General features: G+C 43.1%; 2 protein-coding genes across 6 annotated transcripts; one reads left to right on the top strand and one right to left on the bottom strand.

Annotated features, from left to right (window-relative positions):
- Positions 1-14,620: 14,620 nt before the first annotated feature.
- ifrd1 (interferon-related developmental regulator 1) lies at positions 14,621-18,410 on the bottom strand. The gene is made up of 12 exons (XM_061667618.1): positions 18,156-18,410; positions 17,082-17,186; positions 16,926-17,007; positions 16,724-16,848; positions 16,471-16,628; positions 16,349-16,399; positions 16,092-16,270; positions 15,905-16,013; positions 15,581-15,715; positions 15,386-15,514; positions 15,215-15,310; positions 14,621-15,137 (listed from the first exon to the last, which is right to left on the bottom strand). The coding sequence occupies exons 1-12, from the start codon at positions 18,184-18,186 to the stop codon at positions 15,051-15,053; spliced, it is 1,287 nt and encodes a 428-aa protein (XP_061523602.1). The 5' UTR covers positions 18,187-18,410; the 3' UTR covers positions 14,621-15,050.
- A 14,538-nt stretch (positions 18,411-32,948) lies between these two features.
- On the top strand, positions 32,949-114,387 carry dock4b (dedicator of cytokinesis 4b). Of its 5 annotated transcripts, none has more exons than XM_061667476.1 (52): positions 32,949-33,123; positions 55,422-55,505; positions 57,960-58,000; positions 58,100-58,252; positions 58,641-58,789; positions 59,307-59,391; positions 62,216-62,367; positions 64,554-64,635; positions 64,711-64,771; positions 64,850-64,982; positions 65,101-65,189; positions 69,195-69,320; positions 71,400-71,524; positions 71,928-72,090; positions 72,792-72,898; positions 75,421-75,574; positions 78,788-78,885; positions 78,979-79,062; positions 79,527-79,627; positions 80,070-80,151; positions 81,011-81,181; positions 83,614-83,806; positions 83,889-84,025; positions 85,139-85,273; positions 85,688-85,786; positions 86,944-87,038; positions 87,190-87,265; positions 87,392-87,492; positions 87,556-87,614; positions 87,757-87,905; positions 88,038-88,123; positions 89,866-89,892; positions 90,037-90,132; positions 90,225-90,285; positions 90,368-90,461; positions 90,530-90,678; positions 91,099-91,185; positions 91,298-91,402; positions 92,711-92,852; positions 94,036-94,202; positions 96,585-96,671; positions 98,594-98,770; positions 99,855-99,938; positions 101,531-101,650; positions 101,754-101,875; positions 103,354-103,465; positions 104,286-104,367; positions 107,188-107,297; positions 107,813-107,885; positions 109,473-109,589; positions 111,179-111,240; positions 112,714-114,387. In XM_061667476.1, exons 1-52 carry the CDS (start codon positions 33,087-33,089, stop codon positions 113,152-113,154), a joined length of 5,922 nt encoding a protein of 1,973 aa, XP_061523460.1. In that variant the 5' UTR covers positions 32,949-33,086; the 3' UTR covers positions 113,155-114,387. The 5 variants fall into 5 exon arrangements, with proteins under 5 accessions (XP_061523460.1, XP_061523459.1, XP_061523461.1 ...); XM_061667475.1 differs by having other exon boundaries at positions 103,345-103,465; XM_061667477.1 differs by lacking the exon at positions 89,866-89,892 and having other exon boundaries at positions 103,345-103,465.
- The last annotated feature ends 29,792 nt before the right edge of the window (positions 114,388-144,179 follow it).

Here is a 144,179-nt window from a genome sequence, read left to right as displayed (position 1 = left end):
GGAGAAGGTTTTCGTCCAGGATATCCCTGTACTTGTCCGCATTCATCTTTCCTTCGATTGCAACCAGTCGTCCTGTCCCTGCAGCTGAAAAAACACCCCCACAGCATGAAGCTGCCACCACTCTATTGGACAGGTGATGAGCAGTGTGTGGTTTTCTCCACACATACCGCTTAGAATTAAGGCCTAAAAGTTCGATTTTGGTCTCATCAGACCAGAGAGTCTTATTTCTCACCATCTTAGAGTCATTCAAGTGTTTTTTTTTTGTTTTTTTTTTTTTTATTTATTTTTTTTTATAAAGCAAACTCCGTGCAGGCTTACATGTGTCTTGCACTGAGGAGAGGCTTCCGTCGGGCCATTCTGCCATAAAGCCCCAAATGGTGGAGGACTGCATTGATGGTTGACTTTCTAGAACTTTCTCCCATGTCCCGACTGCATCTCTGGAGCTCAGCCACAGTGATCTTTGGGTTCTTCTTTACCTCTTTCACGTAGGCTCCTCTCCCCCGATTGCTCAGTTTGGCCGGGCGGCCAGCTCTAGCAAGGGTTCTGGTCGTCCCAAACGTCTTCCATTTAAGGATTATGGAGGTCACCGTGCTCTTAGGAACCTTAAGTGCAGCAGAAATGTTTTTGTAACCCTGGCCAAATCTGTGCCTTGCCACAATTCTGTCTCTAAGCTCTTCAGGCACTTCCTTTGACCTCATGATTCTCCTTTGCTCTGACATGCACTGTGAGCTGTAACATCTTATATAGACACGTGTGTGGCTTTCCTAATCAAGTCCATTCAGTATAATCAAACACAGCTAGACCTCAATGAAGGTGTCGAACCATCTCAAGGATGATCAGAAGAAATAGACAGCACCCGAATTAAATATGAGTGTCACAGCAAAGGGTCTGAATACTTACGGCTGTGTGTTATTACATGTATATACAACGAACTTAAATGATTTTAGCAAATGGCTGCAATATAACAAAGAGTGAAAACTTTAAGGGGGTCTGAAACTTTCCGCACCCACTGTATGAATCCACGAGAGTCCATTACTTTTATTTATTATTATTTTTTTTTTGCACCACTCTCGCTATTGACGTTCTGATGAGTGCTGCATGCTTGTCTTACGTTTTGCTTTTAAAAAAAGCGCATCCCTGCAGAGGCTGCTCGAGATGTCCACGAGCCGTGGGGAGTACATTGCCTATTTGTTGCATCAGTGCTTTAGTGGATGCAAAGCCCTCGAGGAAGCGTCAGACTCAGCACTTTCTGGCAACGATTATTGGCTTCACAATGTGGCTCTGTCTCACAAAGACATGTTGACACAAAAGAACACAAAGACACAAAAGAACATTGATTGCGAGCGTAATACTTTCTTCATGCTCGTGTGTTTTGTACAGAAATGAGCATTCTTTCTGCTCACTGTTGATTTATGACACCACTGTATTGGCTAACATTAGCATAACCTTCCAATATATTGCAGCACAAGTAGCATATTTGTATGTTTTACCTTCCAGTGAAATTGACATTGTTAGAGTAGGTATCAACCTGTTACTCCATGTTATCCATCTATTTTTTATTTGCTATATTTGCAACGCTCCGTGTTCTTTCTCTGCCGTTTGTGGCAGCTGTTGCCAAAACAAATAGCATAGTGAACTCTAATGCCTAGATTCCTCTTTCGTGTATTCTGCCCAGCAACAAGTGCAAAAGCCAATCGAGCAATTCTGTCAATCTCTGCAGCTTTTATTTCATATCATTGATAATGAATTGCATAGACTAATGCATGTGGACAAAAAGTGGCTTTTTGCTCTATTGCTTAAGTGACTGGTGCCCCACCAATTTTTCTATATTTCGACGCCACTATATTTGTTCATTAATTCTCCTTTTAAGTCCATGTTTTAAGAGCCTCTATAAATTCCTGAGCACTGACTATTGATTAAGATTCTGTGTGTATCCACACAAGTGATTAAGTGCTGATGCTTGTCGGAGTTCTGGCAGCAGGTGCGGGCATGTCGCCAGCTCTCGTCCATACTGCGGCCACAAAAAAATCTAATACGGATGACTTCATCATTTTATTTTTTTTTGCTGAGTGACCTTTCTGGCATTCCTATTCCTGCTCTGCACGCTTCGTCAATCACCACCTAGCCAACGCTGTTCAAATCCCATCCGTGTCCTCCCTTCCCAAGGGCGTTCCTGGTACGAGCCATTCAAGGTTAAGTGGCGCGTGCAGAGCAAAACTCTGCTGAGTCGCGTCCGGGCTCGCTGTGATCACATCTCATTCCCAAACTGGTGCCCCCACCCCACCCACCTGCCTCAGCAGGCGATCAATAGGATCCAATATGCCTCTGCTGGCGACTGTCAGCCAAACTCAATTTTATTTTGCAAGATGTGTGCATTTTATTAGATGAACACATATTGATGGGTGTACTGGCAGGCTGCTCGTCTGCATCACACACACGTATGCGCGCACACAAGAGGGATTTGATTAAACAACAAAGGCTGTAATTCAACTATAGTTGCTGTTAAAAGGACAATAGCACTCTACTTGATCAAGGCCTTTTTATTTTGTTTGGTTTTATTGTCATATTAATGGATAAGATAACGTTGTTGCTGTAGCAATAAACAGTATATGATTAATAATGATGTGTCAGCACAATAAATGAGGTTACTTTTGTTATTAGTGTTGTACCATTACACATTTGGGCAGTTTTCTTTAAATTTAACCAACTTTTTGACCAACTTTCTCAGAGTGTTTACGTCCAAATCAGATGAACGGTGTAGGAATTGTTTGTAAGCCGTATATGCCTCTCATGTACAAGACTTGCAGAGACGTGTCGAAACGTAAAGCTGCAGCTGAAACACCGTATGTGTTTCTGTTTTGTCTGTGAAAAGTGACATAAAAATACAAATAATGCAAATCTGGGTTACAATATGAACACAATGAAAGAAGGCAGTACAGACATTTAGTGTTTGTGTAGCTGAGTAATCATTACTTTTGTAGAGGAGACCTCGTCCCATTCACTCAAAACCTCTTGCCCTTCTTCACACACACACAAAATCACTTCCCTTGTACGAACCCTTCTGGTGTTCTTTTCCTCCACCCTCCTTCATCTTGTGCCCTTCGTCATCTTCCGCCCAGTGATAAGGTCGGGCACTTCCAAGGTGTTTGGGAGCAAATCGCCCACGTTTGCTTTCTTTGTGCACCGGTTTCAAGGCTTTCCACATGTCCTGAGGCGGATGCCGGCTTGTTGGAGGTGTCTAAGGAGTGATGTGCAGAGGTTAAAGCAAGGAAAAGCGGAAGCAGCATAAATGCGCGTCACGGCGGTCACGTACAAAATCAGATCACAAACTGCTCAGTGATATTGCTGCACTTCCTTTTATGTTGACGTGCATTGATGGGATTTAAAAACTTTCAGTTGCAATATATCATTCATCTTTTCTAGCAAAGCAGACGTTCATTTGTGACTAACTTTTTGGGGTTTTTTTGTTTTCATTTGTCTTGCTCAAGGGTTTCAACTGTTATCCAACAGCCATCTGTCCGTAGCTGGGATCAATTTTATTGAACCTCATATTCCGACGCTGGATTTGAGATTGCCACGTTACAGAGGCTCTAAAGTACATCGTCAGCTGTGTACAGAAAGAATTGAGTTATGACTTTTCATATGTAGGAGGAGGAGGAGGAGGTGAGATGAGTTGAGTTACAGACCAGAACTCTCCTTCCTGTCCCTGCTCATTTTCATTTCCAAATTACCTTGTTGGCAAGAACTGTAAATCACAGCATGGGAAGGAATGATTTTGCTATTTGCAAAGGGCAAAGAAGTCAAGGCGGTGAATAACAAGATGGGGGATCAAAGTGAAGCTAAAGACTAATTAGAGAACATCAATAGGGAGGTGGTCCTGCTGGGGGGGAAGGGGGGTAGGGGGGCTCAGGTTGTAGGCCACCTGTCCATAGGTTAATTGATGAAGGGAAGTGACAGTGCATCCTATTGACACTGACACCCATTGTGAGGGAATATGCAATGAGCTTGTTATTTATAATGGTTCCCGAACGGCGCCACCATTCTGCAGAGGGTCGGTAGGAGTCAGGCAGGCGTCTCTTCAGTATTTTATGCATGCTGATTTGTCGAGAGCGGTTGTCATAGTGACTTAGAAGAGGCGCAGTAGTGCTCACTGTCACTGAAGGCACCTAAATGTGGGACAGTGTTAACCTACTTTTCTTTTTTTTCCCTAATTTGATTGATTTCAATGTATCTGATGACTCAAATTTATTTGTTTTTCAAAAAACGTCGGTTTCAGTCCGACAGGTTTTTAATGTGATTTTGTTTTAATTTAGTTTATTTTTCATTTATTTTTACTTTTACAGTAAATTTTTTATTTTACCGTTTCATGTAGTCTGTCTAGGCCAGGCTGTGGGACAGTGTTAACCTGTATTTAAAAAAAAAAAAAAAAAAAAAAGTATACTATTGATTTCAATGTGGCGCCACGGTAGACGACTGGTAAGCACATCTGCCTCCCAGTTCTGGGGTTCAGGGTTCAAATCCCGACCCCACCTGTGTGGAGTTTGCATGTTCTAACTCTAAATTTCCCGTAGGTATGAATGTGCGCGCGAATGATAGTTTGTTTCTATGTGCCCTGTGATTGGCTTGCGACCAGTTCAGGGTGTACCCCGCCTCTCGCCCGAAGATGGCTGGGATAGGCTCCAGCACGCCCGCGACCCTTGTGAGGATAAAGTGGTACGGAAAATGGATGGATGGATGATTTCAATGTTTCTAAAAGATCCAAATAATTTGTAATTTTAATATATTTTGTTCAAATTCTTACTTTTATTTGTAGTCATTAATTCTTCTTTATTTGTACTCAGTTTCAGTCAGCAATGTTTACATGATTATTTGTTTGAATTATTAAATTTATTTTGGTATTTTATTAGATTTCTTTAATGTATACTTTATTTTATTTACCTTTACATGTCAAACAATTCCAGTCAGGCATGTTTTGTATCTTGATTTATTTTTATTTTATTATTATTTTTTTAATTAAATATATTTTTTTTAACTTTTTGTGTTTCTTTCTTTCAAGCATAAACTTTTATTCTCGATTATTTTTATTTAAGATTTTTACTTACCAGTGAGGCATGCTGTTTTGTTTATGCGATACATTTCGATTTGTCTGAAGTATCCAATTTATTATTTTTAGCATTACTTTTTTTTGGGTGTGTTCCATATCCAGCAAGCATTCAACTATGTTGAAAGGTTTCATATAAAGGCACATGAAGTAATAATTACACTGCAAAGTAATATGCCACTTTGTGTTCCATAACTGTAATGAAAGTGTCGTTTCTCATCATTGTAGCACGTTGATATCTGTTTTGTCCGCCAGGTTAGCGATGCACAGTTACCATAGTAACAGCAGCAGTAAAGCAGGGACAGCAAAGATTCCTTCATATAGACTACTTTATTACAGCAGGCTTCCTTTATTTTCTTTATGGTTTGACAGCAAGTCATGGTGTCATCTTTGTGCAAAGTGTGGATGTGTTATTTGGTACTGACATGGACACCACTGCTTGCTAGTCTGTAAAGGCTCCAGCGAGTTTCGGCATGTATCATCTCTGCCTAATGAGCTGTGAAACGAACCACTGGCCTTATTTCCCTATATGCAGATACAAGCTGCTGTACATGTTTCATTTTCCATTGTGGCCCAGTATCTGTCGCAGGGAATGGAGTGTAAACAAAAACAACAGTGCATAAATACACCAGTGTGTGTTTATTACATGCTGAAGGCTAACATGTTCTTCCAAGTGTTCATCCTTAGATGTTAGGTGAACCAGAAAAAAAGTGACAGAACTGTACAATTGTTTTCTCTTCCTTTTCCAGGTGTGACTTCTCGAAGCATTTGATTTGTTAATATGGCCAAGGGTTTGTAGCGCCACATTTCTATTTTTTTTTTTTTTCATATTATTGGAAAATTGACTTTTTGATCGCATATACCATATATAATATCACCCCTTGCTATATTACGGTTCACTGATTGCGGGTTCAGTGCATCACAGAATTAATTTTTTTTTATTTTTTTTGTGTTGTACAGTACAGTTACTCAACTGCACACCTCAGGTAAACATTGTTAGCTAATTTAATATAGCCTACCACAGCTATTTAGAATGAATTATAATCCATAACAGGGAGGATGGAAACAGCTGCTGGTGCTCTTTCTATAGCTTTATGAAACAAACAGTAAAAGCACATTCTCAGCACACCTGCTGCTAGCCTCAGCTGACACCGTCACTGTACACCACAGTGGCTAATGCTATAGCCGGGAAATAGTCGAACAATGGTACGTTCTCATGCGACCAATTCCTTGTCGCTCAACCGAGTAGACCTGCCTTTAAAAGGCATGGCACACGTTCACAGAATGTGTACACAGTGCACAAAATAATACCTGCGCAGCTTGTATTGTTTATTGGTGATGACGAATATGCATGAGACGTACGAATATATGTAAATAATACCATAAATAATTGGTTGCTACCTCGTGGATTTTGTCGATTGCGTGGGTGGTCTGGAACGTAAACCCCATGATAAATATAATCGATTGCTCTCCAGCCATCCATTTTCCTTACCGCTCATCCTCACGAGAGTCGCGGGCGTGCTTGGAGCCTATCCCAGCTATCTTCGGGCGAGAGGCAGGGTAAACCCTGAACTGGTCGCCAGCCAATCGCAGGGCACCTATAAACAAACACATTTACATCAAACTGACCCCGTATGGAATTTCTCAGGCCATGACTTGGAAGCTTGGCTCGCAGATTTGCCTTATTCAATAGACAGCCGGACAACATGAAATCACTGCTTTATCAAAGTCAAAAGCTAAGCAGAGCTGCAGTTTTGGCAGCCCCATATTACCTTCTGATACGCAGTACATATTGTGGAAAAAGGAAAAAAAAAAAAAAAAAAGCACAATACATCTCCTCTAATGTTATGCAAATGAAGGATAAGAACAACATAAGGTCAGTCCCTTGCTAAATGCTTCAAATAATCAAAGACAGTGTGTAAGGGATTTAACAAAATGTTATTCTAACGAAAATAGGAATTAGTCATCTCCCAAACATAACACACAGACAGGATATGTGATGAATTCAACCATTTTTGCATCCAATACATTTCTCGTCCTGATTGAGACGATTGCCGGCGTTTTTATCTCTCCGGCGAGGACCGGGGTTTATTGTTGTGACAGACGAGCATTTATCACCAAGATCAGCGGCAGCTGCGGCGCCTTACGAGGAGACAAAAGCCATCACGAAATCCTGCGGAGAGAAAAGTGTCGAGGCTGAGAGAGAAGTTGGGTGATTCATGGCTGAGGCATTCAGATTAAGATTCAGAAAACTTTATGTATCGGTATTTGCGGGCTTATTGACGACAACAAAAACTGTAGGAATTTGCCATTCATCATTTTTACACAAACAGTTAATGTCAATAGTAGCGCCTTTGTATTTGTCATTTTATTCCTTTTGTTGTTTTATTTTATATATTGAATTGCATGTTATTTTTATTCCGGTGGTGCTCCAGCTATCTAAAGCCCAGGTCCCAGTTTTTTGCCCGACAACCAATTCTATTTACTGTTAATATGGAGATCTCATAAGGTCAACTGAAGGCCTTGAAGTGGTGTGATTGGGCATATACTTTATCATTTTCATTTCATATCATTTTTACATAAGCCCTTCTCGAGCCCCCTTAACAGGCGCAATGTTAATGTTATATCTTCAAGCTCCGGGAAGTGCGAAGATCAGTATACAATGTATTTAAAATTAATATGTCGATTTTTTTTTTAAAAGGTCCCTTGGTGGCCTAGAAGTGCTCGATTGAAGGGACAAAGATAAGCGAATCTCTCCTCAAGTCATATAAATCTCTCACAGAGCTTCTCAGCTTGCAGCCTGGGTTACCATGGCGACATGGCCTGGCAAAAAGTGAACCAGATTCGTGACACTGACTTGAACCTTTCTTCTTTCAGTCAGGTCACAAAAATGATGTCATCATTAAACTCTACTTCGTGTTGCTTGTAAATAACATCCTAGCATTGCTATACCCTTGTTTTTTTGTTTTTGTTTTTTTTACACAAGGCGATGCCATACATTTGAAGCCTGAGTAGCTTGTAAAATGAGTGACAGCTATACAGTGACAATAATTTGCCTCCTTCTTAGCATGTACTCTTTTTCACAGAAGAGCGCAATAAAGATAAGCTTGCTGCTAAGAGGGGGTGAATGATGGTCAATTCCGGCGGGTGGGTTAGGAACATCCATCACATAGTAGCCACTCCACTTAGTATTCTTTATTGGTGGTGTTGGCAGTCAACCTTGCATGCATGGAAAAAAAACTGGTCGCTATATACCCTATTTATGTATTTTTAAATATGACCGTCGGTACTTAACGTTCACCTCTTGATTTATTTTGTCAATTTTTACGCATGTTAATTTTATTTTTTTGTCATTTTTACAAAGGTTTTTATTCAATTTTTTTGTATTCAGTTATTTATTGAGGTAGATATCAATTTCTACTTGTATGCATATGTATGTGTGTGTGTATGTATGTGTATATATGTATGGATGTGTATATGTATATATATTTATATATATATACACACACATATATATATATATATATATATATATATATATATATATACACACATATATATATATATATATATATATATATATATACACACATATATATATATATATATATATATATATATATATACACGTACACATTTTGTTTTGCACATATTTTTTCTTGATGTGCTAACACTAGCCTTTTTTTTTTTTTGTTAATTTTTTTTTTTTTTTTTAACCACACTAATACCACGTGCTCTACTTCTTTTTTGTTTTAGTAAAATTTGTACCCAACATTGTTTTCCTGTACTGGCCGACTGGTTAGCACATCTGCCTCACAGTTCTGGGGACTGGGCTGCAAATCCCGGCCCCACCTGTGTGGAGTTTGCATGTTCTCCCCGTGCCTGGGTGGGCTTACTCCGGGTACTCCGGTTTCCTCCCACATCCCCAAAACATGCGTGGTAGGTTAATTGAAGACTCAAAATTACCCGTAGGTGTGAATGTGAGTGTGAATGGTTGTTTGTTTTGCGATTGGCTGCCGACCGGTTCAGGGTGTACCCCGCCTCCCGCCCGAAGATAGCTGGGATAGGCTCGAGCAGCCCGCGACCCGCGTGAGGATAAGCGGTAAAGAAAATGGATGGATGGATGGATTATTTTCCTGATGCACTAACGCTACCATAATTTTTTACGTGAATAGATTTTTAAAAATATTGTATTATTTTATATTATTATGGAGTTTGCGTCCTGTTGTTTGCAAACCAGCTGCATTTACTTGTTTGTGAAGTGACTGCCCTCATGTTTGTGCGTGCACAGCCTGCTCCGAGTGACCTTGTTTAATTCGGCGCATGCAATGCAGCGCTCAGTCTCGCACGCAGCCGGCGGCCCGGGCCTCGCGCACGCCGTGCTAACCAGCGAGCGTGCTCACCTTGAGGCCCAGGACTTGTTTTGTCTTGTTTATCAACGGCTATCAAGTGCAGACGGGGAAAAGGGCGCTTAGGAAGTGCATCCATGATTATATCACTCCCACTGTTCTACAGTAAACCTCATCTGCATGACTCTTTCTTGATGGTTGCCTTGTTTTTTATTTCCGTACGAAAGACATGATAAAGGGAGTACGTAGATGCGCTAATTTGAAGCCCGAGCTAATTAAATCGCATGAACAGCATATTGTGATAATGAGATAGCAAAAGCATCTTGAGGAGCTTCCTTTATTGGAGCGGCCAATCCTACTGGCGAGTTCCCACACTGAGGAGCCCGGTCGACCAATCAAGTCGCTCATTCCGAGCCTTGGCAACAACCTCCGCGGCAAAGCAGAAGCAGCAGTGTGATGTGTGGGAAGAGAGGGAGGGTGTCTTTGCACGAGTGTGTGTTTGTGTAGTGTGTTTAGCTCGTAGCGCCTCCTCCAAAATGTGTCTGGACTGTATTCAGCTCTTGTGTGTGTGTGTGTGTGTGTGTACACACTTTACACACAATACTAAGTCTTATTCCAGTCTCTCGCTGGTGGCATATTACTGAATTACCTCATGAAGTCCTTACCACAATCTATAGGCTGCAAAAACATACACATACTCAGGTGTGCGCTTGTTTTAGGATTGGGCGAAAGATTCATCCGAGTCAGGAACGGGAGGAAAATTGATTGTTACAACAACTGATGTACAGATAAATGTCCCCCCTGGCTTATACAAATGCAATTCAATTCTAGTTTTGATTGAGCCAGACAGTGAAAATAATTCAAATGAGCAAAGGAAATGTGAAAATTGGCCCCACTTATTCAGTGACATGCTTCCGACATTTGTATGTAGTAGGCTTTCTTTGCTCCTGAAACTTGCCGTGTTTTAGCCTTCACAAGTGCATTAATATCAGGCGTCAAATTCTGAGTAAAAGACAATTTCGGAATGTTATTTTAGTGGTAAGTGGTTCGTCAGTGCGACCTCCAGTGTAAAAAAAATAAAAATAAAAAATTGCAACAACAGTTACTTTTACTTAGAAATTGCAGTTAATGTGTTCTCTATCCCCATGGGCCGGATTGGACCCCCTGATGGGCGAGTTCTAGCCCACTGGCCATACATTTGACACCCCCGTGCGAAGTAACCCATTTAGAGCATGTGTATTCATTCTAAAATAACAGTCTAAATTTCCAATGCCCTCAAAGGACCTTTTATGATTCTACACATCCACACTATAGCCTGCAAAGAACATAAAACTGGACCTTTATGAATTATTGAAGTGCTTATAAAAATGGTGCATACTGCTTTTATTTGGCAGCATAATAATGCATCTGCCACTGCATGTGGTAGAATTATATGTATAATAACTTGTAATTATATTATTAAAAGTCATATAAAGTAGGCCACAACTTGCCTATGGCTGAATTCCTGTATTTTGAAATTACTTTTTTGCTCCATCGTGATTCTGATTAGTATATGTCGATCTGAATTAGCATAAAAAAGTAACAGCACGTCCAGAGCTCGCTGGTCATATTTTACAGTTTGTACTTTTTGTTCACTTGTTGGCTGGGCGCTGGTGACTCCATGCTGGTTTCCTGGCAACCCGAGAGACATGATGTACCAAAGGAATCTTGCAAGTCAGAACTGTTTACGAGTGACAAAAATAAATAAAAAAAACCTGAACACTAGGTACAACCAACGGCAAAATGTTTCCGTGAAGAAGATAAAAATCCTCCGTTTTGGCTCGGCACTTATTTGACAACAGACTTGTGTGCATACTGAGAGGTGAATTTCATTTCGGTGTGCGCTAAATGACATCATTGATTCTTTGTTATGTGATATCACATGCTAGTAAGAATCAAACAGACATTTCATTCATATTTGTGCAAAGGCTTAAAATTTGTGTCGCCTCACTTCACTTGTTTAACCAAAGCCACGTCCCTTACTGACGTGCACAAGCGCCATTCTCAAACGCTATTAACAATAGCATGCAATTATAAAAGTGAGTATACTTGCGATAAACAGAGAACGTGGATCCAGGTTCAATTAAATAGCAGCACTAACAATATTATAATTAGATCACATTCACTGCCATTGACGGCTTTTGAAGTCAAATATCCATGTTAACTGGGAAGGCTGGCAGTGAATGAATTTTAAGATACCATTAGCACTATAAACAAGCCGACGTTAGCCATGGGGAGTAGCCTACGTTAGTAGCGTGACTTGGTAGTCGTGTTACTGGAACGCTAAATGTTATCGGTTTGGTTTTATTTTTGGGAATGTACAATCAAGTCAAAATAAAAAATGAGGTGATAAATGTATCTGTCCGGCAGAAATGTCACTGATCCCCTGTCGATTTTGAATCCTCAGCTGCCTTAGGTCCTTTGCTCTGTTTCTGTTTTCTAGTCTTATACCCTGTTATTAGCAAACGAGTGTTGGGCTTTTTTTTTTTTTTTTTTTTTTCTGGAGGCAGATATTCCAGCATAGCAAAGCTCCTGAAGCCCAAGGCTGGCGTGATGCTGCGCCCGCTATTATAAAACTGTGTTCTTAGCGTGCCTGTGAGTCCACGGCAAATGATTGGATTTATTGAGTGTCAGGTTTACACTGAGAGTTTCAACAAATATGTTTTTTTTTTTTTTTTTTTAAGACTGCAAACTTTTTACTTGATTACTTCCCACCACTGGTGGCAAATGTATTCCTCCTCACTCCACTCACAACATCCCCCCCCCAACCTCAATGACTCCGGCCTCATCCGGAGAACAGTTGTCGGCCCTGATGGGGGTCCGCCATCATCTGTGGCCCACATCACGGCGAGGCGGGATGCAAAGGAAGGAGGGTTGAGTTGACGGAGGGGGCTGGGGGGTTTATGGAGAGGCAGGAGTGGGAGGTATGATGTGTGCGCGTGTGTGTGTGTGTGTGTGTGTGTGGTTGCACGCGCGCATAACAGCAATGAGTCACAGTATGGGGGCTGCAATGCATCTGCACCCGGCACGACAAAATGTGCATCGCTCCACTGTGTTTCAAGGCTGCGAGCACCTTCCATATGGTTTGTTTCCACTCAAGCATCCTGACTGAAATGCATGTGCCCATGCTCTCATATTACTGTATTATTATTACTATTATTATTATTTGCAACATATGTGCTTGCTTGGTCACGGCAGTGTCAGGGATTGCGATTAAGGGAGGGAATGATGCAATCTGAGAATTGTTTAATGGAATCCTTTTGATCCTCCAAACTCGGTGCTCAGTATCATCACTCCTGCTCACTTTCAAGTGGAGACATGATTAGTGTCAATGCGGGCGACACTGCAGCAGCCAAGCAGATGGAGGGACAGCGCCACCACTTGGCGAGGAATGGAATGATACTTACAGTGCACGCTAATTAACTGTATTTCTATGTGGACGCAAAAAGATTTTTGTGCATGTGTTTGTTGTATTTTAGGGACACATTACAAGCCAAGGGCCAATTGTTGTATGAATAATATTAATTTGTTCAAATAGCTATTGGTTAGTTTTTACATGCATGTTGTCTTATTACAGATGGTTTAGGATCCCATACATTACTTAATTTCCTTCACAGGATGAATAATGTTCCTGTCTGGCTGTCTCGCTCGCTATCTAAGCCAAATTGTAAAATTGTTAGAATGAATAGCCCGGCGGTTTTCAAACCTTTTACACCAGTAAGCACCTAAAATAAATTACAAAAATTAAAAATACATAGCTCTCCTAGTATCAACCACCATGAACAATATTGAATTACAGTAGCATAGAAGGCTAAAGTGTTAATTAAAAAATGAGATAGCGGTTTAAATCCTAAAAAAGTATATTTAATATTATTGTGAGCCACTGGAATGTTATGTAGAGTTTAGAGGGGCGGGGATGGGAATCTGTTCTTAGATGTTTCAATTGACATGTACTTAATTAATATAAAAGGTCAATAAAAATTACGCCTAAATAAATGTTTGAAAACAGTTTTTTTTTTTAGATTAAATGCTAATATTGAAAAATACTTTAAATATCTCAATGTTATTAAAAGAAGACTATTTGCAATTTTGGTATTTCAGCAAGAAACATGAAGTCGACGCACACGATTTGCTTTCTCGGGCCACGTGAAATGAGGTGGCGGGCCGGATCTGCCCCCCCCGAGGGCCTTGAGTTTGACACCTGTGCTCACAATTATCCTCTCCCACCAAATCAGTTGAGATAGGCTCCTGCTCATCCAACACCCTACTGAGGAAAAGCGCTATAGAAAACGGATAGTTGGGAAAGTTCAATTAAGTTTGCTATTGATTAGTTTTGTGTGTGTCGTCTTTAATTACACGCAGTCCACCAAGGGAGGACTTTCCTTAATACAGTATATTAATGCTCAACATTGATAGCACAGCTTTTAATGGCTGTTTCATGCCTATTTTATGCTCATTTGCATAATCAAATCTAGAATGCGTAACAGCAGCTCAATTAGCAATTCACAATTTTCTCTTTGAAAATCCAATCAAAATGATGTAACAGAATAGCCGCAGCTCATTGTTGATAACACGCTTCATGGTTACTCTTTCTGCACCTCGATTATTTGCAGCACCTTTGACGAACTTGCAATAACAATAACCTTGGGGATTTCAGGGGATAGAGGGGTGGAGCGGGGGGTGGGGGCACAACGTTCTGCTGGGTACCCTTTATGGGCAGATTCCTCACTCTGATACCAAATCGTAAAATAGATTCACGCACAAGCTGGTGGCTCGCAATGACCTTCTCTCTGTGGATGAGGAAGTTTCTGCTCTTTTAACGTCCTAAGCAAAAATATATATTCTACTAATCCAGGAGAAATTGATTTGACACCCCTGTTCATAGATATAGGGCCTGAGGTTTTGCTCATTGGGGCAACAATTATCAGTTTTATTCCCAAGGTAAATGTATTCCTAAAAAGAAGAAAAAAAGGCTTTAATCCTAAATGTTAAAGGGTTGCAGAATTTTTTAAGAATAAGGTATTTTAAGGAATAAATTAAGTATATTTTCTATAAGATTAAGTGTTAAATTTCATGTAAAATGTCTTGATTCATACACTTTCAGTGATTAGAACGTTCAAAACAACTGATATCCTTTTGTTAGCACTTTATTATCCCGCGATAGTTTTCTTCAGATTATACACCCAATACAATACATTAAACAAGTTTCTAGACAATTAGACTTTCCAGGGTTCGCTGGGTAGTGCAATGTAACGAGACGAATGAAAAGTGGAAGGGAGCAAAAAATTAAAATAAAATAGTCAATGCTACCTTGAATTGAACGTAACATAACTTAGGTCAAAATGGAATATTCAACAAGGCTTTAACAAACGCACTATGTACAACCTCGAGATTAGCGTGAACAGGCTTAAATTACAAATATGTAGTGTATTAAAAGATGTACTGTGTCGATGTTAACCAAAAGCTACACAAAGTGTATTAGGACTTTGAGCGCACAAAAAAAAAAAAAAAAAGTTGTTCTCATAAGCAAGGAATCTTCAAAAATAGGCTGTTCCAAAAACTCAGAAGTCGCCCACGTCTGATCTCTTGTCCCTGAACTTGTTTCTGGCCTTGGTCCGAGCTTTGAAGGCGGCGGAGTTGTGAAGATGCTGTCAAAAGGGAGGTGGCTTTTAATTGCAACATTTGGTCTCGGTACAATTAAAAAAGGAAGAGACTTGTTCCTTACCCTCTCAAAGCGGGAGATCTTCATGGCCTTTATCGTGGCTGAGTCGACCAGCACGGGAGGTCCAAGTTGGAACACATCTCGGATGAATTCATTGGCCTGCGAGGACAAAGTTCAACCATCGGGTCTTAATTTATGACACAGTGACATGACGGTGGTTATAAATAAACATACCTGCAAGTGGTAGTTCATTCCAGAGCCCACAAACTCCCTGAAGGCGTCATACGTCCTCTTCCTGAGCCAGCTGTCGATGGTCATGCGTTCTGTCCCGAAGCGAATGCTCTCAGACTGGAAGTCGCCCTCCTGAAATAGAAGATGATTAGACTCAAGAAGCCATGGGAAAGCTAAATAAATCGGGTTCAGACTCACCTCAACAGCCTTGAGCACATCCCTAAACACAGAGCGCTGCTTCTTTTTGTCCGTCTTGGCCCGGTGCTTGTTGCAGTCGGTAGCCAGCGCGTTCAGTTTGTCACACAGCTCGTCCCAGCCATCAAACTCAAACTCCTGGAAGACAACGGCGACAATGAATGACATTTAAGGTTACAAAAGGGGTGGAACATTTCTGTAAATTTGCTGGGTCATTTTGCAAATACTCCAAATTGGAAACATCCCACTGTAAATTTTCCTGGGCAAGCTTTGTTAATTCGCACCCAAAAACATCAATCCCCCCGCCCCCCTCCGAGTCATACTCACAGGGTCCATGTCTCTGGCCAGCTCGAAAAGCAGCGCGATGGTCTCGCCTGCTGCGATTCTCATGTTGACGTCATCGCTCTCCAGCAACCTCGGAAGCTTGGGCAGATGTCTGAACAAAAAAAAAAAAAAAAAAAAAAACTTTTTAAACCCATTCCGTATTAGATCGTAGAGAGCTGCTGTGAATTACTTGTGCAAGATTTCTTTGAGCTGGCTGCTGGTGCAGATGGTGAGCAGCAGGGCCCAGGACAGAAGGGCGTTAGTGTGGAGCTGGCTTGTAGTAGCGCTGATGGAGGCGCACGTGCCGTCTGCCCTGCTGTAGGAGCGGGTGAAGAGGTTCTCGAAGCAATCCATGGTGGCGCGCACGTCCTGGACAAAGCAAGCGTGGAGGTCACTCGAAGAACATGTGATACTTAAAAAAAAAAAAAAAAAAAACCACAAACTTACCAAAACGTCATCTTCTGCAACTAAAGTGCAGAGACCCAGACTTGTCGCCACCTAAAACGTGAGCTGTATATGAGCTTCTTTTCATAAGTTCTTTCACAGTGACAACACTATCAGCGACTCACCACTTGTCTCCCTTGCATGTTGGCAGAGCCGTCGGCTAGGATGTTTTTGAAAACCGGCTTGAGAGTCTTGAACACTTCCTCGCTCTCGATGCCCGAGCCCAGCTGGATGCACAGCAGGCAGGCTAAAGACGCCGCTGCCCGCTGCTCCTCGCCTTTACCTGACAAAGGCAACCCGTTTAGGCAGTCATCAGAAAGAGTCAAATTTTACTTGACATATCTTGAATTCCACAAGATTGTCCAAATCGTCATCTACCTTTCTTCAGGCTGCGTTCAATGCTGTCAGTGATGGTCATCCTTCGCTCCGAGATGAACTCGTACAGAATGCGCGTGGCCATTGCCGTCTTAAGCCCGTCTAGTGCCCCCTGTCTGGTCTTAGCGCTGAGGAAACAGAGCAGAAATGTTCATTCTGGCCCATTTCTTTGCAGCAAGAATAAAATCACAAGGTATAGAAATACCTCTTGTCCACAGAGCTGTCTATGAACCCCTTAAGCTTGTACTGGAAATCCTCCTGGGCTGCATCCTCGCAGGCCTCGCCACCTTAAAAAAAAAAAGCAATCTTGGTACTTTACCGCAAATGCCTAAATAATAGAACATCAGAAGAGAGGCCCCACCTTCTTCCGCTACACTGGTGACATCACTGAAGCTGCTGCAATTACTGAGCGTCTCAACGGAGGCGTCCTCGTCGCTGAAAGGCTGCACGTTTCCATGCTGCGCCCCTGAAGAAGAAAATAAATAAAGTAATAAAAAAAATACAGTACATGCATGAACTCTGGTATGACTATGTTATGTAATATTGGCACAGCACAGGTAATGGCGCAAACGCCACAGTTATCTAATCTGTTCCTGTATCCTGCTGGTTTGCAGATTACATGTCAGGGTGATTCGGGTTTATTTAAGAGGCTGTGCAAACACAGAATAAAGCAGTGACCGGGCACGACAACCTGACTTTTTTTTTTTTTTTTTTTAACCCTCCACGCCTTTATTTATACAAAAAAATCGGTTTAATAATAAAAGGCAACAAGCGCGGTGTGAGGATTACAGCACACTCAGCTGGGTTAGACGTGCAGAGGCCATTTGAGTTCATGTGTTGACGTGGACTGAACAGCTGATACAGTGCTGCATGTGGGGAACCAGAGAACCAGCACCGCCTTCTACACGCCCAAAACAATCAGAGAAGAGTCTCCGCATTCAGTTCCGCCACATTGTTGTGACTTTTAGCACACAACAGGGCGGAACGGCCTTACACGTCACCAATTAGTAAAATAAGACCACTACGTTCTTTTTACAGGAGATAATCAAGCTAACGTTTGAGCTAACGTCAACTAACCGACGCTAGGTTAACGGACGTTGGGAGAACGATACAATGGGGTGAAAGTAACGTGCCCCGAAGTTAACGCCTTGCTAGTGTCCTAACATAAATGTTCCCTGGCCATTAACAGTAATAGGAATGTGAAAACAAAAAGACATATCGTCGTGTGTTAGCACGTTTTTACTGCATTGTGTTAGCTGCTACGTTAGCCTCAAGCTATGGGTTCGACCAATACAACCCCATGTTTGTAGTCCGCGCGCGGGACACGTTCAACGCTTCTCAAGGGCCCGGCGCCTCCTCAAAGGACTACAATTACCATTACGCCACGCTAGGCTAAACAAGGCCCCACCCGCCGAAGGCCCGCTCGCGGACTCACCTCTGCCACTCTTCTTCTTGGACTTTCGCATTTTCTTTGCCAGAAATCTCTCGAGTTTGATCCAAAATCAGCCAATAAACGACCAGCTTTTACTGTGTTGTCTCGCAAAATGAAAATACCCCCGCGGCACTGTGAAGAAAAAGGAATTGAAAGCGATCTGGGAGGTACACCGTTGTCCGAGACGATACATTTTCCCTCATACACACCAGTACTTGCGCGCATCACGCGACATCGCCGCTTTTTACCGGCAACGCGGACCAATCCGGGAACAGGAGCTCACTCGCATGTGTACAACGCGTGACGCGTTTCTGCATATTTTGTGGGCGTCTCACGTTTTATCTCCAGCTCTTTTTGCGCACTCTTCTTGAAAATGTTTCACAATATGTCAACCTTGTTGCAGTTTGCCGGGCTGTAAAACTGCATTGCATCGTGCTGGTGAGAAATGCTTCTTGTGGACTATAAGCGAAGCAAAGCAAATTTATGTATATAGCACATTTCATACACATGGTAACTCAATGTGCTTTACATGATTAAAAACATAAAAAAAAAAAAAACTGCTTATAAACATTTAATACAAAGAGGAAAAAAAATAAAAGTACAATTACAACAGCGTACAGTGCAAGAAATATCATTTAAAAGTGTAAATGCGCTAAAAGAGTTTTTAACCTGGACTTCAAAACATGCACACTTAGGGCTGACGTCACTTCTGTTGGCAACTTATTCCATTTGTGTGCCGCATAATAGCTAAATGCTGCTTCACCGTGTTTGCTTTGGACTCTGTGCTCCACTATTTGACCCGAGTCTGTCGATCTCGGAACCCTACTGGGTTTATATTCCATGAGCATTTCTTTCATGTATTCAGGACCTAAACCGTTTAGTGATTTATAGACCAGTAGCAGATCTTTAAAATCTATTTTAAAGCTGACTGGAAGCCAGTGTAAAGACTTTAGAATTGGAGTAATATGCTCTGACCTCTTTGTTCTGGTCAGAACCCGAGCTGCAGCATTTTGAATGAGCTGCAGATGTTTCGTGCTCTTTTTGGGGAGTCCAGTGAGAAGACCATTACAATAGTCAAGTCTACTTGCGAAAAAAGCATGGATGAGCTTCTCCTGGTCTGCTTGGCACATGCAAAGCTTCACTCTGGATATGTTCTTCAGATGGGAGAAGGCAGTTGTCGTAATTTACTTTTTACTTTTACTATAACGCTACATTAGAAGGCCAAAATAGTATTAACACCATCTATATGCTGCATTGCAATGTTTTGTGGTGCCACATGCAGGAAACAATAAGTACGCCAATCTGTATCGAGTAAGCTGTATTGCAATTATTTTACTCTGCACTGCTTTATGATTTCTTGGAGACTATAAAAGATAATATGGGCTCTCCCCAGTCTTAACATTTTTGGGTTGAGATTCCACTTCCTGTATAGTTTGTAGCAGTCATGACTAAATGCACTATATGCAAATCCACGCCCTCAAGTACAAAGTCCGAAGTGGGTGTCAGTATTCATTGCATTCGTGTGATACAGTCAACCTTAAATATCCAGTGTATGAATGACACAATAGAGCGTACAGTGTAAAATGGACATAAATTCATAGAGTTGATTATTTTGGGGTAAGTGCAACTGTAATATCTGTTGAGTGAAAGCGCAAAAAAAAAAAGAATGGTAGGTCAATTCATTTTATCGCATGTCACTGTACTATGCCTAACATGGTCTGATTTATTGCTTCTAAGTGTTGCAGTGATTCAAATGAAGCAGTGAACGTGCTTGATTATACCACTTTTTTTTTTTAAAGTAGGGTGGCAGGCAGAATAAACCTGCACGAAGACTCTCCGAAACCGTATTTGGCACGCTAGGGGGAGCCATTCTGTTTGAAATTCAAATGGACGTGCCTCACAGCCGAGCTCCAATTGCAATGGAGCGAATGAAATTCCCATATAGTTTCTGTGATGCATAATTTACTTTCCCTGCACTCACAGGCGTGTGCACTGCAATCCTGTTGGATTGCAAAAGTGGCATTTTTTTTTTGAATGTGGACTGTCGCGAGTGTGAGCTGTTTATTTTATTTCTTTTTATTTCCAGTAACAGTAGAAGAAGTGAGGTGAGTGGAGCGGATAATCACCCGGCCGAAGAAAGAGGCGAGACAGAGAAGCCCAGTGTGATCGCCACTCGGCATGCTGTGCACGTTGCGTCAGTGGGCGCAGGCCCCGATCAACTTAATGCCGCACGAATACAGATGATCACACCAAGGTAGCAGAGAAAGATGGCAGGGAGAGGCGCCTGCCTGGCTGACAGCAGACGATACAAACGGTGGGAATATTAATCGCCGTACTCCCTCGTTTTTAAATAATGTATAAACGAGGAGTCCCGTGGTGACCTGACGGGGCTGCATGGGTTGTCAGGGACTGAATAGTGAGGCCTGAAGGCGGACTGAGGCTCAGCATGTTGAATTAAAGTGACTCACTTGTTCTATTTTGTAATGATGAGCATTTAAGACATCTACAAGCAATTTATGTCACCGTCTCCACGCTGAACAGTACACACGGTAGTTACAGGACAAACTTAAATACACATTTGATAGCCAACTTAAGACAAGACGCTAAATGTTTTTTTTTTTTTTTAAACATCCATTTCGCCACCCAAAGGATGTAGTGGGCCCGATCTGGGCCCTGTGCCTCAAGTTTAACACCAGACAGAGTAGGTGTGGTACTCAAATGAATTGTTTCAAGCTAAAATCAATTCTTAAAATTGCTTGAATGTGTAATCGATGCAGTGTTGGAAAGATTACTTTGTAAATGTAGTTGGTTACAATTGCACATTAGCCTGTTGAAAATGTGATAGTTGTGTAACTAATTACATTTTCACTACTTTTCTCAAATTGGAATAAATGCATCTACAGGACCCTTGGAGGTTTCCTCTAAAAAAGCGGATCTCATCATTATTTTGCAATTGACCACATAGTTGTTTTTTAAACAAATAGTAATCTGATAACGAAACATGATGAAATATCAATACACAATTCAAAAAATGTTGCATTATACATATACATATGTGTACAGCATGTGGAAAACATGATACCATGTGGACCTAATGACAAATGTGCATTGTACATTGCTTCATATGACAATCCAGATAAGTCACAGTTCGATACAAAAAGTCAAAAATTATGAAGATGAAACTGTTCAAAGTGTAACCTTAGACAAACTAATGGATTGCGTCACAAGATAGCGCTTCAAAGTCAAAATTGGAAAAGTATGTCATGTTTGAGACTACAGTACAATGGCACATGACCAGAGAGAGCCAATTACACCTGTTCACCTGTGGGATGTTCCAAACAGGTGTTTGATGAGCATTCCTCAACTTTCTCAGTCTTTTTTTTTTTTTTTTTGCCACCTGTCCCAGCTTTTTTGGAACGTGTTGCAGCCATAAAATTCCAAGTTCATGATTATTTGCTAAAAACAATGAAATTGATCAGGTTGAACATTAAATATCTGGTCTTTGCAGTGTATTCAATGAAATATAGGTTGAACGTGATTTGCAAATCATCGTGTTCTGTTTTTATTGATGTTTAACACAACGTCCCAACTTCATTGGAATTGGGTTGTCGTTACACCCCAACACTGCCTCTCCCTAATAACCACATACAGTAATATTGTTCTTATATCGTATTATCCCATCCTGTAAGTAACAACGCAACTCGAATGAAATCCTGACTCCGATTTTGACGACCGCTGACCGTGAACTACAGAAATCCAGTCCAAAATGTGCAGCCCCTTTAATTCCTAATTGCATCAGGTTATGGTCCGAATCTAATAGAATTACATCTATGCAGTAGTTGAATGATCTTATTTGTCTTTGCCTGCGACGTTCTGTCTTTTGTTTTCGATTGCCTTGCCCTTACTTTGCATATTCAATCTCCCATGTATTCATCTTTTCAGGGTGATGGAGACGTTTGTCCGCAACACACCCTCGCCCGTGCGCCGCGACGTGGATTTTAATTGATCAAAGCAACTAAAGTGAGACACGGAGGCAGTCGAGCGGCGGGGGAGGGAGCGCAAGGTCGGTCAAAAAGTCCCAACCCCGCTCCGCCTTTTCATCTCAGACTTCAAAACCCATCGCACTCCCAGAGCACTAAGTCCCTGCTTCTCTTTGCACAGCTATTTGCGAACCGTTTTTTTCTTTCTTTCAAAGTTTACAAGTTAAAAGGTCATCAATTTCCTGCAGAATATACAAAACTCTGAATTGAAGGCTTTTTGTGCTCACCGACAGTATCGTGGGCCTGTGAAAACTCCATGGAGCCCTCGAGGTGCGCATACAAAGCTGATAAGGTATTGTCACCCATCCATCTGATTAAGTCGATCAAACGCACATTGGTAGTCACTTGTGACCTCATTACCGAGAACTTTCTCATCAAGCGTGACAAACAAAACCCGTTTTAATTGTCCCCTTCTGCTTATTTGGCCCCCGTTGTGGAAGCGAAGCGAAGCAGCCAGTTGGGTGTGAGTCCCATTTTGCCTACTTTCAAAGACAGATGGGTTTCGAATCGGTCGTCAGCCAAGCTACTGGGTAGCTGGTTCTGTTCCATTTCCTCCCCCCCAAAAAAAGTCCCTTTCCTATTCAAGGAATGTCCTCTATTTTCTCCCCTTCCTCTTCTGTGGCCGATAAATCTTTGCCGCTTGACATATGTTCAGAAGTCCTCTAAAAGGATGCACATAGGGCAGCCAAAGAAGCTTACACTTCAACTAAGGTTGATAATGAAATGATCTGGAGGATCATTTTCACCCTTCGAGTGTCCAAAGAAATTGTAGTAAAATGTGTAGAAATACAAATTGTATGGAGACAAGGCATGTGGGGTGAATCCATGGGCTTTGTGTGAGGTTATAAGGGCAGCCTCTGTGCACTACAGCTGCTTTTAACATACAGAAGAAGGCCAGTGTGAGTTTATTTTGGCACGCGAGGGGCGGCACACTGCGCGGATTGTTTCCCTCACAGGGTGGAAAGTCACATTTTACAGAAGCAAATGTGAAAGCAGCTCTTTTGCAAAGCTCGGTTTCGCCACTTTGGAGGCGGCGGCGATTACCCCTCGTCGCAAATCACGTCGCGTCCGAGCGGCAGCAGGGCATTCAAATAGGCTGCCGTTTGACACGTTCGAGGATGTGTGGCTAAAATAGGACAGAACGCAGACAATATGGCTCCAGGTTTGGTGGTGAGGCGGGCTCGACTACTTTCGGGCAGCGTCACGAGGCTCAGTAAACACAAATGTCAGAACTAAAAGTTGCTGACCTGCCACTAATTTAACCAATTTGTCATCATAGTCCCGATTATTTAGCTACTTGACAGCCAAATGATAGAAACCCCTCTCAAAGGGATCCAGTGTAGTAGAACTATATTTACAGTCATCCCTCATTTATCGCCACCTTATTATTAATTATATTTTAAAGCTGTATGAACCTCCCAAGACTCTTTAAACATCTTTTACACTCTTAAGCATACGGTAATGCACAGTAGTACTGTACTCTATTAACATTTTATTCCTTGTAATATGTAATTTTTCTTCTTTTACAGTTTTGTTTTGGGCGAGGAAGCATCAATTTTACCACAAAAATATTACAGCGCAGACTCAAAATCTCGCAATATGTCAAATTATGCGCGATATGATGGAAAAAAAAAAACACTGCAATGTACTTACTTCAATAGGTGAACCGCGATATAGCGAGGGAACATTGAATGTTCATGTGTGTGTGTGTGTGTGTGTGTGTGTGTGTATCTTTGGCACAAAAAGTTGCCCGGACACCAGTAAGTAGACCTTGTTGGAGTTGCCTGGCAACCCTCTAGGCCACAAAGAGGGGGAAGTTTGGCACTGATTAATATCTTACGTAAGCACAGGTTGCATAAGGCTACAAGTAATACAAACTCCATTCAAATCAGGCAGGTAATACATTAAAAATGTTTTTTTGTACACTGGCGAACCCACTAAATCCATCAGTATTCACCTCACTGTTCCTCTTCAAACACAAACGGGCAACCATGGCCGATGCTAACTGCCCTCACCCATGGTGATGTTTTGGTTGCAATAGGTCACCACCCACTGTGCTCCGCGGGGCTGCAACCCACTGAAGCCATGGGAACCTCCTGTGAACCTGCAGTGAGGATTCGACACTCCCCTCGGCGGTCCGTCTTTCGGGCTCAGAGCGGGATTTACCTGTTGCAAGTTGATCAATAGATGAGAGCGGAAGAATATTTGACACGGCTCTGATTGTGCAAGTGTACCTAATGGTGTGTCTGGGGAATCTATGTTATCAAAAAAAAAAACCAAACTGATCCAGTATCAGAAAGTGATGGATGGAATCTGAATTGAATAGAGAATATAGATGGCCTCAAAACAGCAGGAGACCACAAAAAAAAAGTCAGTTGCCTGCGCATGGATTATACATGACGGCACCCTGTGGATGGTCACTCACTATTCAGCAGCTATGCCCATACAGTACTTGTTCGCAATATTGATGTGGCTTATGCGAAACTCTACTGGGGGGAGTTGGGGTGGGGTGGGGTGGGTTGTGTGGGGGAGTGCCAATCTAGCCAATCAGAAGCCCGAAAACAAAATATTCCCAGAAAAGGCACAATAACAATAACCGTGAATCAAGGTAAATGGGATTCGTATGTGGTTACTACGATGGAAAACAATACAGAAAGAAAGAAAACTATCACAATAACATAGCGGAACACGTGTGGACAAAGCCCAAGTGAGAGCAGAGGCACTCATAATGCCAAAAGCGTAACATTGTAGTCACGGCTGTGGGCAGGATGTAAATGAGCGTGTGCAACGGCTGAATATGAATTATTATTATTATATATTACCACTGGGTGCCGCTTGGGGTGCCAGGCTCGTGGGAAGCCTCTAATTCACCGAGAAAGGCACAAAGAACCGAGGGCAGACACCCAGACAACTTTGGAAGACGGATGTATAATTTCCTTTGCATATATTGTTTCACGTAACAGCATTTTTCTGAATTTAGTGTAACAAAACCACATTTTATGGGTGCCATATTGGTGCACAAACAATCAAGTCCACCCCCAACCTGCCTTCAGAGACTTCCTCCAGAATTTGTAATTTTGCTTCTTTTTTTTTTTTTTTTTCCTCCCCTCCCTCGTGATTCCACACTGGTAATGTATGCAGGCGTGATCAAAGATACATAGAGCGCATTTTGGTGCGCGCACATGTATGTGAAGCTGCTAACAGTCTTCGAAAGCCCCCGTGAATAGACTGGAAAGCAGAGGGCGTTGCCGATTCCTGAACGTTAGATGCCTCCAAATGCATGTTTGGCTGCAGCATGAAGGTGAATCACTACAACACATAATGTGTGCATTGATTATTTAAATAATAACCTGTCTTTGTTATGAGGCCTACGGCTGAATCTTGGACCCCGCAACAGTCTCGACACCATAGAATTTTAACAGAACGTAATTAACCAAAGCGAGAAGATGACAAAAGGTCAACGTGGGGAAAAAGGAAACTGCAAATGAGTGCAGAAACTAAACTAAAGTGGTGGTCGGAGCCACATTAAAAAGACAATGCCAGGAACTGGAATCGTAAACTGAATCTATATCCTACACAAGATTAGACACTTTTGAGAACACAGAAGTACTTACTTTCACAATGACCTCACTTCAAGTACAACAGATTCTGGCGAACAAAAAAATAACAAATAAAAATGAGGAATAGATACTCGTCGGGAAACGAAATAAGGCAATGGAAGCAAGCTATTCAAAACAGAATCACCTAAATACCTGATGAATTGTCATGGAGGACAGCTGCCAGCAGCAAATTTGGTGTCTACTTCGATTTTGGCGATGCGAAATGGGCGTCCTCAGGGCAAGTAGTTATTTACCCATTGCTTCAAAACGCGTAGTTTTTTTTTTTTTTCCAGCATGTAGATCTGGTTAATTGTTTGCCTTGTCTCCGTGTTGCCTCAAATCAATCCATGTCCGTGCGGCCTCTTGCTGGACTTCCGATCTGTCAGTATCATCATCCCTTTCCTTTTTCTCTCCTTTTTTTTTTTTTTTTTTTAACCCCCTCCTCCATCCCAGGTTTGCATTTTATATTTTTTTTTATCTGTGGATATCACAGGGTTACACCGCTGTCAGCTGTGAGTGGATCTTCTCTCCACACACACACACACACACACACACACACACACACACACACACACACACACACACAGAAAAACCATTTCACCTCGCTGTGGGGGGTTATCAGAGTCAAGCCTGGTGCGTCTCCCACTAAGCACGCGCATTCGCTCTACTGGCTTGCATCTTAAGCGAGAACGCCACCGCCACTCATTGCCAGCGTTCCCACTGCATAACACTGAATTTCCATCCACTTGTCAACCTAATTCTAAGGACACGCTCATGTAGAACAGACGTGGTGACTTATTTGACGTAAACAAATTATGTCCACAGCGTTGGGAAAAACGCCCAACGTGCTCCGAGCTCTGTTAAATATGTATGTTGCTTTATTTTCACAAGACATCATCTGGTGAGGAGTGTGCACGCCGCTGTTATTTGTCATGTCATCCGGTTGATTTATCTAACCAGAGCAACACACATTCATCAACATCCTCATCAGCATAATAATAATGACGAAGCTAATCGCAAAAGGAAGGAAATCACAGATTGCGATCACCAGCGGGATTTAATTAAGCCAATTTGGCTTGTCTGTTCGCCAAACAAAATGAAATTAAAAACAGTGCATCATACTGAGAGCTGTTCCTAATATTTTGGCTCTCTCATGAACAACCCCGATTCAAGTTGGGACGTTGTGGTAAACATAAATAAAAACAGAACACAATGATTTGCAAATCATGTTCAACCTATATTTAATTGAATACACTACAAAGACAAGATATTTAATGTTCAAACTGATCAACTCTATTGTTTTAAGCAAATAATCATTAACTTAGAATTTTATGGCTGCAACACATTCCAAAAAAGCTGGGACAGGTGGCAAAAAGGACTGAGAAAGTTGAGGAATGCTCATCAAACACCTGTTTGGAACATCCCACAGGTGAACAGGCTCATTGGGAACAGGTGGGTGCCATGATTGGGTAGAAAAGGAGCTTCCCTGAATTGCTCAGTCATTCACAAGCAAAGATGGGGCGAGGTTCACCTCTTGGTGAACAAGTGCCTGAGAAAATAGTCGAACAGTTTAAGGACAATGTTCCTCGACGTACAATTGCAAGGAATTTAGGAATTTCATCATCTACGCTTCATAATATCATCAAAAGCTTCAGAGAATCTGGAGAAATCACTGCATGTAAGCGGCAAGGCCGAAAACCGACATTGAATGCCCTTGACCTTCGATACCTCAGGCGGCACTGCATCAAAAACCAACAATGTGTAAAGGATATCACCGCATGGGCTCAGGAACACTTCAGAAAACCAATGTCGGTACATACAGTTCGGCGCTACATCCGTAAGTGCAACTTGAAACTCTACTATGCAAAGCAAAAGGCATTTATCAACAACAGCCAGAAACGCCGCCGGCTTCTCTGGGAACGAGCTCATCTAAGATGGACTGATGCAAAGTGGAAAAGTGTTCTGTGGTCCGACGAGTCCACATTGCAAATTGTTTTTGAAATTTGTGGATGTTGTGTCCTGCGGGCCAAAGAGGAAAATAACCATCCGGACTGTTATGGACGCAAAGTTCAAAAGCCAGCATCTGTGCTGGTATGGGGCTGTGTTAGTGCCAATGGCATGGATAACTTTCACATCTGTGAAGCCACCATTAACGCTGAAAAGTACATACAGGTCTTGGAGAAACATATGCTGCCATCCAAGCAACGTCTTTTTCATGGAAGCCTCTGCTTATTTCCGCAAGACAATGCCAAACCACATTCTGCATGTGTTACAACAGCGTGGCTTTGTAGTAAAAAGTGCCGGTACTAGACTGGCCTGCCTGCAGTCTAGACCTGTCTCCCATTGAAAATGTGTGGCGCATCATGTATTGTAAAATACGACAACGGAGACCCCGGACTTTTGAACAGCTGAAGCTGTACATCAAGCAAGAATGGGAAAGAATTCCACCGACAAAGCTTCAACAATTTTTGTCCTCAGTTCCCAAACGTTTATTGAATGTTGTTAAAAGAAAAGGTGATGTCACACAATGGTAAACATGACCCTGTCCCAGCTTTTTTGGAATGTGTTGAAGCCATAAAATTAGTTAATGAATATTTGCTAAAAACAATAAAGTTGATCAGTTTGAACATTAAATATCTTGTCTTTGTGGTGTATTCAATTAAATATAGGTTGAACATGATTTGCAAATCATTGTATTCAGTTTTTATTTATGTTTAGCACAACGTCCCAACTTCATTGGAATTGGGGTTGTAGAAAAAGGAATACTTCTCAGGCAGAAAGCTTTTCTTTTATGCGGTCTCCAATTAGATTGTACAGCTGTACCTAATGGTATGACCGCTAAGTGAAAACACTGAATGCATAAATCATCCTTCATGTCGTCTTCTTGCCAAACTGCTGACTTGAATCTAAGCCGCAGCAATTACAGTTTATGTTTGTTCGGGCAGCAAAAGATGACACCACAGCAGTCAAAGGCAATAGTTATTAGTGGGTTTTTTGTTTTAATTAAAAAAAAAAAAAAAAAAAAGGTCTTAGTGAGGGCTGAGATGCTAAAAACAGGTCTCAAAACAGCAACTCACACCAGCCTGTAGGTGGGGTGAATAGTGACACTCACACCAACACCCACAGGCCGGCGTGCCAGTGGAACAGCCCCGGCAGATAAAGAGCAAGTGTGCCACGGAGAGCAGCTCGGGTCTCGCCGCTCTCTGTGGTTTTTACACGTATGAGTTAGACGCGTGACTAAGTCCAAGAAACAAAACTTCGCCTGTCTGCGTTGCTTGCAACACTCATTCCACAAATACATTGAAAAAACTGAAAAAGATTCTTTGGATACACTTTAGTCCACTTATATAGGAGCTAATCAAAAAGAAAAGCAAAATCCCTGAGCTGAAAACATTGTGTTTCCCCCTCACACACTCTACTGTATTTGCCATTATTTCAAAGCCAAAATGTATCAATAAAAATGATGACATTTCGAATTCATATAAACAAAGGTGACGCAGACCCAATGTATGTGTGTACTTTTTTTATTATTATAAAATGCTACTAAATTCTACCATAACCTCAAAACCAAGGTTAGGGTTCACAGCCTTAGTTTTATGAACCTTCTTTACTAATCTAAAAGAGTAAACTTTCCTTCCATTTGTTATTTTCGTTTGGACATCATCCTACAAATTTTGTAGGATTTTGTCCAAAAAGTACAAATGTTGCCAAAGATTCACAGCCAACGTAAAGGAGTTAAGGACAGGCGGATTATGATCTCCTACTCTAATGCAGCCACGCTTTAAAAATCCCCAAAACATCAAATATGTCAGATAATGGTATTGGCCACACCTCTAGTCCGCCTTGCAAACTCAACATCTGATTGGACGAAAGCTTTGTACTGATCTCCTCATGTTTTCTACATTATGCCGCCAATACATACATTTATAATATGCATTTTACATCAAGTGAGAAAGGAGGTTCATTCATGTGAATTCTAACTATATATATATATATATATATATATATATATATATATATATATATATATATATATATATATATATCAGAATCAGGGTCAATATATGGGTCACTGGTTCAGTAGGTGTTGGGAGGGGACTTACAATGTGATAAAGCAAAGCCATTTATGACTGCCATCTGTCCATCATGTGCGTATGGTAATACACTTTGTGGGCACAATCGTGTTTTTCGTAGGTGGGTGTTGGGGGGTGGCGGGGGGTGTCCAGGTGGTTGTATACTGTAATTTTGCACCCACAGAGTGCAACAGCACGGAGCATGTGAGTCATAAAAAAGACACTCAAATTGGACCTGCATGTCACGAACCAAACCATGTTACCGTAGAAAAAGCAGGCTTCTGGTTTTTATGACTTTTTAAGTGGTAATATGACACGAGTGAAAGCACTTGACCGGTCCGGCTGCAGTTTCTCATTACCCCATTTGTGACATACTGTAAATGCTCCCGATGAACAGGCAAACCACAAATCTAACATGTTTTCTTTCCACCACGTGATGACCGTGACAACCGGGAAAACTGTACCTGTATCTTTTTGACACTAAAACACATGATCCAGAAATCTTTTCATATGTTTTAATAGCTTAAAAGCTTAACGGGGAATGCGCATAATCCGACATGAGCTGCAGCCCTCACACTGTTTCGACCTAACATCATCTGGGCGTGTCAATGGAGATCGTAATGGACCCTTTAGAACCGTAAAGTGGGGCAAAGTTTTCAAAGTAGAATTGCAAAGACCTTAGTGCGGGTCTGTGTTTTTTTTTGTTTTGTTTTGTTTTTTTACGCATTTTACGATTTTAGGGAAGGATGTTATTGTAGACTTTACACATGATATAGTCGACTTTTTAGCATAACTATAAAAAGAAAATCATTTTAACATACATAAACGTGACCTGGTGAAGCACAGTCTTAATATAGCCTGTTGCTTTTGTAGGTGAGGATGTTGCCTGCTGCGTCCAAACCGGGGGGATGTTTTTCCTTTACTCCCCCATCTGACCCACACTTCCTGCTTTGTAGCCAATCGACAGGCAGATCAGCATGCGACTTCTTACTTTCTCAGTAAATCAATAGAATCAGTAAAGAAAAGGAAAAAAAAAGACCTTTTTGGATGAATGTTTGCTGAATGATGGAGATGCAGATGAATCTTTAACTCCCATCTGGACGGATGGAAGCAGCTCCTGCCGTTGAAGCCCTGCAGGAAGCGTCACGATGTTCTGAGTAAATGGAGCAGACATAAAAACTGGAAGTGGACTCCGAGGAATATGGGAGCTGGTGACGTTATATCGTGAATAGAGGCACAAGGCCAACCATTCTGCATTAGCTCTGTTCTACGTTCCTATCCAAAACATAATCATATTTCTCAGATTAGTTCTGAACTATTATGTGCTATGATTCTTTACCTACAGGAAACTGCTACAATGTCAGCAGGCATCCCTCAAGATACAATCTGAAGTACTCATTGTATTGTATTTTTGCTGCTCTAACCACACAGTTGGGGGGAAAAGTCTTTGAATCAAACATAACTTTTCATTCCCATTTCTCAGCAGTACCATGTCCTGCTTCTTTTTCCTTGTTTATATTTGTTTCCCAGTTGCACACTCATTATGTTGACAGCGCATTGATTCACAGATGCAAAACATTGTTTGGCACTTGCTGGAAACGAGACCACCTCTGGTCCTCCAAGGGATAAATCTGCGGGGTTCCCGTTTTACTCTGCTATCAAACCCCCCCCCCCCCCCCCCACCCTTTCCGTTTATGATTTATTCATATGCAGAGTGGAACAATCCAACAACTTACCCCGACCGCTCCAATCACAAGGACTGAAACTAGGCAACATGCACTGTACTACTAATCCCACTCAGTTGTCTTCTAATTAAAAATTCCCAGTGGCATCTTTCTGTGCAAGAAATATGTACCGTCAAAGACAGTGGGGTGAAAAGCAAACCGTGATGCTCCGAGGGTCCACGCGCTCATTTTTTCGTTGCATATTCATTCATAATTCACCATCAAAACTATAAGGGAAGATGGGTAAGTGGACATGCAAAGCACTGATGGGACAGAGTGCCACATTTGACACTCTCAACGCACCGCAATGTGCCGTTCACAGCGTTAGGAATGAGCTTTCGAACATTTTTCAACCGAAATGCTTTGTACTCCAACACATATTCAAACAGATGATGAGCGTGTGATCGAAATTGGGTGGATTCGCGAGTGAAGACGCAGCCTGCTCATAGAAAATGTGTGACATTTGGTGCACACGCACTCACCCACGCTGACACACACGCGCACGTGGAAACGCACTTTGTTATGCACACACACGCACACACACACACACAATTCCCTCCAGTTTTCAGCTTCCTTCTTCATACGGACTCATGCATTTTATTTTCTGCAGCAAGTTGTCACACTTGAAGCCGCGCGTATGTGTGTGCATCTCTGGCTGTCCACGACCCTGGTCAAGGTCGCGCTGTGCACCTCGAGCATAAAATTAGAGGTCTGTACTCGCAGTGCATCACCATGTTTATCAAGAAATGTGTGCTGGCATCTTTCTCTTTCTTTCTATCTTTCTTTCTCCCTTTCTTTCTTCCCTTCCTTACAGCGTCCTCTCTCAACCAATGCGATGGGCATTGTAAGTGAACTATGACTATAAAGACCACTTCCTAACCACATTGACGTCACCCGGTGCTACTACAACCCCCACAATGCAACGCGGGCGTTTCTGGCTGTGTCGGCCGTGCAGTGGCGTTCAATGACAACTCGGACATTTTCCTATCCGATTGTTGGAGAGACCAAGTTTTCTCGTTAACGTAAATGAAATAGCTTCTGGTTTGTTACAGACTAAAAAAAAAAAAAAAAGTACAACTATATTGAAATAATAACGTCGTGAGCGTTGAAGGTCTTGCATTGTTTAAAAACGGTAAATGTGTTATAAGCAGCGCCTTGAACAATATTGACTCGCTACTCGTTATTTTAGACATGAAAACAATTTTCAGTACATTTTTTTTTAGAACGAATTTAAAACGTACTGAGCAGTAAGTTGTCTCCTTTCGAATTCCACTGTCAAATCACGTTGGAGTGGTGGCAACATTTCCGCTGACACGTGAACGCAGCACATCTCAGTACCGCTACCAGCTGCGGCGGCCGGAGCAGCGGCGCATTCTCGCCGTGTAAATCCAAACAATGACTCCTACTACGGAGCGGAGGAACACGCCAGTAGAATGCCTCTGACGGCACCGATTTCGCCGTTATCCCGACGCCAAACTTGAATGCACTCGCCGTGAACATGTGGATGCCTACGGAACAGGAAAAATACGGCGTCGGTAAGTTTATTGCCGTTTTTTTGGTTTTGTGGTTTTTGTTTCGTGCGTGAAAGTGCAATGCCCGTGGTGCGTTCACAGGCACAGTGTTGATGGTCTTTCCGGAATTCAGCTGCCTCGGATTGTTTACCATAGGAGGATGTTTTTGTCCCCCCCTTCCGAACAACAATGGGGAGCATCCGAGCTGATGATGAGAGCTTGACTGCCACATTGCAAAGCATAGTGATGACCCCCCCCCCCCCCCACAACCACCCCCCAACAAATGCCAAATGAACAGCCACTATGCGACTGCTTGCATATTTAAATATTTCTTGCCTCCGCATTGTTATTTGACATTTATTTATTTATTTAAATTTTTTTGGAAATCACTTCATTTTGCACGAAATCTGTGAGAAAAGGGAAAATATGGGCATCCTGAGTGCATGCATTCTTGCAGGTTGTCGATGGCTGTGAATCAAACAGTAAAGTGAGACAAACAAGGCACAACAAACCAAATTTAGGAAGCAAGAGACGGGGGTGGGGGGTGGTGTTGGAACACAGTCTTTTATTCCTGCTTGTGTGGTGAGAATTCCTATTTGCTGCCCCCATCAACTCCACCACCTCCTCCTCCTCCTCCTCCTCCTCCTCATCACAATGACATGATCATTGAGATGTGAGGGTGTTAAATGTCTCATAATAATATTCCGTAGAGATACTAATCTGCAGTGTGAGAGTGATGCTCCAGTCCTCTAAAATCCCCTATAATCAATTTCTTCATTTTCACATCAACATATTTTATTACCTCTTCCAAATGCACCATCCTGTCCTTACCACAGTGACCTAAAATCAGTGAAGCACAGTGAACTAGGAAGTAGCCCCTGGCCTCTTCTTGTCACGGTCCCCCCCCCCCCCCCCCCCCCCCCACAAAAGCGTCAACTTTGCAAAACGGCACCAAAAACCTGCCCCGTGTTACCGTGTCACATTGTTCTTGATCCGGTCTGCAGGATCCACATTTTAATTGCAGACTATCCAATTTCAAAGTCCACTCGGGCTGGATTAAGGGGAGGGTATTTATTTTAAAGGCTTAACAGACGCCATTGCCCCCCCCCCCCCTTCCCAAATTGCTGTTAATTGGATTAAAAGACTTTCCCCTCAATAACTACAATACATTTTTTAAGACGTTCTTTGGCAGCTTAGCACATCTTCTGCTGTATGGGCCCCCTTCTTTCTTTCGTTTTTTTTTTTTTGAGGAAGGAACTGGGGTGTTTTCCTGTTGTGAAACGCCAAACCACAAAGAGACCTCATTGGGGTTGTGCAGGCATATCTCCCAGGAATTCACGATGTCACTGCGCGCAGGTGACGTGACGGCAGGTTACGAGTAATGAGGGCCCGCAAGTTGTGCCGTTGATCGGTGCAAACGGATTTGAATTGATTCCGTAAATCCTCCGGTTGGTTTTGCGTCCAACTTGACTCACTGTTGTGCTGATGTTAAGATTTAAAGCAACAATATGGAGTGATGATTGTTACTTTAACCTACAAAATCCAGGTAGATTTTGACCGTAGAACAGTGTTTTGTCATTGAATACCATTGGCAAGCAAATTTACCAGAAAAAAAAAATATATATATATTTTTTTACAAAACGTTGTGAATCGTTGCGGTGTAAGTTTGTGACAATACTCAAACTCATTAACAGGTCCTCAAATTCTGGTTCTCGCATGTGGGAAGTGGTTCAACAATTCCTGATCCGACTAATCCTGAATTGAGTTTTGATCCGAGGGTTCAGGGGTCAAAGAATAACAAGTAATCCCAAATTGTTCAGATGTCGGCCTGCCAAGAATTTGCATACATTTCCTGGTATGGGATTAAAAAAAAAAACCCATCTCAATTGAATTACCATCATTGTTCCTCATGACCGTATCGACGCATTAGTACAAGTTAGCCATTTTATAATGTTGCTTTGAGCTTTTGATCCTCTTTTGACCGTAAGGTTTGGTAATGGGAAGCGACTCGGAACGCCTCGGGTTTCATTTGATGTCGGACCAGTTAGATAAAGATCAAAATGGCTCTCCGCTTAATTGGACGGCCGCGGTTGTGTTTGATGTCGATTCATCTCACCGATTTAGCCGCACTCATTCAGGACGGGCCGGGCCGCTGCCGTTGATGAAATATGAATGGACTCAAGGCGAGTTGGTATTAAGGCGCCCATTAGCCCACCGGTCGAGTGATTTGTGGTTTTTAACCTGGAGCAAGACGCTCGGAAGCCCGATGAGGTGACGTTCCTATCTGATCCCTGAAGTGGCTTAAGCCGAGGGTGGGAATCGTATACGTCGTGCTTCTGAATGCAAATCCTGTCGCCAGATTAATTTATTTGATCAGATAAAAGATACAAATATTAATCTGCTCCATAAGTCACTCAAGGCTACACAGCGTCACATTATGCTGCAGACAGAGTGCTCCTCTCCTTATTAAGACCCTTTGATCAAAGCAATCAAGCGTGTCATTGCCCATCGCAATGTAGACACATAATCCAACTATTTTAACGAGCTGGTTTGCATCAGAGCGCATGCGAGTTTTGAACAATGATTGATAGGAGTGGCCGGCCTTCAATTCTCCAAATGGAAAGAGAGCTTTGTACGCCGGCAGCCTGGCTGGGATGGAGGCCAATGTCAAGACCCCCACCTTCCCTCACGTGGCTGTCATGGCCCCCTCCTGTGGGTGCTGGCGCGTGTCAGGGGCGGGTTCCTTGTCGCGGGGCCCCCGCCCTGCCCTGTTACCCCCAAACTCTCCCACATGGCCTCACTCCACAGGGGATTAGCAGGTCGTTTGCAGCCCATTCCACCATTATAGCCGTGATTCCGTAATGCAGCAAACCCCAAAGCGAGGTTCGGATAGAGGTCTGGGGGAGGGGGGGTGTCGAGGTGAAGCCCACCAGCTTGGAATTGCGTCCTCGCCTGCTGCCTCGTCTTCATCTGCAAAGACGGCGCCCTTTCACCGACGCAGTCGTTGTCAACATGGAGCACGACCATGTAGGCGGCTCCCTTGTGAATTGAACAGATGTGGAGGAAAATGGAGAGAGAAAAAAAAATCAACTAATACAGTAAGTGAGAGTTAATCACCTTGCCCGCTCCTGTTCACTAGCTGTCCCTTGGTTTGCACAGTTGATGTGGACATTATGGGATCCAAACTGGCGCTAATAGTAGGCATTGTTGCACAAACATCACCCCTGCGGTTGGGAAAATGCCATTGCCGGTTCGTTGTTCAATTAAGCCACGCTCTATTTATTTCGGCCTTCAATTTCAATGATAGCAGCAACAAGCTCCGTTATTGAAACGGGACAACACAGAGATGTAAAGAGAAGGAGATGAATGGATTGTGGGAATTAGATTGTCCTCTTTGCCACTTCTGGCTAGCTTATCCCATTGTTGGTGGTGACACAGACAATCTCGCATGCAGCATTAGGCCACAGCCATGCATAATGTTATGAGAGGCCACCAGGGGTGGGGGGGCAGGGGTACATTGGTGGCGGCGGCACGGGCTTTCCTGCTTTTCCACTCCACTGGCATCCCAGCTTGCTTTGCAGTCGGGAGCCTTTCCCATTAGTTTTTCCCAGCTATATTTACAGCCCAGACTGTATTCCGCATTTGCTTTGACATGAATTGCTGGTTTCATGCGCGTGTCGCTTTTTTAAAGGCTCAAGACAAATAGGCCTAGATAACAATTATAAAATGTGCGAAGACATTTCAAAACGGCCTGGTGTGGTGCTGCTTCTTGATACCAATGTGTGATCTCCGCATGCGAGAGGTTAATGGGATGTGTCCGATTAGGAAGTCAGCGGCTTAACTGATCTGTAATCCTCTTGCGGTGTTGCCAGCAGAAGTGTTTGTCATCTGTGTGGGCCGAGAGGGAAACTATGACTGGCGTGTCATTTTCATAAAAAAAACAACAACAACAAAAAAAAAGGGGTCCCTGCCGATGACAATCACTGTGATTGGCAGGTGAGAGGCGATGTTAATGCGCCAGGAGACGCTTGTTTTTTGGTGCTCTTTCATTGTAGAAAAAAGTGATTACCCACGCTGGTGTAGTGTCAGTCATCTGTTCCCTGTGGTTTTAATCACGGCGAGCTCGTATTGACCATAAAGGAAGTGTAGATTGATTTGCGCGGGCGCTAATCGTAATGACCTCAAGGCTTCCATTTCCCCATAAAGCTCGCTTTAGTCAAAGCTACTGTAATGCTAATGCACACGACATTCCTTCGAGGTTTTTGTGGCATCAACTTGGGTTAGGCGTTGTAATTTACTTCATAACCTCATTTGTTTTGTTGCTGAGTCATTTAAAATACCATCTCTGGAGTTGAAATAGTGGTTTAAAAGCAGCTCGTTCCCACAAGAGTTTCATTTACTGTACTTGAAAAAGCTTTTGGTTGTTTTTATTGATTTTCAATTCTAAGTTGTCCTCTCGGCTAACCTCAACCCGTGAATGCTTTAAAATGTTGGCAAAAGGTAGCAAAACTCGTGTTTCTGTCAGCCATCTTTGCTGTGTGTGTTGTGCATATCGCTGGCGTTCGGCCAAAATCTAGATGCAAATTTGGTCAATTTCATATTTTTCACAAATCGATACAATTGGTCAGGTTGGTCATTGTTATTGCTGATTCTGCTACACTCTTGGAATTTGGGCATCAGATTGAATTTCCGAACATATACACACCGCCACTATCTTGTCTTGCATTAGGACTACTGCTAACTCCTTCTCCAGATTAGTAATTGAGAAAACAAGAGTTGCGCATGCCTATGAACTGAACGGGACACATGCAGACCGAACCGCAACAGTTGAGCGGAACCGATTGTACGGTTTTCAAAAACCCTTCCACCCCTCGTAGGTCTGTATCGGCGACTTCCAGGTGAATTGGTCGTCGTGTTGTCTGGAGATTTCTCCCAGACGTCATCCTGGTGAGAGCGCAAGCAATATTTTGGTGTCCCGGAGTCGCCGCGACTGATCAGCTTCGGCAGTCTCTGTGACGTCTCTGCCAGTGAGATGGACTCTTCTACAAACCTAAAGTTTATTTTTTTATTTTTATTTTTGTATTTTTTTTTTAAGCTTTCCTGAAAAGTAATGGATTTTGAGATGTGAGGTCTCCACGCGACGCCAGCGATATGTGATTTCCTACCAAATTGTATTGCAAGAGGTAGAAAGGGTTGCTGTTTTATGATTGATTATCCATGACTATATTGAAACACGCAAAGGTTTATGCAACTCACAAGCAAGTCAGCATCCTTTAAAGCCCTATACGTACCTACTCTGAGTCTTTCTCGATGATCGCATTGGGTTATACATCACCTACTTATAGTGCATTTGGAAAACTACTGCTGCAGAATTGTAAACCTGCTTTAGTGGATGCGACCTAAATGGACACTTTCAGCTAATAATGCCAATAGGAAATGGCATGAGCTCAGCGTGGAAGTTCAGTTTCACTATCAAGCCCTCCGGTGCAGCTCAGGTCAGCTCAGTTTGTCAGGATTAATTCCAGGGTACCCCTCCTTGAGCCGTCACCTTGTCGTGGTGGAGGGGTTTGTGTGTCCCAGTGATCCTAGGAGCTAAGTTGTCTGGGGCCAGGCCTGGTGGTGGGGCTCGAAGGCGAGCGCCTGGTGGCCGGGCCTGCCCCCATGGGGCCCGGCCGGGCACAGCCCGAAAGGGTAACGTGGGTCCCCCTTCCCATGGGCTCACCACCTGTGGGAGGGGCCATAGGGGTCGGGTGCAGTGTGAGCTGGGCGGTGGCCGGAGGCGGGGACCTTGGCGATCCGATCCCCGGCTACAGAAGCTGGTTCTAGGGACGTGGAATGTCACCTCTCTGGCAGGGAAGGAGCCAGAGCTGGTGTGTGAGGTCGAGAAGTTCCGACTAGATATAGTCGGACTCGCCTCCACACACAGCTTGGGCTCTGGTACCAGTCCTCTCGAGAGGGGTTGGACTCTTTTCCACTCTGGAGTTGCCCACGGTGAGAGGCGCCGAGCAGGCGTGGGTATACTTATTGCCCCCCGGCTCGGCACCTGTACGTTGGGGTTCACCCCGGTGGACGAGAGGGTAGCCTCCCTCCGCCTTCGGGTGGGGGGATGGGTCCTGACTGTTGTTTGTGCCTATGCGCCAAACAGCAGTTCAGAGTACCCACCCTTTTTGGAGTCCTTGGAGGGGGTGCTGGAGAGCGCTCCCGCTGGGGACTCCATTGTTCTGTTGGGGGACTTCAATGCTCACGTGGGCAATGACAGTGAGACCTGGAAGGGCGTGATTGGGAGGAACGGCCCCCCCGATCAGAACCCGAGCGGTGTTCTGTTATTGGACTTCTGTGCTCGTCATGGATTGTCCATAACGAACACCATGTTCAAGCATAAGGGTGTCCACACGTGCACTTGGCACCAGGACACCCTAGGTCGAAGTTCGATGATCGACTTTGTGGTCGTGTCATCGGACTTGCGGCCACATGTCTAGGACACTCGGGTGAAGAGAGGGGCGGAGCTGTCAAATGATCACCACCTGGTGGTGAGTTGGCTCCAATGGTGGGGGAAGATGCCGGTCCAACGTGGCAGGTCCAAACGTATTGTGAGGGTCTGCTGAGAACGTCTGGCAGAATCCCCTGTCAGAAGGAGTTTCAACTCCCACCTCCGTGTCGTGGCGGCAATCCCCGAACCCGTTGGTGGACACCAACGGTGAGGGATGCTGTCAGGCTGAAGAAGGAGTCCTATTGGGCCTTTTTGGCCTGTGGGACTCCTGAGGCAGCTGATGGGTACCGGCTGGCCAAGCGGAATGCAGCTCTGGTGGTCGCTGAAGCAAAAACTCGGGTATGGGAGGAGTTCGGTGAGGCCATGGAGAAAGACTTCCGGACGGCTTCGAGGAAATTCTGGTCCACCATCCGACGTCTCAAGAGAGGAAAGCAGTGCACCACCAACACTGTGTATAGTGGGGATGGGGCGCTGCTGACCTCGACTCGGGACGTTGTGAGTCGGTGGGGAGAATACTTCGAAGACCTCCTCAATTCCACCGACACGCCTTCCCATGAGGAAGCAGAGTGTGGGTTCTCTGAGGCGGGCTCTCCTATCTCTGGGTTTGAGGTCACCGAGGTAGTTAAAAAGCTCCTCGGTGGCAGGGCCCCGGGGGTGGATGAGATTCGCCCGGAGTTCCTAAAGGCTCTGGATGTTGTGGGGCTGTCCTGGTTGACACGCCTCTGCAACATCGCGTGGACATCGGGGACAGTGCCTCTGGATTGGCAGACTGGGGTGGTGGTCCCCCTTTTTAAGAAGGGGGACCGGAGGGTGTGTTCCAACTACAGGGGGATCACACTGCTCAGCCTCCCTGGTAAGGTCTATTCAGGGGTGCTGGAGAGGAGGGTCCGTCGGGAAGTCGAATCTCAGATTTCGTCCTGGCCGTGGAACAGTGGACCAGCTCTACGCCCTCGGCAGGGTCCTCGAGGGTGCATGGGAGTTCGCCCAACCAGTCTACATGTGTTTTGTGGACTTGGAGAAAGCGTTCGACCGTGTCCCTCGGGGAGTCCTGTGGAGGGTGCTTCGGTAGTATGGGGTACTGAACCCCCTGATACGGGCTGTTCGGTCCCTGTACGACCGGAGTCAGAGTTTGGTCCGCATATCCGGCAGTAAGTCGGACTCGTTCCCGGTGAGGGTTGGACTCCGCCAAGGCTGCCCTTTGTCGCCGATTCTGTTCAGAACTTTTATGGACAGAATTTCTAGGCGCAGCCAAGGCGTAGAGGGGGTCCGGTTTGGTGGCCTCAGTATTGCATCTCTGCTTTTTGCTGATGATGTGGTTCTGTTGGCTTCATCAAGCCGTGAGCTCCAACTCTCACTGGAGCAGTTCGCAGCCCAGTGTGAAGCGGCTGGGATGAGAATCAGCACCTCCAAATCTGAGACCATGGTCCTCAGTCAGAAAAGGGTGGCATGTCCTCTCCGGGTCGGGGATGAGATCCTGCCCCAAGTGGAGGAGTTCAAGTATCTTGGGGGCTTGTTCACGAGTGAGGGAAGAATGAAACGGGAGATCGACAGGCGGATCGGTGCGGCGTCTGCAGCGATGCAGACTTTGTATCGGTCCGTTGTGGTAAAGAAGGAGCTAAGCCGAAAAGCGAAGCTCTCGATCCACCGGTCGATCTTCGTTCCTACCCTCACCTATGGTCACGAGCTGTGGGTCGTGACCGAAAGAACGAGATCCCGGATACAAGCGGCCGAAATGAGTTTCCTCCGCAGGGCGTCCGGGCTCTCCCTTAGAGAGAGGGTGAGAAGCTCGGTCATCCGGGAGGATCTCAGAGTAGAGCCGCTGCTCCTCCGCATTGAGAGGAGCCAGATGAGGTGGCTGGGGCATCTGATTCGGATGCCTCCCGGACGCCTCCCCGGTGAGGTGTTCCGGGCACGTCCCACCGGGAGGAGACCCCGGGGACGACCCAGGACACGCTGGAGAGACTACGTCCTTCGGCTGGCCTGGGAACGCCTCGGGATCCCCCCGGAAGAGCTGGATGAAGTGGCTGGGGAGAGGGAAGTCTGGGCGTCCCTGCTAAAGCTACTGCCCCCGCGACCCGACCCGGATAAGCGGTAGAAAATGGATGGATGGATGAATTCCAGGGTAAGAAAGACTGAGGAAAGGCATGAAATGTCTTTAAACTGATAACTCTGAAGAAACCCGCTGACCTTGACCAGTCAATCAACCCTTTATTCTGTCGCCACCTTCCGGAACTTTGACTTAAAAGAGAAAACACAGGGGAATGTCTGCAAAGACGGGGTGCCAAGCCATGGTTGGATGAATTTGGTGTATGGACAGAAATCCAAAATGTTCCCAGAAGAGTGCTTTGATCTTGTATCCTTTCACGTCAACATACAGTAGTAGAGCATGAAAAGACACTAGTCTCAAATCTGTTCCTTTTTTTTTGCTTCTTGTTTCCCCGTCCCTTTTCCTGCCTCTGTCTTGTGTGTTCCAAGCTAGCAGGCTACACCAAGCACGACCCTAATCTCACATTCTGCCTCTTTCCCCCCTCATCTGACACCCCTGACTTACCCCTCCAATGTGTTTCCATTCTCAAGCCTCATCCTTCTTTATCTCTCCCTGCATTCCTTCAAATCCATACTCATCTGTCCCAGATATTCCAGTGTAACGTGTCTGTTTGCTTCTGCATAATGTGTTTATTTGTAGCCCGCGTGCATGTGCAGGAGGCAGCCTCGGTGGAGCTCACGTCTTGGAGATGATAAAGCACTACAGATGCTCGGGAGGCTTAGGAGAGCAGCCCTAACCGCAGAGGATCTTTGGTGTGCGACTTGCTCTGCCTCCTGTCAAATCTTACAAAACATGTTATGCTTTCTTTGGAGGTGTGTTATACGCTGCAATGAGATTTGAAAAGGCTGGAAAATGCTTTTTTTCCCCTCCTTCTTCTCTCCCACGCCTCTTCTGATGCTGCTGAATGAGCATAGCAATGGTCGAACCGTAGCTATTTTTTCAACTTGCATATTTCCCCTTTTATGCTTTCAGTGGGTTTGTTTTTATTGGAATCATAGTCCTGCGACACCAAACGTATTGTTTTGAACTACGTTAAGCTACAGTTGTATTGTAAGAATATTCTTGGATCCTCGTTGGGATGCATGTTAAATTGTCGGTGGGCTAATTGTAGGATTCTCATAGCTACAACGAGAGCTGACATTTCAAGAAGCAATTTGTATTTTTCCATGTAACAAATTAATACGCACGTGTTCTAGAAAATGGTTGAACCAAATAGTGGTTGCTTTTATTGGTCAACAGGGTGTTGGAATGTACCAATAAATCCATATTTTTTTTTACACTGGTGGCCTCTTAAATGTAGCGAGGGGCTTTAACATTGGCTGATTGCAGATTAAGTGCATCCTTGGTTGAGCTCTCCGTCCTGCCCCTGCACACATCCACTAAATGGCTCGCATACCGACTGTGTACATTGACTGTAAGTTCAAGAGCTGTGACGACGATATCGATTGGTCCAAATCACCTTTCCATCACGGCTGAGATTTGGCAGCCTCCTCGTCTCTATCACAGCTTGCACACCAGCAGTTTTTCTGACCTTTGCCTGCTCCCCTATGTTGATGATGGTCGATCTCTGCTTGGCTTTCTGCCTGCCTTCCTCACCTCCCGTTTCCTCTCCTCTGCTCGCTGCATTCACTTCCTCCCCAAACCTTTGCACAAGAAGACCTTGTCACGCCTCATTCCCCCCCCCCCCCCCCAATGTGAGGAATGTTCAGCCCAATTGCAATTGATTTTTGTTACACACAAGTGCTCGACTTGACTTGACTCGATAGAAGAACAAGGCGGTCGGGCTTTCCGTATCTTGCCAGCACTGATTTTTTTCCGATTGAGTTTAAAGGAAAGAGGACTCTGAAATGAGATTAAAGTCAAATCTCCAAAATATGATTGGAAACAACTTGTCACCCTATGCTGAATAATTCATTCATATTTTCCAAATTAATTGAGTGGGTTTTGTTAAGTGCTATTGCCCCAGAGAGTGTTTAATTGATCAGGTTGACTAAACCTCCTACCGCGACCCACTTTGCTTGCTCAGCCCAACCTGTCTGCAGGGATTGCCCCCTTTTTAAAGTGTTTATCTAGTGAAAAACAAAGCCTTCAAACTACATAGAGATAAAGAGAGATTTTTGTTGGTTAAATATTTGCATTAATAAGCCCTCGGCTGGTTTTGTTTGTCTGGGGGAAGAAGCGTCTTCGAGCATCTCGCATCAGATGCTTGATTGAACGGGAGTTTGTATTTATTTTTAAAAATGTATTTATTTATTTATTAAGGAGCCTCACAGCTACACCACAGTTTGTATTCCCTAATTTTCTTTCAAACTGACTTGTTTGAAATCCATGTCATGATAAAACACCATGGCAGATAAAGATAGTGTTTAAAGGCTTGTGAACTTTGTTGACTCACAAATTCTCTGAAAGTTGAAGTCATGATTGGTCCGTGTAATAAAGTAGCGTAGTTCCCTTATTTCAGTTCAAAGATAAACTGAAGTTCAAAGATAAACTGAATCAGATGAAAAGCGATATTCCAAAAACTTGCAAACTCCCAGATAGTATATCAATCCAGTGGCGATCTCACTGCAGGCAATGGTATCAGTACCCCGTTTCTCCACTTAGTGTTTACTGAAAAATCCAGCCACTCTGGCTTGAAGTGGCCCCTGCTCACAACAAGCCAAACCTCACCAAGCGTCCACCTGGCGTCTTTAATTTCCGACTTCAATCACTCTCCACCGACAGGGGAGGGAGTGTGAGGATCTTAAAGCGTCAAGTGTTGCTTCTAAAAGTAGCTGAAACGTATCCCCTTTGTGTGGGCGGCAGGGGAAGGAAACTACCGTGGGAGGGTTTGTTTGGCCAGTGCATGGCGCATGGGGACTTCAATCTGGCAGAAAATATGGCCAACAATTTAATATTTGAATTATTTGCTATATTCCCAACACCAGCTCAATTTGGGAATCCACAGCGTCGGATGGTTCTCATTCTCTGTGAGGCCCCATGGCTATTCTTGCTAACAAGCAATTTGTGTCGAGAGCTGGCTCCAGATAATATACATCCAGACACTAGCATGGAAATAATCCAGCATGTGCCACTTAGCAAACGTCCACGTTTCACTGGGATTCATGGCCAGATTCTGTTTGACGACAGATGGCTTTGTTGATCAAGCGAGAGAGATCCTGTTGTGGGGGTTTCTTTCCCGAGGGGACTGGAAATTTAAAAATAGCACTTCTTAACCGTGAGTAATCTTTACTGTTAATGAATCAATAATGGAAATATTTTTAGCTCATGTAGCCCGCTACCTATTTATCTAGTGCATAATGGCTTGTCAGGGGGTCCACTCTGACCTTGATGGTGGCAAATCTCTGTATCATCTTTCAGTCTTTGAGCTTTGCTTTCATGCTCACTTCAAGAGCAGAAAAAGCATAAATTCAGTGATTTGTACTTTATCTCTTTGAAACTGGACACCTTCCCTTGTGGACATTGTTCACACCTTAAGAGCTCGCTGGTTCAAAGCTATGGTGTGAAACGAGACCTATTTGTTTCCCGTCACCCTTTGAAATAATAAGCTAAACGCACTTATTGTTCATAGCACGTTGGTCAGGACATATGTTAGTTCAGGCTGATATGCTGGAGGTGATGCTCCCGTTCCTTTTTGCTCACTTGGGCCAGTTTGGGCCTTCTGCTGAGCCGTGCTGACCTAATGAGCGTGGAGGAGCTATAAATAGTGACCCGCAAATGGATCATGCTGCACTTCTTGCACATTGTCGGATTATGCATGGCATGCATGTATCCTGAAGCAAAACATGAAAGGTTACTGTTACATTGCGCCGACAGCATCGCATCTCCCCAGATCGAACGTAATGGGCATGATTGAAATAGCCGGGAAGCGGCCATTGATTTGGAGGGGGAATGTTTCCAGACATCATCGGTGATGACGTGTCACCCATAAACTCCCCCGGGACCCTCATCTGGACGCCAGCCATAATCCTCTTTGCCCTAATGCACCAGTAACCTCGCCATCACCACCGCCACCTAGGAATACGGACTCGGAGCCAGTGGGCCAGATTTGTGGATGATTATATTGATTTTATTTTTTTTTTTTTTCTTTGTCGGAAGATTTGATGAAGTGAGACATCTGTTAAATGTACTCATGAGTGGACAAGTCTGTGTCAGTCTTTGCTCCTTGTATAGCTTTTATCTGGGCTGCTCGTTTAAGAAACTTAACCTGGGTTTAAATCACACAGTTCCTTTTCCCCAGTGATGAGCCTGACAAATCCTCCCTTCAACGCTGAGACGGGCAGTCGGCGAACCCCTTACACTGACTCTTAGCTTTCTGTAAACATCATCAGTGGATATGTGAACCTTCTAATGGGGGTGGTGATCCCTTAGGGCTTACTGCCATTGCTTGTAGATCATAGTCAAAATGCTTGAGAACCAGAGCTCATGTCTTGAACTCAACCTTAATGCAGCTATTCATGGGATGTTGCACTATTTGAGTTATTTTGCTTAGGATACCTGCCGTTGCAAGAAATGGTGAATGGAAAAACACGTGGCTAGAACAGCTTCCACTCTGCTGGGAATGCTTCCGACAAGATTTTGGACTGTGTCTTGTCTACTGTCTGTGGGGATTTTTATTTTTTGGGGTCGAGATCAGGACTGTGTGGGTCATTCAAGTTGCCATAAAACTGAAATGAGACTATTGTCTTTCCAGTCTGTGGAATTAAGATTCAGTGGGCGTTAAAGGGTTTTACCCAACTAGTTATTGATTGATACAAAAAAATTCCTGATCGTATTTTATTAAAAGTTAGTCTGCTGGTTTACTAACAATCCACGAGTTTTGTTGCGTAGCCAGATAGGATCACAGCATCTGGATGGAACAAGGTTGTAAATGATTCCATGCAAATAAAGAAAGACAAAAAGGGAAGGAGGTCTGTGGAGACAGTCATGTGATGGACTGTCCACGGACGTCCCACAAATTCCTTTGAGCCGGACGGCCAAGCAGCATCCCAATGTTTATGTTTTTCCACAGCTCATTAGAGTGTTTTATACTTTCTTTCCTCCAGCTAGCACCAGGCGTTGAATGGGCACACAAATGAGGTTACCTTTTCTGCTTTGTACAACGGTGGGAGGAGAAAAACAAAGAGGAAATTAATCACTCCAGCCTTGCCCGTCCCTCCCCCGCATCTACATCTCCCTCCTGAAGACTTTTTTTTGAAATAGTTTTATTTAATTACCGACAGCCTTGGTGCGAGCACACAACTGCCACTGACCCAAATCGAGAAACTGGGACAGTGGTTTTTTTTTCCTCACCCCTACAACTGTCTTACTCAACCATATTGATTTTGTCTGTGTTGGACCTTAGCAAGAGAAAATTAGCTGAGCGGAGGTATCAGCTTAACAACCACCCAGCCCGCTGCTCTGTCTTGCTTCTGATGCTGCATTAGCCTAGTTTAGCCGGCGCGGAGCTGTGAGCTACTTCCTCCAATTTAATCTGCCGGACGTGCCGGGGAATTGGGATTCTCTAGCATTCGTGGTGCCCGACAGGAAGAGAGCCATTATGAAGCAAATTGGAGAGCAGCCTCTTTTGTTCCCGCATATGTGGACTCATTAATGGGCAAGATTAAGTGTGGAGCGGCTCCTCGAGTCGGAGAAAAATTCAAAGGAGACACGGGGGATGTTGCCATGTGACAGTTGAGTAATGGTTAATTATTCTTACGTCGTGAGAGGGCTTGAGTGGCACCTCTCAGTCGCTCTGGGTTGTTTGATTTGCGCCATGTTCCACAATCCAGTGGGATTCTTGGAAGAAGCTTTCCAATACCTCATTGTCTCTGATAATCATCCATCCCGCCATGCCAGAAGTTCCTCGCCCCCCGTGGAACAATCCTCCACCATCCACCAGTGGCATGCCGGGTACAGCAAAATAGCCCAGACGACAGCTGAACCCCCTTTATCCTGTTGGAATGCGAGACTACGTGCACACATGAAGGCCATACATTCAAACATACGAACAGTGGTTCACTCTGTAGGTTTGCTGTTCAGTAATCAGTCAGCGGCTTCAGCGGTTGAGCTGAACATGCTTGAAAGTTTGCTTTCCTTTTTAGGTCTACCATTTCCTGACAGCAAACAGCAAGCAAGGTAACTAAAGAACTGAGCGGTAAGGGTGCACATTGCCACTGCATTAGACACTGCAACTGGTGATTGGAAATCATTGTATTGTAGTGCACTCTCAGTGTTAAGTCTATTGATCTCCATTTCTTGCAGATGTGGGTTGACAACAAACCACAGAATCCAACCCGTGAGGCTCCTTTTTATAGGAAAGAATGAGAATCAGTGCCAACATAGACAGAGTCGCACACTCACTCATTCATTTTCCATATGTTGTGGCTCATGAAAAGGCGAATGCATATCACATGAAAACGTTTTATTTTTATTCTGAGGCTTGGTTCTGGCTGACAGATCGGTCTTGCTGCGGTCAGCCGTCTCCTCTGGCACTGCTTTGTCATCTCTCCATTGTTGTCTTGACAAGAAATAGCCCCCGTGAGCTCGGAAGGAGTCACAGTGTTCCCAAATGAGAGGCACTGCAGTGGAAATATTTGACAACTCCGGCTATTGCTTTATTGTTGCCCGGCGAAACACTCAGTGCTTCTCAGTACACTTGCTGAATACCTCGGGCAGGTCAGGTCTTCTAGGTAATAAACTATTTGGGGAGTTTTTTTTCCAGATTATGACAGGCTGCCGTACTTCCTTAATTACTTCTTGACATTAAAATGTGACCTTACAGATACATAAGACATAAAACGGAAAAGCACTAAATCCTGTGTAAAGTGGAGCCAATTAATATTTGATGATCCAGGTTGACTAACCATTTAAGGGGTTTGACCTCTTGAAGGTGGTCGCCACAAACACCCACTGCAGTCCACTCCAGGGCCTTGCTGCTATTTCCACCACCCGTCAGTATTTTTCATTTTTTTCATTTCAAAATGGGGTGAGATAATTTCAAAGCAGTTGGAGTTTGTGCATTGAATTTTTCTTTTCTTAAAAATAAAAAGTTTCCCAGGTAACTCAAAAGAAAAGTTTTACTTTTTGTGCCAAATTCCACTTAATCCTCACATTAAGAGGCTCTCAAGGGAGCTCTTGTTTTCAAGGGTACAGATAAATTGAGAATTGTGACTTTGTTAGCAGTTATTTGTTCTCGGTTTCATGTTTGGCATTGAGCGCCCTGCTAACTTTCTCCCTTCAAAGTGATACTGCAAGTTTCTAGCACGTCCCTGTGAGCTCACTGGCCGATGGGCCTCGCTGATAATGAAGTACGCTCCACTGGCTTGTATTTGTGAAGCACCTGCCATCTGCGTGTCCTTGAGTGGAGCCCCTGTTTGTGTGTCTGTGTGTGTGTAGGTGAAGCGTCTTCAACGGTTCTGGCTGTGCTCTGAGGCTACCACCGTCTGTCAAAGCGAGCGTGCGCTTATCGCTTTGCATTTGGTCGTTTCAATCGGCGCATCCTCCCGCGTCTCGGCCTCCCATGGCGAATCCGAGTACGCATTTAACATCGGAACCTGCACCCAGTGGCCCCTCCAGCTCAATGCGGAGCGCCAACACTGCAGTCCTTTCATTCACTGTCTCTAAAACACACACACTCAATTATACTCACTGAGCGCCTTGTTTAATCTCTTCGGGAAGAGCGCTGATTGAAGGCTACTGGGCCGGGATGTGAAGCAAATGTACGGGATAACGACTACACAGAATTTGGGATTCTCATCGGCCGGCGCTCTCTCTCTCTCTCTCAACTGTTTATGATGCTTCTTTCATCCTCCCCTTTGTGTGTTTGAGCTTGTTTGCGGCAAACTAGGCTAAATCAGATTCTTGGTGGTTGGTGGTGGATGTGCCAAATTTGACGAGACGTGGAGACATGTAATAAACAAATTTGGCAATGGCTGTCTTCCTCTCATTTCAATTCCCAGCCACTTCTGTCTGTCTTGGTCGTTGCACTCTTCTAGAACTTGTAGGAGGCTTCACAGCATTTGTCCTTGACTTAAAGCAAAAGGATGCGAGTTTATTGGTCCATGTTTCCCAACCTTAGAACTACCAGAGACGCATGGAGACGCACATCATCAAACACATAAGCTCCAGGATGTGCTTGTGGTCTAGCTCATTTTGTGGGCTTTTTTGTTGTTGTTTTGTTTTACCTGCCAACCCACAATTGAGAGTGCGGCGGCGATGATAGAACGGCACGTCGCTGTAAAAATCAGCCGGTGAGCTCAACACAACCTGCATCCTCGTGTAACAAAACATGCAACTTCGAACTTGGGAATCACCTACATATGGGCGCTAATAGCTCAGCTTGGACGGTCCATGTTAAGATGCTGCACACGACGACATACTTTGCACCGGAATGGGGCAGGGATGGATTTATAATGAGGTGATAAGCACCAGCTGTCCACAAAGATCTGATATAATGGCATGTTACCAGCCCATTAATGCACAGTATATGTCTAAATGACAACCATTATTCCACCGTTTTATTGCATTGTTTTTCGTTGTGTCTCATTATAAACAATTGTAGGCTGCCTGATTACATTTCAAGTGCTTGACCTTAGTTTTTACATTTTTAAATTTTTTTTTATTATTATTGTGCTGTAATGTTTGTTGAATTTGTTTCATCATTTTCTCATCACCACTTTCATCATTCTGACTTGTGTTGCTGTGGGCTGAAGCCCTGGAAACATGAGTGGCTCTGTTTGCCCCCACTGGCGACGGGCAGAGCGATGTCGACTCGGCGAGACGGGACGTAAGGAAACCCGTTCGACGGTCCTGCCGACGGCGAAATATGCAAACATGCAGCCTGTCAGATTGCACCCTCCCCCACCCAACTCCCCCGGATCGTGTGCGTGCGTGCGCTGACAAAGGAAGGTCACGCACTCTAAGGTGGCTTCCGTTCACGATTTAGCTTGTGTGAGTGTTTATATTTGCATGCGGCATAATTTGTTTTAATTTGATTCAAGAGAGCCTGAAGTGCAGATGGGGGTCGGTGCCACCTACCTGCAAAAGGAAGTGGTGAGGCTTCTGTGAGTCAGAATGCGGCGGGTTTGGATCAACACGCCTACTTTTAACAGTCGGGTGGGAGAGCGAGGCAGATGTTTAGTTGTCTGCGTACGTTTTTTTCCTTTCTGAAAGCCTCCCCATTCTTCCATCTTATCTCCTTTCTCCCTTCTGTATATTTTAGCCTCTCTGCCTCCATCACTCTCTGTAGGCAGTAGGCACCGGTGTCAGCGTGACCTCGGCCGATAACTGGAAAGCTGCTGCTCCCCAGTTGGAGCATCTGGAAGCGTACGAGTGGGAGGCAACAGATGCTCATGATGTGCCTTTTGATTGATTTAGCATTAATCCAGACTCAATTATTGGATCACACTTCCTTTTGGATGTTTTTCTCCACAGAAATGTGAGAACAACTTGATAATGATGTCACGCAACGGGGGTAAATGACACATTTATTGAGGTGAGATTAATCCTCCACCAAGCGGATTAAGAATCTGAAAAACTTCAACGATCTAGTGCAGGCTTTTAGCACAAATACATGATCAGATTAAATTCACTTCCAGCCTGCCCAGTTAACATTGATATTTGACTTCTAAAGCCGTCAATGGCAGTGAATGTGTTCATTTCTATGAAAGTGATCCAGTGCGACGACCTACATATTTCTGTATATTGCAATGTTCGGCTTGCCCCATCTACTGTAGGGTCACCACAGTGAGTCACTCACATGGTTTGTTTTTACACCGAAATGGTATGCCGCTTGAAATTTACAATCCTACACTTGTAGTGGCTGTCTATTGGGGCACTGCCTGGCAAGCAAACCCTTTCCAGCTGCATGGAACACTACCCCACCAGTGCACCTATATTTTTAAATCATCTCACTTATGAGGTTTAACCATTTTATGTAAAGGGGGATGGCGCCTGAGTCCTCCATCAGTAAAATAACTAAAGCGTCAAATCTCCGAGGCGAGTAAAAGAAAATAAGTGTAGCAGTTGCTGGAATGCTATTTTCGGCAATCTCCCGAAAAGTAATAACAGTCTTCGCACCACTCTGCAAAGGTTGTTCTCCCGCAGTGGGATTTAACAGTTGTTGTTCGAGTGCCTGGCGCGACGGCAGCCATGTCGCTATCTTACCACGCAGATGCGAGGTGAAAAGATCCCAGCGGCTGGCAATGAAGAAGGCCAGATGAAAGCCTCGTTCCACTCCTTGCGTCCGCCGGTGTCGCTTTTGTACGTGCTGCCTACCGCACATCCCCCGCCGGTGGATTGGTTTATCTTGCGTGTGCCAAATTGAACGGCCTTCAAGGTCTTTGCCGCGCCAGCGTCGCCCTCCGCTTTTCTCCTACCGCCAAGCAAAGCTCGCTCCCGACCTTCTGTCACCTGCACGCATGTCATATGGCTAATTAGATTGTGGAAGGGTTAGAAATTTATCGATAAATTGGTTTCTTTTTAGGGTGTGTCGTCTATGGTAATGTTTTCGAAGTGAATCTGCGGAAAGGTTGGCAGTTTTAGCAGAACTGGACACAAAAGAACAAAAAATAAATGTTTTGCTTTTCTCCCAAGTGATACAGTGACTGCTTGAGATATCGCTATCTCGTTCTTTTCTGTCACCACTTCCCTCTCAATTAACATCAAAAATGTCCTTTGCAATGTGCCTACACCCATCCCAATCTTAAAAAAAAAAAAGAAAAAAAAAGTGTTACTTTTGTCTTCAAGAGTGTGTCACACAGTTTGGATTCTGAAGTCGAAGTCCTTGTGCCACTAACCGCAGTCCCTGATTTACTGCCTCAAATCCATGAGGCGATTACACTTGTGGGATGTATTTAAGGCCATTTTTTTCCCACTCCGCCACAGAGTGCGAGATAAATGTGCCAGGGCCCTTTGATTTGGGAAACAGTGTTCGCAGTGTTGGCGAAGACAAAGCATAGCTCAGCTAGTCTTGGTTTTCGTCGGAATGTTTTCATGTCACATCGCTGGACTAAAAGTACCCTTCTGGTGGTTTGCCTGGTTTACGTGTCAGGTCGGAGCGAGAATGTGGCCAGTGAACATGCATAGAACACAGCAGGCAGCACATGAGGAAGTGAAGCTATATATATATATATATATTATTATTATTTTTTTTTAATTAGTTTTATTTCAGTTCCGTTTGTTTGCTATAGAAAACCAAATCCTGTAAAATGGTGGGAAAGAAGCGCTGCTTCCCCTTTTTTTTTTCCATTTTTTTTGTTTTTGTTTTTTTGTTGGGGCATTTCATGGTAATTTTAAAAGCGTCAACGCAAGTGATTATTAGCATGTTTCGTAATGCTCACACGTACTGTATATTCCCAGATACTAGTTGAATATTCATGAAGTGTGTGTTTGGCAGCAATGCTGTGGAGCCGAGTGCCACCAGTTGCCGCGCTAACAAATTAGCATATTAATGATATAAATGCTGTATAATGAACACGTGGGAGTGGATTACACACGTGATTCATTGTCAGATCCGTCAGGGAGAAGAAAGAGTCAAGCTAATAAGGTTACAATGGCCCTAAATCGGCTTTTGGAGTGGAATATCACCATTAATAAAAAAATAATCCCTGTGTAAAATTTAGTCGCGCAGCAGTACAATATTGAGGTTTTATCGGGTTCTCATAGCTGCCAAATGTGCTTTGAAGGTGACGAAGGCGCGCTGCTGTCGTTGAGTTGCTGCTGTGTTTGTTCTCCTAAGGAGCGTCAACGCCCGCTGCGAACGAGCCAAACTTAATGCGGTTCGACCAGCCTTGCGCGCCGAGCGGAAGCGGAGAACACCTGTTAGGCCCGTCTGAGAGAGGAGGCCTCGTCGCCATCGCCACAGCCCTGCGCGGAGTTGTGAGCGCATTCACGGGATCAAAATGCAATCACAGTTTAAATAGTCAGTTGAAATTCTGCGCGTTTTTTGTCTGGGATGGCCCGAGAGTTAACGACTATTTTCATTATTTATGATTATATTCATGTAAGCATTGGCACCAGCATGTGCTAAAAGAAATGTTGTAAAGTGTTTCCATTTCTATGAGAATATAAAAGTTTTACAAAGTGATACGGCCACGTTTATGGTAAATCTTAACATTGAGTTGTGTGCAGCTGCATCAGACTATCAATATAAATTTGTTATGATACCTAGTAGGTAATTGTGCATTAATCTTTGGAATGATGAGGTCTGTTTAGGCTGCAAAAATAAAACAAACCACAGGTGCATAAGCTACCACTCGGCACGTTCTATATATAAACTACCAAACTCTACTGGCGCTTGAGGTGTTAGTGCATACATTGACACCTACCGTGCATATTTAATGAGCTGGGACCTAGATGTGTGCTAACGGCGCATAAACCGGCGGTGTCTCGATAGACTGTCCTTTTCTTCAAATCCCCAAGTTCGCTATAGCCCTGATCACAGCCTTGACGTGAGCGGCCAAAGTGAAAGTGTCACGCCTCGTGATGGAGATGAGTGTCGACGCGTTAACCTTGCGCGCAACCCCCCTGCGGCACACTGCGTCCGTGACAGACCACCGTCTCCCTCCTTGCTTGTGAGCCATCCGGTTTTAGTTAAGCTTCTTGCATCTCTGCCCCATTTTCTGTTGACGCCTTTGACAGCCTCGATTGCTTCACTTGTCCCCAAGCGAGCGTACAGTCTTTTTGGCATGTGCTGATTTTATCCACGTGGATGCATTTTTGGTCAAGAATGGAAGCGTCCTTTCAATGATTCAAGACATATCAACATGCATCATCACCGTTCTGTAGTGGTTTAACGTGCATATTTGACCTGTTTATGTGATTTTCCTTATTTTTTTTTTGCTTTTTTTTTTTTTTTTTTTTTTTTGTAAAAAGCTGGCTCGGTGCGTCACCTGATGCTGAGCAGACGATTAAGGACGTGGTGCAGATGGCTCGTGGATTGACATGCAGCAGACTTTCAAAAAAGGAACTCAAAACTGAATAATTCACTGCGATGTGGTTTATTCATACATTGGGCATACTTAGCGAGTCAATGCATTTTACTGTGTGTATGTGTGCCTTGTGACGAGCGCTTGAGGTTAACAAGGAAGCTGGAGAAGCAGAAGGAAAAAAAAAAAATCAGGGCAACACGTTAAATACAAATGTGAAGAGCACACAGACAGAGTGTGGCTGTCAAAAAAAGAAAAAAAAAAGTCTAGTTATTCAAAAGATATTTGAGAGTCTGTTACTAGTGTGCCCGCAAGTGCAACATTGCTAACTCCCCGTTATTAGAGTGTTGCCCTACTGTGAAATTCAAACCAGATGTTTGTGAAAATTAATCCATTGTCCCAAATTTGTCATTGAACTCGAAAGCTTGCCGCCTCTTTCAACGGAAGCAAAGCAAAAATGGTCAAAATATCCAAATCATGATGCATCCATTGCAAGTATTTTAATTATTTTGTTGACTTATGACACGAACTTAAAAGGCTTATCCAACCTCATTTGTCCTGTAACACAGTTTTGGATTTTTGTACCACCATGTTTGAAAACCACTACATTGGGTTTAACAGTGAATTAATACCAAGAAAATAGCCCTGCGCATTATCGTTACAAGAAATGATGTACCCTCATGAATGCATGATCATGACCTACTCGTGCACATTTACATCCCATTAGCTGCTATTGTTTCCGCAGTCCCTGGAGATTAATGACTACAACACTGCTCCTTAAGCGTAAAGTCTCTCGAGTGTCGTTTTCAATTATGCTGCATGATAAAGGATGCATATATTTAAGACATGTTTTTGTTGTTGTTGTTGTTGTTCTCAGTGCTGGCCAGTTTCCGAGGCACCGTCCAGCACGGCCTCCCGCTGGAAATTGGCGACACGGTGCAGATCCTGGAGAAATGTGAAGGTAGGTAATAAAACAGACTTCTTAATAAATAAAGACTCTATTGAGTCTTAGCCTGGATTAATTTTTATTTTCTCATCTGGATGAATGGATACCAATTCCCACACATGCACATCTTCTCATTTTCACTTCCTCTATGCGTGATTGTCATATAGCGTCGTCTGTGCCTGTTGCCCCGTATGTCGTATCTCTCTGCGGGTATGATGTGAGAAGTAACTCAGGAAGGAAAATAAATGGGTTCCACTCGGGCAGTGATGCACGGCCCCTCGCGAATACCCCATACACCAAATGTCCTCAAATGAAATGAAATGAATGAGCACTTGAAGGATCACACGGCCGGCGATAACATGCACGCGCGTGACCCGGGCACTTCTTGAGGGACTCGCTGGTGGCGCCGTTAAAAATCTGCGTGTTGGCTGTGAAGATCGTTAGAGAAACGTAGCAGAGTATATGATGCATTATACGTGCATTTGCGTATGCGTACGTTTTATGCTTGAAATGTAGTGCCGTAAAAGTCAAAGGTGCCAGAAATATAAATTATGAAGTCAAGTACAGATCTGGGAAAATGCGACTGAAGCACGGTGTATTTGTTTGTAAGACTGGCAGTGATGTCTGCACGTACGTCTGTACTGTCAGTCTGTACGTTTTTACATCTGCTACAGTAAAGAAGTCGAATCATTACTTCTACTTTTACGACAGTCCTTTTTTTTTTTTTCTTTAGGATCCGTACTTCTGCTTAAATACAGAGTGTGAGTACTTTTGCCACCTGTGGTTGCCAAGCCAACTGAAACACCCACATTCTCTCTCCCTGTTGGTACACCGAGACAGCCAGCCAGTCGGAGGGATGTGGAATTGCACTAGGACACCCGTAGGAAGTTGACAATAGCCCAGCCAGTGGGAGTCTGCGCCCAGAAGGGAGGCGCAAGATCAGCAGCAACGGCGTAGGATGCTGAGTGACGTGCAGCGCGACACTTACAGAGACGGGCTTAATGGCTCCGCCTCATGTCGACGACGGCGTCGCCACTTCAAAACATCGTAAAACGAAGTGTTGACGCTGATGTGTGTCCCCTGCCTACAAGCGCACCGTGTCAGCAGTGTGATTTTGGCTCTCTCGCTGCGTTTTTTTGGGTACAGCGGCGATGGAGCTGTGAATTGTCAGCTGTCGCTTGCAGATGTGACGCTATCCCTTGTGGTGAAGTCACGAGACAGTTGAATACGAGGCACGTTTAGAGCGAAAGGCAGTTGGGAAAAGAGCAATAGAGTAGGTGAAATCCGCGAAGTAGCAACCACATGTTCTTTTGACTATTTATAGCGCTACACCAGTACACGAACCTCCCCAGACACGTATTAATCTTTCTCGCACTACCTTACTCTTCTCATCACTTTCTATACTGTTAAACACCTTTTAAACTTAAACATACAGTAATGCACAATAAATAGTGCTGTCCTCTATTTACATTTTAGTCCTTGTAATATGTTTTCATTATTTATTTATTTATTTCTTTTTTTTTTTTTTTTTTTTTTTTTTTTTCTTCACTGCACATAAATTCCAGCATACCCTCGAAATCCTGAGATCTGGCTAATTATGGTCTGCGCGATATGAATATGGGGGGACAAAAAGAAATCTGCAATGCGCTGGATCCACAATCGGCGAACCGCAACATAATAATATTGTCTGGAGAGTGGGGGTGCACTGCGAACACTCGATTGACAGGCTCACTTCACTGTTATTTTACATATAAAGCCTAGGTATCAAACTCAAGGCCCCGGGGTCGGATCTGGCCCACGTCATCCTTTCACATGGCCCGCTAGAGCAAATCGTGTGCTTGTACTTCATGTTTCTAGCTAAACTCTGGAGCAAAATTGCAAATTGTTACTATGTTGCAGGCATTTTTCTTTAGGTTACCAAAAACCATTTTTGAAATAAATTAAACATTCGGTGAAAAAAGTCATATTATTCTAAAGTAACAGTACTGTGACTTGAGTACAATCTTTGGCGGCTCTGCTCACCTCTGCCTGATACACAGTATTGACATTTACAGTGAACTTTTCTTAACAGGAGTCTTATGACGGCTATGAGCATGTACTTAAAACAAATAAATAAATGAATAAATAATAAAACATCAGCAGCTCGTCTCCATTGCTACACAAAATGTATCATTATATCACATTTGTTATAGTCCGCAAGGTTTTGACGACTGCAGTTTGAAAAACATGTCGCATTTCCGTGTAATGGAGTGTAAAAAGTATATTGGCTTGAATTTACAGAAAGCGCTCTCTAACGCACTGTAATTTGTAGAAATGAGTTGAATATTCTTAGGGTTGCTGCACACGCTGTGCCGAGTGTGTTGTAGGAAACGTAACATGACGCGAAGCATGTTGTACTACGTTTTTTTCGTAGCAATGCTATGTTTATTGCCGAACGAGAAAACAACAAATCCCACTTGGTCTCTGCAGGCTGGTACCGAGGATTCATCTTGAAGAATCCAAACGTCAAGGTAGGTAATCTTTGGACAGGTATTTTTGTGGCTGACATTTACCTGCCACTTGACATGGCTGCTAATTGAGCTTTGTAAACCTGTGTTTTTTGCCCACAGGGTATATTCCCAACCGGTTACATCCACCTGAAGAACGCCCATGTCAAGAATAAAGGGCAATTCGAGACAGTCATCCCCGTCGAGGACTCGGTCATCACCGAGATGACTTCGACGCTGCGAGACTGGGGGGCCATGTGGAAGCAGCTCTACGTGGTAACAATTCTTTTCAAACGCACACATGCGTAGCTTTTGCTTCAGTATTCCCACAAAGAAGCTTGCATTTGACCCTGTTTATTTCAATCACCAAAAGTGATTTTAGGCGCGTTCATTAGGCGGATTGATTATGTTTGTGACCCATTAAGTTATCTGGGGCGCTGATTAAAGTGAGTTGATGAATACTTACACATCAGAGTGCATACATTTTTGCGGCTGAAACGCAGCAGGACACTGAGGCTAATTTGCACAAATCCTTTCAAAGTTGGAGATTGGGATTCAGTCACTCGCACGCATGAAAAGATTCATATTTTATGCCGGCTTGTTTCCCACGATCTGACATCTCTCTTGTGTAACAAGCGTTCTCGCCTCTAATCCCGTCCCGCAGAAGAACGAGGGGGATTTGTTTCACCGGCTTTGGCATGTGATGAATGAAATCTTGGACCTGAGGAGGCAGGTGCTGGTGGGCCACCTCACCCACGACCGCATGAGGGACGTCAAACAGCACATCACGGCCCGATTGGACTGGGGTAACGAGTGAGTTCAAAAGACAGGAGCTCTGCCTTTTCTTTGCCTTTGTTGTCACATAACCTCCTTGGGGTGCACACTCCCATCTTCCTGCTGTCTATTTTTTTATTTTTTATTTTTTTCTTAAATGGCCCAGCCCCTCAGTAATAATAAATAAATGATAGATTAAAAAAAAACTTCTGTCGCTCTCTTTGGACCCTTCACGCTATATTTCGCGACAACTCTTCTGGGTCTTTCTGGGACATTTGTGGATAAAGGGTAAGAAACACTTCCAGGTGAGAACATGGAAGAGCAGCAAACAGGAAAAAAACAGTAGAATTCAGGCAAACCTATTTGCAGGCTGTCAAGAGTGGGGCTTGTATTGTCATGCCATTTTAGCCAATCAGATGCTTGAAGAAAGTAATTTCAGGAAAAGGCGTAAGAACAGCAATCGTGATTTGGGGTGATTCAGCCAATTCACATTCACACTCACCACCTACTGTATAGTAATCGGCCCACTTTTTTTTTTGACTTGGTCTCTTTGCAGACAACTGGGTTTGGACCTAGTCCCAAGACAGGAGTTCAGCATGGTGGACCCCGATGAAATCAGTGTGACGGAACTCTACAGACTGGTGAGTGCCTCCTGAGTCAGCCTTTCACAATTCCCCATTCCACCTCGATTTTCCATTGTACGCCATATTCACTGGAATAAGTAGTATCGGTCAAGCTCCCGCTCCCGTTTATAAATAAACGGCAAGCAGACAGTGTGCAAAAAATGTAAGCGTGCTGACAGGGTGGACATTTTGCGTTAGCGAGCTGGCTGTGTGCTGTTTAACAAATACATTTCAGAGTTCCAAGGTTTTTGCTATCGGTCGGTGTTTGACAGCGACAGAGTGGACATGTGAAGCTTGACAACATCCAGCTCCATACAAAGCGATACTCCTCTGCTCACGCCCATGGCCACCGCCGCCCCTGTGCTAATGTTTTCTCTTGAGAGTGGGTGCCATATGCTGTCGTCACTAGAGGCTTTCCTGTCAGCTGCGGGTCAAGCTCAAAGCCACGTCCTTGAAAATTCCAGAACTCTTCGAACGGCGCTTGAATTGAAAAGTCAAATGAGTGCGTGTTTTTCGTCAAAAAGCCAGAGCTTTATTGATTTTGAAACCTATCCTCCACTTGCTTCTGTGTGCTCCCCTGCTTCGCTTTCACATCTTTTGAGAGCACTGTTACCATGACAACCACCTCTCAAATACAGTGTAGGGAAAATTGTATCTTACACACACTCACACACACACGCAGAGTAGATGACTTTCCTCTCGCAGGAGTAATTGAAGCGCTTAATCCATCTGTTTCTTTGTTGTTGTTGTCGTCGTCGTCGGGGCAAACAAAAGCAGGCACAGCAGGATGCGAGCTACAACGGACCTCCCGCGAAATTGGAATTCGCAAAACGAGCGCTTTTGACGAAGCCGGGACAAGATAAGGAGACGGGGCGTTCACCCGCGGAGAAATGGGGACACAGTGGTCCACACCCAGGCATGGCGCAGCATCTCCAGTGAGAGAGCTTGTTTTGGAGAGCAATTCTGCTGTGGACCTTGCCACAGTGGAGTGGATGAATTCAATTGAGATGGGGATCAGGTGTAGCCTAGGTTACTGAAGAGAGCATAAAAGCAAGGAAGGGGCATGAATATTGGCAATGTCGGCAATATTTCCGACTGAAAAATGTCAACGTTTAGTATCGTTTACGGTGCTTTCTGCTCCTCCTTGGAGATTACGGCAAATCGGATGAGGAAATGACATATTCCAGACTAACAAATGTGCCCAGTGACCTCAGATGACCATGGTCCCATGCGCCCACACTACTAAGGAGACTGTGCCAGCTTCACTCGTGAGTTCCAGGTCCTCAAGCAGATCACTCTAGAAGGTTTCAACTTGACCATTCCCACCTTCCACAAGCTTGTACTCAATTAATAGTGACATGGTTCGGCAGGCACACGCATGCCATCTTTCGTCCGTCATGCATGTTGCCTGCGTTAACACTAAAAATACACAACGCAATAAAATCTGGCGTTATAATAAGTCGTTGGGCGTCGACTGAGAAGCTGAGCCTTGTCGTTTCAAGAAAAGCTTTTAATTGATTGAAAGAAAGCATACAAACAATCGCAGCTCTCACTTGACAATTGGTTTTCACCAGGGCTCGCCATGTTTTCATGTTTCTATTTACGATTAGCACTTTAAGTATCGCTATAACGGCGCAGCTCAGTGTACATGCAATGTACTTTGCCAGGATTTATTGAAAATGGCAACAAGAAAAAAAACCAACACAAAGAATCATTTGTTTCCACAAAAAAAACCCGACAAAATTAAATAACAGATTAAAGTAAAATGGATTAAATCCTTGGATGAAAGGGAAAGATTAAATCCTTAACAACAATCATGTTACTAATGGATACGAACAAGTCTTAAAAAGTCCTACAGTTTCAGATATTGCTCACAACAACAACAAAAAGATCTCGATTTGTCTGTCAAGTATGTCAAGTTCAAAGTGATACAACAAGAATGTTGATTTAACAGATCGCACAGAAGAAATCATCCGGTCTGTAAACAAGACAAGAAAAGAGCAATAAAGCCGAGGGTCATTATTTCAAGGTTATGTACACTTTTATTCAAAATTTATTCAAAAACATCTTATTAATTACATCTTCTATTGTCAATTTCTTGCTTCTTAGCCGCTTCCTTCTCCCTCTCACCATATCTACGCATTCTGTTATACAAGTGAACGCGGAATACAAATTTGGCAGCAAATCTATGAAGCCATCTGGTGCTTTGTGTGTGCGTGTGTGTGTGTGTGTGTGTGTGCGCGCGTGTGTGTGTGTGCCCAGAATGGGATGAACCTCAGAAACAGTTGTGTGTGGCAGTGTTAACCAAGTTGGCGTTACATCACCTTGCGAATGATGTGAGAGGCTCCCGTGTTGATCTTTGATATATAAGAATGTCTTCCAATAGCACACGCGGAGGATTAGATTCATCCAATAATTCAGCGTCATTTTTTAGGGCTGCGCTTCTTTTTCCGCCGAGGTTTTTCAACCGCTGTAGAATTGTGTCCGTTGGGGCAAGAGTGGCGCGTATTCCGTTCAGGTGATGACAAAAAAAAAGCAGAACACCTCTCATTAGTGTGGGAATATGTATTATACTTAAGCACACAAGTCATTTGTTAAAAACAACATTTCTCAAATGTGATTGGAAAGATTGTTCTGTCAATCGGATTAACGCCGTTTGATTTGCTCTCATCCTGTATTTGAGGCTTTACAGCTTATGGATTTGGCTTTGTTACCCTCTCCAAATCCATCCTTTTGTACACTTAGATGTTTTATTTTGTTGTTGTTTTTTTTTTTTTTTTTCACGCCTGTCTCAGAAAATGATTTCGCTTTCCCTCGCTTTCCTTTTAACGCTCCGTCGCAGATGGAGCATCGGCATCGCAAGAAGGAAACGCCGACACCTGCCAGCACCCATCACTTGTTCGTCCACGTCAAGAGTCTGATGAGCGCAAATCTGGGGGAGGAGCTTGAGGTCTTCTTCCACATATATGACGGGCGGGAGAATCGACCACTGAGGTATGGACTGACTCATAAGGGCGCAATTATGAGCTATTTTTGTTGTTGTATTATAGTTGTCCAAACAGATGTAGATTTAGTTGCACCAGGCATTACAACTGAAAAAGAAACTGAAGAAACAAGGGTGGTGTCATATTGTTTTGGGGTAAAATTACCAGTGAAAAACTAAATATAACATTTAAATATATTTTGAAGTGCTGTAGATTGCCAAGTTTGTGTGTTAGACATAATGGTGGTACATTTCTTTCGAGAAATTTTCCAAAGGATGTTGATCTTTTTGGTTTTTGATTTACACGTGATTTGTACTAGAATCAGGTTCTTTCATGGAACAACAACGAAAAGCGTTCGTCCTTTGTAAATTCCCATAATTTCCGTCGATGCGACGGTTGCATCAGTTGGGGGGTGGAAATCCAACCGTGGCATCTCGCCAACGTTGTCTCTCACTGTCTGGCGGTGCTAGTAAACAGACACACACATTTACACTGGCCGCCTTGGCAAAGAGCCATTTCGCTGCTTGACTCCAGAGCTGGAGCTCTCTGCGTGTCACCGACCAGATGGGGGTCCGACCCGTTGTCTCGGTACCGTGCCGACACCACCCGTTCCTTTGCGCCACGCCATTTTCTTTGTGTTCACCGAGGCCTTTGGAGCACAGCGCTGTACTGTTCACACACAAGTGTGACCTTTTCTCATTTTAATAGCAACTTCTTCCACCATACTACGTTTCTGCTCCCGCGTGGTTTACTTCAGCCAACATGGCCAGCTAATAGAACCGACCGGTCCCATCCCCCTCCTCCATCCAAATGCAATTATCGATATCAGGAGAGGCAACGCCGCGTGCTCAGTGGGCCCAGAGGGGAGCTAACCCGGCCATTCATGTTGTGTTAATAAGAACGCTGATAGAGCGAGATAAGGTCCCACCGGGGGGTAAACACCGGTCCTCTTAGCTCGGGTGATCAACACGCTGCAGTTGTGAGGGAGGGCTGGCAAGGGAAGGGGAGAAGACGCGTGCGTGCGCATGAGTAGCCGTTAATTGAGGGTCTTAGCAATGGAGGGATAATTAAGGTGGAGAAAAGCAGGCTCGCGTCCGACGGCAAGGAATCTTTATCCGGTCGGATAAATGGCGTGGAAAGTTACAGGGAGCCGCTAACGAGGAGCGACGGCATCCACGTTTGGGGTAAAAGGAAGGAATATATTCCACTAAAGTGTGAAAACATACATATGAATGCTTGAACTTTTCGAAGCTCAAGAAGCTAATAAAAGCTAAGCTAAAAAGCTCGCTTGGACAAATTCAAGTCTAAGTTTTTTTTTTTTTTTCAAATTGTATTTAATAAATCATCTGAAGGCTAATTACTTCAAACGCCTGTGCCAACCTAACCTAAAAACACCAGCTGGTTTGTTTCCCCAAAGAACTGGTTCTAAAAATCCATCTGGGAATGAGCTGGAAGAAAGCGAAACAAAGGCGGGCACTCTAAAACGAACCTTCTGTTCATCATATGCAGTCCCTATAAAAGCTGCAGAGCGCAACAAGCGCATTACTTTGAAATTTGGTGAGATTTTTGCATTATTGACCTGAAACGCGAGCATCGATAGGAAAGCCAGGAGCACGCAAAGCAGATAGTCTCTTTTTTTTGTTTTGTTTTTAGCCCTTGTGCGAGTCGCTCGGACCGCGAGCCTTGTCAGCAAGTTGGCTCATTGTCAGGCGCTATGGCGCATTACAAGGGTTTTCTCTCCGCTTATCGCGCCAACTGTGAAAGTCACCTAACTGGATTAGCCCCCCCGGCCTCGCCAAGGCCCAGCAGGATGCCTCCGTTGCTGCTGCTTCTTTTTTTTTTTTTTTTCCCGGGCGGCAGTGCAAATGTGAGCCGTCCTTTCTGGTTTTGCCCGTCATGCGTTTCATTTCCTGGTCATTTGTACTGATTTTGAATGTGATCCCGTGCGTTTTCCCAGCATGAAGTTAGCATTTTCCAGCAGTGTCACAGCGAGTTTGGCACTTTTTGTTGGACACCATTGTTATTTTCTTCCAAAATGTGGACACATTCTGTTTCATAGAGGTTCTCCGTTGGCACTCTCGTCGTCTTGATTTTTTTTCACATGAACAAGTCACTTCTTTGCGCTTAACAGGCACTTAAAACTTCACTGTGACAATTGCTGATCCCATTTGTCTCTGCTCTCTTTTACTGGTACAGTGAAAGGTTCTTTGTCAGGCTGAATAAAAGTGGCTTGCCCAAGTCGCCAGAGAAGACTGAGAGACAGTGCACGCTGTTTGTGGTAAGTGGTGAATGCGAGCCGTTGTCATCAATCCGTAACCAAACGTGTCAAAAGGATCTCGTGCGTTCCCATCAGGACCTGGGGAGCAGCGATCTACGAAAAGATGTCTACATTGTTGTGCACATCATAAGAATAGGTGGGCTTGTACACTCTTTTCAGGATGTTTTGTACAGAAACCGTGCAAACGGCTTTCCGTGTCCTCGTTCTTGTGCAGGGAGAATGGCCGCCGGAGAGAAGAAGAACCAGTGTAGCGTTCAGTACCGGCGTCCGTTCGGCTGCGCTGTCGTCAGCATCGCCGATTTGCTCACGGCCGACTCCAAGGACGACCACCTGCTCAAGGTTTATGCGTAAGAAAACAGTCGACTTGAAACTTGTACTACGACAGACTTCTAAACCCAAGTGAGAACATTTTGCAACCGCATTTTACTTCACGATTCATCATATTCTATTATTGTGTCGATATAGATGTAACACGGAAAGTGAGTGGTACCAAATCCACGAAAACATCATCAAAAAGGCCAATTCCAGATATAACCTGTCCGGATCCAACACAGGTAATTTCACTGTCTTGACAGCAACATGGAGTACATCGTCTTCTTTTGATTGGTCTTTTTTGCCAAAAACAACATGCTTTGTAACGCAAAACTATACCTGTAGCCTTTGAAACATCCCCCTTTTAAACCTACGAATGGTGTTAGGATTCATTTTATTTGTCTTTCACCAAATGGTGCCGTGCTGCATCCCGGTGGCATCATCAAGTCTGGTGCCGTGAGATCAGTCGGTTTCCGGTCAGTCTGAGTCACAGTGTTTTATTTATTGATGTATTTATTTTTGTGTGGGCATCAAGTTCTTCTTTCCAGGGGAGCAATTTAAAGGCCTGACAGGGCTGTCTCCACAGGAAGCCTGCGAGTGGTTGCAAAACGCATGCACACGATTGGTATAAATAGCCGCATACGCAGGCACAGCGAACAACAACATCAGCAGTTTCCCATGGCAACAGGTTGGCCAGAGACGTCCAAAAAAAAAACAAACAAAAAAAAAAGCAGCCTGAATTGCGAAGAGTCACACAGATTCCACCTGAGATTGCATCTGAGCCTCAAACACGAGGACATTGTCACACCGGAGATGTTTGAGAACTGTGAGGGGAGGATGCATTCCGAATCAACCAGACGAACTTGCTTAGTCAGCATCTCTTTCCACGTTCCCCCAGAAGGCGAATAATTACTTCACAAGAACACAGGAGTGGCGCTTTATCAAGAGCCGTCCCTCCAATGCATCCGAGGGATGCAGCAATTACCTTCGAAGTCACGGTCTGACCGTTATCTGATGTTATAGAACGGCAGCATATGGCCTGACTCGTTCATAATCTGGATGGGTTGATTTACTTCCAGATGAATGACAAATAAAGTGGGTTATCATCTCTTATCACGCGTCTCCAAATAAGAACCACAGATTGTCGTGTTTGCGTCAGACTTTCGCGAGGCAGCCTTGTTCCCCACGCATGCTGATCGCACACCAGTTAATTATTTTACCGCATTGGTGAGGGTTGCGATCACAGTTATTAAAGCGGCAGAGAACTTATGAAAGAAGCGGTCTGATTAAGACGTTTCAAGCAGCCGAGAGGCTTTGATTTGCAGTGCTCTACCTTCTTTAAAGTATTCCAACAGACTCCCAAATTCAGCCATCCATCCATCCATTTCCTGAGCCGCTTCTCCTCACGCGGGTCGCGGGCGTGCCGGAGCCTATCCCGGCTATCATCGGGCAGGAGGCGGGGTACGCCCCGAACTGCCCGGCCAGCCAATCGCAGGGCACATGCAAACAAACAACCATTCGCACTCACCTTCGTGGAATCTGCATATTACTATGATATGCATTAACTCAATCACCGCCAGCCTTCCCAGTTAACATGTATATTTGACTTCTAAAGCCGTCAATGGCAGTGCATTCATATAATTGGAGATGGCAATTTTTAGCTCTGAAATGCTTTGTAGAATGGCAAATATCCTTTCAGTCTCTCTCCACGCAGAGACTCCATAACAGACCTGCACACCTCCGTGCATAATTTAAGACCCTTGATTTATAGTATTTAATGTCAGGGAGACAATTAAGCAGGCCGCGGTGGTGTGAGAAAATGTTGCCCGTGTGTGTGTCATCTTTGTTTTGGTTGGAACAGACATGGCAGAGCACCAAGTCTCTTATTAGCGGCCAATTAGAAGGGCTTTAAAATAGAGAAAAGGTTGTTGAGGATGTTAAAAGGCGAGGGGTGATGTTCCCATGTCCTCAACACTTATTTGGGGGTCTTCACATTGAAAAGATGGCATCTTCCAGTGCACCGAAAGGGGTTTCATAAGAGTTTTTTTTTTTTTTTTTTGCAAGCGATGAGTCAGGCCAGGTAGTTACCTCAGCTCTCGCTTCCGCGCGAGCGTGGGCACAGGCAAGCAGGCCATTCTGCGACGGCGCCGCTGTTTTGTTTTGGACTTTTTTTGACGCGATCGTGTTTGTGCGACGAGGTGGCGGGCCGGGTGGGTTGAGGCCGGCGGAGGTTGACGACGCTTTTGTCAGGACGAATAGTAATGAGGTCCGCTTGCCTAATTGTTTTGCCGCCAGTAGCTTTTCGAGATCAATGTGTGGCGGGGAAATCATAACTTCACCCTTTAGTTTGAATTCCCATCATGCCTCTGTGCCACAGAGGAAACTATTAGATATACTCTTACGTAAACCTGATGACTTGTGTGTCGACTTGAGGCGCAAGCTGCAGAAAAAGGAGTCACAACTACATTCAAAATACAAGTCCTGTCAACAGATTCCGGAGTTGTGCTAGAAATGCTGTATTTTGCAATAAAACAATGATTACAAACATTTTCAAGTTCTACATTGATACAATAACCACTAAAACATTTTCAGAAAACTTCCAAAATACTGCAGCACTGCATGCAGTGCATTAATGTTTCCTCAAAAACCTACTGAATTGTCATAAAATAAGCAAATTTTTGTACATAAGCTATCAGCCCACTTGCATTTATAACACAATAACCGTCCACATTAGGCCTAAAGTATGTTTCAATATGTATGATGTAACAACTTACTTCTCTGCTGCTCTCTTTTTATATTGCCGACATCACGACTTCAGAGGCCGCTCACAACGTGGCGGTTTTCATCTCGCCAAAAACAAAAACAAACACAAAAAAACAACAACAACAAAAAAACTCAAGTGTGACCTTTTTTGCACGTACTATTATTCATGCTGACATTCTAAGCTATCCCATAAGGGTAGCTTCTTGTGAATATATATATATTTTTTATATATATATATATAATATATGTGTGTGTGTATATATATGCCCTGCGATTGGCTGGCAACCAGTTCAGGGCATACCCCGCCTCCTGCCCGATGACAGCTGGGATTGGCTCCAGTACGCCCGCGACCCTAGTGAGGTGAAGCGGCTCAGAAAATGGATGGATGGATTATATGTTCATAGGTGGGTTTTTTTGGTTGTTTTTTTTAAATGTATTTATTTTTTTTAAATTTTTTTTTGCTGTTCATGTGTGCAGTGGGTGTTTGTTCGCACAAACACAGCCGCAGCACTTTGTGGTTATTAATGGAGGTGTCAGGTTTGCCACACTTGCCAATAACAACACTTATTTTTATTTTTTAAATTCTATAGCATGACAGCTTGAATATATAAGACGGTTGTTAAATATATTGTAGAAGTTATCATTTATTTGCTTAGCTTGCAATAGCTTGTATTATGGACGATTTTGAGAAAAGAAGATGTCTCGCCTTCAAGAAGATGACTCAGCAGGAATCATCCGATAGAAGGGCGCCTTGACCAAGGACGTGGCCGGGGACGTGGCAGGTGTTGGTCTCATGTCTTCACCTTGAAACCCTCCCCTTAGTGTGTTGTGTCTTGTAGCTTAGTATGTTGTGTCTTGTAACTCAGAAACCGCCCTATTTCAAATAAATACAGGAGCGACGGGAGAGATTGGTTAGAGCGTGATGAGAGGCTGGAAACTGAACAATCTCCCATACGCCCTCCTCATGAGCAAAAGAAACCAGCGTCTTCATTCCTTTTGTGTCTATTTTTATAAGTGTTGGGTGAGATAGATCCAACATTAAATTGCTCGTCGGATGTCAATACACCCGAGGATCCCGGTTGTGGAGCCGACTTCCAGTTAAGAGACCGTGGCCACGGCAAGTAAGACCCTTTCCGGGACTGGTCTTCGTTCTCCTCAGCTGGGATCTGAAGGTTGACGACAATCCACAGGGTGGAAGACGACTTTGGTGAGTTAAATTTAAAAAAAAAAAAAAAAAAGTAAAAAAAAAAAGGATGAAAGAGTGAGTGAATTGCGCGACAAAGAAGTCTGCGGCAGAATAAACCTTGTGTAATACTAGTCACTGGCAAGTAAAAGAGGGACGGCAGTGTCCGACAAATTCCGCGAAATTATAAGGGTTGGGTGAGAGAGATCCAACGACGGTGAAATCCATGTGTTTAAACATGACGGGTGGTTGTGTTTCTGTTTTTGTTTTGAAATTGAAATTTGAATTTTCTTTTTTTTAGGGCTGGCAGTGGCTCTGCAGCTCCTCCACGGGGACATCGATCAGCTGAGACGGGAGTACATGGTGCTCTTCACGCGTGGCGTGTCCATCACAAGGAAACTGGGCTTCTCCGATGTCATCATGCCAGGTGGGATACCAGGAAGTTATGCGGTCAAGGTCTGTTTTCAAGCATCACATTATGTCCGTGCGGTCAGGAAAAGGCTCCTGCGGATGAACGTTTTTTTTCCCCCTTCTGGATGTCCGCTTCTCTGCATTGGTATTCACTGCCGCTGCTAAGTGCTGCACGCCACTGCTTCTTAAATAAACTTAAAGTGACTTACCACATGACTTGAGGTTTGAACGGCAGCCAAAAACCCACAATTTTGTGAAAATACCAAGAGCCCCATGCAGTAAAAGGAGAACATTGAGCTCTTTTTATCATATAGTATACGACATCATGTTTATAGTGTGCAAAACCAAATATTGATACGATTTAGTGCAGGCTTTCCAAAGCACATTTTAAAAATATGATATTTTTATATTGCTTTATTATATATTATACTATAAAACTGACTCCTGAGTGTGATAAGTGATATGATGACATGACATCAACGTTGGCTACATAATCAATGCAGAAAAGCTCCATAAAGGTATGGATGTATTCTGTATAACTACAATTGAACTTTTCTACCACATCATTCACTTGCGGAGTCATTACAGTACAACATTGCGTCTTGCATATGTTGACCTGTCTTTTAATATCCACAGCAGTTGCCTTGGTAACGTTCTCACCCACTGCTTGAGAGCAAATTGCACACACTTGATAAAATATTCATATATTTTCCTCAGGTGCACACCGTGTGTAGATAGGTGCCTGTCAAATGATGCGAATGCCTCCCGGGCCTCAACAGTATGGCACCCTATTGTCATGCACCACATGAATACTATATGAAAAAAATTGCGATATCTTGAATAGCAGTTTTGTTTTTTGTTTTCGTTTTATTTTGTTTTTTTTCCAGCATGGCTGGACATGAGGGTCAAATCTTTTTCGTGCGAAATCCTCAGTAAAGCTCGTCTTCGACGTAAGCGAGGTGCACTGTCTGGTCACGCAGATAAAGAGCAAGCGCAGGCCGTGGGTCCCCCGGCGCCTCGCTAACATAGATTTATGTTCGCTGTCTTTGTCTCCGTCTGTCTACAAACCCTTTACACTCACTCTCTCTCGTTCTCCATTTCTGACCAAGAAAGTCTGCCCCTGGGCAAAGGAAAGTGTCTCGCTCGCTCCTTTGTGAATGACTGCATCATTCATTTTTTTTTTGGGCTTGTCTCCGAAACAACCCCCCCCCCCCCCCCCTCCCCCCCAACCACACCTTCCCGACTTCCCTTTTTACCCATTGTACACAAGGAAATTGACTCTCTACTTAATGTTGGGTACAGTACGGGAGTCTATAGTATGCTCTTTGTTGCTATGTTGCTATGCTATGTTGCTATGGTTACCGCTGTCAAGAACAGGAAATCAATGTTGACCCGAGAGATCCATGCACCCCTATAGTGGAGCTAGTCAGTATACCTTCAATTGTACATATGTATAAATGTATGTATGTGTGTGTGTGTGTATATATATATATATATATATATATATATATAATGACGTTTCAATACAGAGGTTACATCAACACTTAGATTTTGGTGTTTTTTTTCCAGTAAAGGTCAGTATTATTTATTCCTTTTTTCCCCCCAATCATTTTTCTTACTATCTGAGTCCAACTAATCGCTTTAAACATTGACCTCACTTGCCTTGGAGGCAATTAGCGTTATTTGTTAGCCTGTTGGAGTGGCCGCGGGCCACCATCGACATCCACAAAAGGCTTGACCTTGAAAATAAACTTGACTTCATCAGCTCTGCTATTAGATGAGTGGCCCCCCTCCCCCCCATGTTATGATAAACTACGAAAGGGGGTGGGGGGGGGGGGGGAAATACAGTACATTGATTTTTTTTTTTTTTGGTGTGCTGGATCAAGTGACATCAAAGTTCAAATGCACATAATAACAGTTAAATGCCAGGTCACTGGCTTTGATTTCATAACAGCACATAATGTATCATTCAATGCTACTAATGTAAACGCTGTCCACACGCACACAAATGTCTTCAAGCTGTTGGGAGGTCATTCTTTAACACTGTGCTTATTTGCATAATCAATGCTAGTTTTTTTCTTTGAAAACCTTGTAGGAGAGATGAGGAACGACCTTTACGTCATACTGGAGAAAGGAGAGTTTGAAAAGGGTGGGAAGAGCGTTGCCAGGAATGTGGAGATCACCATCTACGTGTTGGACATTGATGGACAAATCCTCAAGGTACAAAGACATTTTAGCCCTCTTACATGCTGAATCACCCACAAACGTGTACAAATTGGGGTTTTATCCACTGAAAGTCTGGAAGATGGTTGATAGCTGTCTAGGACTATGTGTTTGTAATTTTCAATGGAAAATACACTGTTCTCAGCACTAAACACCTATTTAAATCCTTAGTTAACTCAGTTTGCCCCTTAATGGCTTTTTATTTTTAGATGCATCCTGTTATAGAACTGAACTTTTCATTTAAATATGGCTGACCCAGATGAGAGCTACACCTCCAGCGTGTTTGCTCATTGCTAGCACTTCTGCTTCTGTGGTTTCCATATCGGACAGAAAATAGACACACATGGAAACCATGTAATTCCCTTTTGAATGCATTTTTTTTTTCTTCTCTACCTCGCAGAGTTACGTGGCCGCCGGCTCTGGTGAACCCGGCGGGGACGAGTACCACTCTTTGGTTCTGTACCACAACAACAGCCCACGCTGGGGGGAGCAGATCAAGCTGCCCATCCCCGTGGACATGTTCCGGGGTTCGCACGTTCGCTTCGAGTTCCGACATTGCTCCAGTAAGTAGCGACGGAAATGTCCGTTCACTTAATTAGGGAAAGAACTGTCACCCACATTCGGCCTGACATGCCAGATGGTTTGTGTGACAAGAGCTGATAGAAACTTTTCTAGAAGGGAGGCTATCATGGTCACAAGCATGAGCTGACCGATTAATCGACCGGCTGATTTAATCCGCCGATATTAGCACACAGCAAAAATCTACAAAATATTGGTAGATTTTTGCTGTTTTTACATATTAACATATAATAAGACAAAGATAGTGACATTCAAACGAACTCTCCCCTCCAAAAATCGTCAACAAATCAGATGATTTTTACCAATTTTTCTCTCTGTTCTATTGTTAAATCAATACAAAATTCGCGCCCCAACCCTAGGGCTTCTCTTCAGGAGCTCAATTAAGGACTGTGTTGACACCAAAGTGCCAAGTGCAAAACGTGAACACCTTTATCCTACTGTCAAATATAGTGGTAAACATATTGTCAACAAATGACAAAAAAAAACTGCGTTAAAGGCAGATTCGTTTGCTGTGTTTTGGCAAAATCTGGGTGATTGTGGTGTGTTCATTGCCCCCTGACGTCTTAGTTTCCACCTCCTGCAGTGATGCTGCGTTAAATGCTTGCAAATTTACTCTGCCCAACGCCGAGAGAATACTTAATAATGCTTTGGTTTATTGAGCCCGTTCATTTTGGCCTCTCCGCAGCTAAAGATAAGGGAGAGAAGAAGCTGTTCGGCTACTCCTTTGTGCCCCTCATGCAGGAGGACGGAAGGACCCTGCCAGATGGCACCCATGAGCTCATTATCCATAAGGTACAGCGTGCTTGCCCTATTTCTGAAAGGGAGAGACCCAACAGATACAAAGAATTCTAGACCCATCTCTATCATCTCTGTAATTGCAAAAATATTTGAAAAACGCATTTTTGGTCAATTATCTCATTACATCACCTTATCAGTCTGGCTTTAGGCCAGATTTTTCTACTACTACAGTGCCTCTTAAATTCACAATTGACTTATTTTCACCTTTTGACTTGACAACTTACTGGTGCAATTTTCATTGATCGTTCAAAAGTGTTCGACTTGGTTGGCCATTATCTTCTCCTTGACATTGGATTAAATCGAAATGCTGTCCTCTGGTACAACTCTTAGTTTCACAATAGGCGCCAATATGTATGTCAGTGGTTGTAAATCTGGTCGAATGTTAGTTGATTCAAGTGTTCCACAAGGTTCCATATTAGGTACACTTCTTTTTTCAATTTTCATTCATGATTTTTCTCCATTGTGGTCAACCTGTCTTTTTATCTTTATCTTTTTGCTGACGACACTGTTTTTTGCATTACATTTATTATTCCAATCCTGACATATCACAAGTCGAATATAAACTGCAACACAATTATAATCCTGTCCAACACTGGTTCAATAACACCAGGCTTGTTCTCTATATGAAAAAAATCATGTTCAATGGTATTTGGTCCAAAATATTGTTTGTCACATTTACCTGAGTTGTTTATAAATTTTAGGGATGTACCTCCATTTGATTTTTATTTGAGCTGGTGATTTGATGGGGTGGGCTCTGTGGGTTGTTAGAGTGGTAACATAAAATTGAATTGAAGTGAATTGAGTTGACAAAGCATCTATATTTGTCTTGGATGTAGTTGTAATTTCATTTTCCACTGCATTTTGGTTCCAGCCACTTAAGCCTTCCTATTTATGCACACGAGCTATTTGTGTGCTTCTCACAGGTTTCCTCCCAAATGGGATCACACAGTGTATGATTATGTGATTCACGGCTTCTAAAGTGCATCCGTGTTGTCCTCTCACTATTTGGCGCCACGGGCTGTCAGAAAGCCAAGTAACGTCCACATATGTGACTCTTAAAACTGTGATAGTGTGTATAATTCGCACTGTCAGTGCTTTTAAAAAGCTGACCCGGTGTGCCCCGTCGGTAGCTGGCATGCCCATATTACAGACCTGCAAAGACGCACTCTCATCGCTTCAAACCTTTTGGTTCCGACACATCAAAAGCTCGGGCAAATAAACCATCCGAAATCATCTTTTAAAAATGTCCTGCTCGGCTGTAATTGCAGACTGTGTCCTCAGCTGCAGGCAAAGGGTGTGTGCACAAACCTCAGGCTCCGTGCACAATGACGCGCACAGTGGATTGATTCATTTGTCAGCTGCGGGCCGTAACAGTCACCCAACGTCTGATTTTTAATTTATTTTTACCCTCCTGCTCGCTGGAGGCCATCAGTAGCATTGTCAGATCATTTCCTTGCCTTCCTTGGTTGGTGGGGGATGGGGGAGGGTTGGGGGGTTTGGGAGTAGGGGCCTGCTAATGTCAGATGAAAGTTGCTGAAGAGCTCAATGAAAACTTGTATGGCCTAGTTTCTCCTTCAGACCCAAAATAGAAGCCTAAACAGCAGTCCAAAGTGTGCGCGAGCTTTGGAGCTCAAGCAGCCTCAGCCGAGCGTTAAGGCGGCACGCTAAATCAATAAAACAACATCAGCCCCCTTCTGTGATTGTATAACTCCAACTGGCAACATTCAACACCCCATAAAAGCAGTGGAAGGATGATATAACCAGTTAAAAATGTGAATAACCACATGATTGACATCCACTCGTGTTACGAAAAGATAATTATTTGAATAATGGCATATAGAGCGTCAGCCTCACAGTTCTGAGGACCCGGGTTCAATCCCCGGTCCCGCCTGTGTGGAGTTTGCATGTTCTCCCCGTGCCTGCGTGGGTTTTCTCCGGGCACTTCGGTTTCCTCCCACATCCCAAAAACATGCATTAATTGGAGACTCTAAATTGCCCGTAGGTGTGAGTGTGAATGGTTGTTTGTTTGTATGTGCCCTGCGATTGGCTGGCGACCAGTTCAGGGTGTACCCCGCCTCCTGCCCGAAGACAGCTGGGAGAAGCTCCAGCACGTCCGCGACCCTAGACACCCAAAAGAATAAATTCCCAAACATATTGTGTATACGTGTATATATGTCTCTGTGTGTGTGTGTGTGTGTGCGCGTGTGTGTGTGTGTGTGTGTATATGTATATGTATGTATATATATAAATTTTATGTTACCACTCTAACAATATATATACAATCCCGATTCAAATGAAGTTGGGATGTTGTGTTACACATAAATAAAAACAGAATACAATCATTTGCAAATCATGTTCAACCTATATTTCATTGAATACAAAGCAAATGAGTGAGACCTACAAGTAGAATTTGGACTTTTGTCGTTTTCAATTGAGCAGGTCAAGCAATGTTTTTTTTTTTTTTTTGAGGCAAGTGACTAAATAATAAATATATAATTATTTTCTTTTGTGTCCAGTGTGAGGAGAACACCAGCTTGGCAGACTGCACACGCTATCTGAAGCTGCCTTTCTCCAAGGCCAACATCCCATCCAACAACCAGACGCTGAAAGGCACCAAGGAGTCTTTCTGGATCACCAGCTTCCTGTGCTCCACCAAGCTCACACAAAACGGTAAAAAGTCCTATTTGTTTTTTTTTTTTTTTTTTTTTTAGGGATTAGCATTTTTTTTTTTCCTCCATCTTGGACACATGCCTGATGAATTGTGGTAATCTTCAGTCTGGACTGAACTGAATAGTTACAAACAAAATCATTAAGACCGGAAGGGAAATAATATCACAGAGTTTGAATTTGTTCTCCAAACTGGGAAAGGGGGGGGAACATACATTTTGGTTAGATGTTTCCTATCTTGGCAGAGCAAACTGAACCCTGAAATTAATTTGAAAATGGCCACAAGAATATTAAAAAAAACAATTGTGATAAAATCAGAATTGAGCAAGAATTGAATTTTCCCTCTAGTCCATCCATAAATATTTACTGCTTATCCAAGGTCAAGTCACGGGGACAGTAGCTTTAGCAGGGACGCCCAGATTTCCCTCTCCCCAGCCACTTCGTCCAGCTCTTCTGCGGGGATCCCGAGGCGTTCCCAGGCCAGCCGAAAGACATAGTCTCTCCCGCCTGTCCTGGGTCTCCTCCCAGTGGGACATGCCCGGAACAGCTCACCAGGGAGGCGTCCGGGAGGCATCCGAATCAGATGCCCCAGCCACCTCATCCGGCTCCTCTCGATGCGGAGGAGCAGCGACTCTAGTCTGAGATCCTCCCGGATGACCGAGTTTCTCACCCTATCGCTAAGGGAGAGCCCGGACACCCTGCGGAGGAAACTCATTTTGGCCGGTTGTATCCGGGATCTTGTTCTTTCGGTCACGACCCACAGCTCGTGACCATAGGTGAGGGTAGAAAGACCCCAAGATACTTGATCTCCTCCACTTGGGGCAGGATCTCATCCCCGACCTGGAGAGGGCACGCCACCCTTTTCCAACTGAGGACCATGGTCTCAGATTTGGAAGTGCTGATTCTCATCCCAGCCGCTTCACACTCAGCTGCGAACTGCTCCAGTGAGAGTTGGAGATCACGGATTGATGAAGCCAACAGAAACATTGCATCCACTCATAACAAGGCAATACTGAGGCCACCAAACCGGACCCCCTCTACGCCTCGGCTGCGCCTTGAAATTCCTTCCATAAAAGTTATGAACAGAATCTGCGACAAAGGGCAGCCTTGGCGGAGTCCAACCCTCACCGGGAACGAGTCCGACTTACTGCCGCATATGCGGACCAAACTCTGACTCCGGTCTTACAGGGACCGAACAGCCCTTTCGGTGTTCTGTACCCCATACTCCCGAAACACCCCCCACAAGACTCCCCGAGGGAACGAACGCCTTCTCCAAGTCCACAAAACACATGTAGACTGGTTGGGCGAACTCCCATGCACCCTCGAGGACCCTGCCGAGGGTGTAGAGCTGGTCCACTGTTCCACGGCCAGGACGAAAACCACACTGCTTCTCCTGAATCTGAGATTCGACTTCCCGACGGACCCTCCTCTCCAGCACCCCTGAATAGGGAAGGCTGAGGAGATTGACCCCCCCCCAGTCTGCCAATCCAGAGGCGCTGTCCCCGATGTCCACGCGATGTTGCAGAGGCGTGTCAACCAGGACAGCCCCACAACATCCAGAGCCTTGAGGAACTCCGGGCGAATCTCATCCACCCCTGGGGCTTTGCCACCGAGGAGCTTTTTAACCACCTCGGTGACCTCAACCCCAGAGATAGGAGAGCCCGCCTCAGAGAACCCTGGCTCTCATGGGAAGGTGTGTCGGTGGCATTGAGGGGGTCTTTGAAGTATTCTCCCCACCGACTCACAAAGTCCCGAGTCGAGGTCAGCAGCGCCCCATCCCCACTCTACACAGTGTTGGTGGTGCACTGCTTTCCTCTCCTGAGACGTCGGATGGTGGACCAAAATTTTCTCCAAGTCTTTCTCCATGGCCTCACCGAACTCCACCCATACCCGAGTTTTTGCTTCAGCGACCACCAAAGCTGTATTCCGCTTGGCCAGCCGGTACCCATCAGCTGCCTCAGGAGTCCCACAGGCCCGATAGGACTCCTTCTTCAGCTTGACGGCATCCCTCACTGTTGGTGTCAACTGACGGGTTCGGGGATTGCCACCACCGACCGCCTTACGGCCACAGCTCCGGTCGGCCGCCTCAGCAATGGAGGCGCGGACCCTCTAGTCCAGTCCTTTGTCACGTCTAATGTCCAGTGGTGCCTTGAGAAACAAATGACCCGACTTAAGAGATTTTCGAGCTACAAGCTATCACTCTGCCTTAGGAAAGTCCATTTAGTCCATGCTAACAAACAATGCAAAACAAGTAGCATTGGTGTTGCGGTGTTAAAACCCTTTCAGCAACAGATTTGAACACAAATGGTGGAGCAACTCATGTCGACAAATATAATACTCACAGGCACATATTCTTTATCCTCTGCGAAGAACTACTGCTATTACTGTGGCAAATCCTCGTTAATTCTTTACATTATTTAATTACAGTGTATCATGACTTATTGCTTTTATAACATTCAGTATTATAGAGTGCTATTTGAATATTTGAACACATTACTTTTTTCGGGGGCGGGGGGCAGCTGGAACAGATGAATGGCATTTCCATTCATTTCAATGGGGAAAGATGATATGAGTCGTCGTGAGTCACCACCGTATTCGTCGACACTAAAGGAACTTTCAGGAAGAATGGCATTTCCACTATGCTCCAGCGCACTGAGCTCTGAACAAAAAACACGAGCCCCGCTGCTTCAAGAGGAGACGGGACCTGGCTGGTCCACTCATAACAAGCGAGTGATGCGAGATCGCAAAGTCGCTAGGCTCCTCGCTACGAGCCAAACACACATGAAGCTGTCAAATTTCTACATACCGTTGCTTTAACGGAGGCACAGGGTTTGGTGACCGCTTTTGACAGATTATAGACATAAACTGTTCAGGCACAGAAGAACGCTTATGTGCGACAACAACAACAACAACAAAAACAGTTGCTTCAGGTTAACCCGAATCTGAAGAGACGGCTAAAAGACTCAAGCGCGATGATGTTTTATTCAGGCGTACATCTGGGGACGCTGGGAAATTACTTCTTATCTCTCTTATGCGGCTCAACTTGAAAATGTCAGCTTTTGTTTGGACGTTTGGATGCCGTAATTGAAGGCGGCGCGGTGTTTTTTCGCTCGCTTTCATCACGCCGCCTTTGCTTTTCAGAACCACTTCTTCTTGTCACTTGTAGCTTTTTAGCAACTCGCGTTTAACTGTGTATATATATATATATTCCCTCAGGCGATATGCTGGACCTGTTGAAGTGGAGAGCGCACCCGGAGCGGATCAACGACAGCCTCTCCAAGCTGAAGGAGATCGACGGCTCGGAGATTGTCAAAGTAAGCCGGCAATCACAACGGATTGATTGTTGATGTTGTGATAAGGAATATCGACATTTTCCTCCCTTTTATTTCTTTGTTTATTTTTTGTAGTTTCTACAGGACACATTGGACACACTTTTCGGTATTCTGGATGAAAGCTCCCAAAGATACGGGCTCAAAGTGTTTGACTCACTGGTAAGGGTGTTCTTTAAATAACCCTCGACACAAACACAAGACTAAAAAGCCACCTGCTGTCGGAAGATCGAGAGACGTAACGCACGAGAGCCCCGGGAAGCAATCACGCCGCGGTCACGCCACGCCGCGCTGATTGATCTTCGTCTTAGAGCACGTATTCCGTGCTCCGAGATGAAGCGCTCAGAGTGATGAAAAGATCTGTCACTGTGACGCGTTTGTCAAGTTTCAGTTTATTTATTTTTTTTTAGCTTCACCCAACAGGTATGGCAAAATTATGGGAAAATACATCATGCTATCTAATTTATACTTGTCATACTGTATCGCTTGGTAGCCAGAATGATTGATTGAAAAAAAAAAAAAAAAAAGCACTGGAAATATTGTTAATTTCCTTCTCAAATCCTCGCTCTGTATTGACTATAAATCACATAGCAATACAATGTCCTTTCTGTGTTCTTTTCTCCCAGGTCCACATCATCAACCTTCTCCAAGACAGCAAATTTCAGCACTTCAAGCCGGTCATGGACACTTACATCGAGAGCCACTTCGCAGGAGCTCTGTCATACAGGTGGGGACTGCGACACCGGTCACAAATTGGATTCCAATGACAGAACTCGTCACAGGCAGGCAGCATAAGAGCGGCTCTGAGAATCAATGTGTGCAAAAATGCTTTGGCGCCCCTTTGTGGCTATACTGAGGGTGGGGGGGGGGGGTGAATTAAAAAAGAAAAAAAGGTGCTAACTTCTTACGCGCACGTTTTCATTGCCTGCTGTTCCGTCTGGCTGTCGACTTCACACTTGGTGTACCTGCTAAGATTGAGCGCTGATGCTGTGATCTGACACACGTTCACACACAGACACACACACACACACACACACACACATAATGCTGCTATTGTGCCCATGACAAACGTCTCCAGTGCAAGGACGCCTATTGCACAAATAAACTCTGATGAAACAACCCACAAGACAGTAAAGTAAACATTAAAGGTACTGTGATGTGTTTCAAAGGGATCTGATCAAAGTTCTGAAGTGGTACGTGGACCGCATTGTGGATGCCGAACATCAGGAACACATTCAGCAGGTGCTCAAGGTGAGAGAACATCTAGTGATCGACACTTTGAATGACGACATTATCATTGTGGGTATAGCACGCTTTGGTAGAGACCTGTGCTGCCTCACATTGAGAGGTGTCATTTTTTCAAAGGGAACTAAACCCCCTTTGTCCCGTACGTGCCAGCACACAAGCCGCAGTCAGCGTTGTCTAAAATAAATTCAGAAATGCTAACCTTAGCCAGACGAATATTGAACGCACACACTCATGCCAATATCGACAGGAACAAATGCAAGTAAAGAGGCACCTTGAGCTTGAGTTTCCACAACTAACGTGCTGCAGTTAAAAACATCTCCGCAATAAATGATGGCTTCCCATCATGCTTTTAGCCAACTACATTGGCAGGAGAGACAAGAGTGAGGAACGGCGCAAATGGTTAAGGCAGGAAATCGCCTGTTCTTGTGTTATCCACATCATTCAAGCCTTCAGCGGGTATGTGCTTGTGTAGAGTGTGTTGCTGGTGACCTCAACTGGACAAATTAGATACCTGCACGTCTCTGTAGCATAACATAGGAGTATGACTTTATGAAACTACCTAGATGCGATGTTTCAATGTATTTTTCAGAATGTATGATTTTTTTTTTTTCATAAATGCCATTTAGATTTCAGTCAACATCCGCTGATGAATGAGGTATGCACTTTTAAAAATATACATTTCTTTCCATCCTGGGTTTAGTTCCTCTTCAAATCATTGATTAAGATTTAGGCAAACATCAGAAACAGCTCACAGTGTGATCCGGTGCAGTTCTACACAAGTTGTAACCACGATGATAAACATTACGCTGGATTTCCTGGCTTGTCAGTTGCCTGATAGAAATGTTTCCTTGCTGTTCTCCAGGCCAGCGAGTACATCTTCAAGTACATCATCCAGTCTCGCCGCCTCTTCTCCTTGGCAACAGGAGGCCAGAATGAGGAGGAGTTTCGCGTGTGCATCCACGAGCTCTTCATGTCCATCCGCTTCTTCCTCTCGCAGGAAAGCAAGGGCACCAGTCCGGTGGCGCAAACGCAGGCACGCTCATATCTGTGTTCAAACATTGAAATATGTCTGCGCGTGTCCATTCCCCGCAAACACACACATTTCCCCCCCCCCCCCTCAAAGACTAGCCCCCGATGCAGTTGTAATTGAATAATTTCATGCTCCCAGAGGGTCTGGAGTCAAACTGCGCTGCGTATTCTTTTCTTTCCCGTGGTGGGAGAGGTGGGAGTAGAGGTGGAGCCGCCTTGACGGATTTCAAGAGAGAGCAAAACAAACAAAGACGAGGACGCCAGCAATAATGGAAATTACACACTCGCGGCAGCTCTCTGAGTGGGGAAAAACCCCACGATTGCCTGTGTGTGTTACTGTCATCCTCCTTCCACTCTTTCGGTGTGGCCAAAATCATCCCTTTGTGGTTGAGATACCATGAGAATATGATTGGCACTGAAATAATCATCATTATTCCAGCTAGTGCCCGCTTTCTGGCCTGACTGGAAAAGCGCTCCATCGTCCCTTAACTGATCTAGACTAATCATAACTAATTGTTATTCTCCACTCGGGAAGGATTGCTGCTCCGTCTAATTATAATGCGTGCAGCGTCAATGTGTGCACATTTGTACCATGATAAATATTGTCTTTGAACAGAGGTGTCAAACTCAAGGCGCAGAGGTCGGAGTTGGCCCGCTGTATCACTGCGTGCGGCCCACGAACGCAACGTTTCTTAGTTAATGGGGTTGTTGTTTTCATTTTGTCAGAAAATCTGTGCCGAAATTTGTCTTCATTTTTACAAACAAACATTACAAACATTTAAATCGCTTAACATCAATTAAATTGTGGTATACTTAACTACTTGAATGCCACAATTTTCCATGGCTTCATCCATCCATCCATTTTCTACCGCTTATCCGGGTCGGGTCGCGGGGGCAGTAGCTTTAGCAGGGACGCCCAGACTTCCCTCTCCCCAGCCACTTCATCCAGCTCTTCCTGGGGGATCCCGAGGCGTTCCCAGGCCAGCCGAAGGACGTAGTCTCTCCAGCGTGTCCTGGGTCGTCCCCGGGGTCTCCTTCCCGGTGGGACGTGCCCGGAACACCTCACCGGGGAGGCGTCCGGGAGGCATCCGAATCAGATGCCCCAGCCACCTCATCTGGCTCCTCTCAATGCGGAGGAGCAGCGGCTCTACTCTGAGATCCTCCCGGATGACCGAGCTTCTCACCCTATCTCTGAGGGAGAGCCCGGACGCCCTGCGGAGGAAACTCATTTCGGCCGCTTGTATCCGGGATCTCGTTCTTTCGCTCACGACCCACAGCTCGTGACCGTAGGTGAGGGTAGGAACGAAGATCGACCGGTAAATCGAGAGCTTCGCCTTTCGGCTTAGCTCCTTCTTTACCACAACGGACCGATACAAAGTCCGCATCGCTGCAGACGCCGCGCCGATCCGCCTGTCGATCTCCCGTTCCATTCTTCCCTCACTCGTGAACAAGACCCCGAGATACTTGAACTCCTCCACTTGGGGCAGGATCTCATCCCCGACCCGGAGAGGGCATGCCACCCTTTTCGGACTGGCTTCCGTGGCTTCTGATTTGAAATTTTATTTATAGCAATAAATAGTACAAGTACAGGTGACTATTAGGACCCAACCGATTAATTGGCTGGCTGATTTAATTGGCAGTTATTAGCCCTTTTCAAATCGGCAAAAATCAAGTGACTTATTGAGGATTTTATTTATTCAGTTATTTTACACATTAACACTTCACAAAATAAGACAAAGAATTACATTCAAACAAACATTTACAAAAACGGCAAAATGGTCGGCCGAATTTTGCTGATTTTTCTCTCTTTTGTAAAGATAAACAAACACTAAAGGACAAAGTATTGCCTGTAATTCATATCTTTATTGTTGTCAGCATTAAGGAACCAAAAAATACATATATTTTAATTCATCAGCCGATTAATCTGTTATCAGAATTTTACTCTGCCAAAGTTCAGCCTCAAAAAACTCTTATCGGTCGGGCCCAAGTGAATTTCCATCTATATACGGCCATAACTATCAAGTGGCCCATGACATAAATGAGTTTGACACCAACATTTGTACAGCCGGATGAGGCAAGCACCAAGCAATAATCGGAAAAAATATTGGGATTAAATTCCTTTTTTTTTTTTTTTTTTTTTTTTCACGGTCCGACATTCTGATTATGCATAAGTCACTTTTCCAATTTTACAAAATTTCAGTTGAAGGAAGAACTCATCAAAATGAATCATCTTCTTTTCCTTTTGGATAAGTAGATAAAATAGTGGTATCTGAGTCAGTTTACTTTTTTTTTTCTAACTAGTGTGCATTTGTGCACTTAAATACCTATTACAGGCTAATTTACAGCTTGAGCGCTTCCGGCTGCTGAAAGTCAAGAAAAGCATTTCAGTCTTTAGGGAAGCATTTATACTTAAACATTGCATGGTTCTGTACACAGGCAGTGTTCCTGCGAACGTTTCCGGCAGTTTACGGCGAGCTCCTGAAGATCTTCACGATGCGCGAGGTGGCCGGCTTCGTCCGGGAGACGCTGGGCAGCCTGCCCGCCATCGTCCACGTGGACTGCCCGTTGGAGACCGTCAAGCTGCAGTGCCTTGCCAAAACGGTGGAAAGCCAGCTGTACATTAACCCAGGTGAACACGTTCGAGTATTCGTCTTCGCACTGCGTACTTTTCGGTCAGAGCAGGAATCTGATTTAGTTTGTCCTGGTTGTAGAATCGAGGTGCATCCTGCTGCCGGTGGTGCTGCGCATCTTGCAAGCTCACATGCAGGAGCAGAGAGACCTCGTCATGTGCGCACGCATCCTCACCAGCATGCTGTCGCTCATCAAGAAGGAGGAGAACGGCACCTCTGTGAGTATTACACGTTTCAAATGATATTGGATGGGAGTATTTACTGCTCACTTTTCAGTGAATGTGGCTGGCATATATATATATATATATATATATATATATATATATATGTATAAATGTGTATATATATACACACATATATATATATATATATATATATATATATATATATATATATATATATATATATATATATATATATATATATATACTGTCATAGCCTTTTTTAAATTATCATTATACTGTCATACCCTTTTTTGACTTGTTTCAGCTGTTTGAGTCCATAAATTATAATTGAGTCCTTATTCTGGTTTTGGGTGCAAGTTCCAGGATAAACCTCAAAAAAAGTTTGATTTGTACGTTTACCTGGAAACTTTGTGTGTGTGTGTGTGTAGTTTTCTATATCAGTATACAGGAAAAAAGAACACACATACAATAAATCTGCAGCGAATTGCCTCTGCTGTTCAGTTCATAGAGTGCACAAGTGAATTATGGCCATCATAACCTGGAGGGGAAAAAATAACCTTAAAGCTGCAGGAATTAGTCTTACAGCAATTTCCCGACCAATAGGGTGCAGGAGCAGATTACTTTGTTTTGTACGTTTACGGTCTTGTACGTTTGTACGTTTTGTCAGCGCGACACTGGCCGCCGTGCACTCCGCTAATGAGAATCATCAATTGAGCAAGTGGGCGCTGTGCCGCTTGAGATGCTCCTGTGTGTGTGTGTGTGTGTGTGTGTGTGTGTGGGGGGGGGGGGGGGGGGGGCGTTGAAATCCACGGAGGGGCAGCGAGTGGTGAAGGGGACACACGCACCAGTCCACCCAGAGCAGACGGGCACCAGATCTAAAGAGACGTGACAGCGGTGATAGTCAGTGTGCCAGCCCGGAGCTCCTTCTCATTATCGCTCTGTCCAAAGGCCGTCAGCTGTCTGTCTAGCAGACACGCACACACTCACACCAGTTTATTTTGCAGTCTTATTTAAGACTTTTCACCTTCTCAGCTTAGTTTGAACCAAATATTTCCTAAGAAATCAGCCCTTCAGTCCGCCAAATGTCCCAAAAAAATTGTTTTTTTAAAATGCAAATAACACTCATGTTTACGTGTGTGTTTGCAGGAGCCGGTGTTCTCGGAAGAAGTGGACCTGATAGTGGCAAGCCTGCTGGGAGTTCTGCTCAGGACCATCCTGGAAATCAGCAACCGACCGCAGCCTGCCGGGCCTGCCATGAGACTTCAATTCCAGGATGTCACTGTATGTACAGTATACGTGCGTTTCTCTGCGTGCGCGTGTGTCGGTGTTCTCTCCTTTTGGCAAGTAATTATAGATTTTAAATTGAGTTGCTGCGGTGGCGGCTGTAATTGTGCCAACATCATTACACAAATGGCAGTAATTAAGATTTCTAATGCAACACACACTCGGGGGTTTTGCGATGAGTAACGATGAGCTCATCGTCACTCGGTCCGATTCCTGAAGGATACTTGAGGAGGGGAGGGACGATAATAGCTCCACGTCTGTTGCAGCTGTCCAACAACGGTAATTAAGGGCACACATTTGATAAATAGTTCATTTACTTTATTTTTCTGAACAACAACAACAGAATACAACATTGATGCTTGATGATCACACTTTCCTCTGTGTGTGTGTGTGTGTGCGCCATCCCGCCAGGGGGAGTTCGTGGCATGTTTGTTGGCGCTCCTGCGACAGATGAGTGACAGACACTACCAGCAGCTGCTGCAGGCGTTCGGCGGCAAAGACGACTTGAGGGTACAGGCGCTCACTCCTCGTCCCTGACTTGACTAACCGAGGCAGTAGTACTGCAGTAAATGGAGAATGCTGAGAAACACGCACTCACACGTGTACTGTTGTGCCTAAGAATATTTATTACTTCAATACTGACTGGTTTAGTCATTGTGTCTAAAAAAATATATATATATTATTATTTAGATTCACATTGTATTGTATTGTAAATGTATTGACCGCAGGCCAGACAATTTCATTTGCAGGCATATTCAGCCTTAGCAAACACTTCATAAGAGAAGGTCATAGAAGAAATGATAAGCAGGCTATGGGACGCGTTGCAATAAATAAATAAAGCAAACAATTAACAAGGCAAGTAACACAACAGAAATGTGCCTTTTAAACAACTTCAAAATAACAGAAAAGCAGTTCATTTAAAACGAGTGGTGGCGGTGTTGTGTTCGCTTCTCTGAACTCAAATCAAATAGCAAAATACGAACAATGGCATACATGAGCTGTCATGATTATTATTTTTAATTGGCCCGCTAGCTTAATGTTACCATATGTTGGGAAACGCCATGCTAATGGTTAGCATTCGATAATTGCTGTTTTAGAATCCTTTAACACATTCACTGCCATTGACGGCTTTAGAAGTCAAACATCCATGTTAACTGGAAGGGCTGGCAGTGAATGAGTTAAGCAACAGATGTTTGAACACAAATGGTGGCGCAACACATGTAAACAGATAATATAACAATACTTACAGGCATATATTCTTTATCAGCTACAAAAAAAAAAAGACTAATATTACAGCATATTATTGATTCACTGACAGGAGTAGAAGTACTATTCTTCGTCTGTGTCTAGATGACTAGCGTACTGCCTCCAGCGCAATGAATTGAATTGTGGCATTAAATCTGCTGCCACAGCAACAAAAAAAAAAACAAAAAAAAAATAGTTCCGTCAGCTTCCATAATTTAATTCCTTCCGTTCTATTTAATTTTCAAGGCAGTGAATCGATCGTAACTGAACTTCGCCCTGAGAATGAAATGACCTAGATGACTGAGAATATTCACAGGCATACTATTTAATTGTCATCATTCTATGTTTTCATCTCATGGCAGCACTGTACTATGATCATGAGCGTAATTAATGACTGGAATGTGTTCTTCGGCTTTGCCCAGGACTTCCTCCTCCAGATCTTTACCGTCTTCAGGATCCTCATCCGACCGGAGATGTTCCCTAAAGACTGGACCGTCATGCGACTTGTCACCAACAAGTAAGCGCACCCTCCTTGTGGCTCCTTGTCGTCCACTTTTTGTTTTGTTTATTTATTTCTTTGTTTTTTTGCATGAGGTTGCGCGTGTAGATGCTTTTTACTCCGCGGTGACACGTTGTTGTAAGTGACTCTCTGCGGTGGTGCTTCACAGCGTCATTATCACCACCGTCCTCTACCTCTCTGACGCCCTAAGGAAAAACTTTCTCAATGACAAGTTTGACTACAAGGTAAGGAAGAAACAAAAAAAAAAGCCCACAAGCAGAGAAGCAACAATCTAAGAAGCTTTTTATTGGCCTTAAATCAAACTGATGTTCAGTGCATGGCTGTCAGTTGAGTTTTTGGGTGTTTTTCAGGTGTGGGATTCGTATTTCTACCTGTCAGTATTGTTTATCAACCAGCCCTGCCTTCAGCTGGAGTCATTCTCGCCCTCGAAGCGGAAGAAGACTTTGGAAAAGTAAGTCTCACTTGACAAGTTGCACGTCACGTCACACTACCACTATGTTCTTGTATGGCGCAGGTATGGAGACATGAGGGTGATGATGGGCTGTGAGATCTTCAGCATGTGGCAGAATTTAGGTGAGCTGCGTGGATTATTCCCATCATGATGGCTACAGAACAAACAAACAAGTGTGGATATTGTTTTTAAATGTTTTTTTTTTTTTTTTTTATTATTTGTTTCGGTTTCTGTGTGAAATTGAATCGCTGCACGTATCTCCAGGGGAGCACAAGTTGAACTTCATCCCGGCGATGATTGGTCCGTTCCTGGAGGTGACGCTGGTGCCGCAGCCCGACCTGAGGAATGTCATGATCCCCATCTTCCACGACATGATGGACTGGGAGCAGAGGCGCAGCGGAAATTTTAAACAGGTACGCTCCGGCTGATGGGGAGGGGGAAACATCCCCCCGCCTCAAAAGCGTTTACTTGGAGACATATTTCAAAATTGAACTTGGACCAACAAATGCAAGTTTGGAGCGTTTAAGCCGTCGTATGTTTAATAGGTGGAGGCAAAGCTAATCGACAAGCTGGACAGCCTGATGTCGGAAGGCAAAGGAGATGAGACGTACAGGGAGCTCTTCAACAGCATGTGAGTTGGAGCAAAACAAAAAAAAAACCAAAAAAAGTTTGATCTCAGAAGCAGCTGCTTCAAATAAACCTTGACGACAGATTAACGTGCACCTTTTCATTTGCGGAGGAACAAAATACATGCTCCAAAAAAGGATTGAAACTTGGGTCTTTTGATTAGCTTTTTTTCCCTTTTCGATTTAACGAGCATTTATTTGATAATCCGTAACAACTCATTCACTGCCAATGGCGGCTTTTGAAGTCAAATATCCATGTTAACCGTGACCGGGCTGGCAATGATTAATATCAAGCTTAAGGTCCGTGTACAAGTATGCTCTTTGTCCTCTGTAATTAGACAATTCAGCACACTAGTAGTTTTTTGACACTTTTTTTGTTTGTTTTTGTTGTTTATTCACAATAGAACATTCCTAGTAAATTACTCTGCTGCACAAGTAAGCATGTGTCACGCACTGCTAAAAATGCTAAATAGGCTAAATATAATTCTACTAGTTACCACTCACAACAACAACAAAAAGGAATGAAATCATTGGTTATCAAATGGAGTGCACATTTAATATTTTCAGTGCACACCTGCACAACCGCGTGTCTATAGAGCTTTTCTGTTCATAACGAAGGGATGTGGGAAAATGGCTTTGGTATCCTAGCAACAATCAGCCTTGCTTGGAACGAGGGTGTGGGTGCCACCGCAGCAAACAAACACACTCTTTGTTAGGTGAGAATTACTTTCAAATGTATTGATTATTGGATTCATAATACAAAGGTGAGTGCGGGTCAGCATTCGTCGTCGGTCACTTTGCATATTCACACGCGTCTGTGTCCAGTCTTGGTCAACTCCGTCCTTGTCTTTCCAGGTTTGTGCTTCTGCATGTTTAATTTGTCCAAGCTCCTGTGTGTGCGCGTGTGTGTATACATCCCATTTCTTTGTATATGTTGTCCTTTAGCAGGTTTCAGTATAGCGAGCATTTATTTGATAATCCGTAACAACTCAGTCACTTCATTTCCCCAAAAATTTGCGTCACGTACACGTGTCATCGCAAGTCCTTCGTCTTCCATCGTCAGTCCTCATTAGTGAGCCATTTACGCATTATTCATGTTAAAAACTATAGTGAAATGCAATGTGATAACGCAACAGATATGGATGCCGATTCTAAAATTCCGACAACCTATTAATCAGCCGATTAACTTCAAAAATATGTAATGAATGAAAGAAAAAAAAAACGTTTTTTTTTTTAAGTGCCTTAATGCTTACAATAATAAAGAGATGAATTGCAGGAAGTACATTTGATGGTTTTACAATACTTTGTCCTTGACTATTTGTTTAATTTTACAACACAGAGAAAAATCGACAAAAATCGGCTGCTCTTTTTTTTGTGCCAATCTTTGCTAATTTATTTATTTATTTATTTCCCTCTGTTTTGTTTGGATGCCATTATCTGTAGTCTGTGCTGTAAAAAAAAAAAAAAAAAAAAAAAAAAAAAAGGGCCCATTTGAAAAAAGCTATCGGCCAATTAAATCGGCCGGCCGATAAGACATAAAAACCTTCCGTTTGCTCTCATTTTAGCCTGGCTCCAGTTGCAGCTCATATTTACCAGCGCTTTCTGTTTTCCTAATTGTGGAGATGTATGATTTAGACAACAAGCTTCTTTTCTCCTTCTCGCGCCACTAACCCCAAACTAACCTGTATGCGTGTGCTGATATTAATCGTATTAATTTATCCCGCCTATGCTTTCCCGCCTGGAGTAGAATTCCTCTGTTTGGTCCGTACCCTAGGTAAGACACTTTTCTCTTTGTTCTCTCGGTGTCGTCTTTGTGAGGATTGGGGATTTGGACTCCTTTGCTGTTGGGTATAGTGGATTTGTATGACCTCGTTATCATCATCTCCTTTTCTTACCGCATTTGTTTTACTTCCTGCAGCCTGCTGAAGAAGATCGAGCGAGAGACGTGGCGGGAGAGCGGCATCTCCCTCATCGCCACTGTCACCCGATTAATGGAGAGGCTGCTGGACTACAGGTGAAAGGGCCTCGTCGGTTCAAATGGTTTTCCAAGTAAACCGACGATTTGTTTCGTTTTCACACCTCCCTGCTTTGGCGCTTTTCTCATAGGGACTGCATGAAGCTGGGGGAAGTAGATGGCAAGAAAATAGGATGCACCGTCAGTTTATTGGTGAGTACATGCAAATGGCGAAACTCGGAAATTGAGATTTCTGTGATTTCAAGCGCTCTGGCGGTGTGTCCCCTCCGCTCAGAATTTCTACAAAACGGAATTGAACAAGGAGGAAATGTACATCCGTTACATCCACAAGCTGTACGACCTACATCTCAAGGCGCAGAACTACACGGGTAAGGGAAACCACCTTCACACGCGCATTGACAAATATTCTAATACCTCTCACCGCTACTCGATGCAGAGGCGTCGTACACCCTGCTGCTGTACGACGAGCTCCTAGAGTGGTCGGACAGGCCTCTGCGAGAGTTCCTCAACTACCCCATGCAGAGCGAGTGGCAGAGGAAGGAGTTCCTGCATCTCACAATCGTTCAGAACTTTGACAGAGGCAAGGTGAGCATTGGAAACCTTCATTATGATTATTATTTTTAAGTCCTTTTATGGTATTTATACTGTACAGCCGCACTCAAAATTCTTCAACTCGACCTTGAAAGCCACCGTCCCTGCTGAATATGATCAGGGCAGGAGTAAGAACCTCTTCAACCCGTGCACACAGACAAAATAAATCCTGTTTATCACTTCACTGATGGAAAACCATACATTAGCTCGATGTCGTCTGCCCGCGTGCAGGGATTAGTCGGCGTCGGGCAAGGAAGGGCTTTCCATTTAGTAATTAGCAAGATGGCCGTTTGAACCTGCGCCGAGCGTTGGGCTTCCCTGCTTTGTCGTCGACCCTGCAACGCCACCCAGTGCACCCGGTTCAGCTGTGCGGCAAAGTGAGTTTCGATGACGTTTGTGTTTTGTCGTCATCAGTGTTGGGAAAACGGCATCATCCTGTGCCGAGAGCTGGCCGACCAGTACGAGTCCTACTATGACTACAGGAACCTCAGCAAGATGAGGGTGAGGAACCCCATGCCAAATATCATCATATATATTTTTCACATTTTTGTTTTTATTAACCTTTTTCTTTTTTTTTTTTGTCATTCACGTGTTTGTATTTGTGTGTTGCTAGATGATGGAAGCGTCGCTATATGATAAGATCATGGACCAGCAACGACTTGAGCCAGAATTCTTCAGGGTGGGATTCTACGGAAAGAAGTTCCCCTTTTTCTTACGGGTAAAAATAAATAAATAAAGATTATATTCCCAACCTCTGTGCCGCGACATATTAGTATGAGATGAGAGATAATCAGGTGTGGTGCGGGTAATTATCCCATTTTGCTCAATTGGGCTGAAAATGAATATTTGCTCGATGACAGAAGGTACAATGAACCTGTTCAGCCACCTGTTGCTATTCATACAACAGAATAATAACTTTGTGTTCAGCTAAACAGGTCCAGATTTCACACTTAGTTAGTACATTTGGCAGTAAATTGAAGTGAGATCATGATTATTTCATGATATACTGAAGGGGTTGTGTGATTTAAAAAGCTTTAAACGGCGATTCATGCCTTGCATTTTGATCAACGATTACGTAACATTCAATTTACAGGTACTGACTTTTATCAGGGCGGCACGGTGGCCGACTGGTTAGAGCGTCAGCCTCACAGTTCTGAGGACCCGGGTTCAATCCCCGGTCCCGCCTGCGTGGGTTTTCGCCGGGCACTCCGGTTTCCTCCCACATCCCAAAAACATGCATTAATTGGAGACTTTAAATTGCCCGTAGGTGTGAGTGTGAATGGTTGTTTGTTCGTTTGTATGTGCCCTGCGATTGGCTGGCAACCAGTTCAGGGCGTACCCCGCCTCCTGCCCGATGACAGCTGGGATAGGCTCCAGCACGCCCGCGACCCTTGTGAGGAGAAGCGGCTCAGAAAATGGATTTTATCAGTGTCTACTATTCAATTACATTTTTTTTCAACTGATTTTAAATCAGTTGAAAAAAAATAAACATAAGACAACTTACAAATAAAAACCTTTTTTGTAACCCAATCAATGAATCAATGATCAATAATCAATGAATGGGACGGACTAATTTCATTCAGCTCACTCATCTGTTGCTCTGCCTCCTTTTCAAGCCGAAAACGTGATTAGCGACTAGTTGACGTCAAGCTGTGAATGTCACTGCGGACTAGTTGACAAATCAACTCGTCAACTCAAACGGGAAACAGTCTTTGCCAATTGGGGGAATCGAATCAACAATCAAGTTTTATCTTGACATAATTGAAATGTGTTATTCAAAGAGCAATTCTGTCTTTTTTGAGGTGATGAAGTAAAAGGTCGACCTTGAAAAAGGTGTACAAACCATAAACTCTTCATTTATTTATCCTCCTGAGTCCACAAAGAAGTAATGGGCCCAAAGGGAGAAATCTGTTTTCTAATACAAGCGTCCTTGAGTGTGAGGTGATCTTCACTGTCCCTGCTGTGCAGTAGCAGTGTTCCTCCACCAGATGTCAAACTAACCCTACGCTGCCTTTCACGCCGTCAGAACAAGGAGTTTGTTTGCCGTGGCCACGACTACGAGAGGCTGGAGGCCTTCCAGCAGCGGATGCTCAACGAGTTCCCCCACGCCATCGCCATGCAGCACGTCAACCAGCCGGACCAGACCATCTACCAGGCGGACGCGCAGTGTATCCTTTTGAATTCTCTCTTTTGCCTTCACGTGTGTCAGGGTAGTCCGCAAAGGTTGAATTAAGGCAACTGGACTGTTCTAGTTCGTTGAAGACATTTGACTTTTATTCCTAAAGGCTTCCTTAGTTCTACATTTTCACTGTGGAGTCCTTCCCTTTATGCCTCGGCGGCTGTGTTTCCTTGAGGGCGGTTATCAATAGGGTGTTGTTGTTGCCCAAGTGTGGTTAGTGAAACAACTGTCTTGCATGCCAATTAGTCATTCATTTTTCTTGTGGCAAAACAGCTCGTTAGGGCCACTCTTCCTGCTGAATGAGGCAATCTTTGTGGGGAGAGATGTCAAGACATTGTTATAGGCCGACCTCTATTTAGAGACGGCTTTTCGAGTATAACATATATGTTTTTTTTTTTTTTTTTTTTTACCCCGTTTTCAAATCGGTGGTCCTCCCTATCCAGAATTTGGATGTGGTTATTCTCAAAGAATGTCCCTTGTTCTTGAGATGCAAATAAACCGCTGATTCTAGACCTGAAGAAGCCTCCCGCCGACGCTGCACCATACGCCTGTGTAGCGGCTGCTTAGTCTCTTCAATGTAGAGGTCATGGCGCGGCTTACTGCACTGCATTACGTGGCTGAGTTTGTTTCTTGGGATTTTGTCCTCGGGATAAACCAGCTTTTATCTGAGGGTGTTGATGGCTTTACAAGTCATTTATATGTTATGTCTCTCTGACAAACTAGTACCATAATTCACCGTGCTTCAACCTTTGTGGAATGTTGTGTAACCCTGTTCCTCTCTTGTAGTGTTTCTCATAAGAGAAGACAAAAGTAGGTATTATAGATCAATAAATTACTACCTTGCTGTGTTGTTCTCATGCGTAAAACTCATCAATGGAGTGTGTGTGTATCGTTGTCATAAGCACTCATACATATGAGAGGATGTTGGCCGTATTACCTCACAACAACAAAAGGTTGCGATAGGTTCCATTTCAACCATATCCAAATGAGGACAAGTGCTATAGAAAATGGATGAATGGGTGGACTTGTAGAAGGTAGGCACAATTCCATCCGTCATTTTGTGAACGCTTGGGTGACATCAGAGCAATACGGAAGTGCAATGATCTTCTAGCAATGATTCCATTGCTTCGTTTCTTGACTTTTTTATCCCCCTTAACACGAGACGCTTGCAGACTTGCAGATCTACGCCGTGACGCCGATCCCCGAGAGCCAGGATGTGCTGCAGCGCGATGGCGTGCCCGACAACATCAAGAGCTTCTACAAGTTCAATCACATCTGGAGGTTCCGATACGATCGGCCCTTTCACAAGGGAACCAAAGACAAGGAGAACGAGTTCAAGGTAGACTAATACAGTCTCAAATTAAACAGGCCCAGATTTCACTCTAAATTTGTGAATAAATTGAGACAAGACAAATTGTTTTTCACTATATATACACCGTCATTTCTTGTGTATAATTCACATTTTCCCCCCAAAAAATGGTCAAAAATCAATACTGCCCATTTTGCATAGGTATAGGGGAAAATGGAAAAAACCTTCACATTTTCTATATTTATGCCGCCATCTAGAGGTTATGAAAAAGCTGTACACTTTCATTCCAATATGCGACCGCCACCTAGAGGTTATGAGAAAGGTGTACGCTTTCATTCTAATCTCCCACCGCTACCTAGTGGTTATGAAAAAGTTGTCGCCTACACTTTCATTCCAATATGACACGGGTACGTATGACTGCATATATGTACAGTTGTGCTCATAAGTTTACATACCCTGGCAGAATTTGTGAAACGTTTTTTTTTTAAATATGACTGATGACTGAAAAATAACTGTCATTTATTTCTTTATGGTTATGTATTGTTTCATGATAATGCTTTACCGTTTAATTTGAATCCCATTAAAATAAAATTAAATGTGTTTCGCCTGGCCCATCACGTTTTCTTTAAAGTATCGTACAGATCTTACAAATTCTGCCTGGGTAATCAAACATATGAGCACAATTGTATGTTTTCTCTGTGACTAAATAGTAGTAGGGCTGTGAATTTCAAAATAAGAGCAAGTAAATAAAAATAAAGTATTACGTGTTCAAATAAAGTGCTTAACTTCAGAATATTTATTTGAAAAAAACCTAACAAAATCCAGATAATACTTCGTTTTGATCATATGGGTAAAAGCAAAATCATGCATTGTAAAAATGCTTTATACATAGGTAGAAGGGTTTTCCAGAATTTTGAGGTCAAATTTGAAGGTAGGTATTATACATGGGTGCGCATTATACACAAGAAATTACAGTACTTATTGTGAGATTTTTCTTTGGTGGTGTGCCATGAGATTTCTCTCATCGAAATGTGCCTTAGCTAAAAAAAAAAAAAAAAAAAAAAGATCGGGAAACAATGATTATGAGAAGTGAGACAGATATACAGTATATATATGACATTAACTTTTATCTGAAGAAAAATACGTCATTTTTTTGTGTTGCCCACTGATGTGAAACAGCTCTCTTCATCAGCGAAAGCATGAATGTGCGCACAGAGGTATTAGCGAGTGTGTATATTGCACATGTATTATTCATCCGGACTCTTTGTCGAACTAATTATAGTTAGGAACGGTCATGCACAGCTTAGCAGTGACAAGCACAAGCATGCAGCTGCACACGCTTTGAATTAACACACACACCATATCCACGCATGTCATCTTATTTTGCATCTATCCAAAGCTACTCACGCGCATTATATGTGGTTCCATCAGCCTTAATTAAGCGAAGATGGTTCAATCTATGATGAAAACATGCCCAAAGGTCACGTTTTAACCTGTTAGTCATATTGTATTACATGTTGTTTTCATGTGGTGTTCATATTGAGGCTTCATGGTCTTAAAAAGCACAGAATCAACATGGGTTGCTGTCCAGTGACTCAGAAGAGCCGCCTCCATCATCGATCCACAGCGCTCGCTACTGGAGTGTCCTTGAGCAAGACGCGCTCCGCTCAATTAAGCTTCAAACCAATAACAGACATTGCGTGCATTTTGTTTACTCCTCTGTGGAGGAGTAAACAAAAAAATGTGTAAAATATAGCATCCTGGCATAACCAAGTATGTTCATTTTAAGATGAAAATCTGAAATATTTCTGTCTTTAAATTTACTGTCTTAATTTTCGGGACGGGTAAGTCAGCCGCTGCGGCGGTTTGACGATTCGGCGAATCATCAAAAAAAGAAAGAATACTCGTACTAGTATCTGTCTGAAAAAAAGTGGTATGAAACATCCCTACTTTACAAAAAAATGCTTGTGTGCTTATACAATATACAAATATGTGAATAAATAAAATATTTTGTAACTGTTATTATAAGTGATTTATTGTCCAGTTAATTTATTATTTACTGTTCCCATTTGCCATTATTTTCAGGCATTTTATGATCGCCATGATTATTAATGCTTTTATAGCCACTGTTGCTTTTATAGCCCTCGCACAGTTATCGGTGCTGTCATAGCGACCTTGTCGGATGTCGGCGTATTGACGAGCACGCTAGCCGACGAGCTGAGCGGCGTGACATCACTTGATGCTCACAGAAATAAGATGTATGACGTGACCTACTCCTTTAAGTGGACACTTGGCCTGCGAGAAGTGTTTTTCTTCATGCTGTGTGTGTGTAAGAGTGTGCGTGAGTGTGTAAATGTTGCGTTCACTGCTTAGAAGCACATGTGCCAATCATAGTGATGATTGTGTGTGCAGAGCCTGTGGGTGGAGAGAACGACCCTGACTCTAGTCCAGAGTCTTCCTGGCATCTCGCGGTGGTTCGAGGTGGATAAACGAGAGCTGGTGAGCTTTAAAGACAACAACAGTGTTCTCATTCAGAGGACAGCCATAATCCACTTTTATGTTTTCAGGGTTGCAATTAGAGTAACGGCCTCGGTCAGGAGTTGGGTCCTATTGGCTCCATCTCATCCTCTCAACCTCTATTGGATGTCGGGCTAAACATTTACCATAATTTCTCGTGTATCATGCGCATTTCCCCCCCCCCCAGAAAATAGTCAAAAGTCAATACTGCGCACTATACATAGGTATAGTAGAAAATGGGAGAAGAAAAAAAACGTTCACATTTTACAAATGTATGCTGCCATCTAGAGGTTATGATAAACCTGTGCACTTGCATTCCAATATGCTAATAGGCAAAATCATGTATTGTAAAAATGCATTATACATAGGTTTTCCAGAATTTTCAGCTCAACTTTGGTGGTGCGTATTATACATGGGTGCGCATTATACACAACAAATTACAGTAATTGCTTTGGTTTATGACAAATTTCCAATTTTTGTGAGGAAGGGACTTTTTTTTTCTTCTCTGAAAAGCTTTTTGTGTGTGTGTGTCCAGCATGTGTAAAGAATAATATATTGTCTGCCTGTGTTGACATATACACATGCTCGTTTAAGAGCGCAGTGTGAAATTGTGGATTATAAAAGCAGCTATGACAGCTCCATGGTGCAATAGCATATGAAATATGGCACTGGCAAAAGCTCTATTAAAGAAGATTAAGGCATCGGGTGCAAGAGGGGAAGAAAAAAAAAATAAATGCACCGTGAGTGTGGCTTTTAAAAAAAAAAAAAAGCATCACATTCAAGGATGACCCAATACTAATTAGCTCTTACAAATATTGTACTTCATCCTCAAAGCTGCTGTACTTTTCATCCACACAATAAATATAAAGATTATGAAGGAGAAAGGTGATGAAAGGCATTTTATCGTCTTCAAGCACATTTTGTTGGTTTCGTGGCCTGCAAATGACTCCTCTGTTAACAGTACATGCAGGCAGTTGGCTTTTTTTTTTTTTTTAATTGAAACGACATTAATCACTCTGCAACGTGCAACTGCACAGCACCACATTTAAAGTAAGCACCCACTATTGCCCAATGCTTAAAACCACAAAATGTGCAAAAAATGGAGCCCAGGTTTAAAAACACTACTGCTTCGAAGACATATTAGCAATTAGCCGTGAGCATAAGGCGTAGTGAGCGCCAATTGGGAATTAGCAACGCGAACACACATTAAAGAACCTCAAGTAATTGCTGACTTCAATTTGCAGAGTTTAAGTAGTTGTTTGCCACCTAAAAGGCCACATTAAGGATATTGATAGCTTCCATCCACTGCACCCAAGTGGCCCAAAAAATAATTTTAGTCTAACTGCTGGCATATAAAAATAGTAGAGGTGGGCGACATGAGTCAGATTTAAGTCGGAAATTTTATAAGCCTTTCTTGGCTTAAACTCAAAAAGACTCAACATGTTTGATGACATGACTTGACAAGTCTTGCCTGTTTCTATTTGAAAATCCGCATTTGCGAAATTTTGGCTTTTAAAAGAATTGTTTGGGTCATGCCCGTTAACTCACGCAAGTACAGATACTAAACAAGTTGTAAGTATCGTACAGTAATGAGAAAAAAATGAGAACCAGATGCTAAACCTTTTTCCACCCTTAATGTGACCTGTATCCTGTACAACTCAATCAAATTCTTGTGAACATTTTTAAAATAAACTAACATAATGTGTTTGCACAAGTGTGCACACCCTCATGTAACTGGACATGCGGCTTTGTTCAGAATTAACCAATCACGAATAAGCATGCCACTATTTAAAGTGCCTCTGAGTAACCCCAAATAAAGTTCAGCTGTTCCATCAGGAGTTTCCTGATATTTTTGCAGTCACTTTGTGTCGTGTTTTAAATATGATATTCGTTGCGGTTTACAGGTGGAGGTGAGCCCGCTGGAGAACGCCATCGAGGTGATCGAGAACAAGAACTTGCAGCTGCGCACGCTGATCGCGCAGTGTCAGAGCAGGCAGATGCAGAATGTCAACCCCCTCACCATGTGCCTCAACGGGGTCATCGATGCCGCCGTCAACGGGGGGCTGGCCCGCTACCAAGAGGTATGGCGGATGGAGGGATGAAGGTTGGATGGATGGATGTGGCCAGAGAGGAATCCAGCGAAGGATAACATTTGTACTGCATCAGCCTGCCGGGGGGGGACGTTGTCTTTTAAGAAGGCGGATGAGGGGAGAAAAGAAAGGGGGGGGAAGAAAAAGACCATCTTGAAAATGTTTTTTCATCCTCAACTCCGCGAGTGGACTCGCGCACCGTGTCGCATAGCAACCGGCTTTTCCATCGAGAGAGGGCACACGTCTGCGTGTGTGGCCTCCGTGCCGATGTTGACAGGGAGGGAAGTGCTTTTATCATCAGCGGCGTTTTCGCGAGGCGTTTTCCTTTTCGGCTGCAGGACCTCTGATCGACGCACGCGGCGAGCGCCGCTGAAAACAAAAAAACAAAAAACAACCTGTTAATTTCCCAGCGTAATTCCGATTGACAGCTGTGGAGGTTCGTTCCGTGACAAATTAAGGCGAAATTGTGGTTATTAATATTCAGATTTATTGCTTTCATTTGAGCCGAAGCGCCTTTTGGGAGGCCGCGGAAGGGATGCTGTCTGATTTATTTCACCTCCTCCCCGTTCTCATTCCATATCTAATTGGAATTTTTTCTCATGATCGACTGAGCTACTCACTCACTCTTCGGAATTTCCATTGAACTTCAACGCCTATTGATTATTTTTGCGGCCTCTTTTCATGTATTTTTTTGTGTTGGACCTCCATACTTCCTGGGCGCATCGTGAAACTATCTTTAATGAGTGACATGTACGACCAAATTAGCTCAATTCAAGAGCTCTTTTTATTTTTAACTGGCACTTCTTTTATTCTGATCCATATTAATAATAGATTAGAAAAAAAAACACTGGACTATTGTTCTCCATTTGAGTTGGTATGTTTCTTTCTTTTGTCGGTTTGCTCATAAAACCATATTTTTGTATTTTATTATTATTTTTTTATATATATTTTTTTTTTCCATGGAGTTTTTCAGCCCAGTGGGGATTCAGGTAACAAGGCAAAGGAGGTAAAAAAAAAAAAAAAAAAATCCTGCTGTTCCATGTTTGTGCATAACAGATGTTTTGTCTTCACACAGGCCTTTTTTGTGAAGGACTACATGATGAATCACCCCGAGGATGGGGAGAAGATCGGGCGCCTGAGAGAACTCATGTTTGAACAGGTTGGTAACAGTAGATTAAAGCCATGGGAAGGTATTTTTTTTGCTTATTTATTTATGCGGCATCCCGCCTGACACTAACACAACAGTTTGAAAAAGGAGCAAACTGACTTTCTCACATGCATTGCCCACAACTCTGAACAATGACATTAATGCTGATGCTAATGCAATGTGTCCGCGCTGGCCCACCAACATTATAAACCGCGAAAGCAAACAAACATTGAGAGAACACTGACGGCTGACTTTTCGTATCACACTAAACATAAAACAAAGAGAATTGCATGTTGTGTTTTTAAAACAACCCCATAGTTTGGCCTTGGGAGAGTCTGCTTAGCTTAATGCTAGCAAACAATGCAAAACACCATTGACATGCTAACGGTTGGCATCGATAGTTGCGGTTTTGGACGCGACGGATATTTGAAAACAAAAGGTGGAGCAACATATATAGACATAACAGTAGGCTACAATACTCACTGGAATATATATTTTTTCCCTTTACAAAAAATGTATAATACTAAAACATATGACTAAGTCACTTACGGCAATAAGTACTATTATTCTTCGTTTGTGTCTGCATGACTGTATTATACTGCCTCTCAGTGGCCAAGCACACTATAAATTAGAATTGCGACATTCAATTATGATGCACAAACTGTTACATTTTTTCAGTTTATTTAATTATGGTATTACTCTGTTTTTTTCTTTAAAAGGAGTAATTAAATGTTAAAGTAAAATTTTAAAATAAAATTAATAATAATGCAAATCAGTACAGTAAATAAAAGCACTAAACAGTTTAATATTAAACAATTTTAGTTAATTTTTAAAATGTAAATGATTTGTTTTTTATTTACATCAGAATTTTAATACAATGGTTTATTCTAGATTTATTTAGTCTGGACTTTTAAAATGACCATTTGTTTACACTAGTCAAAATGTTATGTTTATTGGACTGATTTAGCAGTTTCTCGATGATATTTAAACGAATCAGAGGTCGATAACGAGGGCGAGGGAGAAATTAAAATCAAACCTGAAACTGCAGTTGAAATGAATAGCAGCATAGTGATACGCTATTGTATAACTGCTGTGCAGAAATGGCGCTAACACATGGACAGCCATGTTGGACACGATCCAAACAAAACAAGCCAATTGGATTGCATAACTGCCACCAGTTCGGATCTCGAACTACTCTAATAAAGGTGAATTAAACCGAGCCGAAGTACAATAAAAAATAGGACACATCTGTTTGCATGTTGACGGGCAAGCGGCATATGTTAAATATGAATATTGAAATATATTCGGCTGACAAGGGCAGAAGACGTCTTTGAAGAACGGCCACGGGGGAGAACGGCTCGGTCACGAAGAAAAGAAACAAACGAGGCAGGGAGGAGGAGAGAGGAAGCGGCGCGGCGCTCGCCGTGCTTGACTGAGCATCATCATGACCTCTTTGGCAGAAACTTTTTGAAAAAAGAAAAAAAGAAAACTCGAATACAGTGAACGCTGAAACACCTGAGTGCTTGCCGCTGCCACTCTGTCGCTTTTATTTGATGAACATGTAAATATCCGGAGATACAAAGCAGCCGCTGCTTGTCTTGTAGGCGCATATTCTGGAATATGGACTGGCTGTGCACGAGAAGGTCGTACCTCAGGACATGAGGCCTCTGCACAAGAAGCTGGTGGACCAGTTCCATTTGATGAAATCCAGTCTGGGCATACAGGTTGGTGGTGCCTCACTTCTTCATGATCATGACTCATTTTATTCGCAAGATTAAAATTTGTACTTCCGCTTGAATTGTTTCTTTTTCTTCCCCCAAACCTCAGGAGTTTCCAGCTTATGTGCGCGCAAGCCCGGTGCACTTCACCAACGGAAGCCCGCGCACGTGCAGGAACTCGGTGCCCAGCATCATCAGCCCGGACGGCGGCAGAGGGGTCGCCAGACGAAGGTGAACACCTGACCCCCAAAATGACTTTGAACATACATTTGCATTGTCCATGATATGTTAAATTTTAAACTTCGATTTGGTTTCCAAGTGCAGCGCGGTTCATTTTCCATAAAATTAAGGACCACAAACATACTTAAATCCTTTTTTTTAACTTAGTTTTTATTTTATTCACATTTAATTTCATGTACAATAATTATTGAATAATTGAAATGAGTTATTAAATTAATTAAATATTAAAATGAATGTATCTAATTTATTAAAATGAATGTGTATATATATATATAATACATTTTAGGTAAATAGACAATGCATGAAAATACCTATTTTTTAATGATAAATTTTAATTAAAAAAATAATGTAAACAAAACCTTTTTAAAATTAATTTAAATTTATATTTGAAATTGATTTATACATCAAGAGTATAATTTGATTATAAATATGTAACGTAAGATTTTGAATTGCAATTAACATTTTAATGATTTTAATTTATTGGGGAAAAAAATCATTTGGGGAGAGACATATTTCTTCCAATCGCGATATGATTAAAAAATATCTATATATTTTTTTACTACCTTTGATGGTAATAACTACATTGGTTCTTTGCTTTTAACAGCTCTAATTTGAAATGTTTTTGTATTTTATTTTTTGCATTCTTCTGTTCCATTTTGTTTTGCTTTTGTTGTTGTTGTTGACACAGGGTCACGACTTGACGAATCATCTTTGCGTACAATAATGGCAACCGCCGCAAAAACGGATGAGCCATTTCAGCTTTTGATAATGGAAGGACTGAGGGAGGGAAAAAAATGGTGAACTGAAGTGCTTGGTGGGAAACGTGGCTTTAATAATGAATCGGCCTTTTGTCACAATGTCACTTCATCTTTCCTCTCCTCTTTGATTTGAAAGTTTTCCACGTCCTCATTTCACCTCAAACGGCACTTTTGCGCCTTTGTGCTCTTCTTGCCTTCCGCCGAGGCTCCACCTGAGCGTGAAGTAGGCCGCGGCGGGGTCGGCCGGCGAGTGTGTGAGCAGCAAGTCGCATATAGTGTGTGTGCGCGCTGATGTGTTCACTGACCCTGCCACGCTGTCTCGATGTGGCATTCTGGCTCCACAGTTTGATCCCGGGGGGCAGCGGCACACAGGAAGATACTGCCTGCGTCGCATCCGCTTCCCTCTTGACATTTCCCTTTTCGTCTCTTTGAGTTTTGAGTTTCAGATTCAGGTTTTTGGAAAATTTCAAGCAACCCTTTTTGTGATTCCTCTTTCGTCATCGGAAGCTGTCATTATCTTTCAATCTAACATTTTCCTCCCATTTATGTCTCTGTTTGTCCTCCTTCTCCTTCCCGCTCTCCACGTGGCTCTTGCTGCATCCTGGTGAGTCTCAACGATAGCGAAACATTTAATTTTATTTAATATTATTGCTTTTTTTATTTTTTATTTATTATTTTTTACAATTCTGCGTCCCCCTATAGTCTCCTCAGCTACCCAGCGGTGAACCGCTACTCCTCGTCTTCGCTGTCCTCTCAGGCGTCCAACGAGGTCAGCAACATCACGGGGCAGTCGGAGAGCTCAGATGAAGTCTTCAACATGCAGGTACTTGAACGCAGCGCACGAAGAATTCGCATCTCGAGATTCAGGGTTCCCACAAGTGCTGAAAACCCCTGGAGTTTAAATCCTGTCATGGTTTGAAATGCAAAGCGACTTGCGTGAGCCTATCAAATGAGCGCATTATGCAATAAACGCAATTGCTGCATCAAACTCCTGATAGCTCTGCACCTAGAGCTTAAATCAAAATGAAAACAAATCAAAACTTTAAATTCATGGGTGTATAGCATGACAGCAGAGAGACACATCTGAGAGAATAAGACAGCAAAAAGAATGTTCTTTGTTTTTATGCCGCTTGGGAAAAAAAGAATGAAAAAACTTGAAAAATTAATAGTGTTTTTTTTTTATTTATTTTTTTTATATAAACTGTTGCCATGGATTGCGCATATACTTCAGCAATTGTAGGCTCATGTTGCACCATAGATTCACCATAGTGTTTTTAATGTGACCTTTGAGCCTTATTGAGCTGTTTTAATGCTTACAATGAACCGCGCTAGAAGTTTCCGTGCGACACCGTTGCGCTAATACAATTTACCGGTTTTGTTGCGATTTTCTTCAACCGAATGCAGTTGCGGCTGAGTCCTGGAGTCCTCTTTTGAAAGCGAAGCCCTTGTCGGGAAGGAGGCGAGGAGCTCAAGTGCCTTTCAGCAGCCATTAAAGCCTCTTGAGCCATTTTGACTTTGTAGTTTCGGGAGAACACGAGGCGAGATGTCCTCGTTTGACGTCGGGCGCGCTCTCTCCCTCGTCATCAATCACGGAGACATAAGAACACCGGTTTTAATGGTTTGTTTCTCATCTCGCCTTACAGCCCAGTCCGTCTACCTCGAGCCTGAGCTCCAACCACTCCGCCTCGCCTAATGTCACCAGCTCAGCGCCCTCCAGTGCCCGAGGTGAGAGTCACGTCCTTTGTACCGAGCGTGTTTGCGGGATTTCAAGTGCCTACCAAGGCAATACGTCAGCTTCTAACTCAGCGTTGTCCAAACTTTCTTTTCCCGACGGCCACATACATCAAAATCTGAGAAAACAGCGGCCACTCTCCTTTATTTTACACGCTTAAACCAACCCATGAGTTCAGGTAATGATATGGTAGGCTATTATATGTTGTTTTTATCTGTGGTGGACCTGTAGTAGTAATAATAACAATAGAACATTAAAGTAGAATTACTTGAGTTTGATAAAAGTGGAATGAATATATATCGATATAATATACAACCCCATTCCAATGATTGTTGGGACGTTGTGTTAAACATTAATAAAAACAGAATACAATGATTTGCAAATCATGTTCAACCAGTATTTAATTGAATACACGACAAAGACAAGATATTTAATGTCCAAACTGATAAACGTTATTGTTTTTAGCAAGTTAGTATTTTATGGCTGCAACATGTTCCAAAAAAACTGCGACAGGGTCATGTCTGCCACTGTGTTACATCACCTTTTCTTTTAACAGCATTCAATAAACATTTGGGAACTGAGGACACTAATTGTTGAAGCTTTGGAGGTGGAATTCTTTCCCGTTCTTGCTTGATGTACAACTTCAGCCGTTCAACAGTCCGGGGTCTCCGTTGTCGTATTTTACGCTTCATAACGTGCCACGCATTTTCAATGGGATACAGGTCTGGACTGCAGGCAGGTCAGTCTAGTACCCGCACTCTTTTACTACGACGCCGCGCTGTTGTAACACGTGCAGAATGTGGTTTGGCATTGTCTTGCTGAAATAAGCAGGGGCGTCTATGAAAAAGACGTTGCTTGGATGGCATCATATGTTTCTCCAAAACCTGTATGTACCTTTCAGCATTAATGGTGCCTTCAAAGATTTGTAAGTTACCCATGCCATTGGCACTAACACAGCCCCATACCATCGCAGAAGCTGGCTTTTGAACTTTGCGTCCATAACAGTCCGGATGGTTCTTGACGTCCACAATTTCCAAAAACTATTTGAAATGTGTACTCGTCGGACCACAGAGCACTTTTCCACTTTGCATCAGTCCATCTTAGATGAGCTCGGGCCCAGAGAAGCTGGCGCCGTTTCTGGATGTTGTTGATAAATGGCTTTTGCTTTGCATAGTAGAGTTTCACGTTGCACTTACAGATGCCTTTTTGCCACCTGCCCCAGCTTTTTTGGAATGTGTTGCAGCCATAAAATTCTAAGTTAATGATTTAACAAAAAATATCTTGTCTTTGTAGTGTATTCAATTAAATATAGGTTGAACATGATTTGCAAATCATTGTATTCTTTTTTTTATTTATGTTTAACACAACATTCCAACTTCATTGGAATTTGGGTTGTATATAAATAATAGAAAAGTGAAATAAAGTTGCATGCATATAACACAATAATACAGTGGACCCCCGCATGTTCGCGGTCCAGGGAGTGTTTTTTTTTCCCATTTTTTTTCCATTTTTCTTTGTCTGGAGAGTACCAACTCTGAAAATATTTGATTGTCCCAGTTTATTCAAGAATCTTTGGGATTTAAAAAAAAAAAAAAAAATAAAAAAAAAAAATAAATAAATAAATAAAAAATATATATATATTTATATATACACACACACACACACACACACACAGCTCTGTCCCTATCCCCCTGCGAATAATGGGTTCCACTGTACATTGTATTGTTTCAAGGTGAGTGTATTTTACATAATCAGTACAAACAAAGCACTTTGTTCATCCGTATTGTGATGTTGCTTTTCTAAAAGGATATTTTCGCGCAACAACTTAATGTGTTTCGTGCTGGAAACGGAAAGCAATTTTCTGCATCAGCGCAATGCATCATGGGATATATTAGTTTTTGTTGTGACCGTTGGGATACATTGAAGGAAATAACCTACAGCCTACTCACTACCCATTTGAACAGGAGTACAAAAAGCAACCTTTATATCGTGGAGAACACGGCATCAGATCATGACTTGTATTGAATTGAATGAGTTATTAGTGATGTAAAGCAGAGTTTGTATGTGACTCTGAAAGCCAAAATGCATAGAATACAAACCTAGGCTTCTAAGATTATGTTGGCCTGAGTTGATTCATAATTTGTCTTTCAAGCCATGTGTAGGAAAGAGACGCTTGTAAACGACTATTTGATCTGTTGAGGCGAGACAGACTGCTCGGGACGCACGTAGCACATTGAGTTCGATGAATGAAAAGTTAGGAACTGAGAAATTGAGAGAATACAAAGTGTCCTGAGCATCATGGAGTCCACGGGGACAACTCCGAGCTAAACCTCTTGGACCTCATTACAGTCTCTGCTGAATATCTAAGCTCTTCTCTAGCCCTTCCTCTTATCGCGCTATATTTCTGACTGATCCAAATCATAAAAAGACCGAATATACGGTGACGTTTACGGACGAGTATACGCTCCCCTTTGGCGAGCAGCTGGCGGCTGGCGGCGGGCGGCGCTCTTATAAACGTGTCCTGTGGCTTACCATAAAGCCTGCGGTGACTTATTGGTTGTGTGCTCTTATCTGCCAGCGACGCACCCTCGCATGCTCGCGCAGTCTCAGGAGAAATGCTGAGAAATGTTGCACCGTCCGCCGCGGTTGTCCACTCTAGGAGAACGCAGGCTATACAGTATATCATGTTGCGAAGGCTCGCAGTAGGGGAATTGGCCTTCGCCAATTGCCAGGTTTCGGCGTGTAACAGTCTAACGCCTCCCCCGCCGCTCTGTGTGTGTGTTCCCGTTCTGACTCACGGCTGCCCACTGCAGGTTCACCGCAGATGGCCGAGAAACACAAGCACTCCAGAGAGAACGCCTGCCTGTCTCCGAGAGAGAGGCCCGTCAGTGCCATCTTCCCCAACCCTCTGGACCCTGCGCAGGTTAACGCACGCGCACAAAAAAAACGGCTACTTTTTAATGCTTTTGATGTGGATTTACTGACTAGCGCGGCATAGCAAAGGCATTATTTGTACACTTTGTCAAATACGTATCAACACGAGGGTTATTGATATTGTATTCAGGCGAGTCCTCACCAAAGGCTGTTGAAAAATGACAGCGAATATTGCTTTTCCAAACGAAGGCCAACGTGTGTGCACATTTCAGCCTCGGTGGCGGATTTCGTTGAAAGAGAAGAAGTGGGGGGGGGTGGACAAAACATATGTTTGCTTCTCAATGGCTGTTCAACTCACCCCTATCTGCACACAAGATGTGTGGGGGGAAAAAAAAAAAAAAGAAAAAGTTGGCTAAGCCATCATCTTCTTGCTTTCTGGCTACTAATGGAATATTGGTTATTATTATTTTAAAAACAAATTTTAAATCACAGTTTCATGTAATTAAGGTAAACGGTTTGGGAGGTTGTGGCATGCCCAATGCTTCTTTATGTGTGTGTTTGCAGAGGGCTGCTTCTCATCAGATTGGTGACACCACATTACCCCGCAGTGACCCCAACCTATCGGCTCCGGACAAAGGTAAAAAAAAAAAAAGAAAGAAAAAAAAAAAAGCACAACTTCACAGAAACACGCCAGTGAATGTTTCTTGGAATGCTGCACCAGAGTGTGCAATTAATTGCTCTCTGACTGTATCAAGCACATCGCAGCGGTTGTGTTTGAAGCCAGATAGCTCGTGAGAGTGAGTTATACAATCTCAGGCTTTGCTGATTGATGTGTGTGATATTCATAAACATGAATGCATATCTATCAGCAAAGGCTCCGCTTGTCCTTTTTTTCCCTTTTAAACACCGCAGGAACGTTCACATCTTTTGTGTTTTTTGAGGCAAAAAATTAAAAAAATGATCTGTGCATAGGTTTCACACAGCTCGCTCCGCATTTTCCTTTCATGAGCTCCGTAACGAACAAAACAACAGCGGAATTGCGAGCAGCCTATGAAATAATTAGCGACAAAAGCGGAAGCGACGTCTCGAGATGAGGCTGGGACGCTTCCACGCCTCTCGCACGTGTACCTTTGCGGCGACGCGACTGCGATAGTGCATGCAAATTGAGGAAGCGCCACCGCAATATGATAACTCGCCGCATTTAGGTCTGCAATTACGACGAACGAACAAACGTGTGACAATTTTTCAGAAAACCCGTGATCACATCTACTGCGTGAAATGACACCTTCTAATTGTGGATACCAAATGTATACTGTTATTCTCTGTTGTTCACAGAAATGCCTAGAAAGAAAAACATGGAATGTATTATTCTACAAGCAATGAGCTTTACATGGTTTCCATAGGATGGAAATAAAACAATACTGTATCGTCAAACTGTGACGATACAGTATATGTTACATATTGTTACACGTTATATATTTTTAGCAGACTCAATTTTGCAGAACAACCAATACAAAAAATAATGTCAAATACATTTCAAGTATCTCAATGTACTGTACTGTCTACTAACATGGTCAAATCAAATTGAGATGATGTTTGGACACAAAAATAACATTTTAAACAACATGGATATAATATTATTTGTTAAAGGACAAATAATATATTATACGTGCAGTAAAAGGCCTCAGGTATTACTGCAGGTTTTTTTCTTTTATTATACTAGTGTAATTATCTTTCCTATTTTTTTCTTCTATGATGTATTTTACTTCAATTTTTTGTCATCATTGTATTATATGTGACTTTACTTAACTTTTCTATTTTCTCACAAATGTAATTCGACTTAAATGTTCTAATAATTATTATTATTATTACGTTTTATTATAAGCATGTCATTTTACTTAAATTTTCGAGTACTTCTGTTTTACTACACGTATGTAATTTTACTTCCATTTTCGACGATTATTTTATGAAATGCATGCCATTTTACTTCAATTTTATATTATTAGTAGTAGTAGTAGTACAATGTTATTATTGTGTGTAGTATTGTATTATTTTGTATAAATGTACTTGTTATTTTTACAGTACAAAATGTTAACGTGGCAAGGTCATGTCTCCATTGCTGCATTCGCCCTAAACACGCATGATTCCTCATTCTGTTTGTGCATGTATTTTGCCATCTTGTTGTTGTGGTGGTGATTGTGATGTCTCCGTGTGCCGTCAAAAGTGCGACCCACGCCCAGTAGCTGGAGCCTAGACAGCGTCAAAGAGGGCGTGCCGTCCTTCTCTGACCCTGTCGGCAAACTGCTATGCCCTCCCATCCCTCCCAGGCCACCGTACACAGGTATTCCATCCAGCAAATGTAGCAAAACCTTTTACATTCACATTTGGACAAAGGTTTGTAGACATTATAGTACAAGTGGCAGTCAAAAAGTAGTGAGCCCAATGTAATATAGCCTGCTGATAATAATTGAAGGTTTGAAGGTTAATTTAAAAAAAAAAAACAACAACAACAAAAAACAACATTTTGTTAAACCCTGTCCTCTTCTAGTCAGCCATTTTGTAAATAATGTCATTGTTGGATGCCCTGTGATTGAATTTCTCACTTTGGAAGATGAGGCACCACTAAATATTGTCAAAAAGTTTCAAAATGTGTACGGGGAAGCTGGATTAGTCAAAAAGCGGGTGTCCAGGACCAAAGGCAAAGAGTCTGCTTTGAGTGATCTCCGTGACAAACGAAGGAGCTCGTTAAGTCATCAGTGCCTTTGGCACTGATGACTTAACCAACCATAAACCGTCCCCATACTCACCCGATCTGGCACCATCAGATTAACACCTTTTTGGACCTTTAGAAGAAGAAATGATGACGAACAAGTGAAGCAAGCTGTAAAAAAAAATAAAAAAAAAAATTGGTGAAACACGCAGCCTGCTGAATTTCACGAGGCTGGCATACGTGCCCTTGTTCATCGATGAATGGTGTTGAGACGAAGGGAGATTATATTGAAAAATAGTGAGAACTAAAGCTCGAAGAAAATTGGGCTCATTTTTTGACTTTGACTGGGGAAAAAAAGCAGGCAAAACAAAAATGAAAAATATGGTAAAACCACATAATGAGTACAATTTTGGGGGGAAATGGAGAAAAAGAAAATCCAAATTTTTCTTTTTAACTTGGCTAAAATACCTTTAATTTAGATTAAAGCAGTCACTCAGGAGTCGAACCCAACCCCTTGATTGATGGATCAATTTATTTTGAAGTGTGTCATAACTTTTGTCCAGATTATCTGCAGTTGTCCTGCAGATTTTAACTTGATTAACCCTAAATTGAATCACTGACTGTATCAGATTTGATGTTACCCAGATGAGATCCATGTTAATTTCACAAATCAAACATGATTAAATGCTGCATTGCAACTGTCCAGACATATACACCAACATGCATACACCGTTTCGGGGGTATAGTGCCTTGCTTAATGGCACTTTGGCAAGGTTGTCAGTCCATTTCTGTAGTTTTGCTGAAGTTTTGCAGTTTGACAGACTAAACTGAATATCACCCCCATGTATATTTATTTAATCAGTCCCCCCTTGACAAATGTACTTTTGAACCGTTATTTACTTATTTGGCCCAAGAGTGTAATAAACAGATGCTTGAGGTTTTGTTTTTGTTTTGTTTGTTTGTTCCCCCCCACCCCCTTGCCCTTGTTGCAAAGGGCGACTGCAGCTGTTCCATGTCTAAAAAGCATTTAAGGCCGCCCCAAGGACCCGCACGACACGGGCAACCATTTGATTCGTTCACGTTTTAAGCCAGGGGGCCCTCTCGGAGTTGCGTGTGTGGATGTTCGCATGAGTCACGCTGGCGCGGTGGTGGGCGCTAACGATTTGAATTTGCCCTCCATTTCATCCTCTTCTCTCTTGTGTCTGTTTCTCACCACGCAGGCTCTTCGGCGAAAACCATGAGGTCGCAGTCCCCCGTTCTCATGTCGAGGTCGCCGCAAAAGGTTAGGGTACTTTTTCTGTTGAACGGTCTTTACTGGTTTTGGTCTCAAAACCGTTTCAAAAGCACTCATTTCAAACTCATTTTACATTACATTTGGTTGAGACACAAAATACGACCAAAACTGTAAAAGGCTGAATTTCTTCCTTCATATTCAAGGTCTGTCATAAATAAAACGATTTGAAAAATCCTTGTTTGTACCAGGCCTTAGTCTAGCTGCATCACTTCAACATACTCAATTGCAGTCCGACTTTTCGGACTTTTTCCGAGTTTCAAAAAGCCCCCAAAAAACATGAATAGGTGTGTTTTTCATTAAATAGCTCGGGATTTGTTCCCCATAAAACTACAAATTTGTGAGGGATTATTGTCGAAACATTCATGTGATTTTACACCTCAGGTGTGTTTATTGACAAGGGAGTCCTCGATGTAGTTTAATAGATGTCCTGTAAAGCTTGAGGAAGCGCAGACAAAGCTCTTAATGAGGCTAAAGGCTTTTTCTCCTCTCTTCTTTGCGGGCTCGTGACAAGCGACAGTGCGAAGCGTGCCGCTTTTGTCGCAGGTGACAGCTTGCAACGGGGAGGAAAAAGGGGGGGGGGGGGGGGGGGGAATAATGTTTTGTCTCTGTAAGTGTGAATGACAGCTTGTGCACTGTCAATCACAGCTGTGCAAATACATGTATGTGTGTTTCCACTTGTGAACACGGTGGCTTACCTGCAGCGTGATTAGAGTGCACACTTGTGGTCGCAGTCTGCCCAGTCAGACAACGTCTCTGCCTGGCATGCAGTCCACTACGCCGGATAGCAAATATGCAGGTAGTTGTGGAGGTAGTTGTGGATTACAAACGGTGTGAATGACACCTAGACACTAAGACAGTGATTCCCAACCACTATGAGAGATGATCAGGTGTGCTATGTGGTGTCTGGTTCATCCTTGGGTGCAATTTCCAGTTGCATGAATCTGCCACGTTTATCTGTTGTTCAAACAATTAATTATAGGTAAATATGAACACCATGGGAATGTCCAGCCGTCGTACCGCTCAGGAAGGAGACGAGTTCTGACTCCAAGAGATGAACCCTCTTTGGTCAGAAATGTGCGCCAAACAACAAAAACAAAAGCCCTGGCTGAAGCTGATACGAGTGTGTCATAATCCACAGTGAAACCAGTACTCTACCGACATGGGTTGAAGGAAAACACTGCTCGAAGTGACAATAGAGCATGTCTGGCTTTATAAAGATACAGAAAGCGGCAAGTAATTAGTTTCTGTAAAGGAGTGAGGATTGTAAATGACATACTTCAGCACCAGATCTTTGTTCGCCACTAGAAGCAGCTGTCTAAATTGCATTAAGACAGATTGTAATAGAATGCGTTCGTAAATCGGCGACTGCCTGTGGTCAATTCAGTAAAAAGCTCATTCGATTGAGACAAGACTGAGAACAAGAGAACTAATGGGTGTGCGTGTGTGTCTTCAACCCACCAGGCCACTATGCCACCCTTCACCCCGTCGCCAACCGAGTGCCATTCGACGAGCCTGGTCTCCAACTCGCCCGTCCTCTCGGGCAGTTACAGCAGCGGCATCTCCTCGCTCAGTCGCTGCAGCGTGTCCGAGGCGTCGGGCACCGAGTTGCCCGCCGGCGAGCAGCTCGTCCCCCTGGCGACGGCCACCACGCCCAACGCCGGCCCCGACGAGGCCGTCCGCAGAGAGAACAAGACGCCGCCGCCTTACAGCGTCTACGAGAGGAACAACCCCCGCAGACCCGTGCCGCTGCCCCACAGCCTGTCCATCCCCCCGCAAACAGACCCCCCTGCCCTGCCCCCCAAACCTCACCAGCTGCGCACCGGCAGCATGAAGCTGGACGGAACCTCGGACCCTCGTGTCCCCAGACCGAGGCCTCTGCCCCGGAAGGTGTCCCAGCTATAGGGAAGACCGGAATGTGGCGGGAAGAAACACACTGGCGTTATTTGCACTTTTCTACTGGGCACTCAACCTTTTTTTTTTGGTTCTGTTTTGTTTTACTTTCAGCTTAGGATGCTGTACCTCCACTCCAATAAAAGACACGTTGACAGGCAGTTTTTAAAAACTGAACATAGTTTTTATATAGCTTGACTACATGTGTTTACACTTAAAAGAACAGTTTTGATAGGTGTCATCATTTCAAATATATGTATCTTGGAATATACTGTATGAGGATTGTTTTTGCCTTAATAAGTATTGGGAACCGTGAATCTTGCACGTTTGTTTTTTTTTCCCTTTTCTTTTGTTACAATTGTACATTTGTACACTGTATGGCTAAAACGGTGCTTGAGAAGGAGCAAGCACTTTGACTGAAGCGTAGTTAAAGATCAATATAGTCATATCCACGCGAGCAATGGTACGACAAAGGGACATGTCCTCACGATGACATTTTTCGTCAAACTTTCGTGTTTTGAAGACCAGCAGCTTTTCAAGTTTCTTTCGTCAGAAGCGAATCGTCTCCTTCACGACCCGCTGCCCTCTGTAGACTTTTTCCCCAATCAGCTTTGCACTTTTCAATGAAGACCTTAGCAGGAAGTTGGACCAAACAAAAAGGCAAATATTGGCCTTTTGCATGCTGTAGAGCCTGGACTTGTCCTTGACTATATTGCATGACCTTAAAGGGGTGGGCTACAAGTATTGTGCCAAAGTATAATGCACAATGGAACACTTTTTATTTCAGTCCCCCCCCCCCCCCCCCCCCAAAAAGAATTGGTGCCACGAAGACGAGGAAAGGCTCAAAAGTGAAGACCCCAAAAGCTCTAATCTACTGATCATATATAACTTTAAGCACAATTCTATGATTCTGTCATGAACACGACAAGTACTGTTATGTATTCACTATTGGACAAAGTCATTGGGGCAGAGTTTCACTGTTTGCAGTAAGTTTGAAATGCATAAATCCCATGTACAGTTTGAATGCAGATTGTTCTTGACTGCACAAAGCAAATGACGCTGTTTAATGGCATCATATTGTGACGATATTGCTCTGTGGCTATTCCGTTGTGATATGTACGATAGAGGACATTCAGCATCAAATATTCCTCAATCATGAGTCCAGTGAGGCATTTTTTTTTAGAATGGGGTGGGTAGGGAGGGGGATTAGCTTTAGTATTGTTTTATGTCTCGGTTGTTTTATGAGTTGTGATTTTTTTTCTTTTTTTTTTTTTTTTAATGAAATATTCCCATTAATCAGTTCTTAAGAACCTGTAAATTATGTGATGAGATTAATGTAAGTAAGCCAAATATTAAAAAAAAAAAAAGTGTATTGGAATTTATGTAAATAATGTTTTTAACAAAATGTAGTTATAACAATTTACAGCTTTGAATGTAATGTTGAAGCAGCAAATAATTATTATAAATGTGCAAACTTTCATGGGTTTTTGTGAGTGTAGAAAAATAAAAGGTCATGCTTTAATGACTCCTAACACATTTACAAGTTCAATAAACTGCCCAATGTAAATGTTGCTTGTTGTGTTGTGAGATATGTAAAATTACATGTCAGTGTTGGCCAAGCTACTTAAAAGGAACTGAGCTTACATGGACTCGTCGTCAGCGATGAACCCGAGGTCATCGGGTGTTTCGAAACTGGACCAAATTCGTGAACCTAATTGGTCCAAACCAAGTCCTTGGCTGTTGATAGGGGTTAGCTCATTTTCCCTGATTGATTTGGCCTGTCAGGTGGGAGGGGCCATGGGATGTATAAGGGATGAGCTCCCTGCTCTCACTTTCTCAGTCTGCTGCTGCTGGCTGAATACGGATGGGAATTTCAGCTGTTTTTTCCCCAAGCGTCGGTTCTTTAGGGTCGGCGCCATAAAATGTGCTTTCACTCTCGGCTCCCAAAGTGTCTCCTATATTTTTTATTTATTTTTTATTTTTTTTTACAATACACCACAAGGAAGTTTTTCGCTATCCAATCCGTTCCACGTGTTCATATAGAGAATGTCCTTTATACTGAAATGCCAGTCCATGTTTTCACTGTGACTTGGTTTGTACTGGTACATGCCTGCTGCAATTAGCGGGCCTGGGTAGCACATGGTTGACTAAAAACAGCATGAGGAAAGAACAAAGGATGGACAAGAACAAATATCAAGAAAATACTGTAAGTCTTTAACACTGCTGGTTGTAACAATTAGTTAGCTCTGGCCCCCAGTTAACAGCAGAAAGTCACATGCTACTACTAACTAACTTGTCAAGTAGTCCGAAATGCATTGTGAAGCTCCTGGTTGTTTACATAAAGATGAAACAAATTACTGAGTGAACGGTGAACATTTGCTTATCGTTGTCATCGGTGACTAATAATAATCATAGGCCGACTGGTTTTCACATGCGGCTCACAGTTCGGAGGTCCCGGGGTTCAAATCCGGCCTCCGTGTTTGGAGTTTGTGTGTTCTCCCCATGCCTCCCTAATCCCCCTTTACCCATCAAACCTGCTGACGCCTGTGACTGGACTACAGTGGAGCAAAGAAACACAAACTTTCATTCCATTTCACTTTACCTTTATGGCAGTTTGTAATGTTTTTGTTTGTTTCCCCAATGAATTGGAGAAGTCCACTGGCTCAAAATAATTCCTGACTTTGCAATATAACAAAGAGTAACCAAGTTTTGTCCAACCCAAAACACTGCATGACTTTCCACCTTGAATGTTTCATACAAGTGTTGGTTTTTGTAATTTGTATGTGTCTCGCATGTAAACACAGCTATTAGCACCTGTCGTCTCAATTGTACAAGCTTGGCTGTAATTAAACAATTATTCTCTGCAGCGAGGGTGAATCATCTGTCCAATTGGATCCATTTTCAAGGGATGGTTGCTGCGTAGCGCTGACAAAGGCCCAAAGCACAGGACAGCAGGTAACAGTCGCACAGTGAAGCATTGCTACCGAGGTGAACTGCCATAATAGCATGTAAATATTATGATCCTTGCAGAGCTGCTGTAATTGTAAACACATTCGGCACTTTTCGCAGGGCATTCATTCCATTCAGCGTGAGGCTTTCGCAGCACCATTATACAAGCACTAAACAGCCTCCATTTATAGCATTCACGGGTAATGGTACGAAATTGTCAGAGGTGAGGGGAAGTTGGCGCTGGTTATTAATGCCATGCTGCCGCGGGTGAATTTTTAACACACATCCGTAGAGAAGCCCGAAGGGGTTTGTCTCGCTCTGCAAATCTTTCCAGGGAGATTGGAAAACCTCTTATCTGACTTCTCCACGCACAGAGCCCTGCGCTGTTGTCTCCTCGCAGATTATTGGTGGGATTATTATGATTTTTTTTTTCCACCTGCCATCTTCAAACGCCACCGCTTGTTTTAAACGGCGTCGCAAGGGAAGTTGCATTTTTAGACTAACACCAGTCCTCAGAGGGGCCCGTCGCTCCAGCCCCCAAACGGGGAGAGATGACGAGCTTGTTTCGAGCGCTGAAAGCAGATCGAGACAAAAAAGGCAGCAGGGAAATGGTTTTCTGCAGATGGGAATTCATGGATAACATATACTGAGTTTGTGTGCAAGTCTGTCTTTTGTGGCGGAAAAACTTGTTAATCTATTAGTCGCAAAGTGAGTGGCTCTGGCCTTGATTTATTGTTTGGCATGTCCACATCGAGTTTTGGTTAGGTTTAAAAAGGGGGACAAAGTGAGATGTTTCTCTAATAATTTGGCTAACACTCCATTCATTTTCAATTACAAGTTAGAAATTTTTCAATGATTAAATCACTTTCAATGTGATTTAATCATAAATAATGGAAATGATTAGCAGACATTTCTTATTCCATCCATTCATTCCAGATTAGTTGATAAATTCTTCCTATATAGTGTATAAAGAACTGGTTTATGTGTTTTTGTGTGTGTTGAAATAATGGGGCCCTCTGGAGCCGAGTAAACGGACTTCCCTTAATGTAAACCGCCTTTCAGACCTGAGATTAAACTAATTTTCCGTTTTTATTAAAATTGGGTGGCGCTCCAAGGTCACTTTCAACCAACATATTTTTAAGTTTAAATTGTTTTGGCAAATATTCCATTTCCATTATCAGATCAAAGTTAAAAGTGCTGGCATTCTGCTCTTAATCGATGAATCGATTGATTAATGGTACGTTACTGAATTTAATGGTTTACCCAACAATGCAAAATACTATAAAACAACTAGTTGCTTCTAGTAGACTTAAGTACTGCCCAGCATATTGCACCACAACATGGTATTATGCTCAAGGTGCAACACTAAATTCAGAATTTTCATTAGAGAAAAGCAAAGTAAATTTATTTATATAGCGCCTTTCATACACAGTGTAACTCAATGTGCTTTACATGATTAAAAGCATTTAAAAACAAATAAATAAACAGCTTATAAAGATTCAAAACAAAGACAAAAAAAATTAAAAGTACAATTAAAACAGTGTACAGTGCAAGAAATAAAAAGTGGAAATACTCTAAAAAGCATGGGGGGGGTTTTTAACCTGGACTTAAAAAGATTCACACTTGGGGCTGATGTCACTTCTGTTGGGAACTTATTCCATTTGTGTGCAACATAACAGCCAAATGCTGCCTCACCATGCTTGCTTTGGACTCTGTGCTCCACTATGTGACCAGAGTCTGTCGATCTCAAAGCCCTACCGGGTTTATATCTCATTAGCATTTCTTTCATATATTCAGGACCTAAACCATTTAGTGATTTATAGACCAGTAGCAGAACTTTAAAATGAGGTGCAGCTGTTTAATGCTTTTTTTAGGGAGTCCATTCAGAAGACCATTACAATAGTCAAGTCTACTTGAGATCAAAGGATGGATGAGCCTCTCCTGGTCTGCTTGACACATACAAGCCTTCACGCTGGATGTGTTCTTCAGATGGTAAAGGGCAGTTTTAGTAATTGATTTGATATGACTGTTGAAAGTCAGGTCGGAATCTATCAGAACACGAAGGTTTCGGACTTGGTCTTCGGTTTTTAAAGAGAATGACTCCAGGTATTTACTAACAGCAATCCTCTTTTCTTTATTTCCAAAAACAACTATCTCAGTTTTGTTGTGGTTTAATTTAAGAAAATGTTATTTATCGGTTTTAGACAGTGACACAACACCTAAATTGAACTGTAGTCATCTGGAAACACTGCTACATGTAACTGTGTGTCATCTGCATAGCTATGATAGTCAAAATTAAAGTTCTGAAGAATTTGACCGAAGGGTAGCATATACAGGCTGATCAGAAGGCGCCCAAAAACTGACCCTTAAGGGACCCCTTAATATACTCTAAAAACCCATAAAAAAGGTCATTTGAAAATCTGCATTCTAGCCGGAGCGCGAATGATGAACCGCGATATAACGAAAAGTTCAAGTGAAAATGTGTCTTGTTTCATATCAGTTCCCAGTCGTGATTTCTCAGCAAGCTATCAGGCTTGGCTCTAATCTGAGTGAGAGGAGGGTGTTGGTGGTTCATGAGTGGTTTGGGGAGGGGGGGTTGCAGGGGGGAGGGTTTCCATGGCATAGCGCGTCAGGGCTGCGGCCCAATCCATCTGTCTTCATCAGTAAGCCAGGGGTGTGTGTTGGCTGGGACCCGCAGGAGCCCGCTAAGCACCAGCTGCTAGCTGCCTTTTACGCTGATTCCCACCGAGTGGGACATATTTACAGTAAAGCCAAACCGGGGTCTCTCAATTCTCCCCAAAAGCTTTAAAATAACACAAAAATACTAGATTATTCTAGTTTTCGACAGTAGTAAGTGACTTACTTCAGTCTGACTGTAGTGATTTCAGATAGAATCCACCTCTGGCTGTGATGTTCATTGGTTATTGAACCGGTGCATCTATTCACACGCGTTTTGGTGACTGCATTGATTTGACGACAAGCTGTTCCCTAGCATGGCCTGACACTAATTGTCCTCCTCTAAACCGTCGCCTTCTATCGAATAAGACCATGAGCTCCAAATGATGATGCCAGCCTGGTCGAGACCCTGAAGCCAAGAGCCCTTCCATTCGAGTGAAATCAATTACGGTCTAAATGGCAATGCGATTAGTGCTCACTAATGTGCTTCTATTTCTCCTTTTCCCACCTCCAACCTTCTTATTCGACCCTCCTTGTATTGGAAGTGCACATTAAGTGAGCATAAAGTTGTGGAAACATCTTTTTAAAAGACACCATTTAAACTCTTTGTACTTTGTATTCAAAGTACGTTTTGCAAGTAGTTTGCCAGTAGCAAAAAGGGACAAAAGCGTTACAATGGTGGGGGAAAGCAAACATAGATACAAACGTACTTATTTTACCTTAAGGGACTAAAAAAAACTAAAAACTTGGGGGGGGATCTCCATGTATGAACAATAAATACCTTTAAAAATTGGGGTGGGTCTTCTCCCATACTGTAGGATTGGGCTTCATTCATTTTGACTGTTATTTGAAGTGCGCCATAATCTATTCACCCTTTAGAAATATTTAATGATTTATGTATAATTCATCACAAGCGATCACGATATGATGGTGTTTCGATGCTTTTTAGCCCATTTTGCTGTTTTGCATGGGCTAAGTTAAATGTTGAATTGTGCTGTGAAAAAGTCTCAATCTCAATTTTTTTTGATAGTTTCCCCACTTTATGTAAGATCAGCAAACAAATGTAAGTATCAGACAAAGAAAACCCAAGTAAACATAAAATGCTGTTTTTAAAGGATTTTATTTTTTAAGAAAGAAAAACAATATTCAAAGCGACCTGACCCTGTGTGGAAAAAGTAATTTCCCCCCTTGTTAAATCTGGAATTAACTGTGGCTAATGTACTTTTGGGGGGAGGGAGTTGAGTTCATTTTGGCTGACCAGAACAAAGTCTGATGATCTCCAGACCTGTTCAATCAAGAAATCACTTGAGGAACCTGTCTGACGAAATGAAGTCGATCAAAAAAGAAAAATCTCAAAAAGCTGCAAGAAAATCCCACAATCCGAAGAAATTCAAGAACAGATGAGCAATAACGTAATTGACATTGTTCCGTATGGAAAGGGTTACAAAGCCATTTCTCAAGCTTTAGGACTCCAGCGAACCATGTGAGAGCCAGTAACGACAAATGGAGAAAACATGGAACAGCAGTGAACCAACCCAAGAGTGGCCGGCTTACAAAAATTATGCCAAGAGCGTGGTCAAAATCTTAACAACTGCAGGCCTCTCTTGCCTCAGTTAAGGTCAGTGTTCATGACTCAACAATAATGGAGAGACAGAGTTCCAAGGCAGAAACCACTGCTGATCAAAAAGAACATGCTAAATGCTCACCTTGCTTTTGCAAAGAAACATTTTGGGAGAATGTTTTATGGACTGATGAGGCAAAAAGTGATTTTTTTTATATCGGACATGACTGTAACACATTTCAGAAAAAGAACATTATATCGATAGTCAAACATGGTGGTGGTGGTCGTGTGATGGTCTGGCACTGCACTGCTTTGCCAATTCAGGACCCGGATGACTTGCTGTGATTGATCGGGAACCATGAATTCTGCTCTTTACCAGAAAATCCTAAAGGAGAATGTTCGGCCATGTGAGTGGCTTGAAAAATAAAATAAAATTCAAGCTTTGGAGTGGCCAAGACAAACTGTGGACTGAAATTGTGGCCCAACCAGTTATTAGGATAAGGGGGCAGTTACTTTTTCACACAGGGCCAGGTAGCTTTGAATAGTTGTTAAAAAAATATTATTATTACATAAAATCGCCTTTTAAAAACTGCTTTTCCTGTTGGGTTATCTTTCTGATATTTACTTTTACTCAATCTTCAACATGAAGGTGCGCTCATGTACTTGTACGATACAGTCCACATGTATTGTGTGCATGACTTACTCCAACAATCACTTTAAGACACGAAATAAGCCTCAGTCAGACCGAGAGCACATTTTTCCGACAAAGAACGCACGTCGTCGGCAATCATCTCCATCGCACGGAAATAATAAAATGTCAGCCTGCTCCGGTCTTGATGCTTTCAACAGCCCGTGGATGAGTCGGCGGTCTCCCGCGCTTTGGCCGCCGCGCGACTATGGCGTGCGATGTGTGTGTGACGACTGAATTGATGCTGATGGCGAAAGGACATCAGTTGGCAGGCCGCAAAAGGAAAATGCCCTCATCTCGGCCTGTCGTCAGGAGACCTGAAGACGTGGGTGGTGGGGATGAAGGGACACAGGTTGTTTGTGTGTGGTGTCATCGTACCTTGATCGTGAGGTTTTGTGTGGTGAGCGTGTATGTGAGCTCACTGCCAGTATTTGTCATATAAACGTGAAGAGGACAAAACCTTAAAATGCTAATGAGACTTAAATATTGCACAGTTGGTTTAATTTGCACGGTTTGCAAAGAGGAAAATGGCATCGCAGTCATTGCCATGGCAACCCTGGATTACCTTCTCAGTACTGCGCAAAATTAGTGCCCCAGCTTGGATCCCTCGTGTGATTGTATTCATATTATAGAGCCAACAGAGTTCAAATGTGGTGCTAATCATACATGTAAGAACATATTTATAGCTACTAAATAGTCACAGACATTGGTATTGATTTATTTTTATTCTATTTTGGTAACCCACAAAGACTGGCTCATGTCAATCCTTCTTCTTTTGTATTATTAAATGATCATTTATAAATATTTATGTATTTTTTCATCTTATTTTGTTTTTTCATTTACCCAGAATGGCTGAACTTTCTCATAATATTTCACTCTTCATAATCTTTTCCATGTGAATATTATAGTTATTTTAATTTACCGTAGTTGTATTTCCCTCCAATGATTAAAACGCACGAAAACATTTCTCTCGGGTGAATGTTGGTGTATTTGTTTAATTGAGTTAATTTTCCATGGTGAGTTTGCCCCAGACAGTTGACAATTTCATTTATTGTTTGTATTATCTTTAATGCAAGTTTATCATCCCGTTCCATGCACATACCCCAAAAATGAGTTTATCAAAGTCATGAGACATTAAACCAGGGGTGTCAAACTCATTTTTGTCATGGGCCACATCGTGCTTATGACTTCCCTCTGAAGGCCGTTGCAACTGTGAACCCATAAAAAAGGATTACCATCTCATATAATTACACATACACAACAAATTGATGGATAACTAGTTTTGAAATCAGAAGCCTCTAAAAACATGTCAAAAACATTTGAACTATTATTCAATTCATTTTAATTTGATAACAGCAAATGCTTCTAATATTTCAATGTTATTACAAGTGAAGGCAATTTGCAATTTTGATATTTTATATATAAGAAACATGAAGTCGACGCACATGTCTTGCTTTTGCGGGCCACATAAAATGATGCGGCGGGTTTGGCACCTGTGCATGAAACAATCTCTTGTATAGAATTGTATGCTTTATTACGTGCTCCAACTGCAGATAATTGTCGTATTTTTGTGCATGTTGTTCTTGTTTCAGTGGTGTGACTCCAATTAGATAAAATGACTGTTGGCTCGGGCGTTTTCTTTTTCTGTGACTGGCTCCACTCCAGCCAAATGCCCATTGTAACTTCTACGGCTCTCTACCTACCACATGTTGAAATGTTGATGAAACACCGCTTTCCTTTCTGTTACAAGCTTTTTCATCATTTTCTTATCTTTTGCTTTGTTTTTCACCTCCTCCTCCCAACGAGCCCGGAATGTGAAGCCAGCGTTCACCCAAAGTGTGCCAAAGACAAAACCGACATGAACGGGAGAGAGATTGAGACGTTTGAGCGTGCCATGCTGAGGCCAACACTTGTTTTTCAATGGAGACGTTAACCTTTAAAATGTTAATTGGTGTACTTCGTGTTAACTCGTGAGAGGCGACGCTCTGCCTAATGTAGCCGATGTTCCATTCAGCGTTATTTATATTGCATTGGGCTGACAATAAAGGCAGCTAATCTAACACCAAGAACATGAAACGTTTGGGAGAAAGTCGCGTATTTTCCGCCATTTTATCCAGTATTTGTGTTTTGGGTTGAGAGTTTCGGGTTGATTCCTATTGGCTCATGTCCCAATCACACGCTCAGCCGTAGGACCAAACAAAAAAGGATCTTCAAGGAATTTATTTTTCCACATGGTATGGGACTAAGTATGATACCCGAGGTCCCCAGATTAGTCCAAATAAGTCCGGAGACTTGGGAAATATAATCCTCCGAATAAGTAAATGAGATAAAATAAAGATACAAAAACTAGGAATATGCAACTGCGGGTATGGGTGTGTGCAAGGATGCAATTGCAGCAAGACGTGGATATAGCCCAATGCAAATCCAATAGGCTTATTTACGTGGTCATTTGTACTTGAAAGGAATAAAGTAGTCATCGTGCAAGGATGACTGGGCATGGGGAGTTAGCTAGTCTCAGTGACGCAGTAAACTGCAATAATCTTTTTTGTTGTTGTTGCAGAGGATAAATAATATATGTCTGTATTGTGATATCGTGCGTCTGCATGTGTTGCTCCACCATTTGTGTTCTCCATTGCTTAAAGGGTTCTAAAACCGCCTCATAGATGCTAACCATTAGCATGTCAATGGCGCTTTCCATTGTATGTTAGCGTTAAACTTGTGGGGCCTTTCTTTAGCTGATGTTTTTTTTTTTTATTATTATTTTTTTTTTTTATTTAATTGTTTTAAAATAAGGAGTAGTCACGGTAGTAGACGTAGTATGATGTTGCGTGGTCTCCTTCGCCCCATGCTGCTAGCAGCAGGCCTTTCTTGTTGCTTTTTCCAAACTTGAATCTTGATTGCTGGCGAGCACGAAAAGAGCCATCACGCTACACCACATGTGGCTGCGAAACAAAATAAATAAAAAAAGGAATACTTCCCGCCCTTAAATCACAGCCTGTTTAAAGATTAATCAACTCTGTTGTGGAGTATTTCAAACTCCTCTGTTGCAATGAAAAACTGTTCCAGCATAAAAAGGCAGACAGATCCACCATTCTGCATGACTAAGCAGCTGAACAGGACAGGTTAAAAAAAACAAAAACGACGACAAACATAAAACCCCCGTCGCAAAGGTAAATTCATCTTTGTGTCCCAAAAGTGAAAGTCAGTCTAAGCATATGCCAGTATGTCAGGCCCAAACACAACAATGCAAGATGGTGGTCCTCATTAATAAATGGCCAGAGGAGGGCATGTCATTGATTCTCTGAGGTGTGTCAAAAACGTTGCGGGACAGTTGTCATAAAATAGATTTTAATTCCAAACCACAAACAAAACTATAGACTAAAAGTAATATTTTTGAACAAGGGGGAGCGTACAGTAACGGAAATCAATGGATGATTGAGTAAAAAGTTGCTCTCTGTAACACATTTTGTAATTGAAAAGAGCGCCGTGCACAAATTCCGACTATGCCGTGCACGGGCAGATATTCCATGAAAATTATCCACCAAGGAATGATCCAATATGAAAGTAATTCTCGTTATAAACAGGCCCTCGTGCCTAATGGAGGTTACCCGTTAAGGGTTCATTCAAATGCAACAATGGTAGCGAGAGTGCGGCGCGGGCTGGGTAAATTTCACTATTAGACATCAGCAGAGTAATAAGATGCCCGAGAGGCGCAGCCTAATTAAAACGAAATCGGTTCTTTGTCATGAAAGATGCGCATCCGGCTGCTGATGTTGTTTTCCGGGCTCAGGTGGAGCGGCAACGCGTCGGCTGACCTCGAGTGCGTAACCTTTTTTTTTTTGGTGATAAAATTAACAGTTCCTAGACAAAAACGTTAAACTGTAAAAACAAAAAAATTAAAACTCATTACAAGGAGTAAAATGTATGGAGTGTACGGTACTACTGTGCATTGCTGTATGTTTAAGAATTTAATAGGTGCTTAAGAATATAGAAAGTGTTTATAAAAGCTGTGTGGGGATGATTAATAAGAGTCTAGGGAGGTTCATATATCTTTAGAATATGTATGAATAATGCCCCAAAAATATGCGGCACTACTTCGTAGAGTTCATCCTTTGCGCGGGTGGTCCCGAACCTGAGGCCCGCTATAAACAAGGGCCTCATATTGCTTTTTTGATTTATTTTGCACACAAAGGCAAACGGCTGTAGTTGTGCCACAGATACATATTCATGACAAGAGTTCTCTGGTTGTGCAAGCGCGACATATCCGTATTTGCGAGCCGCCACCCGTCGAGGCACCTCAGGGAAGCTGAGAACAGTTGTTAATAAACCTGCTCCTAATTCGTGTGTTCAGTTGCGCGCTGTCAACATTTCCTTTACGAGAATACTCTGAAAGGTCTGGGAAGTCACAGGTTTACACTTGGCCAGCTCTTTGTGTACTTGCAAATATCACACACAGAGAGAAGTTCACGTGAGCCTATTAGCACTTTAGATATGCAGAATCTCCTTGTTTTGTTTCGGAAATATTACCTTCAAATCTTTGGGCGTTCAATCTTGTTCATTATTTCAGAGAAAGCAGAAGTCATTTATCCAAATGGATTTAATGACGTTTTTATTTCTTTATTTATTTATTTATTATATATTTTTTTTTTTAAATAAACGTTGGTAGTTTCTGTGCACCTGCATTTAAAGGGCCAATGCAGTTTCCAAATTGTTAGCAATGTTTGATTATAGCCTCATTTGAGGCCAGGTCCCCACAAGCTCACAAAACTTGGAAAATAAAATAGAACCAGAAGAGACCGGTTTATCCCGCTCACCTGGCCTCCTCAGACTTCGCCTAAACTGTACAAAATGTTCCCAGTTTGATGCTGTATATGGCACAATTAGTTAAAAATATAAGAGTGGTGGTAAACGAACCTGAAGACGGTGATGTGATGTACACGGTGGTTCTAAAAGTTCAGCTGTCTGAGTATAGGACACACACCACCATTATATATCTTTTCCCTTCATTTGAAGTAGAGAATCAATTCCTTCTTTTTAACTTTTGTTGCAAACTGGGGTTAAATAATCCAGCCAAAAATGTGTCTTCATTTACGAGAGGCTGCGTGTGTCCCCACGAGCCTCCTTGTGCGTGGTGGGTAAGTGCAAGTAGAGGTGAACTGGAACAATTAAGGCAGTTGTAAACAAAAAAAAATAGAATACCGAGATTGTAGGGTTGTTACTGTAGAGCTCCAGTAAAATTGGATGTACAGTATGTGTCGCCTTAAATGAGTGGTTTGATGCAAGATATCATTTCAAGGCTGTGAAAACTGCTGAAATTTGTCATAGTTTTTGATCTACTGTTATCAAAGATTGGTTGTGTATTGCTTGCAAAATAGTTGAATTTTGTGTTGATGATACTGAAATGAAATGTAGGGAATTTATAATAAAGCTCGATCTATTTCAGTGCAGTTGTCTTCAGTGCTGCCTCAGATGATAGGAGTGCACCCCCATAGTTGAGCTGTATACAATCATTTGGAGTCGCTATGACGTGAATGGACATTTGGTTGAAAAAGCCGCTGATATTGTTCAGTTAGTCTCAAGAAGAAACTTGATTGTGTGTGAACGCTGCCCCCCCTACCAACCCCTCCCCACCCGCTCTCGTGCACGCTTTCCCTCATTTTGTGCTTCTGCGGGTCTGGTGCCAGGCAGCGTTGTTTGAAATGTCTGTTTGGGTGGAGCCCTGGAGGTATCCGCTCGCGGCACAAATGTGCTGGTGAAGTTCAGTCATCAGAGAGAGGATGGATGTGAAGAGACAACAGGAATGGTGCAAACACGCACACATACACGAGTACATGTATGTGCAGACACACGAGGGTCCCTTGGGGTCAGAGGCCTTCTGCCAGGTAGGACACATGAATTGTTCAAACAAAAGGTGCACCACTGTATGCACGGCATGTACATGTTTGTATGCAATCAATACATTATATACAGTCGCTATTTCATGGATGTAAACGTTGCGGGATATTACATTTTCCCCCAAAAGGGGTTGAAAAACCGGACTCATTTAAATATTGGAGCAAAGCCGCTGGATAAGTATCTGTCTTATCCAAACAAGATGGCGCCAGTTGTTTTCCTTTCTTCTCCGTTCAAATCTTTTCCAAGGAGCTTGACATGTTCCAAGTAGTGTTGACAGCATAACAGACAGTTGTTTTTTTTCTTCTTCCTGTTCCAAAAAGAAAATCTAAATCTACTTGCGCGTACATTTGCCATATTTGCGGATGAGTTTATCTCAGGACACATCACAACTTTTTAGCATGTTACTGCTCTTTAGACGAAAACAAGTACAAAGCTAACACTATCTTTTTTGTCCTTATGGGATAATGGGAAGGTGACCTATTATTTTTATTTATGTAAAAAGGGAGAAAAAAGAGCAATTTATGGTATTTTTAATTGTGAGCTATGCATGTATTTATTGATCTCATTAAACAGTATCATAATTACCTTTTGCAGTATCTCAAAGTGATTACACCCATCAAATGTTAGTCATGTTTTATCTTTTCATGGAACAAAACTGTCATTTGTGTAATACAGTGTACATGTTCTGTCCCCTCTCCAAATATATATTTCAATATATGTAATACCAGAACTTCATAGGTTTCCACTAGAATTCACAGATGCTCATTAGGGGACAGTACACTTACACTGTTATACACGCTGTACACTGACTAATTTTACATTGTAGTAAAGTTTAATTTCTTCAGTGTTGTCCCGTGAAAAGATATAAATCATATACAATTGGAAAGCCAGTTTAATGCCTTTTTAAATAGTACCCCATTTGTAAGGAAGATGCGTCTGGGGGATTGTGGGTATTGCAGTTGCCATCGACTGTTATTTTGAGCTTCTGCTAGTGTCGGCATAACGCGCACTGGAACCTGACCATGTTGAGGAATGTTACGTTCAGTTATCAAACACAAATGTCCCTTTTGCGCTCTGTTGAGATGAAGCCATTCTAAATTTATGATTAGCGCAAGTTTAATCAGCAGTTTTCAAATGGAACTTCCTGACTGTTTACATGTTTGCACGTAATGGTTTGCTCGTGGATGAACCCTGTACACGACTGTATATTGTGTAGCATATGCTTTCATTTCCAGCCCAGAGGGGGCACTGTGTCACTGTTTGGGGGGATGGTTCGCTCCAGGTCAGTGGGCAAACTGCAAACATTTATACCCCCCCCCCCCCCCCCCCCCCACCCTTACATCACCACCTCTCCTCCTGACAAAGTGCACACAGCTCCTCCGAGGCATACTAATGCCCCCGATGTGTATTAGCCTCGGAAATCTGCCATTCAGCACGGCCGCAGCCAGGTGCTGGAAAGGTGAGCACAATCCAAGATGCAAAAATATACATATTTGCGAGGTTTACATATTGAAATGAATAACCACCCAAAAAAAAAAAAAAAAAGTGCTATGTCACCTCTCTTCCTTCCGTGGCCATTACAAGCCTGCTTCATTCCGCATGCCGCTACTGTGACTTGCCGGAATGTGTGCTGCCTGTAATGCAAAAGGATCAGTTTCCGTGTGATGGTTTTTATTTTGATTATCGTCCCATAATACACGTAAGCAGCAAACAAACAGCTGTGGCAATGGCTCTATCATGATAATCAATTTATGGGAGAGCAAGGCATAATAACACTTTGAGTAAATAAAAAGAAGACTCACTGGAACAGTTCTCCAAATAAAAGGTAAAACGGACTCGTTTGAAACTGTTCATATGTCATTCCCAGTTGAAGCTTACTGTAAAACCGATACATAAAACAGAAGGCAATTAAACACCGTAAATTTAAACACCAAAATGTTTAACCAAACCATAATTTCGTTTTACAGAAGTCCACTAGCCTAATGTAATGTACAAGTAAATTAGCATAAATGTTATTGCAATCATAAACTTTCAAACAACTGTCACTTTAACGCACACGGAGCAGCAACACATGGTTGCTTAAAACGTGCGACATAGTGGGGGTACAAATGATTAACTGGCTCAGTACATAGTAGGGGTTCACTTTCTCTGCAAGTGTCAATCAAAACCAAGAACGGTTGTCTTAGAAATTGCTTAATTTTTGATGCAGCTGTTATGCATGTGTATCTAATGCCACGTGCCGCAATGTTCCTGTTTTAGCATTCCTCAAATGTACTTTGAACTTTTTTAGTGACAAAAAGAAAGCAAGAAGCAAGTCTTCTGGCTCATTTCCCTCCTCTTAAGAAACATGACAGATGAAAAATGGAGGCTCGGGGAGAGAATTCCAGGCAGCTTTAGCTTTGAAACGGCGTGCGAGCTCGCCTCACCCAATCTCGCCTTCGCAGGCATATGCACTGGTGCACTGCGGGGAGCCACAGCAGCGCTCTGTTGTGTTTTGCCGGGGAAAATGAGAGAAAATGGCAGCAAATGAACTTGGCGGGCTGAAGAGTATTGTTCTCTGCTGCTTGTGGTAATGAACAGGCCTTGGGAACAGACTGGGGGGGAAATTGGTCCCTGGTAGGCCTCCTCCTTCTCATTCGTCAGGTGGACTGGCCACACACACGGGTGTGTAACGGGAAGTGATTAAAATACTGCACATGAAATAGTTCGATTCCAGCCCAGACGGTGCTCGTTTCACCACATGAAGATGGACAACAAGACACAACCTCACCTGTACACGAATGTACTTCATTTGTATTGTTGTCCTGCTGCAGAACCCAAGTGCACTTTCAGCGGTCACAAACTGATGGCCGAACATTCTCCTTTACTGGTAAAGAGCAGAATTTGTGGTTGCATCAGTCAAAGGAATTCGTCCAGGCCTCGAAGGTGTGAAGCACCCCCAGACCATCACACTATCACCACCATGTTTGATGGTATGATGCTGTTTTTCAGAAATGCTGTTACATTTACGCGAGATGTAACGAGACACATTCCCAAACCTTCCAAAAAGTAAAGTTTTTGTCTCGTCAATCCATAGAATATTCCCCCGAAAGTCTCAGGGAATCATGATTTATTTATTTTGTTTTTTTTTGCAAAAGTAAGATGAGTCTTTATGTTCTTTTCCAGAGTGGTTTTTGCCTTGGAACTATGCCATGGATGCATTTTTTTGTCCGGTCACTTCCCATTTATTGACTCATGAACACTGACCTTAACTGAGGCAAGGGAAATCTGCAGTTCTTTGGATGTTGCCCTGGGTTCCTTTGTGACCTACAGGTTGAGTCGTCACTGTGCTCTTGAGTAATTTGTTTTGTAGGCTGGCCACTCCTGGGAAGGTTCACCACTGTTGCAGGTTTTTTTCCATTGTGGATAATGGCTCTTACAGTGGTTCACTGGAATCCTAAAGCTTTAGAAATGAAATTTAGTTTCACTTTCCAGACTGATGGATGTCAATGACTTTATTTCTCATCTGTTTTTGAATTGGGTGTGGTCAGTGAAAATGAACCAAAAATGTGATTTGCCACAATTAATTCATGATTTAACAAGGGGGCTATTACTTTTTCACACAGGACCAGGGAGCTAACTAAATATAATAATTTCAGAATTGAGCCAATACTTTTTCACAGTACTGCATGCTTTGAGGTTAACATATGCTGCTTATTAACTCCCGCTACTTGTTGTGCTTCAAGTACAGTGCATTTAATGCCCAATGATGAATGTAGTGCTCCCCTACCAAAAAGGGGCTAACATTTATATTTCATAGTGTTTGTGATTTGACTGGACATAATGAGTTTATAAATAAGTAATGCTCTCTCTCTCTCTCTCTCTCTCTCTCTCTCTCTCTCTCTCTCTCACTCACTCACTGCCTAGCTCTCGTTTTCTTTTATATTTATTTATTTGAGCCTGAGCAGAGAATCAAATATTAACGATGACACAAATCAAATGTAGCCACAGTGCTAAGCATCCGCGTGGGCTGGGTTCATCTCGTCGCTTTAAGGGAGTTCAAGTGTCGAGGCGGTCCACACGAGGCCCATTGATCGGCTGCCGTCTGAGGGCGGAATTGACGATACACTAAAGTTAGTAGTAGTTGAGGCTCTGATCCCCGCGTCATAAAACGTTGAACATGGATTGATGTACTCAGGAAGTATGGTCCAAGGAGGAAAGGATCCATTCTATTTGTGCGCCACAAAAATAAAAATGCACTTTTACGTATTGAAAATAAAAATTGTAAAAAGAGAGAACTGTCTGTCAATAAGTACAGCTTTTCATCGACACAATATGGCGTGAAACTACAGACATGTTATAAATGGTATGGGAAAAAAAAACCTCTGCTTTACCAATGAAATGGTATCAGGTCATCAATATAATACACTTTTTTATCGTTCACTACTGATTAACTGAGAAACTTGAGCCAGTGCAAACTGTAGGCAGGTCCCAAGCCCGGTTAAATGCAGAGGGTTGCGTCAGGAAGGGCATCCAGCTTAAAACTTTGCCAAAAAAATATGAGCGTTCATCGGATCGGTCGTGGCCCGGGTTAACAACGTCCGCCACCGGCGGCGTCAACCTGCAGGGCGCCGGTGGAAATTCATGTACTGTTGAAGTCGAAGAAGAAAAAGAGTTGGAAAGCGGGTTCTTCGGCAGAAAGAGAAGAGGAAAGCACAGAGCCTACAACTGAATTTGGGGACTTTGAATGTTGGGACTATGACAGGAAAATCTCGGGAGTTGGTTGACATGATGATTAGGAGAAAGGTTGATATATTGTGTGTCCAGGAGACCAGGTGGAAAGGCAGTAAGGCTAGAAGTTTAGGGGCAGGGTTTAAATTGTTTTACCATGATGAAGATGGGAAGAGAAATTGAAATTGAGTTATTTTAAAAGAAGAGTTGGCTAAGAATGTCTTGGAAGTGAAATACACATACACATATTACATCTTGTGCAGACGATGTAATCTGAAGGAGGTTACCGACTGTAAGGTTGTGGTAAGGGAGAGTGTGGCTAGACACCATAGGATGGTGGTGTGTAAGACGACTCTGGTGGTGGGGAGGAAGATTAGGAAGAAAAAGGCAGCGCAGATAACCATGTGGTGGAAGCTGAGACAGGACGAGTGTGGTGCAGCTTTTCGGGAAGAGGTGAGACAGGCTCTCGGTGGATAGGAGGAGCTTCCAGAAGACTGAACCACTGAAGCCAAGGTGATCAGAGAGGCAGGCAGGCGAGTACTTGGCGTATCTTCTGGCAGGAAAGGAGAGGAGACTTGGTGGTTGAACCTCACAGTACAGGAAATCATACAAAGAAAAAGATTAGCTAAGAAGAAGTGGGTCACTGAGAGGAGAGGGGAAAGGAATACATTGAAATGCGACACAGGACAAAGGTAGAGGTGGCAAAGGCCAAACAAGAGGCATATGATGACATGTATTGCAGGTTGGACACTAAAGAAGGAGAAAAGGATTATACAGGCTGCCAGACAGAGGGATAGAGATGGGAAGGATGTGCAGCAGGTTAGGGTGATTAAGGATAGAGAGAGAAATATGTTGACTGGTGCCAGCAGTGTGCTAGCTAGATGGAAAGAATACTTCGAGGAGTTGATGAATGAGGAAAATGAGAGAGAAGGGAGCATAGAAGAGGCAAGTGTGGTGGACCAGGGAGTGGTAATGATTAGTAAGGGGGAAGTTTGAAAGGCCTTAAAGCGGATGAAAAATGGAAAGGCAGTTGATCCTGATGACATTCCTGTGGAGGTATGGAAGCATCTCGGAGAGGTGGCTGTGGAGTTTTTGACCAGCTTGTTCAATAGAATTCTAGCGCGTGAGAATATGCCTGAGGAATGGAGGAAAAGTGTGCTGGTGCCCATTTTTAAGAACAAGGGTGATGTGCAGAGCTGTGGGAACTATAGAGGAATAAAGTTGATGAGCCACACAATGAAGTTATGGGAAAGAGTAGGGGAGGCTAGACTCCGGACAGAAGTGAGTATTTGCGAGCAACAGTATGGTTTCAGGCCTAGAAAGAGTACCACAGATGCATTATTTACCTTGAGGATGTTGATGGAAAAGTACAGAGAAGGTCAGAAGGAGCTACATTGTGTCTTTGTAGATCTAGAGAACGCCTATGATAGAGTACCCAGAAATAAACTGTGGTACTGCATGCGGAAGTCTGGAGTGGCAGAGAAGTATGTTAGAATAATACGGGACATGTATGAGGGCAGCAGAACAGCGGTGAGGTGTGCTCTAGTTGTGACAGACGAATTTAAGGTGGAGGTGGGACTGCATCAGGGATCAGCCCTGAGCCCCTTCCTGTTTGCAGTGGTGATGGATAGGCTGACAGATGCGGTTAGACTGGAATCCCAGTGGACCATGATGTTTTCAGATGACATTGTGATCTGCAGTGAAAGCAGGGAGCAGTTGGAGGAACAGTTAGAAAGATGGAGGCATGGACTGGAAAGCAGAGGAATGAAGATTAACCGAAGTAAAACAGAATATATGTGCATGAATGAGCAGGGTGGTGGGGGAAGAGTGAGGCTGCAGGGAGAAGAGATAGCAAGGGTGGAGGACTTTAAATACTTAGGGTCTACAGTCCAGAGCAGTGGGGAGTTTGGTCAGGAAGTGAAGAAACGGGTCCAAGCAGGTTGGAACGGGTGGAGGAAGGTGTCAGGTGTGCTATGTGACAGATGAGTCTCTGCTCGGATGAAGGGCAAAGTTTATAAAACAGTGGTGAGGCCAGCCATGATGTACGGATTAGAGACAGTGACACTGAAGAGACAATAATGAAAAAATGAAGATGTTGAGGTTCGCTCTCGGAGTGACCAGGTTTGATAAAATTAGAAATGAGCTCATCAGAGGGACAGCCAAGGTTCGATGTTTTGGAGACAAAGTTCGAGACAGCAGACTTCGATGGTTTGGACATGACCAGAGGAGAAATAGTGAGTATATTGGTAGAAGGATGATGAGGATGGAGCTGCCAGGCAAGAGAGCTAGAGGGAGACCAAAGAGAAGGTTGGTGGATGTCGTGAGGGAAGACATGAGGGCAGTTGGTGTTCGAGAGGAGGATGCAGGAGATAGGCTTCCATGGAAAAGGAAGACGCGCTGTGGCGACCCCTAAAGGGACAAGCCGAAAGGAAAAGAAGAAGATTGGAAAAGTTTCTCATTGTTGTGAGATGGCATCGGCAAATAGTGTTTGACTGCGATTTATTGCTTATTTTACTTCGTTATTGACTTGACATAATTGTATTCCGCCAGAGTGGTATGTCCGTCTCTGTAAAACCATAATCCTTCATGCCGTATATTTCCACAATTTATTTTCTGTTTTTTGTGTATTTCTTATCAGACTCCTACAGCAGCGCTTATCTTCATGAAATATTTCATTAACATTTTAATTGTGAGCAGCCACTCGAGGACTACTCACATTGGAATGCAAACATTCTTTAAAAGGAAGCCTGTTGGGCTCGGGTTGTTATTCATTCTCAAGTCTGCACTATTGAACAAAAAGCCTTAAAATGGCCAGGATTGCGTTCAAGGATTTCTCTGCCCATTGAGAAGGCTTGATAAGATGATTACAATGGAAGCGGTACAAAGCCATGTTTTCTCTTTTTTGCACTCACACACACTCACACACATGCACACAGAGTAAACATTAAGTGTAGCTTCTTTTGTTGATTCTCCGGATTGCAGTAATTAAACAGCCCGATGGAGGACTGAGTGCTGCAGCGCTATAACGTCCGCCCTCTCTTTAGCGTGGTCGGCATTCCGAGTCAAAGGGCCTCATTAAGAACAAAACCGGTCCCCAAAGTGTTGAATCAAGAGTGTTCTCACCTCAAGCATGCGTTGACCTCTAAACCTCTATTATTGTAGCAACATGACACGCAGAATCCACACATCCACTCTCTTCTGCTCTGTTTAGGTTGTTGTTCCCCCCCCCCCTTTAACCTTCCCCTCCCAGTTTAATTCATTATCTCTCTTCCCTCTTTCGCTGACTCAGCCTGACGTCTTTCGCTGCAATGTTTATCACCAATGAAATATTTAGTACCGAAAGGCTTGTGTGTACAAGTACATACTGCACATTTCTACACATCCCTAAACAAGAGATGATGGATGTGTGCGCATCTTGTGTGCACACTGACAACCTAGTGCTACTTTCAGCTTAATTAGCATCATGCTATAGTTTATACCGAGAACTATATTCAATATGTAATGAGGCTTACACGGAACATACAAAATGTTTCGCATAATTCTCAACTCTGGAAGACTGTGTTTGTAAAATGGAGGGTGTTCAAGTGGTAATGTGGCAATTTAGTAGCCGAGTTTGATTAAAGCGACTCTCTGACTGTTCGGCGGCGCGTTCAAGAGTGATGCCTCGTAAAATGAACACTGCTAACTGTGCAAACGGGCTGCTGGGAGACAACTCGAAGGAACTACATGTTCTTGTGATCTGCGGAAAAACCGAACTTGAATCTGTATTTTCAATTATATCAAACATTTAAAAAATGATTGCTGTCGAATAGCGCCCGATACAATGACAGCAAATTAGAGTACTTCTCTGAATGTCTCTTTAACTCTTAAATACGGCTTAAATACGGCATACGTGATTTAATTAGACACGCACTCAATGTTAACACATACCTAACACATGCACATAGCTACAGATGGTGCAAGTGGAGAGACGTGCTAACCCAAAGCATTCTTGCAATCTTCAACACGTATTTAGTGACAGCCATTGTTTCTAGTTGACATTTGCTTTAAGAAGTCTGAGCATATTCCCTTGCACTGTTTATTTTGAGCATAGTGGCGGTTGGTGTGAAAGGATAGTGTGAAAAACACAATACAAACTGCAAACTTCTCATGGCAAATGCAATTGTGAAATTTTATTTGCTTGGCGTGAGTGCACTCAGACCTGTGCTTTTAATGTCGGCAAAATTGCCTTTAGAAAAGTTGTACAGCCACTTGAGGGTAAATCAGAAACAAAAATCACATTCTGTTCCATTAATCCAACCGTTCAAACGTTGAAGTATGTTGCTGGCACAACCGTGTATTGAGTGATTTGTTTTTTTAGCACACCGGTTGACGTCTCTTCCACCTTGTTCGTACCCATAAAGACCGTCGCTTCATCATGCCAACTTCGATAATGAAATGGTGAAACAATTTTAATTCAATGCATTGGCACATTGAGAGCGTAAGCAAGTCTGATCGTCTCTCTTTTCATTTGCGCTCAGTCAAACGCAACTGACTGCCTTAAAAATATTGTATATATTTTTAACAAAGTGACCGCATTCTAGAGTTGGAAAACACTTTAGAAACCATTTGTCAAGTGGTGGGTGGGTGGGTGGGTGGGTGGGGTGCTATGACAGTTTTTCTGGTCGGAAACCATGTGTCGATGGTCTAATTACGATGCGCCCCTCTGCACACCACTGGCTGTAGGCAACCACATTGTATCACATTGGACAGCCTCTTGATTGTGTCTTGTGTTGCAATTGCTTAAAGGCAATAGAAGTAAAAAGTGGCAGATGATTATGCTAATAGGTTTTACATTGGCTAACTAAAGAAAAATGGATACACTTTCTACATTCTTCTTAGTTCATTCATCCATCTTTTGCAGTATACCGCTTATCATCATTAGGGTCATGCATGTGCTGGAGCCTATCCCAGCTGACTTCAGCCAAGAAGCAGGACTGGTCATTTGCCAATTGCAGAGCATGTATCGAAAATAACAATTCCCACTCACATTCACACCTAAAGACAATTTAGTCTTCAATTGACCTAACATGCATGTATTTGGAATGAGGAAGGAAACTCGGAGAAGAGGAGAAAACCCATTCAAGCATGGGGAAACATGCAACATCTGCACAAGAAGTGCCCTGACAGGGACCAGCAACTTATGAACTGTGAGATGGATGTGCTAACCAATTGACCTTCCGTCGGGCCACTCTGCCATAAAGCCCCGACTGGTGGAGGGCTGCAGTGATGGTTGACTTTCTCCAACTTTCTCCCATCTCCCGACTGCATCTCTGGAACTCAGTCGCAGTGAGCTTTGGGTTGTTCTTCATCTCTCTCACCTAGGCTCTTCTCCCCCGATTGTTCAGTTTGGCCGGACGGCCAGCTCGAGGAAGGGTTCTGGTCGTCCCAAAGGTTTTGAGGTCATTTCAGGATTATGGAGGCCACTGTGATTTTAGGGGGAAAAAACTTTACATGAATTTAAGACGGATTAAAAGTAAATAAAAGCAAACGCCTTTGGTCAGCTATAAAGAGCCGGACAGCAAATATACTATTTTAGGAAATGATTTTTAGTGGGTTTAGAATAAGGGCATTATTTCACATGAAAGTTAAATGTAGTTGATCTTTTAAAATCTACAGATTTATGGATTATTATGTATGCTGTCATGTATCTTGAAATGATTACATTGTAAGGGGGAATGAACGTGATAAGCTTTGCTTCCATCAGCTCTAGTGTGCTATTTTTTTATTATTATGACAACATACATTGTTTTTATGCTTGTGCTTGTTTGTGACCAATAAAAAACAGATCCAATAACATTTCTAGGAATAGTTTATACTTGAGTACGATTGTTCTAAGGTAACAGTGCTCTTACTTGAGTGGAATTATTGGCTCCCACTTAGTTGAGACTAGCAATGTAAGACTTTTCTTTTGCATGTTTTTGGGTCCCACTTTTACTGTGTTCTGTTGTGCACGTCAGACATGGTTTCCGTCCAGCTGCTGTCCTGCAGTCCCATGTTCAGGTATTTACGAACTTCGACAGTGCAAGACGGATCACCGAGCTCCAAGCTGCCACACATCCTTCTTTCCACAGACAGCCTTCCATATGCATTACTCACCCCCATGCTGCCTTAAACTACATTTTCAGCTACCTCCCTTTCCTCCGTCTCTCTTTGCATGCTGCGGGTGAGCGTCAACAGGAAGTGCGGAGCTGCGTTTGCCTAGTTGGATGTATTTTGAAAGCGCAGACATTATTCTCTTTTACCTCACGCCACTTTGAATGACGGGGTCCCCTGTGTGTAGTGCTTACGTTTCCTGTGGTGTGCCGTCTTCCACCTCAAGTTGTTGTTGTTGTTTGTTTGCATATTTGCATGAGCCTCTCTGCGTGCGACGTGGCACCTGAAAGCACCCACCTTCCTGTTTGGTTTGGGGCACACACACACACACACACAAAAAAGCTTGAAAGATGTTGAATTTACTGTGATGTGGAGAGAAAACCACTTGGAAAAATAGATACCTGAAATATAAAATACATGTGCAGGAGGCTCACTGGGTGTCTAAAAATGCTCAAGTCCTAAATTTTTGAAAACAAGACGGGAATATTGCCTTTATTTACCATGCAAAAAGGCAGAGACGTAAATGAGCAATGTTCTCAGCCTCCAAAGTAATAACCATAGCCAAAGTAATGTGTTGAAGGGGCCTCAAGCAAAATTCTTAATCCCTGACTCTTGCAGGAAAGCGTCTTAAATCCAGGATACAGGAGATGACAGGTGACTCAAAGCACGCTTTAGGTGGAATGTCTCTAAATGCTGAGATACTGCACTAATGCTGGATGTTAACTTTAGCCTCATGCGTCGATAGGAAACAAGGTCTTTTGCTCGTGTGAATGCTGAGACGCAAGCATTTAAATATACTGTAAGAGGTCAAAAAGGTGTTGGTGTTAAGTCTTCCCCCTGTGGGAATGCTGAGAGACCAGAACTCACACTCATGTGGTGTCAGTGTGTGAATGCTGAGAAACCGTTATTGCGATTTTCATTTTGGGGCGAAGACAGAAGAGCTTTCAAACACGTTTTAGTACATCAAAATGCACAACGAGACACTGTTGTGGGTCGGAATCTGAATGCTGAGCGATAGGCGAAGGTTCTGTCATGGTATAAATGCTGAGCAACAAGCATTCAGTGCTTTTTCTCAACAGTAGTAGTAGCACCGAGCATTGAAACACGCTTTTGTTTGTCAAAAATGTGTGAAATTTGCGTTCTAATTGCGCTGCCCATTTTGTGATCCTGTGGAATGATAAGACATATTTGTGTGATCACAAATATTAATAAAGTCGTCATGTGCATTTAAAAAAAAACACAATCAGTGGTTGAGGTGCCCGCGATTTGCCGTTTTAACAAAGTGAGGTGGCATGATCAGTTGGGATGCTGTTACGGAGGAGTGTGAGAGGGTCTTTGTTTTTGTTTTTTTGATACACCACCTGTTTGGCATGTTTGAATTGAAATGTCATGCCAGCATCTATTTCTCATGCAGCATAACATTTCTAGTACAGTGATATACAAGCGGCAATTAATTCCAATGTGATGATGTCACCTTGACATTTAGTAGCGAACAATGCCTGCTGACTTGTTGTAACAAAGCTTTATGTACCCAGTTTTAGCCTAATGTGTACAATCCCCCTCCGAGAGGTTTCAGGCTGGACTTGAACTGACCACTGCATGATAAATTGGTTGCTTTATCCTCAAGTGGCTTTGGATCTTGATTTTTGGGACAACTTCACAAAAGGCGCTAGCCACCGGGGACTGTCCTGTCTGCTTTAATCCACCAGGTTCTAAATCTCCAGTATGATGCTCGTCTCCAAGAACAATGTACCCCGGAGCTCAGGGAGAACCCGATAGAAAGTTGGGAATAGAGAACTACTCGGGACTGTTGAGAGAGTGAGATAAATCCTTTGTGAATACACAATGTTTTGTTGTTTTTAGCTCAGTAGTACACGATGCTTTGCAAAATGTACTACTTTCTTGTAAAAGCTGCATTGCACCTCATTATGTTAACACTTTGAAAGTTCATGTCTATGAGGGCTGTAATGTAACATTAGCGGCTCAGGAACTCAGTTTAACGCTAAAGTGTCGCAATTTAAATTGATGGGAGCCAGTCTTACGCCATTAAATATATTATAGACCGAGAACCCGGTTGGAACTTCTAACAAATGATGGTCACCTTGAAGATGCCATTAGACACGGAAAAGGACAAGAATTCCTTTTAAAGCCACCGAGCAGCCTGGATCAAGGATGAACGGCTCTGCTCTCCCTGGCTTCATCAAACAAGAAGCAAAGATAAAAATAGGTCCTCGTACTTCTGACAAGGAAAAATGTCCCGGGTCCAAACGAACGTCTGCCGACAGGCCCTCGCTCTGAGCGCCGTTGCTTGAGATAAGCTCTTATAAAGTATGCACGCATTTGGCATTATCGTTTGGCATTTACAGAGCTGACCATGTGTTTCCTTTAAGTCAATATTGTGTCATACCATGGTGGATTTGAAATTTGTATCAATGTTTTCTTATACCCTGCAAGAATGACTCATTCGGTGCAGATGTCTTTTGTAAAACTGGACATAATAATAAGAAAAACAATTTATAATTCTATATTTGGTCTATCTATATGAAAAGTGTTATCAGTTGTGGCACGTCCCTCGGGAATGTTCTGTTGTTTTTAACTCATATGGCCAAGAGTGTTTATATCCTTAATTGCAGAGAGTGCCAAGTGTCTGTTATGGATGTGGTGTTTATTGAAAGGGAATCCTTTATTTGTACAGCACAACAATACAGGATAGAGTGGCGCTGATGCGTCACAAGGAAATGAAGGCTCTCTTGGATTACAGAAGAAGCTTTACTGAACAATTAGCAGGAAGAACACGCAGGCATCCCACACAGCTGATAAGTCACCAGGAAAAGGTCATTATTCATCATACAATGCACATTCATGGCTTCGTGGAATAGAAACGCCCACATACCAACGAGCCCGACATATCACTAAGAGGCCTTTATAATAACGGGGGCAGAAACAAAGGCAAGAAAAGAACAACGTTTAGCTTGAATAACTATAACTATTTCCAAAAGGGCGCCGCAAAGCATGCTGGGAAGTACCATGGCTTTCACTGTTTTTACAACATTCAGAAAGTTACAGCTCTGTCACTCACAGAAGGTTGAGGCCACTCTATTTCTTTCCAATAGCAGAAAAGAGATGTCTATTTGAGGTGTGGTGTTTTTTTTTTATTTTATTTTTTTTTTATATATAAAAGTGGATGCTGCACGGACAAACCATTAATTACAGCAGACGTCACTATTTGATTACCTTAAGTGAATGGGCTGCTTGTTTGAGTTCTTTATCCCGGACAGTTCCGTGCATCCGTCTGTGTAATGGCAAGTCGTCCTAAAACCTTTGTCCATAAATAAGAGCCAAAACCAGTCCAGTTTCCAGTGAGTGTAAATAAGATGCACTGTGTCCACTGGAGTGTAGCCTGCATATCATCAGGTTATTTGGTAATGAACTCTGTCAACTGTGGCCCATCCTTGGAGTGCCTCATTACTCCCAGCAGATCACAACTTTATTATGGGCCATCATGTCAGGGTGAAAGTATGATACATGGCTCTAAAATAGTGGAGCGTAAAGCAGCATTAATTTGGTCCATTTTGTGTCCAATATAACCCTCAGCGAAGGGAGCTTGGAGAGAGGGGAGGTGGGGAGGTGGGGTGAGGGCGCTTGTTGGAATGAGCTGTGTACGGGTCGGCTGCCTGCTTGTAGAAAAAAAAAAAAAAAAAAAGAGATGGTGAGGCTCTTGGATAAATTATTCAATTTTAATACTCCATTTTTTGAAATGTAACAAACCTTCCATTTGGCGACAGGTGTTGAGAGCGATGCCGCTTGCAAACACGAATGGCCCGGCGTAAGGTACTGGCAGAGCCATTTTCTGGATGCGCAATAGCTCTGAATAATGAAAATGGCTTCACTCAACAGATCCTTTCAGTCCTTAAACAGCGGCGATGTGCAGGGGAAATAGAATAACTAATGCTGATTTGAATTTGCCCGAGAATAACGGTAACTACTGTTTGCAAAACACTTATGTCTTGATTAAATTAGAATAGTGAAGTCCTTTTGTTGATATTCTAAAGACTGCACGACACACTACGGAAGTGCATTGTGGATAATCTTTTCTTAAACATGCCCCTTTTCGGCCCTTAAAAAGCGCCAGCCCCGTTCCCCCATAATGGCTCCATCGTGTTGCCAGCTCCCGTGGGAACACCGTTAGCCTCGCTCCGCTTTAGTAAACTCCATCCTTACCTCCCACTCCGTGGAAAATATGATACACAGCTTCTGATTCTCCCTAGAGGAAGGGAGGGTGCCGGTAGCAGACATATTCATTCAAGGTCCTGTGCCATCAAAATCCACATTTTCTACTGTTTTACACACGACTGAGGTCAAAATGAGTCTGTGGCTTGCTTTAGGTTTTACATCTATGCGGTTTGTAGATTGACTGCCTCTGAATACCAAACCGCTTGGCAAAACGGGTGGATTTGAGCAAATTTATGTAGTATTAGTCTATGGTTTTCTTATCTTTCAAAATGCATTACGAACTCAGTGACGAACAAAACTCTAAGGTTTTCACAGTTTAGCGTCGCACATCCATTTTACAAACTGGCTTCAGATTTCGTAGCAAACGGACAAGTTATTTCTTGAAGGACCACTGGAAATGACCCGAAAAAGACCCAAAATTGGTCAATGTTCAAAAGTTTTTGTCGTGTGTACAAGCGCTCCGACTTCCTGCTGTAGTGCAACTTGCAGGTCTGGGGGGGGGGGGCAAACCTGACTTCTTCCACGCATGGAATTAGATGACATAAAAACATACTTTGGGTGTTTCCCATTCATCATTAGAATAATATGGAAAATATTAGCCATAACAATCACCATTCAACAGTGAGCCCTGGAAAGCTGTTTCCAGTGAAGGCCTTGACCGGCAACTTTTAAACTGCACGACCGCCAATGCTCATCCGTTCCTCCTCGTTGGGTACTTAAACACAAGAGCCCAGCTCGGCCCTCCACTCTCCTAACCCCTCCGACTTCCATCATCTGAGCTCACCTTCTGCCCGTTTCATTCCCCAGCCTGGACCTGCGGTCTCCTATCCGAGGTCGATCTTTGCGGGGATTAATGGAAGAGGGAGGTTGGAGAGACCCCTGCATCCCAGAGCCCCATCGCAAATCTCCCACCCCGTTGGGGGCTGAGGTCTAATAGGAGAGCCGCCGCTATTTTCATCCCCTTTTTATTGCTGTTTATGTATGTGCGGCGCTGTAGATCTCCGGCCGACCGGGTGTCACAACACTTTGGGTGCGGTGAAATATGGGAAACGCCTTGCCTCTTTGGTGATGAAAGCGGCGTGACAAATGTAGCTGTATTGACGCCTTCCTCCCTTTGCCTAATTTTCCTCCTAGCGTGTTCATTTCCATTTTTGCTTTTTATGACCGATACCTTTTAAACATCGCTCGGGGAAAATGTGTTTTTACAATATGCTTTCATTATGTTAATCTTCCGTCGAATAGATTCTGCAGAGAGTCTTTAAGTCATAATACCTTCCAGAGGGCTTTGTAAATGACAGACCTCGGTGGCCATTTTTCATGTGGTTGCCAGGGAAACGGGTTAAATCAAATGCGCCGATCTGTGTGTGTAAGTTTAAGACTTGTGTGCTGCTTGTCGACTGTAACCGTGTGAATATTAGAGGGTCTCCTAATGGCTTGCAAACCTCTTGAAAAGGTGCGAGCTGCACAGTTTGTGCAAACAGCAAAGCAATTGAACAAGAACATGGACGAGTGTGAGGATTACCAGGATAAGGATCACGCTGATAGATAAAGGCTTCCTCAAAGCTGCTAAGAACACGCTAAACCGCCACGTTTTCTCCCCCATCAGGTGGAAATATGTATTTATAATCAGGTGGTTCCATTATGATGCTTGAAATTGTCACTTTGAAATGGCAATCATTTGTCAGCACTGTGGGACTTGTCACCCTTTTTTTGCCAGTCCATGATTCCTCTTTCAAGGAGCCCGTGGGCTATATTAAGCTTTAATTGGCGAGCCAGTACTTTGCTGTTGCTGGGCCATTGATTTTTATTTGCATTGTTATTTGTTGATGGATACAAAGCCAGTGGCATTCTATTGATCACGCTTGCCGAAGCAGCAGTGATAACAAACTGGGCAGTGGGAAGTGTGTGTAATTAGTCTTTGAATTAGAAATAATAAAGATCAATATTGCAGTTCTCCAAGCGAAGCGAGATTTAGTTTTTTTGTTTTGTTTTATTCAACAAAGAACTGAAATAATGCGTGTGGAATTGAGGGTTGCAGATCCAGCGTATTTATGCTTTTTTTTTTTCATATTTTGTTTGCTTTCAATTATTTTTACTTTATTTGTCAAAAATATATAGGCTGCATTTTCCCCATTCAAAGCATGCGGCACATTTTCGGTAAGCGTGCCTTGCTGCTGCAATGACGTGTGT

The sequence above is a fragment of the Phycodurus eques genome, chromosome 22 (genome assembly GCF_024500275.1).
Source record: "Phycodurus eques isolate BA_2022a chromosome 22, UOR_Pequ_1.1, whole genome shotgun sequence".
NCBI classification, from domain to species: Eukaryota; Metazoa; Chordata; class Actinopteri; order Syngnathiformes; family Syngnathidae; genus Phycodurus; species Phycodurus eques.
This window is presented reverse-complemented; position numbering and strand designations above follow the sequence as displayed.

Bases quoted from the DNA above. Each gene is read 5' to 3' on its own strand.
- ifrd1 (XM_061667618.1), bottom strand. From the start codon at position 18,186: ATGCGAAAGTCCAAGAAGAAGAGTGGCAGAG. The intron at 15,515-15,580 runs GTGAGTCTGAAC...CTTCTATTTCAG, and splicing joins ATGTGCTCAAGGCTGTTGAG to GAGGGCGACTTCCAGTCTGA. The intron at 15,138-15,214 runs GTAAGGAACAAG...CCCTTTTGACAG, and splicing joins AGATCTCCCGCTTTGAGAGG to CATCTTCACAACTCCGCCGC.
- dock4b (XM_061667475.1), top strand. From the start codon at position 33,087: ATGTGGATGCCTACGGAACAGGAAAAATACGGCGTCG. The intron at 59,392-62,215 runs GTGAGTGCCTCC...GCTCCGTCGCAG, and splicing joins TGACGGAACTCTACAGACTG to ATGGAGCATCGGCATCGCAA. The intron at 85,787-86,943 runs GTACAGGCGCTC...GGCTTTGCCCAG, and splicing joins GCGGCAAAGACGACTTGAGG to GACTTCCTCCTCCAGATCTT.